At 40.9% G+C, this 144179-nt stretch overlaps 1 long non-coding RNA gene across 1 annotated transcript; it reads left to right on the forward strand.

The window, feature by feature from the left end:
• Positions 1 to 58285: 58285 nt before the first annotated feature.
• LOC131203229 (uncharacterized) lies at positions 58286 to 98142 on the forward strand. Its single transcript, XR_009156322.1, has 3 exons — positions 58286 to 58421; positions 58762 to 58820; positions 97830 to 98142. It is a non-coding gene; the product is annotated as an uncharacterized LOC131203229 (long non-coding RNA).
• The last annotated feature ends 46037 nt before the right edge of the window (positions 98143 to 144179 follow it).

Consider the following 144179-nt stretch of genomic DNA (forward strand, 5'->3'; position numbering starts at 1 on the left):
AAAGCAGCTGCACTTCACCCTGAATGGTCCCTGCAACAATCAGGAACCTCACACAGCCACAAAAAGCTCCAAAACAACTTTCACACTTTACACACACAACACAACACAACACAACAAAACTGACTCACACACACACACAAAATGCCACATACAGCTTTGTGAGATTTTATGTGTTTGTGTAGTTAGAGTGAAACACATTAAGAGTTGTATCATTAAATGTTAACTTTGTACCCTAGGACTATCATTAAGTGTTGTAAATGTTGTACCTTCATGAAGGTATCTTTTCTTTTATGTATGCTGAAAGTATGTCCACCAAGACAAATTCCTTGTGTGTCCAATCACACTTGGCCAATAAAAATTCTAAACACTATAGAAACACACAAAAACTCAAAAAGCTGCACAAATATTTTATTTTATTATTTTATTTTATTTTATTTTATTTTATTTTATTTATATTTTTAGATAAAAGCAGTTAAATTTAAAGCTTCCTTAACTTTAAATTGCTATGTCTAAGAAAAGAAAAAAATTCCTTAAAAAAAACCAATTAACTATTTTTAAAGGCCCTCCCCCCAAAAAAACCCCAGTTACTTACCCAATTCAAGAGACAAGGCAGGCAGATTGAGTTGCTCACCATGAAATGGATTGCAGGCAGACAGATTGAGTTGCTAGCAGATACAATTGATTGCAGCAGCCAAAGCAAGGTGACCCCGAAAGAAGCAGCAAGCTGCCAAGTAGGCAAGTAGGGACTGGGCAATTGGGTGGGCATGGGCTGGGGGGGGGCAGGGATTTTTGCTATTGGTTCTCCGAATTTCCGCCCCCATCACTATCGGATCACCTGATCCAGTCCAAACTGGGAGCATTTCACCCCTGTGTTGTGGCTCCAGCCCCCGAACCTGGCCCCATGCCCGAAAGTAACTCTGAGAGTGAAGGGGAAGGGCCGGTAAGGCTTACCTCAGGAGCACCAATTCCTTTGGCCCAGCTCTAGGAGCCAGAACCTGGAACCAGCCAGAAGTTGGAGGACGTAATGAGGCCGACATCCCCTGATTCCTCCCTTCCTCAGGCTACACATACAGACACAGCTGATAACCATACTAATCAAGCCTGGACCAACCCGCGCTTCAGAAGATTAGAGAGGCGGTATCATCAAAGGGAAGGGTGGGGCAGGAGCCCCACCCCACAGGATATATAAGGAGCTTTGGGACTGCTCTCACTTCTACGGGAACCAAATTAACTGAACTGTGTCGAAGTGAGCTGAAGTCTTAATCTGTTTGAACTTTTTGGCAGGCAGTTGCGTTTTCTCGGCCAGGACTGATAGGAGCCATGTAACCACTGGCTGTAGGCCAGCTCGTTACTCCAAAGTGAGGACGGAGACAGAACACCCTGGTGTGCATGATACGGTATGAAGGGGGAAGCTGGCATTTTTCACAGTCCCTTTCCTATATTTGAAAACTGTATCACCGCACAGAAGAAAGCTTTATTAAAAACAAACATCCAAAAAAGATATAACCAAAGGAATCCAAAGCTTTGGCTGCCTTCTTAAGTGGAACCACTTTGGAACTGGCTTACAACAGAGGCGTCACTAGGCCAACTTATAAACCATACATAAATAAAGTAAAGGTAAAGGTTCCCCTCGCACATACGTGCTAGTCGTTGCCGACTCTAGGGGGCGGGGCTCATCTCTGTTTCAAAGCCGAAGAGCCAGCACTGTCCGAAGACGTCTCCGTGGTCATGTGGCCGGCATCACTCAACGCCAAAGGCGCACAGAACACTGTTACCTTCCCACCAAGGTGGTCCCTATTTTTTCTATTTGCATTTTTACATGCTTTCAAAACTGCTAGGTTGGCAGAAGCTGGGACAAGTAACGGGAGCTCACCCAGTTACACAGCAGCACTAGGGATTCGAACTCCTGAACTGCCGACCTTTCGATCGACAAACTCAATGTCCTAGCCCCTGAGCCACTGCGTCCCTATACATAAATAACAACCTATATATTTTATCTTCCTAGCTATTTGATAGCCCCCTTTGTTCAAGACAACCACCACCATAGGTCATTGGTAGGAGACAGATTTCTATGGCAATTAATCTGAAGATTTTATCATCTCTAGTGACAATGATGCTCAGGTGTCAGGATGAAAAGAACTTCTGAAAGCAGAATAGTGAGGACACCTTTTCCATTAGTCTTTTGAGTAGTATATACAGACCGTACTTCAAATCTGCAGATGGGCCAAAACAACATTTAAATTTAATGGAATGAAATTAGTATTAAATCTGACATGGCTTCTAATGATACATTTACAAGGTCCTAATGGTGTTTTTTCAAGAGGCAACTGCATTTTCTGGTTTTTCTTTGAAGACTTTTCACTTCTGATCCAAGAAGCTTCTTCAGCTTCTTCAAATTAAAAACAGAAAGTCCTCTTGAAAAAGCACCTTTGGGACAACTATGACCTGGATGAATAAGAATCTCCATAGATATTTATAATGTCCCCTTTATAAAGCCCCTTCAGCGCTGTCCGAAGACGTCTCCATGGTCATGTGGCTGGCATAACTCAACACCAAAGGCGCACAGAACGCTGTTACCTTCTCACCAAAGGTGGTCTTATTTTTTCTACTTGCATTTTTACGTGCTTTTGAACTGCTAGGTTGGCAGAAGCTGGGACAAGTAACAGGAGCTCACCCCGTTACACGGCAGCACTAGGGATTCGAACCGCTGAGCTGCCGACCTTTCAATCGACAGGCTTAACGTCCTAGCCCCTGAGCCACCATGTCCCAAAGACAAAAAAATAAAAGTAGAAAATCTGAAAGAATTCAAGGCAATGTATCAGTTAGTTAAATACACATTATACTACTGGAAAGATGAGAAAGAGGACAAAACAAATTATATGTCAGCTGCGAGAAAGCTTTTAAGTTTGCACAAATGTCTGTTTGGGGCAACAAAGAAGGAGACAGAGAGTTAGATTTACAGTAGATATATCACAGTAGTCAAATAACTAAGAAGCTTCAACAAAACTCTTCCACAGATGACAACAATCACATGAAGGGCAGGGGAGGGGGAGCTTTAAAATTTTTAGCAAGGGGTTCTCTAGTCGGCTTCCTGCACCACAGTGGGGAGAGATGTTTTGCCATCCCTGGGCTCCGGAGACTTTTCTCGAGTCTCTGGAAGGGCAAAACTGCCCCCCCAGCCTCTGGAGGCCCTCTGGAGGCTGAAAAGACCTATTTTTCACCCTCCCTGAGCCTCCTGCATGACCTGCACTTACCTGCATCCAAAATGGGCGACGTGGGGACTCCTGGGAGGGGACGGGAGGGGCTTTCCAATTCATCCAGACATGTAGAATAGAATAGAATAGAATAGAATAGAATAGAATAGAATAGAATAGAATAGAATAGAATAGAATAGAATAGAATAGAATAGAATTCTTTATTGGGCAAGTGTGATTGGACACACAAGGGATTTGTCCTTGGTGCATATTCTCTCAGTGTACATAAAGAAAAAAAGGGAACTTCCGGTGGCGCCGTAGGCATTGGAGACAGTCCTTTTGGAAAGTCAGCCCCGCGATCTCATTAAAGTCATTCAGACAGCACTCATCAGCTGTCTGACGGCTTGGAAACCCTTCCCTCAGGAGAAGAGGGAAAGGTGAGCTGCTAGGCGGAGGTAGAGCTCCCCAAGAGCCCCAGAAAAAATTCTAGGGGCAAAAGGGTGAGAGCTCCCTATTTAAGCCTGGCGAAAGCTCCGGATCCAGGATCCTCTGCATTAATTTATTAATGCAGAACAAAATGCCGCGACCATCTCTGCTATCAAGATGAAGATCAATCTTAATTTACTTTAAGCATATGGAGCAAAGGCAGGAGGACAGGCTGATGTAAGCACCAGACCTCAACTCAATCTTTGAACGGCACTTGAAAAGAAAGGAAATGGTGCCTCTGTTTAATAGGGCATGAAAACGAAAGTTAAGGAAGTCTTTGTTAGCATCGTTAGCACCCTTAACTCTGTTTAAACTTGCTGGATTTTATACTTATGTGAAGAAATGTTAAAGAGAAAAGTTGAAGGACTGCAGAACTGATTTACCCAACCCAAATAAGGAGCTTATGAACAGATTTAACTTTGTTGCAAAGTACAAAGTTTAAGTAAGATGGCTTCTATGCAATTAAAGCCTGCTGTTTCTAAGGAAACTGATGCCTCGTTAGCTCAAATATATAAATTACAAGAAGAGTTGAATGAATTTCTAAAGCCCCAATTTTTGCTATAGACCAAAAGTTTAAGGAAATTGAAGAGAAAATAATGAACGTTAAAGATACTCTTGCAGCTCAGGATGAAGATATAAAAGAAGATACGCTGGCAGCATTTAAAAGTTTTTTTGAATACACAAATCAGCTGGATGAAAGAGTTGAAGAAGTTAGTCAAGTTAATTTGGACTTAAAAAATAAAATAGAGGAGCTGCAGACTAAGGTAGAGACTGCAGATGAAGAACGAGTTTTGTTGCAATATAGAGTAATGGAATCTGCATTGAGAGTGAGAGGTTTGAAAGAAAATAAGTGAGAGAATTTAAAATATGTCTTTGCAGAGATTTTTGCACAGATGATTGGACAGAAACCTGTAGATCTTAAAACGCAAATTGAAAAATATTATCGTGTTAATTCATGGGTTGCAAGAGAAAGACAGTTACCAAGAGATGTAATGATTTATTTTACAACTAGGAAGATCAGGACTGAGATTTTACAAGCTTCTTATAAAAATAAAACTCAAATATTAGGACAAGAGGTATTAGTGTTAAAAGAAATTCCCTCAAAAATTTTAAGAAATAGAAAAGAGTTTGCTTTTTTGGTAGACGAATTTAGAAATCGTCAGATACGGTTTAGATGGGATGTTCCAGCTGGACTAACAGTAAATTATGCAGGAGAGAAATATCGACTTAATACGGTGTTTAAAGCAAGAGATTTTTATACTAACTTATTGAAGGCTAGAACTTCACCACTGCTAGAAGTTAAAATGGGAAGAGAAGTGGAAGTGGTTAAAAAGTGTGAGAAGGTAGCAAAGCAAATACAATCTAAAGTAGAGGCTGTGACCAGTGGTGGGATTCAGCCAGTTCGCACCACTTCGGAGAGAACTGGTTGTTAACTTTCTGAGCAGTTTGGCAAACTGGTTGTTGGAAGAAATCATTAGGGCAGAGAACCGGTTGTTAAATTACTTGAATCCTACCACTGGCTGTGAGTAAGGAAGAAAGGTTGAAAGCAGCAGGGGAAGAGCAAAGAATGATTGTAATTACTAAACGTAAAGAACAAGGAGTAAAGAAGCAACAATTTCAAATGAAAAGAGCTTCTTTTTAAGAGAAAGGGTAAATCACAAGCAAAATTTTTGGATATAAAAAGTACAAAAGGATAATTTATATTTGGCTTTAGTAAGTAGTTAATTAGATAAGTATAAAACTCAAGGGAATTTTTTTTCTCTCTTATATAAAATGCTTTATAGATGGTATTTGGAAATTAAATTGGGGTGTATAGGTTTTAATCTGTAATTTAAATGTGGGAGATATATTGTAATGTTATTTTATTATATATGGTGGATTTAGTTATGTTAGACAAAAATTGATGTTGGGTCATATAAAGTGTTGGTAAAAAATTTAAAAAAAGAAATGGAATTGGTTAAGGTTTGTATGACAAAATGGTTATAAAATATTTGGTAATTTACTGAAATGGAAATATGGGGGAGTAAAAAATTGGGTTAAATGTTAATTTTATATAAGTTAAAAAGTTAAGAGAGAAAATTTTATAAAACGTTAAAGTTTGGTTGATTATATAAAAAAAATTAGAAGAAGATAATGTTTATTTAGTAATTGATGTTATTGGGTAAGGATGTTAAAAGTACTGAACTGTTGGAAATGGTGGAAATTTCAGTGTACCTGAATGAATACCCACAAGAAAATATACTGGAATGAAGAAGATGGACTGACTATAATTAGAACAATTATTGGGTGAAGAAATATCAAATATCTTATGAATGAACATTTCCTTTTTTCCCCCCTTTATTATGGAGAAGGAGAGTTGACGTTATAGGGGAGGGATGGGAATTTATGGATAATTAGTGTATTCTAGCTTATGATTGTTAGATTTTATACCCTGTATTTTGCTCTGGGAAGTCCGGGGATGGGTGGGTTGGTGAAGATGGGGAGGAGGGGAGTGGAATGTATTGAAAAAATTCTTTGTAAAACTCTTTAATAAAAAAAAGAAAGAAAAAATATATTAGTCAAGAATCATACATACAACACTTAGTGATAGTCATAGGATACCAATAAGCAATCAAATCATACTAGGAAACAATAAAACAATATAAGTTGTAAAGATACAAGCAATATGGATATAGCCATAAGTGGGAAGAGAAGAAGAATCGTAATAGTTTTGGTAGTTAATTTGACAGTATTGTGAGAATTAGTTGTTTAGCAGAGTAATGTAACTATTTATTAGATTTTTTTTTAGCTTTGAGTGATTTATGACTTTTAAAAAAAATCTCAGGATCCATGCTCAGCACCAAATAACATTTTAAGAGAGTGTGAAATTGTGTTCACCTCCTTACTGTGGGCAAGAAAAACACCTACCTATAGTAAGCTTCTTCGTGACTCTTTCTGACCCTTTAAGTCTCCATTCAATTCCTATTCTCACAAAAGCATATCCGTGCACTCTTTCCGTGAGCTTTTCTAGACCCCAAATCTAATATTAATCTCTTTTCTTCTGCAAGAGATTAACGATGATTGGGAGTTTGAATCTGGAGGTTTGCGGCCCTATCAATCCCTCAACTCTCTGAACCAAAAATTAGCACACATAGAAAGATGCTATGCTATCCTTATACCACTTTAGCACACTTAAATCACATGCCTGGAGGGGGGAAAAAATCAATGAGAATTCCTGTTGGTACAGCCATCTGTCTTCATGCCCATAATTAACTCTCTCTCAAATACCACTGTACTGAAAATTGAACAATATTTCGATGTAGGCAGACTGTAATTACATAGATAACATCAAGTTTGTCACCTACACATTTGAAATTTAATTTTCTATATGTGAAAATGCATCTTAATAAATTCTATAGATTAGGGTAAAGGAAGTTGCCATTGCACAGAATGCCTTTTATAGATTCACAGCTGTTTCTGACTATTGTCGTTTTGCCTGATGACTCCCCTCTAAGCATTTTTAAAATTAATTAACTATGTATGAAATGCCTTCAATGAACTAGATTCTACTCTAATAGAAGGAGCATTCCAAGGTCTCAGCCGGAGGTCTTTTGCAAGTAAGGTAGCTGAAATAGGACACCAGTACTATAATTGTTCTGCCTTATGATATGTGACTAATTCGTCTGTAGTCACAAATATACTTTTTAATATATTGCAGCAAAACAGAATGGCTGCTATGCATGTGCCCTACACATCCAAGTAAATAAATACGTGGCAGTTGTATCACTTGTGCAATTTTTGAAAATGAGAAAGAGCAACAGGGAGTTATGTTTCCCACTTCCCACTTCCAAGCTCAAATTATATTCCAAATATGGAATCAGTAATGAAGGAAATCACTCAATTCTGAGCAATGTCAATTTAATCTGAATTCTATATGTTTCACCATTCCTTTATTATAGAAACAGCACGACCTATCTCTTGAAATATGGACTTAAATCCAGGGGTGGGATTGCCGGTTCGGGCTGGTTCGGGTGAACCACTAGTTAAATTGCTGGCTGGCTCCACCACTTCCCACCCTCTCCTTCCAGGAGTCCCCATGCACCCCATTTTGGGTCCTAAAATGGGGGTGCAGGGGGGTGCAGGGTGCAGTGCCCCCCCACAGCCCGTTTTCGCTTCCAGGAGGGTGCAGGAGGCCAAGTGCTGCCTGTCACAATCTCTGGCCACGACCACCATGGCCACGGCTACCCATCCGGTCATTAGGGCAGAGAACCAGTTGTTAAAGCATTTGACTCCCACCACTGCTTAGGTCTCATCCCCTTCTCAAGGTGCTCTAATAAAGGCTCGGTCAGAATAGCAGGCAAAATCCAATGTGATGATAGGAGCAATATCTGAACATAAATTATCTGGAATTCCTTCATGGTCTGTGAACTCTAATATGCTAGAGATATAGTATTTCTAAAGTATGCTTGTATCTCACATGGACTTGACACGTCATTATTTCAGAGCATATATGACTGAGAGACTGTCATTTCTTTTAAGGAGGTTACTTTGCTAGAGCCATCATATGTTTTCTTCCAAACACATCCTCCTTGGAGCCATTCATTTCTGACAACTTCTCTCCGTTGTCCAGCCTTCCCATTTTTGGCAAACAGTTGTTGAAATTTATTTATTATTATTATTATTATTATTATAATAATAATAATAATAATAATAATAATAATAATAATAATATTTTAATTTGAATACCGCCCTTCTCCCGAAGGACTCAGGGCAGTGAACAACCAGATAAAATACAAACACAAACACATATAATATTAAGAACAACCCTTAAAAAACTTATTCAATTGGCCAGAAAATTTTAAATACAATTACACCCTATAAAATTACAGAAATTTAAAACCCATTAAATTAAATTAAAATTTTAACAATCAAGCCAGTCCAGCCATACGAAATAAATAGGTTTTAAGTTCATGGCAAAAGGTCCTAAGGTCAGATAATTGTCAAAGTCCAGGGGGAAGCTCGTTCCACAGGGTAGGAGCCCCCACAGAGGGTTATCAAAACAACAAGGACAATGTAAAGTATGCTATCATGCTTTTCTGCTGCCTCAAGAAATAAAAGAAAGCACTTTAATGTGACTGCGATGAAGAACCCTTAGTTAATCAAAATGTCTGCTCTACGTAGATCCCTGATAAGATTCTGGATTTTTCCTGTGTTTAAAATATCTTCCAATTCTCTCAGCAAATAGTCATTTCTGTGTGATTATATCAAATTCCAATAAACTCTCAATTTCAGAAATCAATAAGATGTTTGAGAGGAGTGCCAGTCACGTCAGCCAGATAATGCTTGTGTCTTCAATAATTCATCAGAACCCATTAACTTCTAAGAGCAGACCATTTAATAGCTTTCCACACTTCTACAACATTAAATCATTTAAAAGCCTATAGTTAATGGGAAATGAACCATCCATCAGAAAAGAATAGACATAAAATCTCCTGTTTTCAGAGTAATGTTATGGAAGGTAGTAAACAAGAAATTAACACCATGCCATTGTCTCTTTGGTGAGCATGCAGTCTTTCCAGAGATCAAGAGTACGTAATTTGACTTGTATTCTACAAGTTTTGCCTCCAAAACTTGTATGATAAAAATTTTTATGAGCATAGCTCATAAAATCATCTGCTACAATGTCTTACCTGTCAATGACTACTTCAGCTTCAACCACAACAACAATACACGAGCACACAATAGATACAAACTTAAAGTGAACAGCTCCAAACTCAATTGCAGAAAATATGACTTCAGTAACAGAGTTGTTAATGCCTGGAATGCACTACCAGACTCTGTGGTCTCTTCCCAAAATCCCCAAAACTTTAACCTAAGACTGTCTACTGTTGACCTCACTCCATTCCTAAGAGGTCTGTAAGGGGCGTGCATAAGAGCACCAGCGTGCCTACCGTCCCTGTCTTAATGTTCCCTTTAATTGCATTCATTTTATGTATTCAATTCATGCTTATACTCATATATATTATCTAATATGTACTCGACAAAATAAATAAATAAAAATAATAAAACTTCCATGATTATGCTGCTAAAAAAACTGATAGAAAATGCCAAGATTGCGATAGGTGTTTCCCGGTAATCTTGGACTTGAAAGTAAATTAGATAGATGTGCATAACCTGATATGTATAACACATTTATGAAGATGAAAAATATCCTAAATCCCATGAAATAATATATTTTTTTAAAAAAATGGCTGAAAATCACAATTCCCAGCACATTGCATCTTTCAAAAAGTATGACTCCTTTCTATGAAAAGTTGTCTGCCGCTGTAATAAATTATGTGGTTGTATATTTTTTCTGTCTCATGCCAAAACGAGCAAGCTTCCATAGCCTGGTGGTCTCCCATTACTATGGCAATACATAGTCAGAGGGACAATGGGTTATGCCGCCCATCACTTTAGTAATCAAAATAAAATCTAGGATCCTGAAATATGAAATCGAATATATTCTTTTTTCCTGAATATTTCAGAAAGTTATTCATACCCCCTAAAGCAGAATGCAAACTGAAAGCAGAATGCAAACTGAATCTAAAAATTACATGAAAGACTAGACCTTTCTGTATTCTAACAGTCTGCTGCTATTTTTGTTTTGCTGTTTTGTAATTAGACTTTAGGGAAAAAATGTAAAAGCTTTATAGTTTGATTGTACATATAAGAAACTAAATACGTTAGTTAAAGATATGAATTTAGATGTATTTATTGCTACATGATCAGGATTTCCCCTTTTTTGCTGTTTTCACTGATAATTATTTCTACCACTACTGCAAATAATATTTTAATCCTAGCCTAAAACCTAAATTAGAGGGATACAGTGGCTCAGTGGCTAAGATGCTAAGCTTGTCGATCGAAAGTTGAGCAGTTCAGTGGTTCGAATCCCTAGTTCTGCCATGTAACGGGTTGAGCTCTCGTTACTTGTCCCAGCTTCTGCCAACCTAGCAGTTTGAAAGCACCTAAAAAATCCAAGTAGAAAAATAGGGACCACTTTGGTGGGAAGGTAACAGTGTTCTGTGCGCCTTTGGCATTTGGTCATCACGGCCACATTACCACAGAGATGTCTTCGGACAGTGCTGGCTCTTCAGCTTTGAAACAGAAATGAGTACTACCCCCTAGAGTCAGGAACAACTAGCACATATGTGCAAGGCGAACCTTTACCTTTAAAAACTAAATTAAACCAGCTGCATCATCACAGTCTTTAAGGCTAGTCCAATAGGACTAGAGTAGGTGTGATAATTTTTCAACTCAGTTAAATCTGGAGACCCCACTTCTACCTAGGTGCATACTGTAACTTTTTCAGATCCTCCTCATATGTTCCCAGCAACTGCCTCCATGCAAGAGAGGGAAGGAAGGGGAAAGGTGAGAGAGGAGAAGGGGGAAGAACAGGAGAAAAAGGAGATGGTACAACTGCTCTTCAACTTATAACAATAATAACTCTCACAATAGTAGACAACACAGTATCAACAGTAGAAACCTTTAAATTTCTAGGTTCTATCATATCGCAATATCTAAAATGGACAGCTAACATCAAAAACATCATCAAAAAAGGACAACAAAGAATGTTCTTTCTGCGCCAACACAGTAAGCTCAAACTGCCCAAGGAGCTGCTGATTCAATTCTACAGAGGAATTATTGAGTCTGTCATTTGCACCTCTATAACTGTCTGGTTTGGTTCTGCAACCCAACAAGAAAAACACAGACTTCAGAGGATAACTAGAACTGCAGAAAAAATAATTGCTACCAACCTGCCTTCCATTGAGGACCTGTATACTGCATGAGTCAAGAAGAGGGCTGTGAAAATATTTACAGATCCCTCATATCCAGGACATAAACTGTTTCAACTCCTACCCTCAAAACGACGCTATAGAGCACTGCACACCAGAACAACTAGACACAAGAACAGTTTTTTCCAGAACGCCATCACTCTGCTAAACAAATAATTCCATCAACACTGTCAAACTATTTACTAAATCTGCACTACTATTAATCTTCTCATAATTCCCATCACCCATCCCCTTCCACTTATGACTGTATGACTGTAACTTTGTTGCTGGCAATCCTTATGATTTATATTGATATATTGACCATCAATTGTGTTGTAAATGTTGTACCTTGATGAACGTATCTTTTCTTTTATGTACACTGAGAGCCTATTCACCAAGACAAATTCCTTGTGTGTCCAATCACACTTGGCCAATAAAAAATTCAATTCAATTCAATTATAACTATTCACTTTGTGTCTCTTCAAGTTACAACAGCACTGGAAAAAAGTGGTTTATGACAAGTCCTTGCACTTACAGCATCTCCATGGTCATGTGACCAAGATTCGGAGACTTAGCAATTGGCATGTACTTAGGAGAGTTGCAGCATACATACCACTGTCATGTAATTCCCATTTGTGACCTTCCTAACTAGCATCTGACAAGCAAAGATAATGGGAGAAGTTGGATTCGCTTAATGACAGCATGGCTCACTTAACAACTGCAGTTATCTCTTTAACAACCATGCCCCCCCAAAAAAAAAAATTCATAAAATTGGGCATAACACACTTGCTTAATAACAGAAATTCCAGTCCCAGTTGTGCTCACAAATCGAGGACTACCTATACAAGGATTCTCATGAAATCTCACAGGGGAGTAACCAAAATCTCTATAGAGTTTACGTTTTGGCAAACCTGTGCAAGAAAATCTGTCTTTAGAGACAAGTTTCTTTTTAAAGTCTAGCATGTGCTCAAGCAAACATGATTCTGTGATGCAAATCCTCATCTATCCAAAACGAGACATTGGAGCGTATTGGGAATGTTGCAGTATTATTGAGAAAAAGAATATTTAAAACTAAACTTGGTGTCTCTATCTCAAACTGTCAAAGCGTAAACAGTTTTTGTTTTGACCTTAACGTGTTCGTCATATTACCTTGAGTTTCTAATGTTATAACTGTAGGCGAGTGGGAAGTTATTAAGATCTCAGAAATGATAAATGATCTTCTATTAAATGTCACCTTAGGAATCAATAAGAAAGACATGGATTTACAAAGAACAGAACTGTTTTATAAGTAATTCTAAAAGGCAGATTGAAAGCATCCTCAAGCATAAGCTATTCTTACCTTACTGTGTTTTATGATATTGGCTCACTTTCAGCTGTGCATTCCTAGACATATGTCAATGGAGATTCTCAGTCTTCCAGGTCATGGTTGTCCCAAAGGTGCTTTTTCAAGAGACAACTGGACTTTCTGGGGTTTTTTTTTAATTTGAATTTATATCCCGCCCTTCTCCTAAGACTCAGGGCGGCTTACACTATGTTAAGCAATAGTCTTCATCCATTTTGTATATTATATACAAAGTCAACTTATTGCCCCCAACAATCTGGGTCCTCATTTTACCTACCTTATAAAGGATGGAAGGCTGAGTCAACCTTGGGCCTGGTGGGACTTGAACCTGCAGTAATTGCAAGCAGCTGCTGTTAATAACAGACTGTCTTACCACTCTGAGCCACCAGAGCTCAGAGTCCCTGAAAGCTAAAACACTGTGGCTGTGTTCAGAGATAGCTAGACACACAACAGGTATGAAGGAAGGGCTGTGAATAGTAACCATGGGAGGAATCCCTTCTGTTTCAATTGTCCCGTTCCCTCAACCTGCTACTTTTTGCCACTTGAAAGGCCACTAAACCTGCCATTCTAAGAACCTGCCTCAACGTCCCCTCTGTTCCACAAGCACCGCACATCAGGGAGAGTGAATGGTTAATTGTTTGACGCTAGGCAGAGAGGAAATGAAGCAAGGGAAATTCACCAATCCCTTTCTTGAATTTGACCTGTAATAAGGGATGGCATTGGGGACGTGGTGGCTCAGGGGCTAAGAAGCTGAGCTTGTCGATCGAAAGCTTGCTGGCAGTTCAGCGGTTCGAATCCCTAGTGCTGCGTGACGAGGTGAGATGAGCTCCCGTTACTTGTCCCAGCTCCTTCCAACCTAGCAGTTCGAAAGCATGTAAAAAATGCAAGTAGAAAAATAGGGACCACCTTTGGTGGGAGGGTAACAGTGTTCTGTGCGCCTTTGGCATTTAGTCATGCCGGCCACATGACCACAGAGACGTCTTCAGGTAGTGCTGGCTCTTCGACTTTGAAACGGAGATGAGCACCGCCCCCTAGAGTTGGGAATGACTAGCACATATGTGCAAGGGAAACCTTTAAGGAAAAGGCAGTACCTATTGTGACTCGTCCTCCCTCCTCTCCTCAGCCGGACCCCTCCCGTCTCCAACTGGGCCTTTTATCAGACTCTGAGCCTGATAATGAAGATGAACGACCTGTCATGACTTCAGCCCCCGGCCCTGACCCCATGCCCGGAGAGGATTCAAGGAGAGAAAGGGGAAGCCCAATAAACCTCACTCATACAGCGTGTGTTCCTTTGGCTCAGCCTTCAGAGCAGGAAGCCAGCCAGGTGGTAGAATTACCCGGGCCTACTCCCTCTGATCCCCTCCCTTTCCCAGATGCTGACAGCAGATCCAGCTGAAGACAATTCAAAGTGGGTGGACCTTTGCTTCCAGAGATCTGAGAGGCGACGCCAGCAAAAGGAAGAGTGGGGCAGGCCTGGATAAATGCTGAGTCATGGAGCCACACCCCACAGCCTATATAAAGGACCTGCTTTTGGCATTCCAACCTTGAGTCAAGCAAAGTCTGCTTGTTTGCTGATATCGGACCCTATCGCTGAAGTCACAACTTGGACTCCTGCCTGCCCTGAGAAACCTCAAAGGAGCTTGGCAAGCTGCAGAGGTTTTGTTGCCAAGTTTGTTATGGACTTCCTTGACTCGTTCGTCGGAGTGGGGGTGGGACATGACAGTACCATTCACTGGCAGAGACTGGCAATGGAGGCAACACAATTTATGCTGGAATACATTTTTACCAGCTCAAGAACTGATAGATATCATTTTAATTTAGCAATATAAAGGATCCTGTGTTTCAATTTAGATGCACATCATCATTAGATCCAAATCTGTTCAGAAAAAATACTTCCATAATTGTATCCATGGTTCCAGTGGCAGGTTTCAAAATTTTTTACTACCTGTTCTGTGGGTGTGGCTTGGTGGGCGTGGCAGGGGAAGAATATTGTAAAATCTCCATTCCCACCCCACTCCAGGGGTAGGATATTGTAAAATCTCCATTCCAAGCTCACTCCAGGGGAAGATTACTATAAAATCTCCATTCCCACCCCATTCCAGAGGAAAGTTACTGCAAAATCCCCATTTCTTTCCGATCATCTGGGCCTAAGGAGGCAGAGAATAGATGGGGCGGGGCCAGTCAGAATGTTTACTACCAGTTCTCCGAACTACTCAAAATTTCCACTACCGGTTCTCCAGAACTGATCAAAACCTGCTGAAACCCACCTCTGCATGGGTCCCCCTTAAAGAAGACAATTCATGCATGTCAAGAAACATTTGTGAAGGTCGTACATGCTGAAATGTATGGAGGGTTTTTTTTTAACCTATTATTTATAACTTCATGTTTGTTTGTTTTTCAAGTGTGATGGCCCATAGAAAAATCAAAGGCAAACTTAGAATAATTCAAATTATTATTATTACAAATATTTTCTTCCTTTCCTATTATTTTTGACCAAATGTGGCTCCCAAACAATCTTTTAAGTGTATTTTAACTGAATGATTTATGAGCCTGGCAGGACAGTAAAGTACAGTATATTGAATTGTCCAGTCCCTTTTCCTCCTTACACTTCAGACAGAAAAACAACACGTTTTTCAGAAGGACAGAGAAATAAGTTGCCCACTGCAAGCAGCCAGCTAAGCAGAACCTGTCAAATTTTTTTTCCTCCAGAAGAAAATAAGCTGTCGGTAGCAACAACAGTTGATGTCATTTTCCACTGAAGCAGGTACAAAATTACTTAGAAGCATGTCTTGTTAGAGCATATTTATAATGAACAATATCGCACACCAATGTATACATGGAGCAGCTTATTATTTGTGAAGGCAAATGCTATAAATTTTGTATCTGAGCCACTGAAGAAATTCAATTTTTTTTCACTACCAGTTCTGTGGGTGGGGTTTGGTGGGCGTGGCAGGGGAAGGATACTTCAAAATCTCCATTCCAACCCCACTCCAGAGGAAGGATACTGCAAAATCTTCATTTCCACCCCACTCCAGGGGAAGGATACTGCAAAATCCCCATTCCCTCCCCACTCCTGGGGGAAGGGTATTGCGAAATCTTCATTCCCACCCCACTCTGGGGCCAGCCAGAGGTGGCATTGGCTGGTTCTCCAAACTACTCAAAATTTCCGCTACCGGTTCTCCAGAACCTGTCAGAACCTGCTAGATTTCACCCCTGATCTGAGCTCAGGTGGCTTAAGCAATTTTGCACGTTCTGTGTACATTTCATAAACTATGAAACTATTGCTTCAGAACAATGCCCTGACACAATGGTGAGTGACATAGATATAGAGAGCAATCTCATCATTTTGCCAGAGGCATCTCGCAAATCAAACAGGCCACGATTGCTACTCAGGAAACTGTGGGCTAATAATGCAGCATTCACATCCAGATTCTCCCCACAGCTTTTTCTGAGGGGCTGGCTTGGAGGACTTGCTTGTTGCTGAAAGACTAGAAGCATGATTTGTGAATTGTCAGATGCTCAATTCTAGTACTCCAGCATTCTTGAGCAGTGGCATTCCCAGAACATTCTAATCCAGGATCTAGAGGAGATTGTCCAAAGCAGGGGTCTCCATCCTTGGCCACTTTAAGACTTGTGGACTCCAACTCCCAGAATTCTTCAGCCAGCTTTTTTGGCTGAGGTTTTCTGGAAGTTGAAGTCCACAAGTCTTAAAGTGGCCAAGGTTAGAGACCTCTGGTCCAAAGGAAGGAAAAGTTTTGGAGTCAAAGCCTTCATAGCATTATTAATGTCAGAGTGACATTGGTTGGCACTGGACCCGGCTGTTTTAGGTAATTATCGTCCGGTCTCCAACCTTCGCTTCGCGGCGAAGGTTGTAGAGAGTATGGTGGCATATCAGTTTCCCTTGCACCTGGATGAAACTGTCTATCTAGACCCGTTCCAGTCCGGTTTCCGTCCGGTTACAGCACGGAGACGGCTTTGGTCATGGTGGATGATCTCTGGAGGGCCAGGGATAGGGGTTGTTCCTCTGCCCTGGTCCTATTAGACCTCTCAGCGGCTTTCGATACCATCGACCATGGTATCCTGCTGCGCCGGTTGAGGGATTGGGAGTGGAGGCACCGCTTATCGGTGGTTCTCCTCCTATCTCTGACCGTCGCAGTCGGTGTTGACAGGGGGCAGAGGTCGCCCGAGGCGCCTCACTTGTGGGTGCCGCAGGGGTCGATCCTCTCGCCTTCTGTTTAACATCTACATGAAGCCGCTGGGTGAGATCATCAGTGGTTTCGTGTGAAGTACCAGCTGTATGCGGATGACACCCAGCTGTACTTTTCACACCGGACCACCCCAACGGTTATCAAGTGCTGTCCCGTGTCTGGAGGCCGACGGGTCTGGATGGGGAGAAACAGGCCCAAGCTCAATCCCGCCAAGACAGAGTGGCTGTGGATGCCGGCATCCCGGTACAGTCAGCTAAATCCGCGGCTGACCATCGGTGGCGAGTCATTGGCCCCAATGGAGAGGGTTCGCAACTTAGGCGGGCTCCTGGGTGGACGGCTGTCTTTAGAAGATCATTTGACGGCCGCTCCAGGAGAGCGTTCTACCAGGTTCGCCTGGTACGCCAGTTGCGCCTTTCTGGACCGGGATGCCCTATGCACGGTCACCACGCACTCGTGACGCCTCGCCTGGATTACTGCAATGCTCTCTACATGGGGCTCCCTTGAAGGGCATCCGGAGGCTACAGTTAGTCCAGAATGCGGCTGCGCTGGTGATAGATGGAGCCCCTCGTGGCTCCGCATAACACCCATCCTGCGAGACTGCACTGGCTGCCTGTGGCCTTCCGGTGCGCTTCAAGGTTTTGGTGACCACCTTTAAAGCGCTCCATGGCATTGGGCCGGGTTATTTACGGGACCGCCTACTGCTACCGAATACCTCTCACCGACCCGTGCGATCTCATAGAGAGGGTCTCCTCAGGGTGCAGTCAGCAAGGCAATGTCGTCTGGCGACGCCCAGGGGAAGGGCCTTCTCTGTGGGGGCTCCCACCCTTTGGAACGAACTACCCCCCGGACTCCGTCAGCTTCCGGACCTTCGGACCTTCCGCCGCGGGCTTAAAACATACTTATTTAATTGTGCAGGACTGAGCTAGATTTTAAATTTATGGGTTTTAATTGGGTTTTATTTGTATGTTTTAATTAACGGGCTTTTTGAATAAGTTTTTTAATGGTTTTTATACTGTATTTATGTGTTTTTAAGTGCCTGTAAACCGCCCTGAGTCCTTCGGGAGATAGGGCGGTATATAAATATGATTAAATAAATAAATAAATAAATAAGTGGATTAGTGTGAAGATGTTCTTTCAGTTAATAACCTTTTTGCAAAATGTGATAGAATGCTGGGAAAATTACTAAGTATGAAGGATGGGACAATAAATTATCTGATGCCTGAAGTTCAGGAAGAACTTATTAACATTCTTCCTTACTGTGTTAGGAACAGAATCATAAAAGGAATGCTTTGCAGTTATGGAGATCTCATATATTGATGAGAACGATCAACTCAGTCAGGGAATTTGCTGTAGGTGTACTGAAAGTCATCTAATTCAAAGCCAAAGATATGCTAGAATTGCAACTGAGAGTAGATTATATACCAAGAATCAAACTAAATTTACAGCACAGTCAAAAGCTATATATGCCTATTATGTTTTTCACAAGCTTAGTTAAACTATATCAGCAAGCATTAAAAATTTGACTTAAAGAATGTTTTTATAATTACTAACAATAACTTTGCACACAAAATCAAACAATCCTTCCCCTGGAGTGGGGTGGAAATGGAGATTTTACAGTATCCTTCCCCTGTCACACCCACCAAGCCACGCCCACAGAACCAGTAGTAAAAAAATTTGAATCCCACCACTGTACCATAGCTATAGCTGCTGGACTAGCAGCTCTACAAGATGTTGCTTGTCAGATTGACACATATAATGGGAGTTCTGGTCTAACACTGAGACAATTCTCCTGGGAAATAAGATGATATAACAGAAGCTAGAACTCTAAAATCACAAATGAAAAACTTCCAGTTCATCATTTTGAGTGCCAGGAAACCTTTGAGAAATATCGGTTACACTTCAAAATGACCGAAGTAAAGCTGCAGAGTTCGTGCAGACCTCGTTCGATAATATGCCAGATGTTAGAAATCAGTTTGACGGCATGAATTGAATTGAACTGAACTAAATTGAATACTTTATTTGGTAAGTGTGATTAGACACACAAGGAATTTGTCCCCAGTGCAAAAGCTGTCTGTTGCAGAAGCTCTCAAGATATGCAAAGCAACAGAATAACAATAATAATGATAATGATAGTATAATATAGAAGAAGATGATGATGATGGGAATGCTAATAAAAAGGGAAGTAAATAAGATAATAAGGATAATAATACTACAGCTATACTATATGGGTGAAAACACATAGACATTAGATAGCGCTGGGAGAATATGGTGTAGAGTGATGGCACAAGAGAAATAGCAATAACAATAGCACTTAGATTTATATACCACCCTATAACGTTTGACAGCAATCTCTGGACGATTTTCAGTGTCAACATATTGTCCACCAAAATCCAGGCCCTCATTTTACCAACCTCAGAAAAAATGGAAAGCTAAGTCCTGGGTGAAATACAAGGGTGAAGAAATGTCATATGAGTTTTGTGACAATCAAAGACCAATATCAGCAATGGTTTAATTCTGAATGAGTATGTTCTATACAATATGCACCATAACTATCTCTCAAATAAAATCTATATCTGAAATAATTTGTACATCTTATGTCAGTTCTGATTTCTACACTTGATGAGAAATGTGCACTGCAGGTGAATAACGTCTGGTCAAGAGAATGTAATAGTAATTTGTCAAAACTTATTTTGGCAATTAGCCTCATTCAGATTATTGCTTACATTAGTGCTTATTTTATCATTGTAGTAAGTCCTGGATTTGAAAATCAATTTCCAAGCGTCTTCCAAAAGGAAGGTGATAAAAACACACATTACTTTTTCTTGGCCTTACCAATTCTTGATGCTGAGAGATTGGGTCAAAATCAGGAAAACAAACTCTTTCCCTTTATACCATTGTTGTACGTCATAGAATCATAGTTTGGATAGGATCTTGAAGGTCTTTTAAACCAACCCCTGCTAAGGATAGGAATCCTCATATTTGTTGTGTCTGTGCCTCCCGAGCTGGGCCTCCTGCCAGAAAGTGACTTGGAGCCAGGCCTGCTGCCAGAAAGTGACTTGGAAAGTGAGGGGGAAGGGCCGTCAGGACTTACCTCGGGAACACCGGCTTCCCTGGCTCAGTTCCAGGAGCCAGAAGCAGGCCAGGTGGAAGAGATAACAAGGCCTCCATCCCCTGACTCTTTCCCCCCCAGGCCACGCCTTCAGACCCAGCTGATAGCAATCAGGCTTGGTTGGACCCTAGGTTTCATAGGCAGGAGAGGAGGGAACAACAGAAGCAGGAGTGGGGCAGGCCTAGGAAGTGCTGAGTCATGGAGCCACACCCCACAGGATATAAAGGCAGTGAGCACTGCTGTGTCTCTTCATAGCCGGCAAATCAACTGATTAACTAAGCGCTGTAGTGACTCACCAGCATCGAGGGAGATATCAGAGAACTTGGCAGACGTTTGCTATTCTGCTGCCAGAGCTGATAGTGCCGGCTAATTAAGCCATCACTCGGATGGAGGCAAAGGAGGACAGAACAATAGTATTCTACAGAAATGGCTGTTAAATCTTTGCTTGAAAATTTCTAATTATGTAGTGGAGGAAGCAGGCTGTTACTCTGCTTACTAGCATTCATTGCTCCTTATTCAAAATTTGGGTTTCCCTCTGTAAAATCTTCCTCGGTTGATTCTTATCTTACCCTTGGCTCAATGGCGAAATACAATTTTTTTTACTATCGGTTCTATGGGCAGGCTTGGTGGGCATGGCAGGGGAAGGATACTGCAAAATCTCCATTCCCACCACTCCAGGGGAAGGATACTGCAAAATTCCCATTCCCTCCCCACTCCTGGGGAAAGGATATAGCAAAATCTCCATTCCCACCCCACTCTGGGGCCAGCCAGAGGTGGTTTTTGCCGGTTCTCTGAACTGCTCAAAATTTCCGCTACCGGTTCTCTGAACAACTCAAAATTTCCGCTACCAGTTCTCCAGAACCTGCTGATTTCACCCCTGCCTTGGCTGCTATAGATCATGGGTATCAAACTCGCTGTGTCACGTTGCTGTCACATGATGTTTCGCAATGTTTTTCCCTTCATGGAGCTGGGGTGAGTGTGACCTGCACGTGATGCATTCGGCTCACAGGTCACCAGTTTGACACCCCTGCTAGACAATACGTATATAATCTATTCTCTATAACAGCTTTTCAAGTATTGAAAAATTGCTATCATTTTTCTCGTCAACTTTCTCTTTTTTAAAACTAAAACAGCTTTAAAAACTACATTTTTACGAAGTTCTTAGAACCATTTTCATGGGATTCGGTGTCCAAGCATTTGTCTTTCTTCTCTGGACTTTTATTGTGCAATCAGTGCAATCAGACATGGTCTGAAGAAACAGTATAAACTAGAATTATCAATATTCGTGACCTTGATGGTATCTCTCTGCTGATGAAACTGTATATTGCATTGCCTCTTGTGGCTGCTGCAACACTAGTGCTCATGCTTGTTCTTAGTCTAATCTACCAAGAAACCCAAATCTTTCTCACATGCACTACTGCTGAGTCAGATACCATCTACCTTATAGCTGTGTATCTCATTTTTTTCCCCTAAGTAACTGCCAAACCCTACATTTTGGCCACATTTTGAGTAGCACCCAGAGTTCAAGTCCATCAAGTCTAAAATGTGTTTCAGAGTGTGTCAATCAAAAAACGTTTGAACTTTGAGCATCTCTACTGATTGGCAATCTATCACCCTAATTTTTGCACTTGATATGAATCCTTTCTGTTTCCCCATTTAAATCATTTCTGAAAATGATGCAAAATGTTGTTCTCGGTTTTTTTAAAAGTCTCTTTAATTTTTTTTCCACCTCAATCATATTAAAGAATAATAAATAATAATTATTCTTGAATGAAAAGGCTAACAAAGAGGCCAGAAGATTAGGACCAAGTTATGTGCCTCGCACTAGCACTTAAGACTTATATACCACTTCACAGTGCTTTACAGCCCTCTCTAACCAGTTTACAGAGTCAGCCCCCAACAATGTGGGTCCTCATTTTATTAAGAACACTTCCCATTGTCACTCTGTCATCACTGTTACGTTGATAGGACTGAATATTTGTATCTCTATCTCCAAAATGGGGAACATACACCTCAACCAGTGGTAGGTTGATAACGGTTTGCCCTGGTTCAGGCGAACCTGTAGCAGCGGCAGTGGGAGGCTCCGCCTACCCATCCAGACATCATCAAATATGCTCTGCACATGCGCAGAAGTGGCGGGTGCACGAGCGAAGTGAGCACACATGAGCAAACTAGTAGCAAACTAAGTGAAACCCACCCCAACCTCTATGCTACTGATTTTTCTCTTTTGTTGAACACATTCAATATAATTAGCCATGTAAACGAATACTTAATAATTTACATAGCTAGCTTCTGCATATTTTAATAACTGGAAGAAGAGCATTCTTCCCTTATCGTTAGAGACATAATGCAAGAGCCTACTTTATTGCAATCATTACATTAACAGCAGGAGAAAATAAAGGAATAGTTTGCAACCAATCCAATCCCGAATTATTTCTACCTATATGAAGGAAGTTGAATTCTAAAGGCTAGTTTGTAAATCACTGGGAACAAATAAACAAACAATATATCAGCAGCAGTCATCCCATACTTTCACTACTCTGTTTCCCCAAAAATAAGACATCCCCTGATAATAAGCCCAATCAGGCTTTTGAGCATATGCGCTAAAATAAGCCCTCCCCCAAAATAAGCCCTCCCTGAAAATATTTAAACAGATGCACAGCTAGTCCCTGCCATTTCTTCTGGTTAAGGTTAGGGAAACAGAGCTGGAAATCAGGTAAGACGGCAAGAGGAGCCCTGTCTTGCTCCATGCATCCCAAAATAATAAGACCGCCCCTAAAATAAGGTCAAGCGCTTATTTTGGGGTTCAAAAAAATATAAGACAGAGTCTTATTTTCGGGGAAACACTGTATAAGCAGGTTCCAAGTAAACACATACAAACACAATATTTACACAGAATAATCTGGAATCTCCAGTGTTGATCGCAACATACGGTCAAGCAAACTAACAGCTACATAAATAACTGTTAACAATTATCATAAAAATATATCCTAGAAATAACATCAATGTATTTCTTTATAGGAAAAAATCCCAGAATGTCCCATCTAGGGAACAGCTTAGATATTTTATTTGTTGAATATAATTTTCCCCATATTTATCCCTTAATCTTTAATTTAAAAATCTTTAAAGTTTCTTTCCCTGAAGCCATAAACTGTAATATGAAGTTGTTAAATAAATTTCACTTGATCTTAGCTTCTAGTCTTCACAGAGATGGGGGAAGCCAAAGTTCAAAGGAAGATGTTAAGTCTTAATAGTTTGTGACAGAAAGATCTATGCCAAAGTACATAGGAATTCTGCAGGTGCTCCACTATTGATACTGTACCCAATTATTTCTGTAATCCATGAGGATGGATTCCATTAAAATAATATATTGCACAGCATTACAAAATTAAATTAGCTGTTGAAATCATAGCTATTCTTCAATTAGTACATTATAATAGAAATTGGGCATAGCTTTGCTTCTCTGTTTCAGGATAACCATGCTACAAATACAGTACATGAGTAAACTTTCTGGGCAAAGAATGTTGATTAAATTTACAAATAAAATTAACCTCAGTGGAATAGTGCATAGGATTGTGGAAACCTTTAAAAAGATATGCTTGGAAATATGGAGGCTTGTGTAAAGCATTTCTTCTGGATCATTAAAACACCTGCATTTTCTTCAGATCTCTGCAGCTGCTTGAATAGTATCTACCAGTTAGTCAGGGGTGAAATCCAGCAGGTTCTGACAGGTTCTGAAGAACTGGTAGCGGAAAATTTGAGCAATTCGGAGAACTGGCAGCAGAAATTTTGAGTAGTTCGGAGAACCGGCAAAAAATACCTCTGGCTGGCCCCAGAGTGGGGTGGGAATGGGGATTTTGCAGTATCCTTCCATTGGAGTGAGGTGGGAATGGAGATTTTGCAGTATCCTTCCACACCATGCCCACCAAGCCACGCCCACCATGCCCACCACGCCACACCCACAGAATTGGTAGTTAAAAAAAAATTGGATTTCATCACTGCAGTTATCTCAATACAAATGTACATGCATTACTATTTCACTTCACTGGGAAAAATCCAAACTTGAAGTGGTGGTGTGAACATGCTAAGATAGCCAAAGGCAGCTTTTGATGCAGCTGTATAAGCCCAGAAAAAGTCATGGATAATTTACTTATTTGAAAATAGTGCTTCAAATATATTCCGGCACCTTTGAAAATAATTACACACGTACAACACACACACTAAAACAAAAGCATAAATTTAAGAACACTTTTGATAGCCAGGCTATTGGACAGAAAATAACACGATGAAAACTGAAACAGATACATGCAAATGTTTTCCTTTAGTAAAAATAAATAAAATTCCCCAAAACGCAGCAGAATTCCTCATTTGTCAAACCTAGATCCAAACAGAAGTACAAATCTGTTGACATCTGGGTGGAAACCTGGCAGACTAGCACAAGTCCACAAAACAGGGGGTATGTTATTTATTATATTTATATTGTATTGGTGTGGGTATTTTAACATTGGCTGTAAACCGCCCTGAGTCCTCCGGGAGATCGTGCGGTATAGAAATGTAATTATAAATAAATAAATAAATAAATAAATAAATGACACACAGGCAAAGATTGACAGACAGGCAATATTGCTGAGCTAATAGGATTTATCTGAACAAGGAGAAGCTATGAGGTGACTCATATTAGCTTCAGGAGTCACAGAAGACATGGTGCTCACAACCTCACACAAAGCTTGTTTAAGGGATACTGGGTCTGCCTAGTTCACAGTTAAATGAAGGAAATTTAAAAATATTTTCAGACCTGCAGCCAACCACATGGCGCCGCGGCAAGGAGAAATTAGCATACGCATGTGCACAAGTAAGAGAGAAAACAAAGGGCGATTTAAGGACACCCTGAATTTTGCCATCCTACAATATTCATAGTGGATGATTTATGCACTGTGCCTTTTCCATTTGCTCTTTGTTGCATAGAAGCAGAGATGTTTTGCTTCCCATCAAAGCTATGAAAAATGTGCCAAGCGGTAACATCATGTCTTCACCAGCTCTTGAAAAAGTAAAACCCAGTTTACGTAGTTCAGCTGCAGCTCTGTATATTGAATTCATGTGGGGTTAAGACAAGGCCTGGTGTTGTCTTCATAATGGAGATACATGATACCGGGTACCCGTCAATCTTTCCCATGATCAAAGTGTGATAGATAGATAGATAGATAGATAGATAGATAGATAGATAGATAGATAGATAGATAGATAGATAGATAGATAGATAGATGAGAGATGAGAGAGAGAGAGAGAGAGAGAGAACGAGCTTGATTTGTTTTTATGATGCTCACTTTGTACATAGTGATGTGGGTGGTTTGCATACATTTCAAACATTAAAAAAAACAAAACAAATTCAGAATGCAACGCAAAACCACAGCACTTTCTGAAACAAATTCATTTCAGGACAAGTTCATCAACATCATCATCGTCATCATCACGTTACCCAATGGTTGGCAGGACAGGGGAAACTTTCAAGTCCTTACAAAAATTCCATCATTTTTTAATACTATTTGTAAAAAAAGTAAGCAAGGATTAAGCAAGGCTAACCATATTTTTACAGTGTAATTCACTCTGATATGGAATTGAATAGAGGCTAAAGAAGATAATCTTGATGGAAATATGCAATAACGGTTACGATTTTCTGGCCTGGTCTACCTACTGGGGCCGAAAGAAGAGGGCAGTTCTTGAAAGACATAAATAATCCAATGACAGCAAGTTGGCGGGCTGAAACAGACTAATGCAGGGGTCTCCAACATTGGCAACATTAAGACTTTTGGACTTCAACTCCCAGAATCCCTCAGCCAGCAAAGAATTCTGGGAGTTGAAGTCCACAAATCTTAAAGTTGCCAACATTGGAGACCCCTGGAGTAATGTTCTTTTTTTAAAATATAAAATAAAAGTCTTTCCTCACATCATGAATAAATGGAGGAAATTTTTACACACTAATTCTTCCTCAGTTTGCAACATAATGATGTCCCAGTTTCAACAATGTTTTTTGGGGACTCTTCACCTTCAGTGTTTCTAACTTGGGAAGAGTAGCTTCTAATGTTTCTGTTTCAGGAAAGGAAACATTCTAATGCCTGTTATCAGGGATCTAAGGCCTGGAATAATCTGTTTTCTGAAAACAGTATGGCTATTTTTATAATGTGATGATTATCAGAAAATTACTCACTTGTACTGCCTCATAATTTAATGTAACTCAAATTATTCATCTGGGATTTATTATCGTAATAAACAACTTCAAGGAAATAATGGAAATCTTTTATATTTCATGAACTTGGAATGCTAGTTCTTAATCTACCAGATTAAGGTGAAAGAAGAAAATATTCATTTAGTTCTCCATCCATTGGCCTAATTCCACTGCATAGATTTAATATAGGCAACAAATGTTTTATAATATCTTTTTCATAGGTATTTGTTGTTAGTTGAGAAGTTGTGTCCGACCCATTGCGACCCCATGGACAACGTTCCTCCAGGCCTTCCTATCCTCTACCATCCTCTGGAGCAGGGGTCTCCAACCTTGGCAATTTTAAGCCTTGGTGGACTTCAACTCCCAGAATTGCTGGGAATTGAAGTCTGGGAGGAATTCTAGCTGTTGAAGTCAGCCAAGGTTTAAAATTGCCAAGGTTGGAGACCCCTGCTCTGGAGTCCATTTAAGTTTTTAATTATTGTGTGTATTTGTATTTTATCTGCCTGTTCACCGCCCTGAGTCCTTCGGGAGAAGGGCGGTATACAAATTAAAATATTATTATTATTATTATTAAGTTCACTCCTACTGCTTCAGTGACTCCATCCAGCCACCTCATTCTCTGTCGTCCCCTTCTTCTTTTGCCCTCAATCTTTCCCAGCATTAGGCTCTTCTCCAGTGAGTCCTTTCCTCTCATTAGGTGGCCAAAGTATTTCAGTTTCATCTTCAGGATCTGGCCTTCTAAAGAGCAGTCAGGGTTGATCTCCTCTAGGACTGACTTGTTTGTTCACTTTGCAGTCCAAGGGACTCGCAGGAGTTTTCTCCAGCATCAGAGTTCAAAGGCCTCAATTCTTTGGCGCTCAGCATTTCTTATGGTCCAACTTTCATAGGTATATATAGTTATGTTATTTCTGATCTTGATGTCAATAATAAAATAGTAAATCTATATTTATTTCTAAATAAGACCAGGAGTGGGGGAGAGTGAGGTTTTTCTATAAAAATAATATGCATGGACTAATGTTCTGCCCTGGTCAGCTTTCTCATTAGGTAGAATGTGGCTGCCTCTCTAGAGTCTGAGTGAGGTGTTAAATACTGTATGTTTGTAGCACCAGTTTAGCCTATGGCCCCACTTTCTAATGCAGTGGTAATTATCAAGTGTTGACAATTAAACTGCCAAACCAACCTGCGTATTGAATTTTATTTGCCTCAGCAATGTCTGGAAATTGAATCATGGCAATTAGCCTCTTCCTCCTCCTCCTCCTTTTCTTCTTCTTCTTCTAGAACAGTGATGGCTAACCTTTTTGTCGTCACATGCCAAAAGTGCAGGGGGGTGGGTTGCACATGTGTGTGCCCACACCCATAATTATATGTGCCCCCCGTGCATGCGTGCACAACCCCCCTCTGCACTCTCCCCACTTATGGCACGGTGGGCCGAATAGGCCCATTTTTCACCCTCTCCAGGCTCCAGAGACTTTCTAGGAGCCTGGGGAGGGTGAAAACGGCCTTTCCCACCCCCTGAGGCCCTCCAGAGGCCAGACATGTCCCATTTGCTGACTTAAGGTGGGCCTGGAAGGCCTGAAAATCAGATGGCCGGTGCACGCCAGAGCTGCGTTAGGGCAACGGTCACATGCCCACCAATATGGCTTCACGTGCCACCTGTGGCACACGTGCCTTAGGTTTGCCATCACAGTTCTAGAACATAACAAGAATAAACATATCTCCTTTTTTTATAGTTCATTTAAATGTGCTGCTTTGAGGCAGTTCTTTCAATCAACTTAAGGTGGCGCAGTGCTTAGAGTGCAGCACTGCAGGGTACTTCAGCTGACAGCTAGCTGCAGTTTGGCAGTTCGAATCTCACCACGTTCAAGGTTGACTCAGTCTTCCATCCTTCTGAGGTCAGTAAAATAAGGACCCAGATTGTTCTGGGCAATAGGCTGACTCTGTAAACTGCTTAGAGAGGGCTGCAAAAGCACTATGAAGTGGTATATAAGTCTAAGTGCTATTGCTATTTTCTTCTTCTTCTTCTTCTAGAACATATCAGGAACGAACATATCTCCTTCTCTGAAGTTCATTTAAATGGGCTGCTTTGAGGCAGTTCTTTCCAACAACTTAATAGTAGGACTAGCTTTATCATACTCCAAGGAGTAGCTAATAAAATTAATTGAATTAACACAGTGATTTAGCATTGTTTTCTAGAACTGCCAATCAATTAAGTAATTTTTTTTATTAATTAGACATTTTCTTTGTAATCAATTAAGATATTTCATCAGGAATTTCCTACCAATTAAACCCTGTGCTGTCATCTTTAAAATATTAAAGCTAGTTTTAGAAATGTTACACATTCAAATTAAAGTTACCATTTACTACTTAAAAGAGCATTTTAATATATTTTTTCCTAATTTTCTATGAGGGTAGAAGACTGGAACAAAATAATCAAATTAGATCCATTGGTTAAATTCTCTTCCGCCTCTGTATAATCAATCTTTTTTTCTAATCCTGATCTTTGATATAGCACATGCTTAAAGTATAACATTTTGGAGTTTCTTTTTCCCAAAATGAATATGAGAGAAAGTGAAGTTATATATCATCAAAATAACAACCCACAGAACGTAATACTTTTTTCTGATCTCTAATGACGCACCTCAAGTTGTTTTTGGTGCCTAAAACAGAAAGTCAGCATGCTACTTTAAAAAGAAATAAGAGTTGCAATAAGGAGAAGGTGTTTTTTTTTCCTGATTCTTGTCGTAAGATACAGTGGCTTCACTTTTGTTGTTCCATTGGTGGATGACCTCTGGAGGGCCTGGGACAGGGGTTATTCCTCTGCCCTGGTTCTCCTAGATCTCTCAGCGGCTTTTGATACCATCGACCATGGTATCCTGCTGCGGCGGTTGGGGGGATTGGGAATGGGAGGCACCGTGTTTCGGTGGTTCTCATCCTATCTCTCCGACCAATCGCAGACGGTGTTGGCAGGGGGGCAGAGATCGACTTCGAGGCGCCTCCTTTGTGGGGTGCCACAGGGGTCAGTTCTCTCGCCTCTTCTGTTCAACATCTACATGAAGCCGCTGGGTGAGGTCATCAGTGGTTTTGGGGTGAGTTATCAACTGTACGCGGATGACACCCAGTTGTACATTTCCACCCCTGACCACCCCAATGAAGCTGTTGAAGTGTTGTCTCGGTGTTTGGAGGCCGTACGGGTCTGGATGGGGAGAAACAGGCTCAAGCTCAACCCCTCCAAGACTGAGTGGCTGTGGATGCCGGCATCCCGGTACAGTCAGCTGCAACCGCGGCTGACTGTTGGGGGCGAATCATTGGCCCCAATGGAGAGGGTGAGCAATCTGGGTGTTCTCCTGGATGGACGGTTGTCCTTTGAAGATCATTTGGTGACTGTCTCCAGGAGAGCTTTTTACCAGGTCCGCCTGGTCCACCAGTTGCGCCCCTTTCTAGACCGGGATGCCTTATGCACGGTCACTCATGCCCTCGTCACTTCTCGCCTGGACTACTGCAATGCTCTCTACATGGGGCTCCCCTTGAAATGCACCCGGAGACTTCAGTTGGTTCAGAATGCAGCCGCGCGGGTGATAGAGGCAGCCACCCATGGCTCCCATATAACACCGATCCTGCGCAGGCTGCACTGGCTACCTGTGGTTTTCCGAGTGCACTTCAAGGTGTTGGTTACCACCTTTAAAGCGCTCCATGGCATAGGACCGGGATATCTTTGGGACCGCCTTCTGTTACCACATGCCTCCCACCGGCCGGTACGCTCCCATAGAGAGGGTCTTCTCAGGGTGCCGTCAGCCAAACAGTGTAGGCTGGTGACCCCCAGGGGGAGAGCCTTCTCTGTGGTGGCACCTACCCTCTGGAATGAGCTTCCCCCAGGACTTCGACAACTTCCTGACCTCCGGACCTTTCGCCGCGAGCTGAAGACGTATCTATTCTTCCGAGCAGGACTGGCTTAAATAGGGTTTTTCAATATGGATTTTATTGGGGTTTATTTTATATTTTGTATTGTATTTTAAATTTAGGCCATATTGAATAAGTTTTTTAAAGAGTGTTTTATTGTAATATATTATATTATTTTATCTGCCTGTTCACCGCCCTGAGTCCTTCGGGAGAAGGGCGGTATAAAAATTAAATTATTATTATTATTATTATTATTATTATTATTATTATTATTAAAAGCTGAAGAATAATTTAAAATTGCTTCCAGAATGACTGAAAGTGTTCAGCATTCCATCTTTTGGCTCCCATTGGTAGTCATCCAGATTGGTTGAATGATGAACATGATACAGGATTTCCCACTTACTTATCACCAAACAAAGAACGGAGCCCTCAATACATAAAATATTCATATCTGAATTGATAGGGATATGTGCATATTTAAATCTAATGACTCAATTTGAAATGAAAGTTCAATATATTTCACCACAGCCTGAGAAGCCTATGATCAAATGAACTGTGTGTTTTCCACTGACCAATAGACCTAATTTTGAGGGTACTTTGGTTGTTTTTATCTACATAGTAAACTAGGCAGAATTTCCCTGGATGGTTTCAAATCAGAAGTGGGTTTCAGCAGGTTCTGACCAGTTCTGGAGAACTGGTAGCAGAAATTTTGAGTAGTTCGGAGAACCGGTAGTAAAAATCTGACTGGCCCCGCCCCCATCTATTCTCTGCCTTCCAAATCCCAGCTGATAAGGGAGGGAATGGAGATTTTATAGTATCCTTCCCCTGGTGTGGGGTGGGAATGGAGATTTTACATTATCCTTCCCCTGCCACACCCACCAAGCCACGCCCACCAAGCCTTGTCACACCCATCAAGCCACGTCCACAGAACCGGTAGTAAAGAATTTTGAAGCCCACCATTGTTTCAAATACAACACTCTACTTTGTAAAATAAGACAGATGAATATTATATGTGTCTCAAAGACCAGAATCCTCCTTCCTGCTTAAGAAAAATTTAATTTTTTCTCAAAACCAAGTTTTAGTTCCTTTTAAATTTAAAGGTTGCTTCACTAATCAAGGAGAGAAGCAACCTAGAACTAAGGAGAAATTTCCTGACAGTTAGAACAATTAATCAGTGAAACAACTTGCCTGCAGAAGTTGTAAATGCTCCAACACTGGAATTTTTTAAGAAAATGTTGGATAGCCATTTGTCTGAAATGGTATAGGGTTTCCTGCCTGGGCAGGGGGTTGGACTAGAAGACCTCCAAGGTCCCTACCAACATTGATATTATTCTTATAATATTTATTTTATTTATTTTTATTTTATTTTATTTTATTCAATTTTTATACCGCCCTTCTCCCGAAGGACTCAAGGCGGTATACAGCCAAGTAAAAAAATCACAGTATAAATATTAAAAGAAATTAAAACAAACATATTATAAGGTGGCCAAATTTAAAACGATTTAAAATATTAAAATATAAATAACCCCAATAAAATTTTAGGCCAGTCCCGCTTGAGTAAATAGATGCGTTTTCAGCTCACGGCGAAAGGTCCGAAGATCAGGCACTTGCCGTAAACCAGGGGGAAGCTCGTTCCAGAGCGTGGGAGCTCCCACAGAGAAGGCCCTGCCCCTGGGGGCCGCCAGCCGACATTGTTTGGCGGACGGCAACCTGAGAAGGCCCTCTCTGTGAGAGCGTACGGGTCGGTGGGAGGCAAACGGTAACAGCAGGCAGTCTAGTAAGTACCCGGGTCCTAAGCCATGGAGCGCTTTAAAGGTGGTAACCAAAATCTTAAAGCGCACCCGGAAGACCATAGGAAGCCAGTGCAGACTGCGCAGGAGTGGTGTTACATGGGAGCAACTAGTTGCTCCCCCTATTACCCGCGCAGCTGCATTCTGGACTAACTGCAGCCTCCGGGTGCACTTCAAGGGCAGCCCCATGTAGAGAGCATTGCAATAATCCAGGCGGGAAGTCACGAGGGCATGAGTGACCGTGCATAAGGCATCCCGGTCAAGGAAGGGGCGCAACTGGTGCACCAAGCGTACTTGGTGGAAGGCCCTCTTGGAGACGGCCGCCAAATGATCGTCAAACGACAGCCGCCCATCCAAGAGGACACCCAAGTTGCGCACCCTCTCCGTTGGGGCCAATAACTCGCCCCCCACAGCCAGCTGCGGCTGCAGCTGACTGAACCGGGGTGCCGGCATCCACAGCCACTCCGTCTTGGAGGGATTGAGCTTGAGTCTGTTTCTCCCCATCCAGACCCGTACGGCTTCCAGACACCGGGACAGCACTTCGACAGCTTCGTTGGGGTGGTCCGGGGTGGAAAAGTACAGCTGCGTATCGTCAGCGTACAGATGATAACTCACCCCAAAACCACTGATGACCTCACCCAGCAGCTTCATGTAGACGTTGAACAAGAGGGGCGATAGAATCGACCCCTGAGGTACCCCACAAGTGAGGCGCCTCGCAGTCGACCTCTGCCCCCCTTTCAACACCGTCTGTGTCCGGTCGGAGAGATAGGAGGAGAACCACCAATAAACGGTGCCTCCCACTCCCAATCCCTCCAACCGGTGCAGCAGGATACCATGGTTGATGGTATCGAAAGCCGCTGAGAGATCTAATAGGACCAGGGCAGAGGAACACCCCCTGTCCCTGGCCCTCCAGAGATCATCCACCAACGCGACCAATGGTGTCTCCGTACTGTGACCGGACCAGAAGCCGGACTGGAACGGGTCTATATAGACAGCTTCATCCAGGTACTGGGGAAGCTGCCATGCAACCACACTCTCTACAACCTTCGCCACAAAGCGAAGGTTGGAGACTGGACGATAATTACCCAAAATAGCTGGGTCCAGGGAAGGCTTCTTGAGGAGGGGTCTCACCACCGCCTCTTTCAAGGCGGCGGGGAAAACCCCTTCCAACAATGAAGCATTTATAATCCCCTGAAGCCAGCCTCGTGTCACTTCCTGAGTGGCCAGCACCAGCCAGGAAGGACACGGGTCCAGTAAACATGTGGTTGCATGTAACCTTCCCAGCAATCTGTCCACGTCCTCGAGAGTCACAGACTCAAACTCATCCCAAACAACCTCAACAAGACGTGCCTCCGCCATCCCACCTGGATCATCGCAATTTTGGTCTAAACTATCCCGAAGCTGAACGATTTTATCATATAGATAACCGTTAAACTCCTCAGCCCGTCCCTGTAGGGGGTCATCCCGCCCCTCCTGACGAAGGAGGGAGCGGGTCACCCGGAACAGGGTGGCTGGGCGGTTATCTGCCGATGCAATGAGGGAGGAAACGTAGGAACGTTTCGTCTCCCTCATTGCCACTAGATAGGTCTTAGTAAAAGACCTCACTAGTGTCCGATCAGCCTCGGAACGGCTAGACCTCCAGGTGCTCTCTAGGCGTCTTCTCCGGCGTTTCATCTCCCTCAGCTCCTCAGAAAACCAAGGAGCCAATTGAGATCTATGCCGGGTCAGAGGCCGCAAAGGCACGACACAGTCCAAAGCCCCAGCCGCAGCCCGTTCCCAGGCCGCAACTAGTTCTTCAGTTGTGCCATGGGCAATCCTCAGGAAACGGCCCAAGCTCCGTCTGGAACCTCTCCGGGTCAATCAGGCACCTGGGACGGAACCAACACATTGGCTCCGTCTCCCTGCGGTGGTGAGCGGCGGTCCGAAAGTCTAGGCGAAGGAGAAAATGATCTGACCATGACACCGGTTCCGTCACTAAATCTCCTAATTCCAGATCATTAATCCACTGTCCAGAGATAAAAATCAAGTCTAGTGTGCCTCCCCCCATGTGTGTAATAATAATAATAATAATAATAATATTTTAAATTGTATACCGCCCTTCTCCCGAAGGACTCAGGGCGGTGAACAGGCAGATAAAATATAAATACACACAGTAATTAAAAACATCCCTTAAAAAACTAATTCAAATGCCCAAAAATGTTAAAAAACGTACTCCCCCATAAAATAACAAAATTTTAAAAACCCATCCAATAAAAATAAAAATCAGGCTAGTCCAGCCATACAAAATAAATAAGTTTTAAGTTCGCGGCGAAAGGTCCTAAGGTCAGGTAATTGTCGAAGTCCGAGGGGAAGTTCGTTCCACAGGGTCGGAGCTCCCACAGAGAAGGCCCTACCCCTGGGGGCCGCCAGTCGACACTGTTTGGCTGACGGCACCCTGAGGAGTCCCTCTCTGTGGGAGCGTACCGGACGATGGGAGATAGAAGCCGGCAGTAGGCGGTCCCGTAGATAGCCCGGTCCTAAGCCATGGAGCGCTTTAAAGGTGGTAACCAATACCTTGAAGCGCACCCGGAAAACAACAGGTAGCCAGTGCAGTCTGCGCAGGATAGGTGTTATGTGGGAGCTCCGAGACGCTCCCTCAATAACCCGCAGCCGCGTTCTGAACTAGCTGAAGTCTCCGGGTGCTCTTCAAGGGGAGCCCCATGTAGAGAGCATTGCAGTAGTCCAGGCAAGAGGTAACGAGAGCATGAGTGACTGTGCATAAGGTATCCCGGTCCAGGAAGGGACGCAACTGGTGGATCAGGCGAACCTGATAAAATGCTCTCCTGGAGACGGTCGCCAAATGGTCTTCAAAGGACAACCGACCATCCAGGAGCACGCCCAAGTTGCGTACCTTCTCCATCGGGGCCAATGATTCACCCCCGACAGACAGCCGCATCTGCAGCTGACTGTACCGAGGTGCCAGCATCCACAGCCACTCCGTCTTGGAGGGATTAAGTTTGAGCCTGTTCCTCCCCATCCAGACCCGTACGGCTTCCAGACACCGGGACAGCACTTCGACAGCTTCACTGGGGTGGCCCGGGGTGGAAAAGTACAGCTGGGTGTCATCAGCGTACAGATGATAACTCACCCCAAAACCACTGATGACCTCACCCAGCAGCTTCATGTAGATGTTGAACAAGAGGGGCGATAGAATCGACCCCTGAGGTACCCCACAAGTGAGGCGCCTCGCAGTCGACCTCTGCCACCCTGTCAACACCGTCTGTGACCGGTCGGAGAGATAGGAGGAGAACCACCGATAAACGGTGCCTCCCACTCCCAATCCCTCCAACCAGTGCAGCAGGATACCATGGTCGATGGTATCGAAAGCCGCTGAGAGATCTAATAGGACCAGGGCAGAGGAACACCCCCTGTCCCTGGCCCTCCAGAGGTCATCAACCAACGCGACCAATGGTGTCTCCGTACTGTGACCGGACCCGAAGCCGGACTGGAACGGGTCTATATAGACAGCTTCATCCAGGTACTGGGGAAGCTGCCATGCAACCACACTCTCTACAACCTTCGCCACAAAGCGAAGGTTGGAGACTGGACGATAATTACCCAAAATAGCTGGATCCAGGGAAGGCTTCTTGAGGAGGGGTCTCACCACCGCCTCTTTCAAGGCGCGCGGGGAAAACCCCTTCCAACAATGAAGCATTTATAATCCCCTGAAGCCAGCCTCGTGTCACTTCCTGAGTGGCCAGCACCAGCCAGGAAGGACACGGGTCCAGTAAACATGTGGTTGCATGTAACCTTCCCAGCAATCTGTCCACATCCTCGAGAGTCACAGACTCAAACTCATCCCAAACAACCTCAACAAGATGTGCCTCCGCCATCCCACCTGGATCATCGCAATTTTGGTCTAAACTATCCCGAAGCTGAACGATTTTATGGTATAGATAACCGTTAAACTCCTCAGCCCGTCCCTGTAGGGGGTCATCCCGCCCCTCCTGACGAAGGAGGGAGCGGGTCACCCAGAACAGGGTGGCTGGGCGATTATCTGCCGATGCAATGAGGGAGGAAACGTAGGAACGCCAGCCCTCATTGCCACTAGATAGGTCTTAGTAAAGACCTCACTAGTGTCCGGTCAGCCTCAGAGCGGCTGGATCTCCAGGCACTCTCTAGGCGTCTTCTCCGGCGCTTCATCTCCCTCAGCTCCTCGGAGAACCAAGGAGCTGGTTGAGACCGACGCCGGGTCAGAGGCTGCAAAGGCACGACACGGTCCAAAGCTCCAGCCGTGGCCCGTTCCCAGGCCGCAACTAGCTCTTCAGTCGAGTCGTGGGCCAGGTGTTTGGGAAACAGCCCAAGCTCCGTCAGGAACCTCTCCGGGTCCATCAGGCGCCTGGGACAGAACCAACGCATTGGTTCCATCTCCCTGCGGTGGTGGGTAGCGGTCAGAAAGTCTAGACGAAGGAGAAAATGATCTGACCATGACAAAGGTTCAACAGCTAAATCATTTAAAACCAGATCATTAGACCACTGCCCAGAGATAAAAATCAGGTCTAGGGTACCTCCCCCGACGTGGGTAGGGCCGTCAATTAACTGAATCAGGTCCATGGCCGTCATGGAAGCCATGAACTCCTGAGCTGCCGAGGATGCTACGCCGGCTGATGGCAAATTGAAATCCCCCATGACCAACAGTCTGGGGGTTTCAACTGCCAACCCGGCCAGCAACTCCAACAGCTCAGGCAGGGCTGTAGTCACGCAGCAAGGAGCCAGGTACGTGATCAACAAGCCCACCTGAGTTCTACGACCCCACTTCACGAAGAGGGATTCACACCCAGCTATCTGAGGCACAGTGGTTTCCCTCGGCTCAAGACTCTCCTTAATGATAACCGCCACCCCTCCACCCCTACCCTGGGCCCTCGGCTGATGGAATGCTCGGAAACCTGGTGGGCACATCTCCACTAGGGGAACCCCCCCTTCGGTGCCCAGCCAGGTCTCCGTAATGCCCATAACGTCCGCGGTCCCTTCCTGAATAAGATCTGAAATCAGGGGGGCTTTAATAACCGGACCTGGCATTACATACCACCAGCCGGAGGCCCAGGTCCCGATTACCCTGGCCACTCGGGTCACGGGAAATTTCTGGGGCCGGAGCATGCAATCGTCAGAACAGCGAGGGCGAGCCCCAAACCTGATGTGGCCCCCTTCCGCCATATCTGCCTCTCCCACTTACCATAGTAATAGCTCGACCCTGACAAACTGGAACGACGCCCCTCGCCATAACCCCAGGACCTATTAAGTTACCGCCGCGAACACATGGTGGACCTAGCCCTCTCCCTGACGGGTTTCCCCCCCCCTCCCCCTACCCTCCCAACCCGAACCCGTCAGTTCCCACCTCCCTTAAAATTCCCATTAAAACTCCCTTAAAAACCGATTAAAACAGTTAATTAAAATCCTGAGTCTCCTATTTTGGCATGCCACCTCGGGTTCCAAACCCGTCCTCAAGATGGGCCTCGATAATGTGGAGGGCCAAACCCATGAGAGGGGAATCTCGCAGGGCAAGAAGGTCGGCCGCTGTAAATGTTCGCATAACAATAATCTGGTAAACCAAAGGGTTGCGACCACAAATATGTCATGTCATTGAAATCACGAGAAATGGTGGAAAAGCAGTCCTGGTCGGTCAAGTTGTTCAAGAAGGTGGTGTAATACACGGGACAGAAATCGGTTGAAAGGAATCCTTGACGTAGGGCCATCAGTTACTTGAATCAGGTCCATGGCCGTCATGGAAGCCAGGAACTCCTGCACTGCCGTCAATGACAAGCCGGCCGATGGCAAGTTGAAATCCCCCATGACCAAAAGTCTGGGAATCTCAACTGCCACTTCGGCAAATTTTCTGTATGCGTTTAATAATTTAAAAGTGAAAGGCATATTGTTATATTTTATGGCAAAAATTATAAGAAAGAGGAATAAATTCAGAAATATGTAAATAAATAATTACAATTAGCTTTATTCAGGCAGTGCTGAATAAAAAGTTCAACTTCAATATACATGTGGAAAATTTCTATCCATATCATTTTTTTTAAAAAAAAAAAACATAGCTTGATTTATTTCACAATTTTAAAGAGGGAACCAATGCATCCATTCAAACTGGTAGGAAAATAAGCAGTTCTAAGTTGAAATATAACATGGTATGAGGTTTTAATCAGTGGCGCATTTAAAAAATGCTTACCCCTGTTTCGCCATGCATGCGCACACTTGGTCCATGCGCATGGACACCTTCCGCACATACACACAGCCTTCAACACATGCGCTTTGCTCGTGCATGTGTCTTCTGCACATGTGCCCGGCCTCAAAAAGTGTGGCTAAATAGGATGGTATTACATCTGGGTAGGTGGGCAGGCCCACCCATAGTCGCCGCTACCAGTTTGGGCAAACCGGCAGAATACCGCCTCTGGTTTTAATGTTAGGGTTTGTTTGGGGGAAGCAGGAGACTGGCTTGTAGGGAGAGATTATTCCAAGACAAATTTGTTTGTTTTCATCTCTAGATTGGGCATGAAAGAAATCCATGAAGGTCATGCCCAATGTAATATGCAACAAATAAATATCTCTAAAATGTGCAAAATATCTCGCAACAAATTCTATCAATTTATGTTAAACCCATTTTATGAAGAAACGTTATGCAAAACTGTCTGATAGATTCCTCTTTCAGTGCTTAATTTATATAGACTCAGTCTTTCACAAGGTATATTTTACATTGATATATATATGTAATCCTTGTAATAATCCTTTTTTGGCAATTGCGGAAAATATGGATCTAGACCACAGCCAAAAGTAAAAGATTACGTCTTCCCCATACTCTAATATCAATTCAATTCTAAATCCTACTGGGTTAAACAAGGCTTACACTCCAAATAATGTGTTTAAGGATGATAATTTTCAGAACATTATGGAACATTCTAATTGCCAGCAGATCTCATTGCGAGCCGTTACCACTATCAGTTCAGTAATAGAGCATCAAATCTATGCTAGAAATAAAGTGCAAGACAAGCATGCAGATTTCTCTCAATTAAATCTTGTTAATTTTGACTGGATGAAATATTGATGCTTAGAGTTAACTGTTTATTTTAAAGTTTTCACCCATGGAACAGAAGTTGCCTTCAGAAGTTGTGGGAGCTTCATTACTGGAGGCTTTCAAGAAGAGACTGGACTGCCATCTGTCAGAAATGGTGTAGGGTTTCCTTCTTGGGTGGGGGATTGGACTAGATGACCTACAAGGTCACTTCCAACTGTGTTACTCTGTTATCTGTTAAGGGGACCCTGCCCCATTGGTGAAATGCACTTACCTTCACTACCAGTTCGGGAATGTGAGCTCGCGCGCCTCTTCTGCACATGCACAGAGCTTCTGCGCATACCCAGAGGGTCAAAAACGGGACATAATGATGTCCCGGCAGGTGGGCGGAGACTTCTACCACCGGCGCTACCAGTTCACGTGAGCCGGATAGAACTGACTGAATTTCACCACTGTCCTGCCCCACTTTCTCATCTCTGAGGTCACCGATTCTGCCTGAAACCTATAGCAGAAACATTAAAATGCTAATGTAAATGCTGATTAGGAAGTTGCTGGAAAATCAATTTATTGAAGAAATATGGGGAAAAAAGCCTTGGAATTTTGGCAATATCATTAGGAGGTAATCATTCAGAGGAAGAGATACTGATGCTTGCAGTAAGGAGAGAGAGGTGTGCTTGCTTGGTATAAAAGTAGGAAAGAAAACAAAATGGCTCTACTATTATGGGCCTCTGTGGCTCAGACTGCTAAGACAGTCTGTTATTAACAGCGGCTTCATATAGATGTTGAACAGGAGGGGTGAGAGAATCGACCCCTGCGGCACCCCACACATGAGGCACCTTGGAGTCGATCTCTGCCCCCCTGTCAACACCGTCTGCATCCGATCAGAGAGGTAGGAGGAGAACCACCGATAAACGGTGCCTCCCACTCCCAACCCCTCCAACCGGCGCAGCAGGATACCATGGTCGATGGTATCAAAAGCCGCTGAGAGGTCTAATAGGACCAGGGGAGAGGAGTAACCCTATCCCTGGCCCTCCAGAGATCATCCACCAGTGCGACCAAAGCTGTCTCCGTACTGTATCCGGGCCGGAAGCCGGACTGGAATGGGTCTAGATAGACAGCTTCATCCAGGTACTGGGGTAGCTGACATGCCACCACACTCTCTACAACCTTCGCCGTAAAGCGAAGGTTGGAGACTGGCCGGTAGTTCCCTAAAACAGCTGGGTCCAGGGAAGGCTTCTTGAGGAGGGGTCTCACCACCGCCTCTTTCAAGGCCGCGGGAAAGACCCCCTCCCACAAAGAAGCATTTGTAATCCCCTGGAGCCAGCCTCGTGTCACCTCCTGAGTAGCCAGTACTAACCAGGAGGGGCACGGATCCAGTAAACATGTGGTGGCGTTCAGCCTACCCAGCAACCTGTCCATGTCCTCGGGAGTCACAGGATCAAAGTCATCCCAAACCACCTCAACAAGACGGGCCTCAGAACCCTCGCCTGGATCTACCCAATTTTGATCCAATCCATCCCGAAGCTGAACGATTTTGTCATATAGATAACCGTTAAACTCCTCGGCACGCCCTTGTAGGGGGTCCTCCCGCCCCTCCTGTTGAAGGAGCGAGCGGGTCACCCGAAACAGGGCGGCCAGGCGGTTATCTGCCGACGCAATGAGGGAGGAAACGTAGGAACGCTTCGCAACCCTCATTGCCACTAGGTAGGTCCTACTATAGGACCTAACTAGTGTCCGGTCAGCCTCAGAGCGGCTGGATCTCCAGGCACTCTCTAGGCGTCTTCTCCGGCGCTTCATCTCCCTCAGCTCCTCGGAGAACCAAGGAGCTGGTTGAGACCGACGCCGGGTCAGAGGCCGCAAAGGCACGACACGGTCCAAAGCCCCAGCCGCGGCCCGTTCCCAGGCCGCAACTAGCTCTTCAGTCGAGTCGTGGGCCAGGTGTTCGGGAAACGGCCCAAGCTCCGTCAGGAACCTCTCCAGGTCCATCAGGCGCCTGGGACGGAACCAACGCATTGGTTCCGTCTCCCTGCGGTGGTGGGTAGCGGTCAGAAAGTCTAGACGAAGGAGAAAATGATCTGACCATGACAAAGGTTCAACAACTAAATCATTTAAAACCAGATCATTAGACCACTGGCCAGAGATAAAAATCAGGTCTAGGGTACCTCCCCCGACGTGGGTAGGGCCGTCAATTAACTGAATCAGGTCCATGGCCGTCATGGAAGCCATGAACTCCTGAGCTGCCGAGGATGCTACGCCGGCTGATGGCAAATTGAAATCCCCCATGACCAACAGTCTGGGGGTTTCAACTGCCAACCCGGCCAGCAACTCCAACAGCTCAGGCAGGGCTGTAGTCACGCAGCAAGGAGCCAGGTACGTGATCAACAAGCCCACCTGAGTTCTACGACCCCACTTCACGAAGAGGGATTCACACCCAGCTATCTGAGGCACAGTGGTTTCCCTCGGCTCAAGACTCTCCTTAATGATAACCGCCACCCCTCCACCCCTACCCTGGGCCCTCGGCTGATGGAATGCTCGGAAACCTGGTGGGCACATCTCCACTAGGGGAACCCCCCCTTCGGTGCCCAGCCAGGTCTCCGTAATGCCCATAACGTCCGCGGTCCCTTCCTGAATAAGATCTGAAATCAGGGGGGCTTTATTAACCGCGGACCTGGCATTACATAACATCAGCCGGAGGCCCAGGTCCCGATTACCCTGGCCACTCGGGTCACGGGAAATTTCTGGGGGGCCGGAGCATGCAATCGCTCGTAAACAGCGAGGGCGAGCCCCCGAAACCTGATGTGGCCCCCCCTTCCGTCATATCTGCCTCTCCCACTTACCATAGTAATAGCTCGACCCTGACAAACTGGAACGACGCCCCTCGCCATAACCCCAGGACCTATTAAGTTACCGCCGCGAACACATGGTGGACCTAGCCCTCTCCCTGACGGGTTTCCCCCACCCACCCATCCACACACCCCTACCCCTCCCAACCCGAACCCGTCAGTTCCCACCCTCCCTTAAAATTCCCATTAAAACTCCCTTAAAAACCGATTAAAACAGTTAATTAAAATCCCTGAGTCTCCTATTTTGGCATGCCACCTCGGGTTCCAAACCCGCCCTCAAGATGGGCCCTCGATAATGTGGAGGGCCAAACCCGCGAGAGAGGGGAATCTCGCAGGGCAAGAAGGTCGGCCGCTGTAAATGTTCGCATAACAATAATCTGGTAAACCAAAGGGTTGCGACCACAAATATGTCATGTCATTGAAATCACGAGAAATGGTGGAAAAGCAGTCCTGGTCGGTCAAGTTGTTCAAGAAGGTGGTGTAATACACGGGACAGAAATCGGTTGAAAGGAATCCTTGACGTAGGGCCATCAGTTACTTGAATCAGGTCCATGGCCGTCATGGAAGCCAGGAACTCCTGCACTGCCGTCAACGACAAGCCGGCCGATGGCAAGTTGAAATCCCCCATGACCAAAAGTCTGGGAATCTCAACTGCCACTTCGGCAAATTTTCTGTATGCGTTTAATAATTTAAAAGTGAAAGGCATATTGTTATATTTTATGGCAAAAATTATAAGAAAGAGGAATGAATTCAGAAATATGTAAATAAATAATTACAATTAGCTTTACTCAGGCAGTGCTGAATGAAAAGTTCAGCCTCAATATACATGTGGAAAATTTCTATCCATATCATTTTTTTAAAAAAAAAAAAACACAGCTTGATTTATTTCACAATTTTAAAGAGGGAACCAATGCATCCATTCAAACTGGTAGGAAAATAAGCAGTTCTAAGTTGAAATATAACATGGTATGAGGTTTTAATCAGTGGCGCATTTCAAAAATGCTTACCCCTGTTTCGCCGTGCATGCGCACACTTGGTCCATGCGCATGCACACCTTCTGCACATACACACAGCCTTCAACACATGCAGCTTTGCTCGTGCACGTGTCTTCTGCACATGCGCCCGGCCTCAAAAAGTGTGGCTAAATAGGATGGTATTACATCTGGGTAGGTGGGCAGGCCCACCCATAGTCGCCGCTACCAGTTTGGGCAAACCGGCAGAATACCGCCTCTGGTTTTAATGTTAGGGTTTGTTTGGGGGAAGCAGGAGACTGGCTATTGTAGGGAGAGATTATTTCAAGACAAATTTGTTTGTTTTCATCTCTTCTCTAGATTGGGCATGAAAGAAATCCATGAAGGTCATGCCCAATGTAATATGCAACAAATAAATATCTCTAAAATGTGCAAAATATTTCGCAACAAATTCTATCAATTTATGTTAAACCCACTTTATGAAGAAACGTTATGCAAAACTGTCTGATAGATTCCTCTTTCAGTGCTTAATTTATATAGACTCAGTCTTTCACAAGGTATATTTTACATTGATATGTATATGTAATCCTTGTAATAATCCTTTTTTGGCAATTGCGGAAAATATGGATCTAGACCACAGCCAAAAGTAAAAGATTACGTCTTCCCCATACTCTAATATCAATTCAATTCTAAATCCTTCTGGGTTAAACAAGGCTTACACTCCAAATAATGTGTTTAAGGATGATAATTTTCAGAACATTATGGAACACTCTAATTGCCAGCAGATCTCATTGGGAGCCGTTACCACTATCAGTTCAGTAATAGAGCATCAAATCTATGCTAGAAATAAAGTGCAAGACAAGCATGCAGATTTCTCTCAATTAAATCTTGTTAATTTTGACTGGATGAAATATTGATGCTTAGAGTTAACTGTTTATTTTAAAGTTTTCACCCATGGAACAGAAGTTGCCTTCAGAAGTTGTGGGAGCTTCATTACTGGAGGCTTTCAAGAAGAGACTGGACTGCCATCTGTCAGAAATGGTGTAGGGTTTCCTTCTTGGGTGGGGGATTGGACTAGATGACCTACAAGGTCACTTCCAACTGTGTTACTCTGTTATCTGTTAAGGGGACCCTGCCCCATTGGTGAAATGCACTTATCTTCACTACCAGTTCGGGAATGTGAGCTCGCACGCCTCTTCTGCACATGCGCAGAGCTTCTGCGCATACCCAGAGGGTCAAAAACGGGACATAATGATGTCTCGGCAGGTGGGCGGAGACTCCTACCACCGGTGCTACCAGTTCACGTGAGCCGGATAGAACTGACTGAATTTCACCACTGTCCTGCCCCACTTTCTCATCTCTGAGGTCACCGATTCTGCCTGAAACCTATAGCAGCAATATTAAAATGCTAATGTAAATGCTGATTAGGAAGTTGCTGGAAAATCAATTTATTGAAGAAATATGGGAAAAAAAGCCTTGGAATTTTGGCAATATCATTAGGAGGTAATCATTCAGAGGAAGAGATACTGATGCTTGCAGTAAGGAGAGAGAGAGGTGTGCTTGCTTGGTATAAAAGTAGGAAAGAAAACAAAATGGCTCTACTATTATGGGCCTCTGTGGCTCAGACTGCTAAGACAGTCTGTTATTAACAGCAGCTGCTTGCAATTACTGCAGGTTCAAGCCCCACCAGGCCCAAGGTCGACTCAGCCTTCCATCCTTTATAAGGTAGGTAAAATGAGGACCCAGATTGTTGGGGGCAATAAGTTGACTTTGTATATAATATACAAATGGATGAAGACTATTGCTTGACATAGTGTAAGCCGCCCTGAGTCTTCGGAGAAGGGCGGGATATAAATGCAACTAAAAATAAAAAATAAAACAAAATAAATAAAACATAAAAAAGAGGACAATGAAAGTATAAGTAGTCTATGACATACAACAGTTTGTTTAGTGACCGTCAGTGGTGGGATGCTGCCGGTTTAACAACATGGGGGTGCGCGCATGCATGGGGCGGGGTGCATGTGGGGGGCACACATGCATGCATGGGGAAGAGGGGTGCATGCGTAGGAGGCACACACGCATTGCATTTTGGAGGTATTTTGGGCATTCAGTCCGGAAAAGGTTAGCCATCACTGGTCTAGATGAAGGCCAATAAACAGAGGAAGATCAAAAGAATGTAGTGTGCCATGTTTTCCCTTCAAGCTAAATAGCAAGGGAAAGGTCCTTCACTTTGTAATTGCTGTGAAATTAACAAGGGGGATGGGAAATAGACTTCAAGGAAAAAGTGTGATAAAAGAAAGAACTAGGCCTATTTAATCAAGATTAAACTGTACATGGTCCTCTTTTACTAACAGATCTTAACGGAATTTTCCATGACTTGGATCGAATGATGAGGCTTTAAAGATTTGTTGATAGATAAGATATGAGAAGAGAGTTTTATAGTATTTTTAGGGAAAGTGTTGTTAAAACTGAGAGGAGATGAAGAGAAAATGATAAGAAATTAATTAGCGGGCTATGATTTGAAGGAATTAATTGTTGCTTCTACTCACTCTTAATGGAAAGGTTTTAAAGATTCATTTATAGAGCTGAGATAATTCTGATTAACATTAACCTCAGAATTTGGTAAATAAAAGATATTTTTGTCATTGGATATTTTAATCTTTTATTCAATATTTAACGTTCAAGGCACTTTTCATGCAAACTACCACTAAAGGTAAAGGTTCCCCTCGCACATACGTGCTGGTCGTTCCTGACTCTAAGGGGCGATGCTCATCTCCATTTCTAAGCCGAAGAGCCAGTGCTGTCCGAAGACATCTCCAGGGTCATGTGGCCGACATGACTAAACGCCAAAGGCGCACGGAATGCTGTTACCTTCCCACCAAAGGTGGTCCCTATTTTTCTACCTGCATTTTTTAATGTGCTTTTGAACTGCTAGGTTGGCAGAAGCTGGGACAAGTAACAGGATTTCACTCTGCTACACGGCACTAGGGATTCGAACCGCCGAACCGCTGACCTTTCTGATTGACAAGTTCAGTGTCATAGCCACTGAGCCACCACGTCCCCACAAAACTACCACTATAAAAGTCAATTTTTGACTTCTCTCTCTCTCTCTCTCTCTCTCTCTCTCTCTCTCTCTCTCTCTCTCTCTCTCTTTCTGACTAGGCACCCACATATCCATATAAAGACCATATTGAATTTTTTAATAGTTGGATAAACTCCAATTCTTTGGAACAGTAGATTTGAGCTTAAAAACATTCAGAGGAGAAAGCCCAGCCATTGCCTCTGGAGGGGAAAAAAAAAACCTCAGCAGCTATAAATCCTTCCCTCAGGAGAAATAGCAGTTTTGCAGATGAATGAAAAAAGTACATTGCTAGCTAAGAGGATGAATAATTTTCATAGGCAATTTTCAGTTTGAAAATCCCAGAAAAAAGAAACCTATGGTTAGTTGGTGGTTTTTTTAATCTTTTTCACTGCTTTGACATGTGAAGGTGCAAAGACTAAGAACAAGAGAGAAGAAAGAGTCACTTAAAGGTAAAAGTAAAGATTCCCCTTGCATATCATATGTGCTAATCATTCCTGACTCCAGGGGGCAGTGCTCATCTCCATTTCTAAGCCGAAGAGCCAGTGCTGTCCGAAGACATCTCCAGGGTCATATGGCCGACATGACTAAACGCCAAAGGCGCACGGAATGCTGTTACCTTCCCACCAAAGGTGGTCCCTATTTTTCTACCTGCATTTTTTAATGTGCTTTTGAACTGGCAGAAGCTGGGACAAGTAACAGGATTTCACTCTGCTACACGGCACTAGGGATTCGAACTGCCGAACCGCTGACCTTTCTGATTGACAAGTTCAGTGTCATAGCCACTGAGCCACCACGTCCCCACAAAACTACCACTATAAAAGTCAATTTTTGACTTCTCTCTCTCTCTCTCTCTCTCTCTCTCTCTCTCTCTCTCTCTCTCTCTCTCTCTCTCTCTCTCTCTCTCTGACTAGGCACCCACATATCCATATAAAGACCATATTGAATCTTTTAATAGTTGGATAAACTCCAATTCTTTGGAACAGTAGATTTGAGCTTAAAACATTCAGAGGAGAAAGCCTAGCCATTGCCTCTGGAGGGAAAAAAAAAAAACCTCAGCAGCTATAAATCCTTCCCTCAGGAGAAATAGCAGTTTTGCAGATGAATGAAAAAAGTACATTGCTAGCTAAGAGGATGAATAATTTTCATAGGCAATTTTCAGTTTGAAAATCCCAGAAAAAAGAAACCTATGGTTAGTTGGTGGTTTTTTTAATCTTTTTCACTGCTTTGACATGTGAAGATGCAGAGACTAAGAACAAGAGAGAAGAAAGAGTCACTTAAAGGTAAAAGTAAAGATTCCCCTTGCATATCATATGTGCTAATCATTCCTGACTCCAGGGGGCAGTGCTCATCTCCATTTCAAAACTGAAGAGCCAGCGCTATCCAAAGATGTCTCTGTGGTCATGTGGCCGGCATGACTAAATGCCAAAGGCGCATGGAACCTTCCCACCAAAGGTGGTCCCTATTTTTCTACTTGCATTTTTTATGTGCTTTCGAACATTGGTTGGCAGAAGCTGGGACAAGCTGGGACAGGTAACGGGAGCTCACCCCATTATGCAGCACTAGGGATTCGAACCGCTGAACTGCCGACCTTTCGGTCGACAAGCTCAGCGTCTTAGCCACTGAGCCACCATATCCCATAAGAGTCAGTTAGGCTGGGTCAAAAGCCAATAAATCAACCCCACCAAGATAGTTGAATCAAAAGGTTGTCCAAGGAAGTCTGTGGGCCTGAGTATTCGCCCACCTTTTTGGAAAGAGGAAGATTGGACTAGAATGTCTAAGCTGCAAAAATCCAGAAGTTCATTGCCGTGAAGTGGTTGTCCAGATTTTTCTAACTCACATCAGAGAGCCTGGTGCAAGGGGCTTTTCAAACTTTAGTTGAAATCTATGGGTCTTATAAATATGTTTAGGTCTACAGTTTGTTACTGAGTTCTCTGAGAGAGATGGGGGGAGAGGGAGTTTAATAAAAAAAAGTATGTTGCGTTACATTCTGTATAAATTTTCAAATCTGATTAAAATTAGTGCCCTTACTTAACCACTAGTATTTTATACATGTCTATTCAGAAGCAAACTAATTTCACATGGGACTTGTTTGGCAGGTGGGCATAAGATTGCAAATTTAGCTTCGGAATAAGTTGTAGGTTTGTAAAGTGATAAATGGGACAGAATTCTGCTTAACAATTTACTAAGCAGTCATTTTTATATCAGACTACTCAAAGTGGCCAATACATTTTAAAATGTTCAAAATATATTTTAAAATATAGGTGTAAGCTTGCTTCTCATCGAAGAATATGGAATGTCAGTTCGGTCTTATAAAAGTCATATATCATGTTTGTATTAGGCAAAATTCTTTCACCAATTGAAATGCATGTTGTTTCTCTGTGATAACAAAGCAAAGCAACCCAACACCACAAGCTGCTCTAATTATGCCACCGCTCTTCTTGTTGAAAGCTTATGTTGATAAAATATTGCCATGAGGTAGATCAGCTGACAGTAATTGTGGATGAATTGTGGACCTTGTGTTTTCGACTTCAGAGATACGAGTGCCAACTATTGAAAATAATGGGAAACGTGTTAATGCAGACAGGGCAGGAACTCTGACTTCTAAATCCATACTGAAATACAAGCAAGCTCAGCAAATTGTTATAGGTTACACTTTATTTATATTAGTATTCAGTTTCTGATTTGAAGGTTTTTGAAGGAGAAAAATATTGGAATGTATGCAGGTGTTACATTTGTTTCTTTGTGTGTGTGAATATGTGTGTATGTGAGTATCAAGTAAAGAATAATTATTTCAAAGCATGGACTAGGTAATTTTTAAAGAACATCTAGGATAGATCTTTCAACCACTCTTAGTAATGAACGCTAAAGGAGAACCACAATTTCATGGATAATATGACACAGTATTGAGGATTATATCCTTCAAGACCTAAGGAAGGAATTTTAGATTAATTTCATCATTTACTATGAAGAGGTTATCTGAATGGTACCATTCACTTTCCCTTAAGCTCTCAGACCGAAGAGATACAGATGTTATAATATGTCATACCATCCAGTACAGGAGTTTTCTTGACTTCCATTTCTCTACTTTTACATAATGTGTGTTTTGACACTTTCACAGGGCTGCTGTGGAAACAGTGAAGGACCGGCCCGCAGTGCCTCTGCCAGCAAAAACTACATTTTTGTCCACAATGGCCTCCTGCAACCCTCTGCTGCAGAAGGTCATTGCTGCCAAAAATGGAGCCTCGATGAGTGACATCAAGCTGGCCATGCCCACCTCAGCCATGCCCATGCCCATCCCCTGCCCCCACCCCCCCAATGTCAAACACAACTCTGATGCAGGCCTCAATAAAATCAAGTTTGACACCCCTGAGTTAGCGTGATCACCAGAAAACACATTACCAGTATTGTTTGGCTACTTGCATTTGAAAATTCCCAGTAATGCAGTACCCCTCCAAGAACACTGTATGAAAAACTAATCCTTAATGCAGTTTTAATCTGATCCATCAGAATTCCTGTTTTTCATCATTATCTGCATCAGAAATGGAAGTCACTTAAGATAATATTATAATTGTCAGCGTTCCAGAAGAACTCAACTCCAATTATAAATTCCGAGACAGGCATTTTCTCAAAGTTCCCATTTATTAAAATATGTATATTAGCACATCTGGGAAAACCTGAATCTGAGGGTTCTGAGCGTTCCCTCAGTAAATCAAAACCGCAAACCCAGCCCCTGCACCCATCAGTCCATCCCATTGTCCAATCACAATCTGTCCCAACTTGAGACATCACTTCAACCACTCCTCCTAAAGATGCAGGACTGGATATTATGTCTAACTACATTTCCTTTACTAAATCCCTCTCCTAGTTTCCCAAGCACAAGAATGTGGCAGCGTGGAAGCTTCCAGTGTTAATATGGCTTCCAAAGCTGACAATAATATTCGGAAAAAAATAATGTTTTGGTTGTCTTCTCAATATATCTGGATGAAGCAGAGGTTCTTTCTTTGTAGGCAATTTCACAACATTCCTTCTTCTAGGTATCAATCCAATTTAATGTTAATGTAGCCTTCTTTTTAAAGTATAAATAAGATTGGATATACTTATTGTTTAACTAATGCACCTTAACATATTTTATTCCCCTTCCGAAAAAGCCCCTTCACTCTAAATCTGAAACAGACATTAAAATAATCAATGAAATAGAGAAAACACATGTAGCCAAGACTTCTAAATTTGTGAACCGTTACCATAACAACATAATGCTCTTAAGAAAATTGGCTCACCCGAATTCTCTCTTTCTATTTTTTTCCTGCTTCGATTTATCAGAATGCCAACCAGCTTTTCAGCGGAAAGGAAACGACAAAAATCTGTGCTATCCAGGAAAATGAAGAACTAGTTTTTATGAATGTAGCTCTAACTGTTAGGCTGATTAAAAAAAAATAATGTATACACACAACATATTCAACTCAATCCTGTCTATTAATAGAAGTTCAGTGTAAAATAAAATCTTATTCCTTTTTTTTTGTTGTTTTTTTTTTTGTTTACATTTATACCCCGCCCTTCTCTGAAGACTCAGGGCGGCTTACAGTGTATAAGGCAATAGTCTCATTCTATTTGTATATTTTTACAAAGTCAACTTATTGCCCCCCCCAACAATCTGGGTCCTCATTTTACCTACCTTATAAAGGATGGAAGGCTGAGTCAACCTTGGGCCGGGCTTGAACCTGCAGTAATTGCAGGCTTTGTGTTCTTAATAACAGGCTTTACCAGCCTGAGCTAATTAACTTTTCCATACGTTAATTATAATAGTACATTAAGGTAAAGGTAAAGGTTTCCCTTGCGCATATGTGCTAGTCGTTCCCGACTCTAGGGGGCAGTGCTCATCTCCATTTCAAAGCCGAAGAGCCAGCGCTGTCTGAAGACGGCTCCGTGGTACAAAGGCACACGGAAAGCTGTTACCTTCCCACCAAAGGTGGTCCCTATTTTTCTACTTGCATTTTTTATGTGCTTTCGAACTGCTAGGTTGACAGAAGCTGGGACAAGTAATGGGAACTCATCCCGTTACACAGCACTAGGGATTCGGACCGCTGAACTGCAAACCTTTCAATCAACAAGCTCAGCTTTTTAGCCACTGAGCCACCACATCCCTTTTAATAGTACATTATCATTAGTTAAATAGTAGAATGCTTCATTCTGTACAATTAATTTGTAATGATTGTCTTTTGATGTATTAAGTCTGGCATCTGATCTAAAAATCATGTTCTTTTCTTCAGAATTGTTATTGTTCTCAATGATGTGAATTCACTTACCAGTTCTTTAGCTTCATATGTACTGAGTTCTTCCCAAGGAAGTAGGATGTTGTAATGTATCAGCATAGTATATGTGCAGATCTATGTTTTGCACATGACAGAATGGAAATTTTTCTAAAGTTTTCTAAGTGCCATCCAATGTTTTTTTGGTATGGCACCCTGTGTGCTGATTTCAGATCTTGATACTTTTTTCTGCTCCAATTCTTTATCTTCTATTCTACTATCCCCTGATATTGCCATATCAAGTAGCTACACTTTCCTCTTTTCAACCATAGTTTTTATATTGTATTGTATCTTGTATTCTCGTATGGACTGCACCAGTAGAGGCTAAACTAATTTTGTTGTACACATGATGTGCAATGACAATAAAGGCTTTGAATTGAATTGAATTATATGAGCCAAGACTTCATCAGTCTACATTTGGAAATTTCACAATATTTTAACTTGCTCATTTTTTTGCTATTTTTAAATAATATGTTTCCGGAGTGAAATGCTGTGAAGTCTGCTACCGGTTTGCTTTGCTACTGGTTTAATGCGTGCAGCACCGAAAAAAGGAGGATTAAAAAGACTTTTCTAAGGTAAGTAGAACAGCAAGGGGGGGGGGAAACAGCTGATCATTGGAAATACAGATTCGTCCAAACCAGTAGCATTGTTTTACTATTGGTTCATCCAAACCCGTAGCTTTTATTACTACTGATTCTGGAGAACCGTCTGAACCAGTAGCATTTCACCCCTGATATGTTCCCACCAACTTTTCAATACTGGTAAATGATCATTTTTATAGATGTTCCAGTGAATATTTGGCATTATTTCATTGTTTATAATCAATTTATGCTATCATCTTGCACAAATTAAGTATATGATATATTGCTTCTTTGCAAATTAACATTATGGCTCATGACCCAGTCAGCCAGAAGTTTGGTAATTTGGCATATTTATCCAACTATCAAGTCCTTTTGAAAGAATTTCTCCCTTTCTTTCCATTGCTGTAGACACTTTTGATATTGAACATGGACTGAAATAAAATGGCAGCACGGAAGCCATTTTGTTTCGGAGTCTTTTCTGCAGGAGAGAGTTTTCTGGAATGCTGACATAAAAATATCTAATAACATACTGCAAACACAAATCAAGAGTCTTTCTTTTAACCAATTTTTTATGTAAATTTTAATGAAGGACAGCTTTATTGGGCAGCAAAATTTGGTATAGCTAATTGTGTTAAAGTCTATTCCATCTGCATTTATAGGTGAATGAGTCAAACACACAAATATAATCTCCCATTATATGTAGTTTAACTCCACAGTTAGATTGTTAATCATTAAATGTTAACTTCACCTCAGTATTTTAGAATTTTATGATGAATAACTGTCCAATAATATACAATACTGTAATTCCCCATGACCAGATAAAATTGGTAGCGGTTATGTTTGTTCAACACTTCTGATCTAATAGATTGGTGAATTAGTTAATTTCAAGTTCAAAGATGATATAATAGTTCATAATAGTAACATTCTTCAAGCATATGGATCTGATTCTATGTGATTTCATCTACAAATATTTAGCCCTTAAGATTTCATTGCTGTTGACACAGATGAAGAGTTTTTCTTTCATTTGTGTTGATACAATACAATTCAAAATATAAATGTGATGAACATTTGGATAGGTTGCCTAAGCTTCTGCAAAGCATTCAATCAATTGGGAAGAGACTGTGGTAAACGTCTTGTCCAAACAAGAAAATTATTTTTCAGAACAATTCAACCAATGTAATATGAGAGCAAGGAGTTTGTTCAGCTTGATCTTTTTCATTGGATCTTTAGGCCTGCAACATTTACTACTGTGGGAAACAGGGAGGGGGGATTGTATGGAGCCAGGGTGATATATAGTCATAATAACATTCCTTTCTCAGAAAGTCAAGGACATCTTGCCTTGCACCTGGAGAGGTGTGACTGGGAGGCATCTCCAGTTGGGATGGTGCCTTGATTGGACCATGTGAAGGGCATGTGGGTGTTGGGCAGGGACTTGGACTTTCCTTTGGGTGGGGAAAACCTGGAAGCTTTCAGATTCGGGTTTTTCCAGATGTGCCAATATGACAATTCTAATAAAATGTAACTTTGAGGGAACTCAAGCCTCAGAGTTTTCTTTCATTGGAGGTGTTACTTGGAACCCTGACATTAAGCTGCTGCAAATCACTCCCTGAAATTTCGAATATAGAATTAAGAAACCCATAAATCCCACAAAATAGCAATTCTTGTACCACAGATATAATTTGATTTTTCTAATGAAGTATGTCTATCCGTTTAGTATATGCATTGCTAATTTATTTTTAAGCTACATAAATGCAGTTACTAAAAAAAATTGGTTTGTTTTATTGACTCAGGAAGTAGAATTTGCTAGATTTAAAAATGTGAATTGAAAAAGGTATCTTAACTTGCATATTAGAATAGAATTGAATTGAATTGAATTGAATTTTTTTATTGGACAAGTGTGATTGGACACACAAGGAATTTGTCTTGATGCATATGTTCTCAGTGTACATAAAAGAAAAGATACATTCATTAAGAATCATAAGGTACAAGACTTAATGATAGTCATAGGGTACAAATAAGCAATCAGGAAACAATCAATATAAATATAAATCATAAGGATGCAAGCAACAAAGCTACATTCATGCCGTCATAAATCATTGCATTAAATATTAATGTTAGAAAGTGAAACTTTAAAACATTTTCCAGAAAAATATATTAAAATTTGCTTAGTTCATAAATGATCTAAATTTGGATCAATGGAAAGCAGGTTTGTTGTATATCACTACACATTATTGATTTTGTCTCTCCTAAAATGAAGCTCCTGTTTGAATTTTGTAGATTCTTACTCATAAAACATCACAAAAGTATAAGATCATTTTCTAGTTTATCAGCTCCTATACGAAACATACCTTTTTTTCAGGGGTAAAATGTGACAAGTTACATGTTTCTATTAAAAATGTCACAGTGGTGTTTGTTGAAATTGTATAGACTTTTGGGAATATAATCAAGTTCTAAATTAAAAATGACAGGAAAAGGAATCACAAATAAAACTATGAAATGCATTATATAACTTACATGTTTGTCATACTTATCTAGAATTCTGATCACTGCACTCCAAAATAATCAATGGAAACTTCTGAACTAAAAATTACTGGTAGAACTGATTGGGAACCATTCTCTGTTTTCTGGCCAGATCATCAGCTTTATAAGCAATCTACAACACATTCCCATTGTTGACACATCTTTGTATTAGCAGCTTTCCAGGGGAGATATTAATTTCATGAAGATGTACATTTGCCTTCTTATGAAATCAATATTCATTGATCAAGCCACGCAGACATAGATGGAAGGAGGGGGGGAGAGAGAGAGGGAGAGGGAGAGGGAGAGATTCCATCCATTATTTGATTTTATATAAACAATTTTATTTAAAAGTGACACTTATTAGTTATTGTCATTTAATATCATTTGCAGCTTGGACATTCATTTCTCTTCAATTATGGGTATATCTTAATTTTTTTAAAAAAATATGTGTGAATGTAACAAGACCGGAATATTAGTTTTGGTGATCCAGGATTGGAATCTAATTTGTATATAAAGGAAACTGGCTAGTTTTCAGTAGTGGCAAAGGTAGCGAGAAGAATGAAATGACTGTGAACTTGCTATATGAGTCCCAATGAAAAGAAAAGATCCAGGTGTTAGAAGAAATTTCTTCAAAATTAACCCCAAGCATAACTTGAAATGTTATACTGTACCCAGTGGTGGTATTCAGCTGGTTTAGACTGGTTCGAGTGAACCCTTAGTGGCAACCTATAGTTGGGCCCACTCCCCTACTCGGCGCTATGCCATCCTATTTAGTCACATTTTCTAAGCCATGTGCATGCATGCAAACCACGCACACGAGCAAAGTGCATGCGTGGAAGGCCGCACACATGCTTGGAAGGTGCGCGAGCACATTTTCAGTGCATGGTAAACCAGTGGTAAAATCATGTGAAATTCCACCTCTGAATGTACCTGTTAGGCTGTAGCCTTGGCTGGCTAATTTTTACTAACAAAAGAAAATGTCAGTAGCTCACAGTTGAACTGTTGGGATCCTGGTACTCTCTGAGCACAGTTGTTTTCTTGCAAACATTTCATTTGGTAGCGTTGATCAGTGCAAAGGAGAATAGAGTTTGATGGCATTTAGTTTAAAGTAGCTTACCCTGCCATCCATTTTTATTTAAAAGTTTTGCAGGTCTGCCCGCATTGTATAACATTTTTTAATAGAACACATCATATTAAAAAACAGAATACGCAAATTAGATAGAATCAAACTGAAGGAGGAGTAGCTTTCTCCTTGATAGTGCCTTGATTATTTCCCCTTTGATTATCTATTTCCTGCTTATTTGATTGTTGGCTGCGTGAGATGTGTTTTAGGCCAGTGTTTGCAAACCTTTCACGTTCTCACGTGAACCGTCCCAAGGCAAATGCACGGCCTCACCGGCTCCCATCGTATTCCTGTTCTCAAATGCGCGCCGGCCAACTGGCTATCGCGCATGCGGGGCTGGCGACCTTGGAAGTGTGGTGGTCCGTCACACATGTGTGTTGGTGAACCTATGGCACGCATGCCACCTCGCGCGTGCGTGTTAGTGAACCTATGGCACGCATGCTGCCTCACACATGCACGGTCCGCCGGCACCACGTGCACACAATGGCCAGTTGACCGGCGTGCATTTGAGCACAGGAATGCGACGAGGAGCTGGCGAGGGCACACATTTGCCTCAGGATGGTTTCACGTGCCGCTTACGGCACACATACCATAGGTTCGCCAACACTTTTTTAGGCTTTTGATTGTATCTTTTGACTAGTACATAAATGGGGTTTCTGCTGCTGTCAATGAGTGATTTGTCTGAATGCCAAGCTTGTAGGGATTTCTTAACATTTTTGGATTTGGTTTGATCTAAAAAGTTAAATTGCCTAAGTGAAACTATAGTTAAGTCTCTCCATGTATTTGAGATTAACGAGTAATTTATTTATTTATTTATTTATCAAGAATGTATAAGATAACAGACATAAGTATAAACACGATTATGAATACAGGAAATGGATACAAATAAATGGGGACAGTAGGGCAGGGATGGTAGGCACGTTGGTGCACGTCCCTTACAGACCTCTTAGGGATGGGGTGAGGTAGACAGTAGACAGTCTAAGGTTAAAGTTTTGGAGATTTGGGGAAGAAACCACAGAGTCAGGTAGTACATTCCAGACATTGACCACTCTGTTGCTGAAGTCATATTTTCTGAAATCGAGTTTGGAGTGGTTTACCTTGAGTTTGTATCTGTTGTGTACTCATGTATTGTTGTGATTGAAGCCGAAGTAGTCATTGGTAGGTAGGACTTTGTAGCAGATAATTTTGTGTACTACATTTAGGCCAGACTGAAGGCGGCATAGTTCTAAATTGTCTAAGCCCAAAATTTCAAGCCTGGTGACATAAGGCATTCTGTTGTGAGCGGAGGAGTGAAGGACTCTTCTCGTGAAATATCTCTGGACTCTCTCAATTGTATTAATGTCCAATATGCAGCGTGGATTCCAGACAGATGAGCTGTATTTTTGAATTGGTCTAGCAAAGGTTTTGTATGCCCTAGTTTGCAGTACAACATTACTGGAGAAGAAGCTTCACAAGATTAGGTTAACAACTCTTAATGCCTTTTTGGCAATGCTGTTACAGTGAGCTCTGGCTTTTTATCAGGTCTTCTGACTTTGAGTTTGTGGATGCGGCCTGCAAGACTTCTATCTGTTCAGTGTACATAGTAGTTGTTACAGTCCTTGCATTTCATGTTGTATATAACTGATTTGAGTAGGTTAGGTTATCCTGGAGATATTTTTGAGGAATGGGAATATTATCATTCTTAGGATGCAATAAGTTATTTGAAGTGGGTTATATGGTAAGGCACTTTTTTTTTATTAAATTGTGTGCATATCTACTTTATTAGAAGTTGTTGTATAGGTGGTTTATTTCCTTTGTTTGGTTTTCTAGGTTGTTGTTGTTAGTTGTGAAGTCATGTCCGGCCCATCGCAACCCCATGGACAACGTTCCTCCAGGCCTTCTGTCCTCTACGATCCTCTGGAGTCCATTTAAGCTCACGCCTACTGCTTCAGTGACTCCATCCAGCCACCTCGTTCTCTGTCGTCCCCTTCTTCTTTTGTCCTCAATCTATTTATTTATTTTATTTATTTATTTTGTCACAACAATATATGTAGGTATCATACAAAAAGATTATATAGTAAATAAACATATATATATATGGGTAAATATAAGGAGGTATAAGCATATATATAGGAAGGAGAAAAGAAAAAAAAACAATAGGACAGGAACGGTAAGCACGTTTGTGCGCTTATGCACGCCCCTTATGGTCCTCTTAGGAATGGGGTGAGGTCAATAGTAGAAAGTTTTTGGATAAAACTTTCTACTATAAATCTTTCCCAGCATTAGGCTCTTCTCCAGTGAGTCCTTCCTTCTCATTAGGTGGCCAAAGTATTTGAGTTTCATCTTCAGGATCTAACCTTCTAAAGAGCATTCAGAGTTGATCTCTAGGACTGATTTGTTTGATCACCTTGCAATCCAAAGGACTCGCAGGAATCTCCTCCAGCACCAGAGTTCAAAGGCCTCAATTCTAAAGCGCTCAGCCTTTCTTATGGTCCAACTTTCACATCCATACATTGCAATTGGGAAAACCATAGCCTTGACTATATGCACTTTTGTTGGCAGGGTGAAGTCTCTGCTTTTTAATAGGCTATCTAGATTTGCCATAGCTTTCATCCCCAGGAGCAAGCGTCTTTTAATTTCTTGGCTGCAGTCGCCATCTGCAGTGATCGTGAAGCCCAGGAAAATAAAATTTCCAGGTTACCAGAGTTTATTTATGCTCATCTGAATAATATTCTTATGTAACTGCTCTTGCAGATACTTGGGTTGTTGCTTGGATAGCAGAGTGTGAGTTGTTTTTCGATAAATGGGCTCTTTCATTTGCTATCAGTTCTTCTGCAGATCAGAATAGCCAGGAAATGAAGTGTGGTCTTTTCTTTTTTTTTCTTTTGTATTTTTTTTTCTCTTTAAAGATGTTGCTGATTGTCTTGTGAGTTTTCTCTAATAGTTCTTTTTTATTGTGACAAAGGTGTCATCTGCATATTCTTGGTGTATGTGTGGGAGTGCTAATTCTTATTAAATCATGTACTTGTGTTAATAAGGCAATAAAACTCCTTATTGTTTAGGATATAGTGCTTACTGTGTGATTCTTTGAGAAGAATGAAAAATAGAGGCTTGTACTGAGACCTTTTGAAATTGAAATTGCATTAATGACTGCAGGAAAAAAGGAAGGATTTATGATTATCATATCTCTCCCCCTCCCTCCCTCCCTCTCTCTCTCTCTCTCTCTCTGTCTCTCTCTCCCTCCTTCTCTTTTTTTTCTTTCTCAGAACGGCCTGCATGGAATCAAAGGACTTTTCATCAACAAAGACACATAATCAGACCAAAAGTAAGGCTGTTGTGATTACTTTAATTTTTAATATGAAAGTCAAGCTTTGGAATATTGATTTATATTAACTGGATTGGTTATACTCTTAATTTGGAACTGAAAGTCATAGGAATATCAACCTAACTTTCAAGCACTTCCTGTTTGTCAAGAATTGTTATGTTCTTCTTGGCTATATTCTCAGTGTTTGCAGTTGTCAAAACATTGAAACATGGAAGTGCTAGCCAGGGATATTCAACAAGATGAAGAAATAAAAGGAGTGGCAATTAAAAAGAGAGAAATATAAGCTACACCGTTTGCAGGTGACTTGGTCTTCATATTAGAAGACCCTTTATAAACCAGACTGAAGCTAATTAGAAAGATACCATGTTTTCCCCAAAATAAGACCCAGTCTTATATTAATTTTTTCTCCAAAAGACACATTATGGCTTATTTTCCAGTTAGGTCTTCTTTTTAGGGAAATACAGTACTAAACACCTCTGACTGGCTGACAATCTTAACTGGGGCTTATTTTTGGAGTAGGGCTTATATTACAAGCATCCTGAAAAATCATGCTATGGCTTATTTTCGGATTGGGTCTTATTTTCGGGGAAAAAGGATTGAAGAATATGGGGAAGTTGCAGGGCTGAAAATAAATCAAGACAAGACAAAGATTTTAGTTAAAAAACTTACAGATACACAAAAGAGAATACTGATGGAAAACCATCGTGTACTAGAATTATTTTTTTCTGACTATATTGTGAATTCATGGCTGTATTCAATCCAACTGATATCTGATTGCTTCTTACCCCATCGTAATGTTTTAGTTTTGATGATAGCCTGTAAATAAATGATGAATTCTCTTTGTAGAGACAGAAGTCTATAAACAACATTCTCGACTGATCAGGGAACAATTTATATGATCATCGTTTCAGTTATTTATACAGGACTATTCTAATTTAATCCAAACATGGGAAAACATAGATTTGGCATACAGCTTCTGCTACTTATTACTTCCCTGATATCCAATCAATAAAACTATGTTATCTAATGCTAACATAGACCAAATACAGGGGAATTATTGAGTCTGTCATCTGCACCTCTATAACTGTCTGGTTTGGTTCTGCAACCCAACAAGACAGACACAGACTTCAGAGGATAATTAGAACTGCAGAAAAAACAATGGCTACCAACCTGCCTTCCACTGAGGACCTGTATACTGCACGAGTCAAAAAAAGAGGTGAAAATATTTACAGACCCCTCACATCCTGGACATAAACCAGGAACCTCCTACCCTCAAAAGGATGCTATAAAGGACTGAACACTAGAACAACTAGACAAAAGAACAGTTTTTCCCCAAACACCATCACTCTGCTAAAACAAATAATTCCCTCAACACTGTCAAACTATTTACTAAATCTGCATTACTATCTCATCGTTCTCATCGTTCCCGTCTCCTTCCACTTATGACTGTAATTTTGTTGCCTGTATCCTTACGACTTATACTGATATTGATTATTTGTAGCCTATGACTATCATTAAGTGTTGTAAGTGTTGTACCTTGATGAAGGTATCTTTTCTTTTATGTGCACTGAGAGCATATGCACCAAGACAAATTCCTTGTGTGACCAATCACACTTGGCCAATAAAAAAATTCTATTCTGTTCTATACCTATATTTCCATACCATGAATGTGAGACTCAAGTATATCTGAACTTTAAATGCAATCAAAAGATTTGAAAGAATTGAAAGATAGATGCTCAACTTGAAAGTTCATAATGGATTTTTTTTTCATCAAATGTCTAAAATGTTCCTCTACCTTTCAATACATAAGTTAGCATTCATGAGGTATTTTGTAACATTTAGAATTTTGAATCCTTTCTATCTTGAAGATTGAAAATTTACATATTCAATTAGGTCAAGGGATGGACCACGTTAATCGGCTGTCTGCATGTGGCTATATGAATACTGATTAACTTGCTCCTTGGAATGAGCCAAGCCCATCTTAATTAGTATGCAAGTCTCACTTGAGGCAGAGATTTAAGAGGCCACAGAATTAAGAATATAAAAAACCAAAAACCTTAATCCTCCAGTACCAAACAACATTAGGCACACCATTAGAATTACAGGGATAGCACTTCAATGCATGAAAGAGAAGAAAAGTTTCTTGCTCTGAGATACTCTACAGACAGAATTTTTAATAGAGGAAAATCTTGATAGAATATGGCCATTCTTTTGCACTTTCTTTCCACATAGAATGGGATTGCCTGAGATAGTAGTTTTTTTTTTAAAAAATAGCTCTTTGCTTCTTTTATTTTCATCAGTTTTCATATTCTAAAAGCTGAGATTTATTTGCAGTTTCTATAGATTTTGAGGAAGCTGAAAACTGATTAGATTTGCTGCATTCATCATGATCTTATTCTTTTAATTTCATATTTCTTTTGTTCTAATACTTCTATTATTCTAACTTAGCATACATTGCATTCCAGCCTGATTTATGATAAGAAAATCTGTTTAAATACAACGGTCTTCTACAAGTTTTAAAATAAAACAATCATTTGCTTGCATTATTAATATAAAATTATGAAAAGAACAAAATACGTAGATATTTTCAAAGACACTATGTAAGAAATGTGCTACTCTTGGTATGGGAGAAAGTTAAAGCAAAAATTTACATAAAAATGCCAGTTTGGATTTCAATAATGGAAGCGTTTATTCATTCAAATGTAAATGTGGAAAAAATTGTAACGTATAAAAACATTTTGAATATGGAAGGAGAATTTAAAACTAAACAGGAACTGCAGAATGAAGGTGTGGACTTAACATAGTGGCCACACATGCAAATACAATTGAGATATGAGAAAGATATTAAGACATATGGTTTTTATAAAGAGCCAACAACATTAGATCAGATATTGATAGCAGATGAAAAAATTAATAAATAAAATATATCAGTTTTTACTAAGCCTAAATATGGAAGATGAGCAGATGAAAGAAATGTTTAGAATGGACTAAAAATTTTGGATATAATGTAGAATTAGACAAATGGCAAAAACTTTGGGATATAAATTATAAATTGACAATGGCAACAAATTATAAGGAAAACCTGTACAAAATGTTTTATAGGTGACATCTGCCACTGCGAGGCTAGCAAAGATGTTCTAAAAGATGTCTGCTAAATGTTGGAAATGCAATCAGACACCGGGCACATATTATCACATGTGGTGGACATGTGCAAAGGCAAAACAAATTTGGACAAAAATGCGCACATGGTTAGAAAAAATGTTAAAGCAACATAGAGATTATAAGCCAGGAATATTTCTGATAGGCATAGTATCAGAAAAGTATGATAAAAGGAATATTGCATGTCTTGACAGCAGAAATGGATATTGTGAGTTTACCATACGGATGACATAGGAAACAAAGCTGTTATATAATCTGGTAGGCCTGCTAGAAATGCATCAAAACTTCCTCCCAGAGGGGTGCAACAGAAACAGACCATGAAGTGGGTGTGTGGGGTCTCTAACAATTCTCTGTGCTGCTGTGAACTCCACCATGCCAGCATATTGTGTGATTAAACATTTGTCTTAGGTTCATCTAAATAGAATGGAATAGAATAACAGAGTTGGAAGGGACCTTGGAGGCCTTCTAGCCCAACCCCCTGCTTAGGCAGGAAACCCTACACCACTTCAGACAAGTGGTTATCCAACATCTTCTTAAAAATCTCCAGTGTTGGAGCATTCATGATTTCTGAAGACAAGTTGTTCCTCTGATTAATTGTTCTGTCAGGAAATTTGTCCTTGGTTCTAAATTGCTTCTCTCCTTGATTAGTTTCCACCCATTGTTTCTTGTCCTGCCCTCAGGTGCTTTGGAAAATAGCTTGACTCCCACTTCTTTGTGGCAACCCCTGAGATATTGGAATACTGCTATCATGTCTCCCCTAGTCCTTCTCTTCACTAGACTAGCCATGCCCAGTTCCTGCAACCATTCTTCATATGTTTTAGCCTCCAGTCCCCTAATCATCCTGGTTGGTCTTCTCTGCACTCTTTCTAGAGTCTCAACATCTTTTTTATTCCCTTTGATTCCCCTAAGGCAGCAGTTACATATATTACTTCAATGATCTGTGTTGGCTCTTTATGGATTTCTGAAAATAGCTATTATATATTATCTACTATATATTCATCCACTAACCAGTTATGTTAAATCCTTGAATATTTGCATAAAGCTGCACGTTAGACAGGGTTATAAGGGAAGGATAATAATACTGGAATTATACAATAGGAATATAGTTTATAGTTCATAATTGTACGGCTGTATCTGGGACACAGCCAATGTATCATATTGCACAAGAACATGAAAATTTCTGTACCAGCCTTTGCATTTTAAAACTGAAAATAAACCATATATCTTGGCATATTTGATGGGACAAAGATCTGAATCCTCTTTGTAATATGTACGAAGTGGTTTGAAAGAAAGTAAATGTATATCTTGAGGAAGAAAAGAAAACAGGAACGGGAAGCGGCAGAGGACAAGAAAGAAAGAAAGAAAGAAAGAAAGAAAGAAAGAAAGAAAGAAAGAAAGAAAGAAAGAAAGAAAGAAAGAAAGAAAGAAAGAAAGAAAGAAAGAAAGAAATAGGAGAACCAATAAATGAGGCTGTGTGTGCATAACAGAGATAGAGAGAACACAATAATTTTTAAGATATGATTAGGGACATTTCTGTAACACGCTATTGCTACTCTCTAATCCTACAAAAAGCAGTTTGAAAGTGACCTGTGATTATCTCCACTTCTGCAGATTTGGCAACAGGGAGAAAATGCAAGAAACACCATGAAACTATCCGTACTCCCTTCGGCTTACCAAAAACAGAATACAAAAGAGCATCATTCAGGGCTACCATCAACATTGTCAGAACATATTGTCTGCACTTATCTGGTGATTTCAAAAGGATGGCTGCATTTTAATGCCTTTGCAAAATGGGAAGTGATAGAGTAGCATGCTGAGAAATTTATAAGGACTTTTCCCAATTGCTGCAACCATGGCTATGTATCGTTGCCAAGTTCAAAGTGTTAAGAGAGGAGAAAATTCATTCTAAGTAATAACTACAAACAAGCAAAAAGCAGTTTGCCCTAGTTTCACAGGAATCCATACAGAGGAAGGAATATGTGGATTCATCGACCCCCGTGATGGCGAACCTATGGCATGCATGCCATGGGTGACATGCAGGTGACATGCATGCTGGCGTCGCCCCAGCCCAGCTCCAGCGCACATGCATGCACACCTCCCGCAAGCCAGCTGGTCTTTGGGTCTCTGCTGAGCATGCGCAGGGGGTGGGGTGCATGCATGGGGCGGTGCAGGTTGGCTCAGGAGGGGCAATGTGCAGTGTGGGGGCAGGAGGGGCATGTGCAGTGTGGGGGGCAGCACGAGAGCCCCCCCGGTGCCCCATTTTGGGCCTGGAAAGCCTCCTGCACCAACCTGGAAGCCAAAATGGGATGTGGGGAGGCAGGGTGCATGTGCATGGGCGGGGGTGCTCGCATTGCATTTGGGGCACTCACGAGTGCATTTGCGCACACGCGCTTTGGGCACTCGGCATCAAAAAGGTTAACCATCACTGATTTACCCAATCATCTTATCGTAAGAACATGAATGTCGCTCTCGCTGGACCAGGGCCAAGTCCCTTCTTAGTTCATTATTTTGTTATCCACAGAAGCTAACTAGTTGCCTCTGTAGTTCTCAAAAGCAAGAGATATCTTTTCCCCAGATTTCCCCACGGATACCTCCTTGGGACAGAAATAGGACAAAATTGCACAAAATTTGATACAAAATTGTAATTTGCTTCAGCCGTGTAATAGTTAACTATGGAGTGGTGCAGTGGCCTAGAGGTGGAGCTCTTTTGGGCACACTGAGAATATATCTGCTGAATTCCGCATTGGCAACAGGAAAGGGATCCGGCCATTAAAACACCCTGCTAGCTCCATTCAGTTGGAGTGTCAGGCCTGGAAACCATACTAGGCCGTAGGTTTCCAGACGCTGCCACATTTCTCCCCTGAGGAGAAGAAGGGGGGTTGATGGGTATGGTAACATTCTTCAAGCAGTCAAGGTCGGATTGTGTTCACATCTGCAGGAGTGGCAAGAAGAGGTTTCGAATAAAGTGGAAGAACATTGGACCATGTGACTGGCTAAGGGGTTAGGGTGAGTGGGACTCTTGGGGTTTGTATAACTAGGAAAAGAATCCGGAAGTTTCAGTTTTGGAATTTCACTCATCGTGTGCCAGTTTCCTTATGCTAGTAAAGAACTTTGAAAGACAATGGCTTCAGAGTTTTTTTTATTCAGAAGAGGATTTTCTGGAACCTTGACATGGAGACTCTACCCTCAAGGGATTATGGGGTTATTAAAAGAAGATGATGATGATAAGGTAATGGTTAATTCTGAAAATTACATAATTTGTACTATTTGTGTAGTAGCACCATGATGCTATAAATTAATTGTGATTCACACAAAACGTTTATACTCCCTTCCACAACCTCTCTTTGCAATTGGTATTTAAAAGCCTATTATCTCCACCATGAAGGAAACATTGAGCATTCAAGATGATTGCTCTTGACAGATCTGTTCTTCATCATTCATCCAATCCCCTTTAAAGTCAGCATGAGATGCAGTTAAGTATAGCATGACTTCTAAACTGATTCAAAGAGAGCTCCACTACAATGAGTTGTAAGGAAATTATACTGTTCACCAGGCTAAATGTGCAGGGAATGGAACATTTCAGGTAGTGGTGGAATTCAGATTTTTTTTACTACAGGTTCTGTGGGTGTGGCTTGGTGGGCGTGGCTTGGTAGGCGTGACAGGGGAAGGATAATGCAAAATCTCCATTCCAGGGATTAAATCTAAAAATTTTCCCTACCGGTTCTGTGGGTGTGGCTTAATTGGTGGGTGTGGCTTGGTGGGCGTGGCTTGGTAGGCGTGACAGGGAAGGATAATACAAAATCTCCATTCCAGGGATTAAATCTAAAATTTTCCCTACTGGTTCTGTGGGTGTGGCTTGGTAGGCGTGACAGGGAAGGATAATACAAAATCTCCATTCCAGGGATTAAATCTAAAATTTTCCCTACTGGTTCTGTGGGTGTGGCTTGGTAGGCGTGACAGGGAAGGATAATACAAAATCTCCATTCCAGGGATTAAATCTAAAATTTTCCCTACTGGTTCTGTGGGCATGGCTTAATTGGTGGGTGTGGCTTGGTAGGCGTGACAGGGGAAGGATAATGCAAAATCTCCATTCCAGGGATTAAATCTAAAAATTTTCCCTACCGGTTCTGTGGGTGTGGCTTAATTGGTGGGTGTGGCTTGGTGGTCAGGTGACTGAATGGGCACGGTCAATAATAATAAATAATAAAAATAATAAAGTATTCAAAACTTGGGAGGCACCGGTCTACCTTCTTTAAAAATAGAGGCACCAGTCTACTAGTTGCCTACAGCACTGATTAGCTGTAGTGAGGCCCTTTGAAGTGCCATGGCAGTCATTTAAGGCCGTTTGCAGCTATATCACCACTGAGCACTTCAGGGACAGAGAAGAGGAACAGCGAGGCGTGGGCAGTGGGGGGGGCAGGGATTTTTGCTACCAGTTCTCCGAACTACCTGCTCCCATCGCTACCGGATCTCACGATCCAGTCCAAACCGAGAGCATTTCACCCCTGCTCCATTCCCACCCCACTCCAGGGGAAAGATACTGCAAAATCCCCATTCTTTCCTCGCTCCTGGGGGAAGGATATTGCAAAATTTCCATTCCCACCCCACTTCTCCAGAACCTGCTGAATAGCACCCCTGGTGTGTGTGTGTGTGTGTGTGTGTGTGGACATATATACAGTGAGAGAGTCTTTTATAGTTGAGATTATTTTTAAAGGGGTCACTAGATCTTAATAAAGTACATTTCTAAGAAATTTACTCAGACGCATGCTTCATTATAATCAGTAGCATGTACTTCGTAAAAAATACTAGCTGGAAACTGACTTCCAATCACTTTGAAGTTTTTTTTCTCTCTCTCTCAAAAAAGGACTTGTTCTCTATTTCATAATTAGAAGCGTGATTTTTATTTTCCAAGTTCCTTTGGATAGTATTTTGAAATAATTTTAAAAATGTGGAAAATGCTATTTTTCTCATTGTCACTTTATTCTGTTATACCTCTGTCGCTCTGGGCCCTTCTTGGTTGGCCAAACTTCTCAAAGTCAAACAGCCCAGTGGAAAGAATTAGCAATAACAATAGACTTATATATAGCTTCATAGCGCTTTACAGCCCTCTCTAAATGGTTTACAGAATCAGCATATTGCCCCCAACAATCTGGAACCTCATTTTACCAAACTCAGAAAGATAGAAGGCTGAGTCAACCTTGAGTCAGTGAGGATCGAACCCCTGGCAGTCGGCATAATTAGCAGGCAATACTGCTTTCTAGCCATTGTGCTACCATGGCTTTTAGCACCTCACGTCTTGCTTTGGGGTTTAATTGCACTAGAGAGACCAGGCGGAATGGTGGAAAAAGGATTGCATAATGAAAGGCAGCACATTCACATATTCCTCACTTTCATAAAGCTGCTATTAAGTTAAAGGGGAAAAAAAGACCACCACCTTATTACTCACTTTTGAGAATTCTCCTTAGGAAAATAGCAGCAATTTCTTTGCCATTAGATTAAAGGTGAAGTGATCAGAAAAAAAGCAGAAGAAATGTTCAGCCCAGTGCTACTTATTGAATTCCAAAATTGCAGGCATAGGCTGATATATTTTGTGCATATGTGCAGCAAACAAGACTGCAGATCTACCTTTGTGGTCAAATTAATTGTGGGATCCAAATAACATTATGAGATCCAGTGCCTTGTTACTAGAATCCTTGCATTATCATTCAGCATTTTATTGTTTGCTCAAAGTGTAGGGTTGTGTCACTTTAAAAATGATTCAGAAGCACCATGCAATGGATAACTTAGAAACTTAATAAACTTTTTGCTTTCCTTTTTTTCCTCTATTTTCCAGTATTTTAATTTTTGCCAGATTTGTTTTTCTTTCTTTTCTCTTCTTTTTCAACATGCACAGACAAAATTAAATAACAATATAGTGACTACCATAATACTAATAAGTAAGATTTTTTTTCTTTATTGCACGAGAAATATTTTGGCACAACATTCAGCAGGTTTGCAATGCTATGTTCAATTCTGAATGGAAAAGACAAAGAAAAAAATCTTACACTCAGAATATAACAGAATAAAAGAATTGAAAGGGACATTGGAGGTATTCTAGTCCAACCCTGTGCTTAACAGGAAACTATAACATTTCAAACAAATTATTGTCCAATTTTAAAAACATCAGTGCTGGAGCACCCACAACTTCTGGACGTAAGTCATTCCACTAGTTAATTGTTCTATCAGAAAATTTTTCCTTAGTTCTAGGTTGCTTCTCTCCTTGATTTAGTTTCCATCCATTATTTCTTGTCTTATCTTCAGGTGCTTTAGAGAATAAGTTGACCCCTTCTTCTTTGCAGCAGCCCCAGTGGTGGGTTTCAAATTTTTTTACTACCGGTTCTGTGGGTGTGGCTTGGTGGACGTGGCATGGCTTAGAGGGTGTGGCATGGCTTGGTGGACATGGCATGGCTTAGTGGGTGTGGCATGGCTTGGTGGGCGTGGCTTGGTGGGCATGGCAGGGGAAGGATACTGTAAAATCTCCATTCCCACCCCACTCGCGACCTTTCGCCGCGAACTTAAAACTTATTTATTTCGTATGGCTGGACTAGCCTGATTTTTATCTTTAAATTTTAATTGAATTTGATGGGTTTTTAAAGTTTTGTGATTTTATGGGGGAGTATGTTATTTTAACATTTGGGCAAATTTAAATTAGTTTTTTTAAGGGATGTTTTTAACTATTGTGTGTATCTGTATTTTATCTGCCTGTTCACCGCCCTGAGTCCTTCGGGAGAATTAAAATATTATTATTATTATTATTTTATTATATAATAAAATTAAAATATTATTATTATTATTATTATTATTATTATTATTATTATTATTATTATTATTATTATTATTATTATTATTATTATTATTATTATTCCAGGAGAAGGATACTATAAAATCTCCATTCCCTCCCCCAATCCAAGGGAAGCTTACTACAAAGTCCCCATTTCCTCAGCTGGGACTTGGGAGGCAGAGAATAAATGGGGGCAGGGCCAGTCAGAATTTTTACTACCAGTTGTCCGAGCTACTCAGAATTTCCACTACTGGTTCTCCAGAACAGGTTAAAACCTGCTGAAACCCACCTCTGGGGAGCCTCTTAGATATTGGATACTCATTACAGTAACATTTTAAATCATAATTAATACTGACATATATATTTCTTTTTTGGTATTCTCAATGGTCTAATACAGGGGTGTCAAACTCACCGTGTCACATTGTCGTGATGTATCGCAACTTTTTTCCCCTTCGCTAAAAAGGGGGTAGGCGTGGCCAGCGTGTGATGCGTCCAGCCTGCGGGCATTGAGTTTGACACCCTTAATCTAATATATAAACATTAGTGTTAATTTTAATCAACACGGTATAAATATTACTTTATGATAGTAAAATGCATTATATGTTTTATAACAATGTAGTAAAAAGATTAGACCATAAAAAAAAATATTAAAGTACCTCAGATCTTTTGCAAACATGGCGCCTTTCTGCTATTTATAAAAAGGCAACTTTTTCAGAATTATGCAGAAGCCTGAGGAATAGAAGCTGCCTATTAAGTCTTAAATGTGAACTCCTTAAAACAGCAATATTCTTTGTTTTCAGGTTCAAACAGAAGCCTAAATCATGTCAGGCAAGGCTGCTTTAGGAAAAATTTTGCTTAAGCTTACCTGAAGCGTATATACACATACATACATACACAGAGTGAGTATAAGGCGTACTTACCTGCATATCTATATCATTTAAATCTCTCACAAGCTCCCTCTCGCTCCCTCTCTCCCTCTCTCTCTCTCATACACACACACACATACACACACACACATCTCTGAAATGCCACCTCCATAAAGAAATATGCCAACATCAACTGCTACAGAGGATGATCTCCATCAAATCCATGGCACGCAATAATTTTATTTTTAAGAATAAATTTTAAAGTAGGAAGAAAATGAAATGAAATTGTCTTTTTCTAAGTAAGCCTATCAGTCCATTTATACAATGTACAAATATATTTCATTAGTAAGTCTGGAAACTTGATGCTTCTAAGAATAATGCAGACCTCAGGAACAAACAACAGATGACAGCTGCTAGTCAGATGTTATTTCTAACCCAGTGAATATTCTCTCAAAAATTGAAAGTCTGCAGAAGTTCCTTACTACCCACGCTTGAACCATCAATGGAGCTCATCCATAGATTTTGCATTATTAGGTTATCAACTAATCATGGCCATTAGCTCCTCTACTGCTCTATAATCATCCTAATGTTTGCTTGCCTTGTAATAAAGATTTAGTGACAGCAAAATTAATGCTGAGCTGCAAAGTCAGCAGAGTTGCATTCCTAAAAGGAGATAAAACTTATTTGTCTAATGCAAATGCCTGTGATTATACTAGGTAGGTCTTGTTCTGATAAGGAGATAAGAACTTACTGTGTTTAATTTAGAAAGGGCAATGTCTCTGTTTTGTTCATTATGATTGATACATCAATAGTACTTATATATTTCTATACTACTATACTGCATACGCTATATACCCATGATGGCGAATCTATGGCACATGTGGTGGCATGCAGAGCCCTCTCTGCGGGCACGCCAGTTCCCAGCCCAGCTCCACTGCACGTGCGCGGGCTCCCCACCGGCCAGCTGGTCTTCAGGTCTCTGCTGCGCATGCATGGGGGATTCTTGCATGCCATTTTGATGTTCTGTCCTCCCTCACCTCCATCCAAATGATGGCTTAATTAGCCATCACTATCAGCTTTGGCAGCAGAATAGCCAGCGTATGCCAAGAGCCTCCATTATCTTCCACGACGCTGGTGAGTCACCTAGAAACAAACTTCAGCTCTTAATCAGTGTATTTGCCTGTTACAAAGAGACACAGCAGCTCTCGCTGCCTTTTATATCCTGTGAGGTGTGGCTCCATGACTCAGCACTTCCTAGGCCTGCCCCACCTTTGCTTCTGTTGTTCCCTCCTCTCCTGCCTACAAAACCAAGCCTGATTGCCATCAGCTGGGTCTGCAGGTGTGGCCTGGGGGGAGGGAAGAGTCAGGGGATGGTGGCCTCGTTATCTCTTCCACCTGGCCTGTTTCTGGCTCCTGGAGCTGAGCCAGGCAAGCCGGTGCTCCCGAGGTAAGTCCTGACGGCCCTTCCCCCTCACTGTCTAAGTCACTTTCTGGCAGCAGGCCCGGCTCAGGGGGCGCAGACACAACATTTGAGGGTTCTCATGTGTGCCCTGTTTTGGGTCTGAAAGGCCTCCTGCAGCAAACTAGAAGCCAAAACAGGTCATGGGGGCACTGTATATGGCACCTCCATGTCCCGTTTTAGGCCTGGAAAGCCTCCTGCACCAACCTGCAAGCCAAAACAGGGCACAGAGGATGAGTGCCCATGTGTAAGAGGTGGGGCGCATGCACAGGAGATGCTTGCACAAGGGACATTTGGGGGTTTGTACGCGCTTTGGGCACTCGGCACCAAAAAGGTTAACCATCACTGCTATATACCTATAGTGGTTTATAGCCCTCTCTAAGTGATTTACAGAGTCAGCATATTGCCACTAACAATCTGGGTCCTCATTTTACTGACCTTGGAAAGAAGGAAGGCTGAATCAACCTTGAGCCCATCACAATCGAACACCAGATTGTGGGCAGAGTTAGCCTGCAATACTGCATTCTAACCATTGCACTACCAGGACATAGCCTTAACTGGTCCTTTGAAATCTTGGCGACCCAACAAAACATTTTTTTTAAAAAAATCTTCTTTCACTACTACTTCCACTATGGTAATAGTATTACAGAGAACACACATAATTTAAGTTTCCAACTTTCCACTGCAGAAAAAGAGGCAGAAGTACTAAGATAAGGCATGATAAGAGAAAAAGAAAAAGAAATACAGCTAAAGCTAGTTTACTTCAACAAACATTCATTGAACTTCTCCATTCCTTTCTGTCTTTGCAAACAGTCTTTATTGCTGTCATGTCGACATATTGCTTCAAACATTGTATTTTGTTCTTTAAACCTGTTTTCTTCAAGAATTTTATCAGTTCCATCAAAACACAATGTTCTTGCTTTTCTCTGTTATCCCAACTCCTTCATTGTTGTTGTTGTTTTTAAAATAGTTTTTCAGTCCCATCTTTTAATCCTCTTGGAACAAAGAGCTGCAGTGCAGCTCTTCCACTCAGCTACTCAGTGTTAAATGAGCTAAATTTAGCTACTTAGCTAAATATCCATTTATTTTTGATCCCATCTCTTCTTGTTTTATATACCTTTAAGTCAGTGGTTCTCAACCTATAGTCTTCAGGTCTTCAGGCTGCAGTGTCATCACTGGGAGTCCATGAAGTCTTGAAGAAATGTTATGATTTAAATCTTGAGTTAAGTCTTTAGGGTACGTAGCCATGGTCCATGGTCACAAAAAGTATTTAAAGGGAGACTGTGGTGAAGAAAAGGTTGAGAACCACTGCTTTAAGAGCCATGGTTGTGCAGTGGTTAGAATGCAGTACTACTTTTGCTAACTGCCGACCGCTTGCAGTTTGGCAGTTTGAGTTCACTGGTTTAAGGCTGACTCAGCCTTCCCTCCTTCCAAGGTGGGTAAAATGAGGACCCAGATTGTTGGGGTCAACATACTGACTCTGTAAATAAACTGCTTAGAGAGGGCTGTAAAGCACTGTGAAGCGGTATATAAGTCTAAGTTCTACTGATAAGGGCTATTTAAGTAAATCCATTTGCACTGTGTGCAGTCATCCCAAAGGTGGTTTTTCAAGAGTCAACTGGACTTCCTTGTTTTTCCTTTGAAGACATTCCTCACTATTTTGTCAGGAGTGAAGAAGCTTCTTGGATGAGAAGTGAAACATCTTCAAAGAAAAAACAAGAAAGTCCAGTTGCCTCCTGAAAAACCACCTTTGGGACAGCCATGACTGAGAATCTCTACAGCCTGTGTGTAATCGTATTCAATTAATTTTATGTTTCTTCTGACACAACCAACTCTCACTTACATAATACAAATTATACAGAAACATACTTTTTCACACAACTATTTTCACTTGTTTTAAGAAACATTTATTCTTCATTACAAGCCATAGACTACTCACTACCTTTCTACCAGCATTCAGATATCCATCTTTTAATAGAATAGAATAGAATAGAATAGAATAGAATAGAATAGAATAGAATAGAATAGAATAGAATAGAATAGAATAGAATAGAATAGAATTTTTTATTGGCCAAGTATGATTGGACACACAAGGAATTTGTCTTGGTGCATATGCTCTCAGTGTACATAAAAGAAAATATACGTTCATCAAGGTACAACATTTACAACACAATTGATGGTCAATATAAATCATAAGGATTGCCAGCAACAAAGTTACAGTCATACAGTCATAAGTGGAAAGAGATTGGTGATGGGAACGATGAGAAGATTAATAGTAGTGCAGATTTAGTAAATAGTTTGACAGTGTTGAGGGAATTATTTGTTTAGCAGAGTGATGGCGGTCAGGAAAAAACTGTTCTTGTGTCTAGTTGTTCTGATGTGCAGTGCTCTATAGCGTCGTTTTGAGGGTAGGAGTTAAAACAGTTTGTGTCCTGGATATGAGGGATCTGTAAATATTTTCATGGCCCTCTTCTTGATTCGTGCGGTATACAGGTCCTTAATGGAAGGCAGGTTGGTAGCAATTATATTTTTTTCTGCAGTTCTAATTATCCTCTGAAGTCTGTGTCTTTCTTGTTGGGTTGCAGAACCGAACCAGACAGTTATAGAGGTGCAAATGACAGACTCAATAATAAAACATTTTATCAAGGTATGAAAATTTATCTATTTTGCTCTATTTTTTTCACCATTTATAGTTTGCAATCATTTATTGCCAACCATTTCCATATCAAAAAGGCCATAATTACAATAGCTCGTTACTACGTCTACTGTTACTATTATGGTTCGTCACATAGTCAGATGGTTAGATTGAATTTGGCATTTTTATCCACCTGTCTCATCCTTTCCAAGGATCTGGGATTGCCAGATGTTGTTGTTTGATGGTGCTAAAGGTATTGTCTCAGCGAGTCAGCTGTTCCAAATAAAGCTGCTTTTTGCAATTAACCAGTAGTGATTTTGTCAATGCTCAAGTGGTCTTCCAAATGTTTGGGGATTTAAAGCACAGTGCATGTTATTTCAGATTATTCAGAATGCCTGATGAAATTATCTAGTTGATATTCCAAATGCTTATCTTCACACTTCGAAACTTGCATGCTAATATACTGGCATTTGAATGTAAGTGTGATGTATGAGTAAAACTTTGAGTGAAGTCGTATATTCAGCCTTACATCTCTACTCAGTTGTGATATAATTAGAATGATCAAATGGAGCAGCTCTTTGTTATTCTGACTGACTCCCAAACGTATTTTCAATATCATCTAAGAAATAAGGGTCTCTGCTTTCATCGATGCACCCCTAATGTTCTGAAATATTAGGAATATTAAACTTCAATAGGATCAGAGGTGGGTTTCAGCAGGTTCTGACCAGTTCTGGAGAACCAGTAGTGGAAATTTTGAGTAGTTCGGAGACCCAATAATAAAAATTCTGACTGGCCCCGCCCCCATCTATTCTCTGCTTCCCAAGTCCCAGCTGATCGGGAGGGAATGGAGATTTTACAGTATCCTTCCCCTGGAGTAGGGTGGGAATGGAGATTTAGAATAGAATAGAATAGAATAGAATAGAATAGAATAGAATAGAATAGAATAGAATAGAATAGAATAGAATAGAATAGAATAGAATTTTTATTGGCCAAGTGTGATTGGACACACAAGGAATTTGTCTTGGTGCATATGCTCTCAGTGTATATAAAAGAAAAGATATGTTCATCAAGGTACAACATTTACAACACAATTGATGGTCAGTATATCAATATAAATCATAAGGATTGCCAGCAACAAAGTTACAGTCATACTGTCATAAGTGGAAAGAGATTGGTGATGGGAACTATGAGAAGATTAATAGTAGTGCAGATTCAGTAAATAGTTTGACAGTTTTGATGGAATTTTACAGTATCCTTCCCCTGCCACACCCACCAGGCCATGCCACACCCACCAAGCCACACCCACAGAACCAGTAGTAAAAAAAAAATTGAAACCCACCCCTGAATGGGATATTAATGTGAGGAATGAGTTATGAAGTTACCTGTAAAGAAAAATATTGCCCCTCTTCTTGCCAATCAAATCTGGGAAACTTTTCAAAATATGCAACAGCTGTTAGAACAGATGACTGTGAAATATGTGTCTGTAGGTAAAAGAATGCCAACAAGCCAAATCTGTCCATGGTAAACTGGGTAAAAATTAAAATACTAAATTAAAATAACAGAAGGTAGAAGGAGAAAGCAGAAGTTCAGAAAGCCTGCTGTTTAATGAAAAAAAAATTAACCATTTAAATGGAAAAGATTTAACTTTTGGGATTAATATACTTTTATTATTTGTGTCAGTAATAGGTCACTGAATAGGTGAATAGATGAAAATACTATGCATCTCACTAGAAATGCAAAAGATGAGTTTGTAATATTAGCATCCTTAAAAACTGTTTCCAAGGGATTCATTTGCATCAATATTACTTCTAGTTTCTTCAAAGAAGAAGAACGAAAATGCTATTATTTAACTGGAAAAATATTAACGTTTCATCAAATACAACTATCTTTAGAAGATTGCGGACCTTAATTATGCTTTGCCGCAATCCTATGAACATCTACTTAGAAATAAGTTGGATGAAGGGAAAATGGAGAAAAAATTACAGTAATTAATAATACACATATTAACCGCAAGTAGAATTGTCCTAGCACAGAACTGGAAACAACCAGATATTCCTCCAGACCAAATTATAATTTTAAAAAATCTATGATTGTGCAGAAATGGACAGATTTTTCCATGAAAATGAAGGAGAGAAGGAAACCGAGTACTATCAAATTTGGAACAAATGGTATTCCTGGCTTGAGATGAGATGGAAAAAATAACAGATAACTTATTAATTATAATATGTAGAAGGTAAAATTGTTGAAGAAATATAAGATACGAAATTGAACTATGAATAGTAGTAACTGTACATATAAATAAGAATGTAATTTAAGATAGAGATAGATAGAATTAGAAATTTTGTAAATATGTACATTATGATAGAGACACCGATATAGAAAAGCTGTTATTAGTGGAAAATTTTTGTTATGTTGTTTTTCTATGTTTTTTCTTTTCGTATTTTTGTATTGTGTTTTTAAATGTTGGAATTTCAATAAATATTATTTTTTTAAAAAAATAATTTGGATGAAATTGTTGTTGTTGTTAGTTGCAAAGTCGTGTCCGACCCATCGCGACCCCATGGACAACATTCCTCCAGGCATTCCTGTCCTCTACCATCCTGTGGAGTCCATTTAAACTCATGCCTACTGCTTCAGTGACTCCATCCAGCCACCTTGTTCTGTGTCGTCCCCGTCTTCTTTTGCCCTCAATCTTTCCCAGCATTAGGCTCTTCTCCAGTGAGTCCTTCTTTCTCATTAGGTGGCCAAAGTATTTCAGCTTCATCTTCAGGATCTGGCCTTCTAAAGAGCAGTCAGGGTTGATCTCCTCTAGAACTGACTTGGATGAAATACAGTTACATTATTCTCAGGAAACTGGATTGTAGATTGGAATTATGCCCACCATGGGTCACAAAGTCACTTTACCTGGCAAGATCCCTTTCTTTCAGGAAGAAGAACTTTCTGTTTTACCCTCTTGACCTCAGAGATCTGCTGACAAACAGATCAGTTAGCAAAATGGCTATACTGATAACAGTACTTTGGCAAAGGAGCTGTATAGGGAAATTACAGCCATATTGTTCCAGATTAGAGACCAAGCCCAATTCTGGCACAAGATTACTCAAGGCTGAATGCAGTCTTGAAGTAATTTCATGTAATTTGAAGTCAATGGGACTTCAAATTTATTAGATACCTTGGTATCTTGGTTACCAACAAGATCAAGATCATGTGAAGTGTTAATACCACTTTATCAGAGGTGGCTTTCAGCAGGCTCTGACCAGTTCTGGAGAACCGGTAGCAAACATTTTGAGTAGTTTGTAGAACCAGTAGTAAAAATTCTGACTGGTCCCACCCCCATCTATTCTCTGCCTCCCAAGTCCCAGCTGATTGGGAGGAAATGGGGATTTTACAGTATCCTTCCCCTGCCATGCCCACCAAGCCATGACATGCTGACCAAGCCATGACCACAGAACCAGTAGTAAAAAAATTTGAAACCCACCACTGCACTTTATAATGCCTTGGTAAGGTGATACTTGGAATACTGCATTCAGTATTGGTCGCCATGTTGTAAAAAAAGATGTGGAGACTCTAGAAAGAGTGCAGAGAAGAGCAACAAAGATGATTAGGGGACTGGAGGCTAAAACATATGAAGAACGGTTGCAGGAACTGGGTATGTCTAGTTTAATGAAAAGAAGGATGAGGGGACACATGAGAGCAGACCAATATCTCAGGGCTGCCACAAAGAAGTGGGAGTCAAGTTATTCTCCAAAGCACCTGAGAGCAGGACAAGAAGCAATGGGTGGAAAATAATCAAGGAGAGGAGCACCTTAGAACTAATGAGAAATTTCCTGACAGTTAGAACAGAAGTTGTGAGTGCTCCAACACTGGAAGTTTTTAAGAAGATGTTGGATAACCATTTGTCTGAAGTGGTGTAGGGTTTCCTGCCTAAGCAGGGGGTTGGACTAGAAGACCTCCAAGGTTCTTTCCAATTCTGTTATTCTATATTCTTTATTTAAATAGGTCTTTAAATAAATGACCTGATTTCTTCTCTTGAGCCAACTCAACTCTGAAATGATAGAGTTTAGGATGCAATACCGCTTCAGCAAATCAAATATTAATTTAGCTGGCTTCTGGCAATTGTAGCCATTTTGTCTTGCCTCAGTTAAACCCATAAAGCCTGACTTTTTATAAATCTGGTTTTAAATCTATCTAATCATTATATATGAACCTGAATACCAAAATCTATCCAATGATATACTATACATATATTCTTTTGTTCACTCTTCTAAAGAAACAGTTCAAGAATTAGCCAAATCGTTGCATGGTATGAAGGTAGATAGTATTTTGTTGTATTTGTCATAATAGCTGAAAGAAAATCTTCTCTTAACAAGCACAACAAAAGTCAAACAGTAACATACAGATATCTGTGGATTTTGAAATATTAAAAGCCTTGCCCTAAAGATATTGTGGAATAAGTTACAGTATCAGAGCTGAGAGTCAAACACCAGGGAAATCAAGAGATTTAAATGAATATGAAGATTTATTGCAAACTTAAGCTCTCTACAAGAATCTGAGCTACTAACTGCCAAGGAAAATGAGCGGGAGATAAACGAGGCATTTCAAGGAGGGCTGGACTTAGATCTCTTGTAGGTACGCAGGGAGTCATGACTTATGACGCATTTGATTCCTCCTCAGGCTCAGCCAAGTCATCTCCAACACTGAGGAAGGTAATTTCTCAGTCTTAATTATGCCATGCCATTTTCCAAATTAAAGTCCCCTCTAGCATTCATTATGCTCAATTGTCTTTAAATTACTTGCTAGTTGCAGTGTCTGAAACGAAAATATTTCACCATTTTGTCAGTTTTACATTTCAGTGCTGTCGAAATAGCCATTACTTGTCTGATCTTGCCAGAGTTGTGTCTATGATGTCAGTGATGAAAATAAACATGTAACTGACCCTCTTTCCCAGATCTTAATTATATGCCAGGATCTGTCTCGAAGAGGAAAACTCCAACTTTTGTTGTTATTCCATTATGATGCCCAAATACATTTGAAAACCTGATGGATGCTTAGAAAAGGACAGGATCAAGTCATTAGCCAGCGCTACAGCATACTAATTGCAGCCATCCTGCAGGTTAATAAAAGTGGATTTTATGGATATTCTGATTGGATTTAAGGAGTATCTGGATGTTGTCAACAATTTTTGTTGCTGTACTGTCCTTCTGGAAGAAAGGACAATTGCACAATTGTCACTACAATAGCCTGCAGCTTCCTTGGGTTCTCATCCAAATATATCTTCACTGCCATAGTGGTACTTCTGTCACCTCCTAAGAAATTATTGACAAATTTCTCCTTTCCCTGGACAAATTGAGGGAAAAACCTTTCAGTCAATTTGTCTGCCCTCAAATCTGATGAAGCATTTTAAAATGTTGCGCGTACCCACTTTTAATGCACACTGGACAATGTAGCATCGTGATGGTGAATTTCTTCATCTATTTAAAGAACTAAATTATGTTGTTAAACTAATGCGGATCTTCTCTTTCATAGTTAGCTATTCCATTACGATGTGGCTGAAAGGATTTCAGAAAAAGCATTAAGGGTAGGTTGAATTAGAGCGGTAGGTTCCAATTTGAATGAGATTTAAGTGTTATTCTCTTTTTGGCCTCGCGCTGTTCTTTTTTGTTCAATGGATTATAACCTTTTTTGCTGATTCTAGGATATTACATGATTATTAATCTTTATGAGTTTCTTTATCTACAAATGACATAAGCCTTCTATTAAAAGATTATAAATGCAATCCCTTTATCAGAGATGCAAAGGATTGGGGGGGGGTTTGTGTTATTTTTTGTTGTTGCATGGAGCAATTGATTAGAATAAAATTTCAAGGTGGGAAAAGCTAGGGAAAAAAGAGAGAGAGTCAAGAAAGTTAAAATGTACTTTGCGAAAATAGAAGGTGGCTGCATTTTATAAGAAAGGATTCTTTGGCTAGTTGGTTGTCATATTTTTATGTCATAATATATTGTTTTTTATAAGTATTGACTTGCTAGTAGCTTATTTATTTATTTATTTATTAATCGAACTTATATACCGCACCATCTCCCGTAGGACTCAGGGCGGTTCACAGGCATGTTAAAACAGTACAATAAATAAACATTAAAACCCAATTAAAACTAGATAATATCATGGCCTGATCACTAAAAAATAAAAAAAACCCATAAAAACCCCATTAAAATATGCTAAAATCTTTTATCTTAGGCTAGTCCTGCACGCTGAAACAATAAAGTCTTCAGTTCCCGTCTGAAGGTCCGGAGGTCGGGTAGTTGTCATAATCCTGGAGGGAGCTCGTTCCACAGGGCTGGTGCCGCCACAGAGAAGGCCCTCCCCCTGGGGGCCGCCAACCTACATTGTTTGGTCGACGGCACCCTGAGGAGGCCCACTCTGTGGGAGCGCACAGGTCGTTGGGAGGCAATCGGCGGCAGAAGGCAGTCTCGAAGGTATCCCGGTCCTAAGCCATGGAGCGCTTTAAAGGTGGTCACCAAAACCTTGAATTGCACCCGAAAGACTACCAGTAGCCAGTGCAGGCCGCGCAGGATAGGTGTTATATGGGAGCAACGCGGTGCTCCCTCTATCGCTTGCATTTAGCTGCTCAAAGTGAATGGAAAGACAGACAGGATTTGAAGAGCATATGGCTTGAAAAGAAAGAGGGGTTAACAGTAATTGAGTTGGAAGGGACCTTTGAGGTCATCTAGTCATCTAGATGTCAGGCCTGGAAATCATACTAGGCCGTAGGTTTCCAGACGCTGCCACATTTCTCCCCTGAGGAGAAGAAGGGGGATTGAGGGGTATGGTAACATTCTTCAAGCGGTCAAGGTCGGATTGTGTTCGCATCTGCAGAAGGAGTGGCAAGAAGAGGTTTTGAATAAAGTGGAAGGACGTTGGACCATGTGACCAGCAAAGGGGTTAAGAGGGTGGGACTCTTGGGGTTTGTATAACTGGGAAAAGAATCTGGAAGTTTCAGTTTTGGAATTTTACTCATCGTGTGCCAGTTTCCTTATGCTAGTAAAGAACTTTGAAAGACAATGGCTTCAGAGTTTTTTTCATGCAGAGGAGGTTTTTCTGGAACCTTGAGACTAGACCAGGTTTTGTCTACTACATATAGTGTAAAGATTTTATCTGCCACTATATAGGATAGATCAGCAGAACACTAGTAGAGTGTATCCATGAAGACCAACTGGTAATCAGAAAACATGATGAAAACTCCTTAATATCACACATACAGAGTTAACCATAATTTCAACTGAGAAACTGTGAACATCCTAGACAAAGCTAAATCTAACGGTGGTCGGAAATCCTTGGAAACTTGGTATTCAGATAAATCAACCATCAACAGGCACATGACGATAAAATACACTTACACACCATTCAAGAGAGAATTTAAAAAAAAACTAAAATGGAAACTAGGATAAGCAGGAATTAATACCACTACTAGGCAAATAATCAAGCAGCAAAACCTAATCAAGGAACTATAAAGCAGAAGACATTTTACCATGGAGAAAACAATATCCCCATCAACAATGAAAAGGCAAGCTGCTGTATATAAACAAAATCCATTCCCTTCTAGCATTGAAGACGTTATCTAGTCTGGTAATGAACTGTCTGCAGGCAAACCCCCAATTTCAGAGAGCACCAAGGAAAGTCCAGTTGCCTCTTCAAAAAACACCTTTGAGACAACCATGACCTGGATGGCTGAGAATCTTCATAGACATTGAGAATTCCCAGTTTCCCAATCAGCTAAACCAGGAGTATCAAACTTGATTTCACTGACGGCTGTATCAGAGTTTTGTTTGACCTCAGAGGGCTGGGGTGTGCATGGCCAGCTCAATGTCACTCATGTCGGGGGCACCTGTGGAGGCCCAAGCACTCTGCCAGTGAAAATGGTCTCCTGAGCTCCGTTTTCGGCTGCAATGGCTTCCTGCAACCCTCTGTCAGTGAAAATGGAGCTTGGGAGGACCACCCTCCCGAGCTCTGTTTTCTCTGGTAGAGGCACTGCAGGCTGGTCCTGCACTGTTTCCAGGCCAGCCCTGTGGACTGAATCTAAGCACCCCGTGGGCTTTGAGTTTGACACCCCTGAGCTAAACCGTTCTTGAGTATATGCTATGTATTCAGAGCTGTGATCTCTTAGGACAGTGATGGCTAACTTTTTTGCTATCGCATGCCAGGATGGGGGGGGGGGAAGGTTTGCACGCATGCATGCCCACACTCATAATTTTATGTGCCCCACCCTGCGCATGCACGCGCAACCCCCATCCCCCCTTCCTGGCACACAATGGCCCAGTAGGCCTGTTTTTCTTTCTCACCTGGCTCCAGATCCTCTCTATGCATCTGGGGAGGGCAAAAACAGCTTTCCCCACCCTCTCAGAGGCCCTCCGCAGGACCAAAATGGCCCATTTCCCAACTTCCGCTTGGACAGGAAGTGACATTTTTTTGCAGTCCCCAGCCTCCAGAGCTTCTCTAGGAGTCTCTGGAGGCCAGGGATAGCAAAAAAGTCACCTCCGGTCCAACCGGAAGTTGGGAAACAGGCTGTTTTCGGCCTCCCTAGATGCATAGGGAGCCAGGTGAGAAAGAAAAACAGGCCTTCCCCACCCACCCCAGTCCCTCCAGAGGCAGGAAACAGCCTGTTTCCCTACTTCTGGTAGCCCCAGGAGACCCGAAAATCAGCTGGCTGGAGCTGAGCTACCATGCCCACTGATATGGCTACGTGTGCCACCTGTGGCACGCATGCCATAAGTTTGCCAATGTATAGTATTTTGGGAATGGTGACATGCTGATTCATCATGTCTAACCTATGATACCACAGCCCCATCTGCATGGAACCATTCAAGTTAAGAAGCTTTGAGAAAAACAAAGGCTGTAGGAATCCACTTACCACTGTTACACATTTTTACATCAGTGTATGTCAATATAAAAGAGGTAAAAATTAGGACAAAGCTTGTGTCAGATGCATCTAATTTTCAGCAGGGAGATTAAATCAGGTTCAGGTGGATGGTTTGATCTTCTCTGTTATTTTATATGGGTCAATTAAACACCCAGTAGTTCTTGGCTGCTTTACAAGGCAGCTTAATTTTCTAGTAGCCTTGGGATGCCATAAGCAGTTATAATTTTGATTCCTCCCTTCAGCAGTTCCATGTAGCGTATGGGAATTTCATAGATTAGATCATCTTTCTGGTCCCAGATGCTATTCAGGAAAAGCAATGATCTGTTATTATTTATAGTGTGTCTAACCAGGATACTCTATGCGTAGCTTACAGATTGTCCTTATTTTTCCTCTACTGGCTGTATTTTCCTATATCTACAGCAAGTCTTGTTACTTTTATAGACATGTTTATATCACTTTCTCACTTATATTTTCCTCTTCTCGCACTGTCTGAACATGAAGTCCACACGCTTATGTAATTAGTGGTCCATGGCATTTAATTTTATTTTTTTAAATCAAATTTGCTTCACAAAATGCTTGATGGTACTTGGAAATTTGTATAGTTTTTAAGCCATGTAATTTGTGATTAGCTGAGTCCTATTCCGTGGCAACAAAGTTTATTCTTAAAAATATGAAAAATATGAACAAAAATATTTTGTTACCGTCACTTTTAAAACACTTGGTCACATTTAGAATACTGTAAGCAGAACACCATTGTTTAATAAAACCACCAGAAATAACAGAGCTTAAGTATTTTTTTTCCCCAGTTAGTAAAATTTACAGAGAAATATAACACAATTTACAAGAAAAGTCTCGCAGTCTTCTACCTTTCCTGCTATGGAGAAAGAAGTGACTTCTACATGATATTTTATAGCGAATAAAGTTACAACTGCTAAAACATCTTAGGGAGATATTTATGCGAGCGAAATTCAAACAGCTCAAAACAATGGTCAGATATGGGAGATTCCATTCTATACCCTACAATGGATGTTTCTGTATTTGCGGAGTGGCAGAGATAAAAGACCTGGCTCACATCCTATTTGATTGTTGTCTGTATAAAAAGGTGAGAGACATCTACCTTGGTCTATATATTAAACGAATGATCCATTGGGATCCACGTATCAAAATAATTTACCTTATGTGCAGCCAAAATCTGAAAGTAACATTTTAACACAGCACAGTTGTTGTTGTTAGTTGCGAAGTCGTGTCCGACCCATCGCGACCCCATGGACAACATTTCTCCAGGCCTTCCTGTCCACTGTTTTGTACCCAAGTGTAATTTTTTTCTTTCTGGATTGCAAAGCTCCTTTGTTTAGAATCTACAAGGGGACCTGCTACTGCCACTCCAAGTAAAAATGGGACCTTGGGTGAGCTGCGTATGGATTGCTATTTTATAGTCACAGGGCTTCAAGGGAAGTCTTGCATTCCAATTGCACTCCAATTCACCCATTTATTAAACTGTCATGTTCAAGGAAAAGGTTAAGCTCACACTCTGCATTGCAGTATATAGAATGACTGTCCTATCTTCCTTGCCTGCATGCATGTGCAGATTTATGAACAGAACATTATGTTCCTTCGGAGATCCTTGACCCCTTGGAGGCTGAAAATTTATTTTCCTTGGCAGAGAAACATTGAAGGATTAGTAATGGGTAGTCGCAAAGATTGATTATATCCATGTATTATAAATTAGCTCAAATCTTTTGAACTGGTGTGTCTTGGCAAATATGCTTATTTTATTTATATTTTTGTTTTCATTCCATTAGTTAGCAGTATGTGTGTGTGTGAGAGAGAGAGAGAGGGAGGGGGGGAGAGGGAGGGAAAGAGAGAGAGAGAGAGAGAGATCCATGGGAAATATGCAGAACTAGAATATTTTGTTCCCTTGCTTTCTTTCTTTGTTGCTTCCTCTGTTATTCCAATTGTGGAAAGTTGGAGCCAGATATAAGAGACAAACATACAGAAAGAGAAACAGACAGAGACAGACAGAGAGAGAGACAGAGAGACAGAGAGGCAGAGAGAGAGAGAGAGAGAGGCAGAGAGAGAAAGACAGAGAGACAGAGACAGAGACAGAGAGTGTGGGGCAGAGAGTGACAGAGAGAGAGAGAGAGAGACAGAGACAGACAGACAGACAGACAGACAGACAGAGAGACAGAGAGACAGAGACAGAGAGAGGCAGAGAGAGAGAGAGAGGCAGAGAGAGAAAGACAGAGAGACAGAGACAGAGAGAGAGTGGGGGGCAGAGAGTGACAGAGAGAGAGAGCGACAGAGAGACAGAGACAGAGAGGCAGAGACAGAGAGAGGATTTTAAAAATACATATATTGCATTTCCAAATTCAATGTCATTGCATAATGCTAATCTAATTCAACAGTCTTCTGGCTGTTGTTTTTTCTTAGTACAGTAAGCCACTTAATTTGATTACAAATATTAGAAGCAGATTTGCTGAAAATTACTTAGCCAATGATATGTAAATGCAAGTACATCGTATTTAGATACCAATACCAATTCAAAACTAGTAATTAGAATATGTGCATATACTGTACATGGCTATACATCTGCTCAATATACTTTAATGATGCTTGTAATTATTGTGCCTCTATTCTTTAATACACATAATATACAGCCTACATGCAATGAATTTATAGTTCAGGAATTTGGAACTTTGGCACAATCCAGCAAGCAGGAAAAGAAAAAAAAAATACAGTGCAACACTAAGTAATAGTAACTCTCATGAGCATTGTCATCTATAATTAGTGGAGACCTGGATTTCTGAGTGCTTCAAAGGATGAGAAAGGGTGGAGAATCAACTAAGCAAATGGGAAGTGCAATTTTGTTATGGCTCTTAAACAGAAAAGGCTGTTTCCAACCATTCAGTAAAATACATTGGGTTGGGGTGGGGGTTAGTCACAACTTTTTTCTAGCCTTGAGAACATCCTAGGAAATCTTTAATAATTTTAGCACATTTTGATTTGCAAAATATATATATATATTTCCAGAAGAGTTAACTGGCTTCTTTCCTACTCTTTTTCCCCTCTCAAATTCTTGCAATTGCTTCAATTGGTTTGTGACTTGAAAACAGAGGAAAAATGCACGCACCCCCGCACACACCCCACCCCTTTGCATGCGTTCCCACCCCGTGCATCTGCACGAGGGCTCCCCACACATACCCCGCCCCCATGCATGCATACAGGTGCCCCCACATGTGCCCTGCCCCCTGTGCATGCACATGTGCCCCCCGCATGCGCATGTGACCCCCTTGCACACGGTCTCCCCCCCCCGCCCAGTTCAACTGGACTGTGGCTGAACTGGAAAACCTGGACCGGAAAATGCATAAACTTTTGAATCTGTACCACACTTAACATCCACAAAGTGACATCGACGGGTTGTACCTGCCAAGAAGAATATGTGGCAGAGGGATATTCATCAAACTGTAAAAGAAGGAAAATTAAGTTTGAATGATTATGTGAACCAAAGTACAGAAAAAAATGCTTCAGGCTGTGAAAATGGAGAACATTATAAAAACAACAGAAACTAAGACAGAATATAAGGAAAAACAGCTAGATGACAGATTAAATGGATGGAAAACCAAAGCTTTGCATGGACAGCACTTGAAAAATATTGAAGGAAAATGTGATAACAACTTGACAGGGCATGGATTAACAGGGGAACCATCAAGAAAGAAACAGAAGATTTAATACTTGCTACTAAAGAATAAATACTACAACCTAATGCCATGAAAGTGAAGATACAAAGTGCCATTGACAATCCAAACTGCCGACTTTGCAATGACAAAATTGAAACTGTTTCACACTTAACATGTGAGTGCAGCAAAATCGCACAAACTGATTACAAAGCTAGACATGATTGAGTTGCTAAATTAATCACTGGTCATTATGTAAAAAATAGGACTTACCTGTATCCGAAAAGTCATGGGAACATAAAGTGAAAAAAGTTGTTGAAAATGAGACGGTGAATTTTGAATGATTATGATGTATTATTTTTTATTGTTTTCGGGGGAAGTTAGGAATTGATGATTGTAGGGGTATAATTAAGTTGGGACGAAAAAATTTTTAGCATATGTTTGTTTTATTTTTAACTATACCTTGTGCTCGTTCCGGGAAGTTGGGGGGGAGGGGGGTTGGGAAGAGAGGGGGGAGGGGAGGTGGGAGGAAAGGGGGGGAAAATTTTCTGTAAAACTTTTTGAATTAAAAAAAGAAAGAAAGAAAATGAGACGGTGAAGATCTTGTGGGACTTTTGAATATAGACGGATCATCATTTGGAACACAACACGCCAGATATTACGGTTGTCGAGGGCCGAAGTAGACAATTTATTGTTATCACTGTATCAGGAGACGCCAGAGTCGAAGAAAAAGAACTGGAAAAAAAATCACAAAATATCGCAACCTGGCCATCGAAATTATGCGATTATATATGAAACATGTAACTGTGATGATACCCATTGTTATCAAGGCACTTGGTACCATGTCCATGAATTTTATAAAATATATGAAGAAATTGTAGCTTTCTGCAATAACACCAGCAGAACTGCAAAAAACTGTGCTACTCAGAACATAGTACATGTTAAGAAGGTACTTGGTTGATATCTAGGATGCTGGCAGCAACCAGTATTAACCCTTAGCACCAGTCAATAGCATTTGTGATGCATTTTTGAATGTTCAGTTTACTGAGTTTCATGTTTGGTGAATAAAAGATGGTAGTAGTAGTAGTAGTAGTAGTAGTAGTAGTAGTAGTAGTAGTAGTAACAATAACAATAACAGCAGCAGCAGCAGCAGCAGCAGCAACAATGCTACTTTAATAGCTCTTAGGTTCTTCACAAGGATCTGAACTGTAAAGTTTTTACCAGTCCCAGACTGTGAATCTAGTTAAAGATTAAATCAATATGAAGGAGGAGGAGGAGGAGGAGGAGGAGGAGGAGGAGGAGGAGGAGGAGGAGTTTAAAAACTAAGCATCACAAGTCTTTAAGGTAGCCTTACAAAGAAAGTTATTTTAGCTGCAAGATAAAATCAATTCAATTCAATTTTTGAATTGAATTTCAATTCAATTTTGAGCCACCACTTCTGATTAGATTTTTCATTTCTTATTCTCTCCCTTGCTAAAACAAACATACTGTGTTTTGTAACATTCACTTAGGCTCTTTTGGAGTAGCCATGAAAATTAACCTTCACCAAAAGCCAAATAAAATGGGTACCGGTCAAAAATTTATTTGGGATCTAACAGTTAAAATATATAATCTATTTTTTTTTTAAAAAAGAAAAGGATCCAATGTGGTGGGATCCAGAAACATGCATCCCACCACATTGTGAGCATTATAGATTCTTTTTCCTCCAGAAATCTATCATTAACTTGCACTATTTATGAGACCCACTAGGAAATTGGATATGAAAAGTGGCATTTCAAATATTAATGTTGGAGAAGTTTGAAAATAACAGTCTTAGAATGCAAATGTAATTTTAACTCATGACACTTACTCTACTGTTCATGCATTCCAAGGAAACCTATGTGCATGCCAAGGATTTGAGATGATTTAGCACCTGCTTTCTTCAAATTAGATAGGACCGTGATGGCGAACCTATGGCACGCATGCCCAAAGTGGAATGTGGAGCCATATTGCCTGGCATGCACGGCATTGCCCATTCCTCTTACAGGTTTCTGGCACGCATGCACACATGATAGTCAGCTGGCCTTTGTGTGTGCGTCAGTGCCGGAAACCGGAAGAGCTTGTCTTCGGTTTTCTGCCGCAAGCATGCACACCGGCCAGCTAATCAGCGCATAGGCATTAGAAATCCGGAAGAAGAACGGGTGATGGTGCACGTGCCAGGCAACATGGCATGTGTGTGCCGGAAAACAGAGGTTCCTTTTCCCCTGGGCAGCTCCTCTTCCTGGTCGCGGCCCAGTTGGGTACGTGCGCAAAGCATTCCCTTTTCAGCACTCGATGCAGAAAAGTTTCACCATCACTGAGATAGAAGATGCTGTAACGTGTTGTCATGGCTTACTCATGACAACTGATTACAGTTCTGATTCTACAAAATTTTCACTGATAATGAGGTTTACTAGAATTTTCAACAACACATTGTGAAAAATAGATATTATATTTGGGAACATAACATATAGATTCCTAAGTGATGCTCGCTTTATGCCTGCAAAATAATCATTTCTTTCATGAATTAGAAAAATAATGAAAGTCTAGTTTTTCAAAGTTACATTTCTGCTGCAGCACCCCACTCCCCAAGGTATATATATGAAAGCTAGAATTTAAAACCACAGTTCCCAAGGGAAATTTGCTTTTCAATAGCCAAATTATTGTTTCTGGTTGTTATTAATCTAGGAACAAAGTGTCTCTTGAAATGACTTGGCTTGTTCCAGTATTTTCTAGCAAGTCTCATGATTATTACTGCAACTGAATTCTGACTCTAGTTTAGGGACAATCACTTCTCTAATGTTCATTTATGAAATATGTGATGACTTTCAGTCTCAGTTACCTATGCTCATGAGAATAAATACAATTACTGAAAGCTATAGGGGTACTTAATCACAAAATGCTGCAGAAACCAAAGCAACAATAATAAGTGTATTATTTATTTGTCTATTGTCTTTTCTCCTAACTGTGTCCTCTAGCAGGGTATTCTTGAATAACATTCAGGAATTCTTGTTCTATTATTCATGCTTTATTTTGTTTTACTTTCTTGAGTAAATATTGAAGTTTTCGAAGGGCCTGAGGGGTATCCTGGAGTTTTGAATCTCTGGTTAATCTAAGCAAATGTGGTTGTGTTGTAGAACTTGGCTGCAGATAATGAATTAAATGATACGTTCTTCACAGAAACTTCATGCAAGTATATGCGTGGAGACCAGGAAAAGGAGAAGCAGATGTCAGAAAGAAAAATGACGAGTCTCTACTGTTCATAAACTAAAGCGAAGGCTTTCAAAAAAATCAATCACTAAAACTTATCTTATAAATTCTCCTTGTCAGATTTCTCCTCCAACAGCGAAAGTGGCGGGGAGGGGGTGGGGATGTCAAAAGCTGCAAGGAAGGAGATTAAAGAACTGAAAGACAGAGGTTGTGAAACAAATATAATCAGAGAAGACGAATTTGCAAGATTCATGACTCACAGAATCATTTGCTGTGATAGAACAATTATAATGTATATTTTTTTTCCCGACTGTTACAATACTTTACATCTTCTTCTTGTTGTGCCATTATCCGTCATTGGACATTGGCACCCACGTTGGTGATCCTATTTTTATCAAGCATGATGTTCTTCTTCTGCCTGGACCTCATTTGCCTTCAATCTTTCCCTGGAGGATTAAGTGAAGGAAGCTGTATTTTTCAGGGTGTCGTATCACATGTCCAAAATATTCTAACTTTCACTTTTTAACGGTTTTGATGATTTAACTTTCCCAGGTGGCTTATCACCTCCTCATTTCTGATTTCGTCAACCCAACTTATACCTAACAGCTGCCTGTAAATCCACATTTCAAATGCTTCTAGTCTCTTCAAGTGGCTTCCTGTCAGAGACCAACTCTCCACTCCGTAGAGCACGATAGAAAAGATGTAGCATCTGATGAGCCTCTGACAAGTACATCTCATGCCTACTTATTAATCTGTCTGTAGTCCTTTTAGACTATACTGTATTTTTATTCACATTGTGGCAATGCACAGCAGACTTTTATTATGGTCAAAGACTATCATAAGGAGAGTAAGTACAAAAAAAATTAAAAAACATAAAAGACAAATAAAATTTAAAAAAAACATATAAAAAGCTAAAAAATTGAAAAACAAAAATCTGCAAGGAATTTTAAAAAAGATCTAAAAGGAGGAAGCATGGGAAACGATCACAATACAAATCATTTTTAAATAATGAGCTCTGTACTCATTAAAAATAGTTTATGGCACAGATCATGTTCTGGCAGATTTGAAGTGCTGCTGTGGAGAACCTGGCAGCATTGTGTGTTATAGCAGAGTTGGGATCTGAAACGGAGGTGGGTTTCAGCAGGTTCTGGCCAATTCTGGGGAACCAGTAGCGTTTGAGTAGTTCGGAGAACCGGTAATAAAAATTCTGACTGGCCCCGTCCTCATCTATTCTCTGCTTCCCAAGTCCCAGCTGATTGGGAGGAAATGGGGATTTTACAGTATCCTTCCCCTGCCATGCCCACCAAGCCATTCCCCTGCCATGCCCACCAAGCCACCAAGTAGTGGTTTTTACTACAGAACCAGTAGTAAAAAAATTTGAAAACCACCATTGGTCTGAAAGCAGCAAAGAAGTATAAAATTGTCCTGTACACCATGGATATTTATACAATAATGAGATGATGCCTTTTTGTTTTTGTCAAGAAGTATCTGTAGATACTATACTATACTATAGATAGATAGATAGATAGATAGATAGATAGATAGATAGATAGATAGATAGATAGATAGATAGATAGATAGATACTATGTAGATAGGGATGACGCAGTAGCTCAGTGGCTAATACGCTGAGTTTGTTGAGCAGATGAGCAGTTCAGCGGTTCAAATCCCGAGTGCCACGTAACGGAATGAGCTTCCATTACTTGTCCCAGCTTCTGCCAACCTAGCAGCTTGAAAGCACGTAAAAAATGCAAGTAGAAAAACAGGGACCACCTTTGATTGGAAGGTAACAGCATTCCATGCGCCTTTGGTGTTTAGTCATGCCGGCCACATGACCACGGAGATGTCTTTGGACAGCGCTGGCTCTTCAACTTTGAAACAGAGATGAGCACTGCCCCCTAGAGTCAGGAACGACTAGCACACATGTGCGAAGGAACCTTTATCTTTACCTTAATGTAACACAGTGACTTATCCTATGGTAAGTTGGCCGTGGTGAATTGCGCGCCAGTAAGCTGCCCCACAGTGAGCTGACTGTGGCAAATTGGCCATGGGAAGTTGGCCATGACAAATTGGCTGTGGTGACTCTCTTTTTCTCCAGTATACTTTTTAAAGTTCTCTTCAAATGTATTTATAGCAATTTTCAAGTTTATCATGTTTATTTTTCTCATTCTGTGCCTGATTGGTAGTACACACAAATATATCACAATTGGGCATTACTAGAAGTTGGCATTCCTTTCTTCTTTTCGCCACTTTGAATTATTAAAATAACTACCACACATTCATTTGCCAATCAAGCTTCATGAAAGGTGTTATTACAATGCTCTTTGTGCATTAAAGATGACTGTGATCTATTAAAGGTTCTATGTATTACTCACTGTTTATGTTTGGGTACCTCTAACTTGACTTTATAGGGATGGGTTGGCTTAGTGGGTAAGACTCTGAGCTTGTTGATCGAAAGGTCAGCAATTCAGTGGTTCGAATCCCTAGTGCTGCCGCATAACAGGGTGAGCTCCCGTTACTTGTCCCAGCTTCTGCCAACCTAGCAGTTCGAAAGCACGTAAAAAATGCAAGTAGAAAAATAGGGACCACCATTGGTGGGAAGGTAACAGCATTCTGTGCACCTTTGGTGTTGAGGCATGCCAGCCACATGACCACGGAGTCGTCTTCAGATGGCACTGGGTGTTCGGCTTTGAAACGGAGATGAGCATCATCCCCTAGAGTCATAGCACATATTTCTGAGTGGAACCTTTACCTTTTTAACTTTACTTTATGGCTGTGAAAGTTGGACCATAAGAAAGGCTGAGCGCCAAAGAATTGAGGCCTTTAAACTATGGTGCTGGAGAAGACTCCTGCGAGTCCCTTGGACTGCAAGGTGAACAAACAAGTCAGTCCTAGAGGAGATCAACCCTGACTGCTCTTTAGAAGGCCAGATCCTGAAGATGAAACTGAAATACTTTGGCCACCTAATGAGAAGGAAGGACTCACTGGAGAAGAGCCTAATGCTGGGAACGATTGAGGGCAAAAGAAGAAGGGGATGACAGAGAATGAGGTGGCTGGATGGAGTCACTGAAGCAGTAGGCATGAGCTTACATGGACTCCAGAGGATGGTAGAGGACAGGAAGGCCTGGAGGAACATTGTCCATGGGGTCGCGATGGGTCGGACATGACTTCTCAACTAACAACAACAACAAACTTTACCAGGGTTTTGACTCCTGTCTCATTCACTCATACACCCTTGAATGGATTATTTAAGCTTTAACCTACATTTTCTCACCTATGAAACAGATACAATTCCATCTTTTGCCTCTTCAGCAAAGGATGTAAAGAGACTCGCAAAGTAATATTGTACAATGTTTTGCTTATTAAAATTGTGCTACTAGTGCTTACCCTCTGGAGAAACTGGTTATAGACATCATAGATAATGAAAAAAAAAAGTGAATTGTACAATGCCTTATAACTTGTTTCTCTGTGACTAAGCTTATTTCATGGGAAAGCTATTGGCTTACAACTGATTTGGCTGAGTTACCAAATCATAGCAGAAACAGGAATTTGGCACACTATATTTTATTTTATTTTATTAGTGCTATCATTTTTCCACTACAATCCAGCATAATGCTGTAGCAAATATTGATAGAGACCTGCCATGCTTGTGAAATTTTTGGTCAGATATAAAATCGCCTTGGGTTTTGGCAAAGACCAAAAAAAATATGTTATTGCACTTTTTTATTCATCAGGATTTTTTATCCAAAAAAGGATATGAAGCATCTCACTCAAAAGGCATGGTATAGAATCTTTATAAATTTGGACCTAAATGTTTGCATGAACATCACCTTTGGGCTACCATATTATGGTTGCAGAAGCCAGAGCAGCCTTGGATGGCAACCGATTCACATGTTTATGCATCTTTTTTTGCTGGGATCTGATCATGACCAAAGCTGTACAGTTGAGAAATGGTTTTGTATCGTGTCAGAAATGCAAGAACTAGAAAGGGAAAAATATTCATTTAAATTTAAAAAGATTAGAAACTTTAATAAATTTCTAGATTTCTAGAGTTCTAGGCCATTGCCAGGCCACACTGAGGACAGGGATATTTCCAACCAGCAACTCATTCTCTGTTCACGTCAGTCCCAAAGAGGCCCTGTAAAAGATGGATAGTTGCTTGAGTAGTGTCACCTTCACAGTAAATATTCTCAGGGGCAACCTCAGTTTTAACATGTAACAGTAACACAGTTGGAAGGGACCTTGGAGGTCATCTAGTCCAACCCCCTGCTCACGCAGGAGACTTGTACTAGGAATTTGAACCGCCGAACTTTCTGATTGACCAGCTCATTGTCTTAGCCACTGAGCCATCAAACCAGTGCACAGTCTATTTAAACATTTCCAAACTTTCCACTCCTCCTCCAAATCTCCAGGCAATTCCACAAGTGGTTCTATCCAATTATGAAGGTGTTTAACTTGAAATTTCCATCTTTTTAATTGTTCTTTTTGAGTTGTAGTAACAATCCTCTCAGCATAATCTAAAAAGCTCTTTCTTGATTTCAATCTTTTTGTATGGGGTACTTGGCCAAATAATGGATGTATCAGAATAGAATAGAATAGAATAGAATAGAATAGAATAGAATAGAATAGAATAGAATAGAATAGAATAGAATAGAATAGAATAGAATTCTATATTGGCCAAGTGTGATTGGACACACAAGGAACTTGCCTTTGGTGCATATGCTCTCAGTGTACATAAAAAGACAAGATACATTCCGCAAGAATCATAGGGTACAAGACTTAATGATAGTCCTAGGGTACAAATAAGCAATCAAATCATACTAGGAAACAATCAATATCAATATAAATCATAAGGATAAAAGCAACAAAGTTACAGTCATGCAGTCATAAATGGGAGGAGATGGGTGATAAGAATGATGAGAAGATTAATAGTAATAATAATGCAGATTCAGTAAATAGTTTGACAGTGTTGAAGGAGTAATGGCATTAGGGAAAAAACTGTTCTTGTGTCTAGTTGTTCTAGTGTGCAGTGTTCTTTAGCGTCATTTTGAGGGTAGGAGTTGAAACAGTTTATGTCCAGGATGTGTCTGTAAATATTTTCACAGCCCTCTTTTTGACTTGTGCAGTATACATGGTCCTCAATGGAAGGCAGGTTGGTAGCAATTGTTTTTTCTGCAGTTCTAATTATCTGTTGAAGTCTGTGTCTGTCTTGTTTGGTTGCAGAGCAGAATAAGAGAATAATAATTCAATGACAGGGACAAAAGGCACTGAGAGTACTTCCAAGTTATTTTCACCTTTGATTTTGCCCCATTGCTGCTGAGAAATGAAACTCTTTCTCCTCCTCTCCCTTTCCCTCTCCCGCTTCCTCTCCCTCCCCTTCGTCCCACCCTCCCTCCCTCTCTCTTCCTCCCTCCGTCCCTCTCTCTCTCCCTCTCTCTGTAAGCACAAACTGTCATAGGCTACTGAATCAACTGTTAAGCAGCTTGTGAATCCTAAGTAGAACATATTCTACCACAGGCAGATATACACCAGTGGAAAATGCAGCCCTGAACTACAGCTCCCAACAGCCTCAACATAACCAATATATATCCTGCCTATGATATAACAGAATAAGAGCAAAACAGAATTGGAAAGGACCTTGGAGGTCTTCTCGTCCAACCCTCTGCTCAACCAGGAGACCCTGTACCATTCCAAACAAGTGACAATCCAGTGTCTTCTTAAAAGCCGTGAGGGAGCACCCACAACCCCTGGAGCCAAGCCATCCCATTGTTTAGTTTCTATCACTATTAGGAAAGGTATCCTTAGTTCCAGGTTGCTTCTCTCCTTGATTAGTTTCCATCCATTGTTTCTTGTCTTGCCTCCTGGTTCCTGTGGAGAATAGCTTGACTCCTTCTTCTTTGTGGCAGCCCCTTAAATATTGGAACACTGCTATCATGTCTCCTCTAGTCTTTTTCACTAAACTAGCCATACCCAATTCCTGCAACCCTTCATATGTTTCCTGCTTCCAGCCATCTTTGTTGCTCTTTTCTGCATTCTTTCCAGAATCTGATTTTTTTTTTTATAATAAGATGTTCAAAACTAGATGCAGTATTCCAAGTGTGGTCTTCCTAAGGCTTTATAAAGCAGTACTAATATTTCACGAGATATTGACGTATGCCTTTGATAAGGCAGCCTAGGATTGCATTGGCATTTTTGGGGGGGGGCGGAGGTTGCTGGCACAAACTACTGGCTCATATTTAAGTGATTGTCCACTAGCTAACATCAAAACAGCTAACATCAAAACTAGGACTCAAGATCCCTCTCTACAATATACTCAGGAGTGGGCTGCTGGGGGTTCTCAGGGGTTCAGGAGAACCTCTAGCTAAGATTCTGTGCAATTCGGAGAACCCCCAAATCCCACTCCGGGCTGGCCCCTCCCTGCCCACCCACCCATTACAGGAGTCTCCACGCAGCCCATTTTGGATGCAGGTAAGTGTATGCATGCGGAGGGTTGGGGAGGGCGAAAAATGGACCTACCTCCAGAGCCTGGAGAGGCTGTTTTTGCCATCCTGGAGGCTTGAGGAAATCCTCTGGAGCCCAGGGATGACAACCCCCTCCCTGCCATGGTTCAGGAAGTCGACTAGGCCATGCCCACTATGGCCACGCCCATTGAGCAACTGGGCAGAGAACCCCTTGCTAAAATTTCTGAAGCCCACCGCTGCATATACTGTATAAACCATATATATACCAGAGGGAGTTATAGTCAGTAACAACAGGATCACATCTTCACATCATCTTAACACAGCTGCTTGCAATTACTGCAGGTTCTAGTCCCACCAGGCCCAAGGTTGACTCAGCCTTCCATCCTTTATAAGGTAGGTAAAATGAGGACCCAGATTGTTGGGGGGGGCAATAAGTTGACTTTGTATATAAATATACAAATAGAATGAGACTATTGCCTTACACAATGTAAGCCGCCCTGAGTCTTCGGAGAAGGGCGGGATATAAATGCAAATTAAAAAAAAATATGAACCGGTCCTGTGAATTCTGCCTGCTTTACTGAGTTTTGGCCTGACATCCATTGTTTGCCATATTTGAAATCAAAATGCCTACCTGTTCTCTTGACACTCACAGTAACGCAATAAAAAAAAAACTTTTGGTAGTTTTTTTTTAAATCTCAAATCCATTATTTAATGTTCAGATATCTATATCACAAAGATCCTGAAAGGGTAGGAGACAAATATAAAATGGTATGTATAATCCTTCTAGATTACTTATATTGCAATACGAGGGTAAATCATTCTACAGGGCTTTCCACAATGTGGAGATCATATTTTGAGAAAGGAAAAATCAATACACATTTGACAAGAAAGAAATTACACTTTGCAGGAAACTGGCAGGTTGTTTTTCTTTTAACAAGAAAATAATATCAGGATCGTGAATATTAGATCCCTGTAAAAGGATTTTAGCTTGGTTGGCCACGTCCCACAAAATGACACCTAGGATAAATTAAAAATGATATAATCTGGTAGGATAACTAGCTAAAATGAGAAGCTGTCAACTCATATATTACTTCAGAGTGCAGGATCAATAAAACAAACAAGATCATTATTTCTTACATGTCCAGTCTGGCAATTGATACAACACCATAGCAAACAACAACAACACTGTATTAGCCCTGGAGTCTATAACATGGTGGCTATGAGCACCCGTGTGGGTCAGAACCAGCGGTGGGATTCAAATAATTTAACAATCGGTTCTCTGCCCTAATGACCGGCTGGGTGGGCTTGGCCATGGTGGGCATGGCCATCATGTGTGACAGGCAGCACTCAGCATCCTGCACCCCCGTGGGAGCAGAAATGGGCCGTGGGGGGGCACTACCCCCCCCGCAACCCATTTTGGGCCTAGAAGGCCGCCTTTCAGCCTTCTGAGAGCAAAAACAGGCCACGGGGGGGCCACACCACACATACCCTGGTGCCACGTTTTGGGCCTAGTAGGCCTCCCTGCACTTATCTGGGAGCCAAAACATGGCATGTGGGGACTCCTGGAAAGGGCAGGGTAGGGAGGGGAGGGGCCAGCCAGCAATTTAACAACCAGTTTGCTTGAACCGGCCTGAACCGGCTAAATCCCACCACTGATCAGAACCATGTTTAATATCTGCAAGATTCCCGTCCCCTCTTAGAAAGTATTTATTTAAATAAGACAAATCTCTTCTTTTAAACATGTTCATAATCTTGCTCAGATTATCTGGTGTTTACCAATTTATTTTCTTGTTAATAGATGTCCTGTGAGAAGCTCTACCATGTTGTCCCGTTCCTTTATCAACATATCAATATGAAAATGGCAGCTATTTTGAGAGAGAACTCACAATATGTTCTAACAATCCAAATGAATCTACTAGATGAAAAGAGTTGGGGATACACTCTAAACAATCTTGTTCAGGTCTAACATTTTGTCTTGTCTTGTAAAATCTTCAGGAAAGGCCTCAAAGTCTAAATCGCTTCTATCAATGTTTGTGAAATAAAACAAGAAATATCCTAGAATCCACAGTTGTTATATATATTTTACCTTAAACAAATATTTTATATGTTCATTTATTCAGTTATTTCTTACTAGTTGGACACTCGTGCTTCACTATGGAACTCTATGATCAGGCATGATAAATTGACACTTAAAACTTAATGTAGAATGTGTAACTCCATAGCATCAGAGCGTGTTAATATAAGGCAACTGGCAGTTGGAACAGAGTGGGAGGCAGAGTAGCATGTCCCAGCCCATAGGTTGAATGAGTTACGCACTGGCCATGCCAGTTTAGCGAAGGGGTAGCACCAGAGCATGTTAATATAAGGCAACTGGCAGTTGGAACAGAGCTCCTTTCAGGTGGGGAGGGAGAGTAGAATGTCTAACTCCTTAGAGTCAGAGCATGTGCATATAACACTGTATATGAAATACTAATGATCTGATGGTCATTTTGAAAAATCCTTTCTTAGCGAGCACCTAGAAGCCAAGAGGAACATACGCACCAAATTTCAAGTTTGTAGGCTTTACCGTTCTGGATATTTTGTGATGAGTGAGTGGATTTCACTTTTTTATATATAGATAATGTTTTGAATCTAATAGTCTTGGTATGTAAATTTGATCTACAATCAATTTGGTCTAGTGGTTAAGGCATTAGGCTAGAAAGGAAATGGTAAGTTCCTCTAAGTCCAGCCTTAGTCATGAAAGCCAGCTAGGTAGACTGGGATCTGTCTCAGGGTGGTTGTTGTGGACTCATGGGGTGGTTGTTGTGAAGCAAATAGGAGGAGGAAAGTGTGTTCACTGAGTTATTTATAAAAATAAAAAAGATGGAATACAATAAAATAAAACAAACCTTTCTCTTGATGGATGTTCAATGGAGGGGGGGGGCTTTGAGCATCTGAAACATTATTTCCAACAGCAATTGCAAAAGATGGTTGATTTGAGAAGGACCTTAAAGTTATGTAATACTTTTGATATACAGAGACTAAGTTATGCTATCTCTTTCAAATGAACGATTTAGTCTAATTGTTCTAGTTTATTTGTTAGCGATTCGACAATTGTATGCATGAACAAATCATTTTCATGAGAACGTTGCTTGGCCACATCTGTCACCAGAGAAAAGTTCAATCCTAAAATATATCAGCAGCTAACCTTTTCTGTAACATTGTTGTGAGAATAGAAAGAGAAAAGAATCAGGCTTTCAGCTCTTCAAAGAATTGCAGGTGAAATTAAAGATGAATTGTACCTAGGCAGTCCAGAGTTATGTGCTTATTCTCATTTCAGTTCTGGCTCAACCACTTTAGCCAGCCCAGGAGCAGTAATCTGGGCCTTTTCCATCGGTTGAAGATGATCTAAATCACTTTTTTTTTTAACCTTAACAATGTGTCAAAATCTGTTTTTTCCAGGTTCTAAAATGTGTTTTGTTTTGTTTTGTTCTTTACTGCAAAAGTGATTTGTGTTTTCCTATGTCATTCTCGAAGAGGTCTAGAAAAAAAAATAGTAGTATATTTAAATTTGTTTTATTGTTGTCAAGTTGACATTAATACAAGTGCTAGCTTTTCTATTATTTGTCATTTCACAGCTATCCATCATTATGTAGCATCCTTACTGCCTTCTTTTTCTAACCTGAACAAGGTCCATGGGAGGAGTTCCTTCCTTTTATTTTCCCTTGGGATGTTATTGAAATATACAAACCATAGAGCTTTTCAGAATATGGGTAATAATATTCAGTGAAAACAGGACATTCGTATACAATATTCAATCATTTTAAAGTCAAGGTGGATGCAAGAATTGCATTAATCTGTGAAAAATATTGCATTTTCTACTTTTAAAAAGTCAGAAATATTTTTTTCTTATTGCCATTCTTATTTTTTTTTTAAAAAGCAGACTTCATCAGAACCTCACTAGTTTAAATGGAAAGTCATCATTTATTTTGTGGTTGCCTAGCAACTTTACAACACTCAGATTCCTTTACAGCTGGACAAGCCAGAATGGATTATGCTTCCATTTTGAGTTATATTACACATATACTTCCTTTTTTTAATGTCTTTCGATGTCTATCAACCCAAAAATTTAAATTTTACTGTACTATATTTGTGCAATGCATCAAAGACACTTAATTTTAGGTTTGACACTTAATAATAGTTTTGAGAACAATACCGATAGGAAAATAGGTATTGTTCTCAAATCTATTTTCCAAAATAAATTCTTTTTTCTGCAGCATAATCATTTTTCTGCAACAAACTATTTTTACTATATTATATTTTTTATTTTGAAAAGACTTATAATTGACGTTTGAATTAAGTGCTAATCGACAATTGTATCTAAACTAGGTTTTTAAGTCATTCGTGTAAAAGCTAAATGAAAATACCAGGTGCATTGAATTATTCATAATTTTCTTTGAAAAATACAATATAGCATGTACCCAAGTTCCCAATATAGACTGCTTTGAAGAAAAAAATATCACAAGTTGCTTCTTCTATGGCATTCTGATGAAAATAACAAGTTTAAGAAGAGAAAAATGGTATTTAATATTTCTTAGAATAATCAATATTCTCATCAGAATTAGTTTGAGATCATTATTAAGTGTGTGCATTACAAATCACTGCAGATGTCAATACCTATTAATCTGGACTGATTTTGGAAGGAAAGAAGGAAGGAAGGAAGGAAGGAAGGAAGGAAGGAAGGAAGGAAGGAAGGAAGGAAGGAAGGAAGGAAGGAAGGAAAAAATGGTACTAGGAAGTCACTTCCATATTGCTACAGGGCTATTTTCATATGCTCATTATGAATCTTTGACTCTTTAAAATTTTTAAAGGAAGCTTAATTTAATTGAATGAAGCTTATTCTACAGAAAATAGATAACAGACTGCCAGCCAAGTTTACGAATGTGAAATATATAAGTATTAGTATGTTAGTATTAGTATTTCTGTATTATGAAAATAGTTGTGAATACACAACTTGATTACAGTGTTCTAATATATATCAGAGAGAATGAATATTACAATTTTGCCTGCATACAATTTTGTTAATGACACACACACAATAAAAATCAGGTCTAGTGTCAAATTGCTATTAAGTGTCTGTCATTTGGTACTGCACATGATCACATCAGAGGTGGTGAGCAAGTTCTGACCAGTTCTGGAGAACCGGTAGCAGAAATTTTGAGTAGTTTGGCGAACCAGTAGTAAAAATTCTGACTAGCCCTGCCCCCATCTATTCTCTGCCTTCTGAGTCCCAGCTAATCGGGAGGAAATGGGGATTTTGCAGTAACCTTCCCCTGGATTGGGGAGGGAATGGAGATTTTACAGTATCCTTCCCTTGCCACGCCCGCCAAGCCAAGCCCACCAAGCCATGCCACGCCCACCAAGCCACACCCACAGAACTGGTAGTAAAAACTTTTGAAACCCACCACTGGATCACATGCAATGTACATATTTGGAGGTCACTTTCCATTTTCTTCTCATATATCACCAACCTCTTTCCATTTATGACTGTATTCCACTTATGACTGTATGACTGTAACTTTTGTTGCTTATCATTAAGTGTTAAATTATACCCTATGACCATCATTTGTGTTGTAAATGTTAAATGTTGTACCTTGATGAAGGTATCTTTTCTTTTATGTACTCTGAGAGCGTATGCACCAAGACAAATTCCTTGTGTGTCCAACCACACTTGGCCAATAAAAAATTCTATTCTATTCTATTCTATTCTATTCTATTCTATTCTATATAGTATTTCTCTATTTTATATTGGTGATCTTTGGTGAAAGTGGGATGGGAGTAGTACAGTCCTTGCTTTTCTTGATGCCTCAGCAGCCTCCAATACTATTGACCCTGGTATCCTTTTGGGCTAGCTATGGGGGCTGGACCAGGTTATCTGCTGTACACTGATGATACCAAACTCTATATTTCCATCCCTGGCAATCCATGTGATGCTGTTGCTGTCTTTTTGTAGTGCAATCACTGCCCTTTTGCTGTGGGGGACTGGATGGGGGCCACAGGCTTCAACTGAAGCCTGCTGAGACTGAATGACTTTGGGTGTATGGAGCTCCAAGATCTGGAACTTTGACATTTTTAGTTCTGGATAGGGGTGACACTATCCCATACGGATCCTGTCTGCAACTTGTAGGTTCTCCTGAACTTGTGACTTGCTCAAAGAGCACATGGCAGTCATGGAGGTCAATGAGAGCCTTTGCACATATTCAGGTTGTGTGCCAGTTGTGGCCTTTCCTAGATCAGGAGTCCCTGTGCTCAGTCATTCAAGCCCTAGTCATCTTGCATTTGGACTATTACAACATGGAGCTACTTTTGAAGAGCATTCAGAAGCTACAGCTAATGCAGATATGTGGGCAGCTTTTGGGGCCCTTGTGTTGACCAATGTTATACCCCTGTTTCACGACCTGCACTAAGTCCTGGTTTGCTTCCAATTCAAGGTGTTGGTTATCACCTTTAAAGCCTTTCGTGGCATGGGCCCATGATCAGTGGTGAAATGCAAAAAATTTTGCTACTGGTTCTATGGCTGTGGCTTAGCGGGCGTGGTCAGTTTTTTTTTCTTTTTTAAGCATTTTTACTACCTATTCACCTGAACCAGTAGTAAAAAATGCTTTAAAAAAGTAAAAAAAAAAAAAGGTTCTGACGATCACAGCTCTGTCGCGCGATCATCAGAACCTTTTTAAAAAACTTTTTTAAAGCATATTTTTACTACTGGTTCATCCGAACCGGTAGCTTTTATCACTATCGGTTTGCCCGAACCGGAGCAAATCAGTAACATTTAACCCCTGCCCACGATCATTAAATTACTTGGGTTTGGTGCACTGGTTTGGTGCACTGGAAATACCACATAGATAATAATAGAGATGGAGATTTTATCTAATGTTCTAAGGGTTTAGGGTAGATTCAAACTGATATAATTACATTAATCCTGTTTTATTTTGGGAATATCCATAATCAATGAGAAAATGAACATTGATGATTCATCTAGTCATCACCAACTTGGCTATTATTTTACAATATCCATTCCCACACAAACACACACACGTACACACAAAGGTTCAGGGCCCACATATGAATTGGTCAGATGCAGTTCAAGGCCCACATAAGGATTATTCAATTAATATTAAATAATACAGTTCTGGAATTACAATCTAAAAGAGTAACTTTTGTTGCATGATCTCTGAAGGCCAATCTGTGAAAACAATTATGGAAATAAATGTAGCATATTCCACTTTAATTGCAATAACCCATTTGAACTTACTGGAAACATCCTTTTCAAGGGCAAGACTTGTTCAACAATGAGCAAAAATTTAATGAAGGACATCTGCCACATATCAGTTCAGACTGGTAATAGTAACACTGAAATATCAGTTCACAGTGGCTGCAGCAGAAATAATTACAATCTCTCGGCATATTTATAATAGCCATCCCCAAGGGAAAGAAGACAAAAATACAGTGGAAGCTATCCAACATCCAGTTCCCCTAAATGGGCAACACAAAAATATGAGTAGCCCAGTTTGGGTTGTTGTTATTTTTTAAAAAAACTTGTTCTGTTACAGATGATATAATAATAATAAAATCAGTTATTATTAGCTGCACGCATATTACTAAATAGATAGCATGACCAAGCTCAGGACTGTGCAAAGAGTTTAGATGAGAATATGCAGAGCCAAATCCCAGCTTTGAGAAGGAATACCTTGAAGACATCTACCAATTCAGTGGGTTGCCGTTAACATAGATGGAGATTTCTGTAATCCAGGCATGTTCATTCTCTAAAATTTATTCAGAATATCCTTCTTATACAAACCTTCAAATTAAAAGTGGGCAGCTGAATTCTAGAAGTTCATAGATAATGAAAGATTCTAGCATTGTGAATAAAATAGCCTGGCCAAGAAAAATCCATTAAAAAAAATTACAGCAGTATAATATAAATATATCAAATATAACAAAAAGTTATATTATAATGAAGACTGTGGTAGAGGAGGATTACTTAAAAAGCCAGGAAAATTATGAAAATAATGAATATCCCAGTTATATTTTTTAATATATATTGGTACCACAGTATTTAGCATTAATTTGTTCCAGGAAGCGTATGATGAGTACCAAAAATTATGAGTACCAAACAATTTTTTCCCATGAGGAGTAACGAAGTGAGTCAAAGGGCAGCTGACAGTGACAAATTTATTTATTTATTTATTATTCAAATTTTTATACCGCCCTTCTCCGAAGACTTAGGGTGGTGTACAGCATAGATAAAACACATATACAAAAAATTAAAATACAATATATATTTATATTATGATTCTATAAGCTGAATATTTAAAATAAGTAGGTAAAATTATAAATAAAATAACCCTGCTAAAACCCCACTAAAAGCCCTCAATTAAAATTTATCATTAGGCCAGCCCTGCTTGATGAAAGAAAAAAGTCTTAAGCTCGCGCTTAAAGGTCCGAAGATCAGGGAGTAAGCGTAGCCCCACGGGTAGTTCATTCCACAGGGCAGGAGCCCCCACAGAGAACGCTCTTCCCCTGGGGGCCGCCAGCCGATATTGTTTGGCCGACGGCACCCTAAGGAGGCCCTCCCTGTGAGAGAGCACAGGTCGATGGGAGGCTACTGGTGGTAGCAGGCGGACCTGTAAATATCCCGGTCCCATGCCATGGAGCACTTTAAAGGTGATGACCAAAAGCTTGAATCACACCCGGAAGACCACCGGCAACCAGACGCTCCCTCTATCCCCCGCGCAGCCGCATTCTGCACCAGTTGGAGCCTCCTGATGCTCTTCATGGGGAGCCCCATGTAGAGAGCATTGCAGTAATCCAGGCGGGAGGTAACAAGGGCATGAGTGACCGTGCATAGAGAGTCCTGGTCCAGGAAGGGGCGAAACTGGTGAATCAGGCGAACCTGATGAAAAGCTCCCCTGGCAACGGCCGTCAAATGATCTTCTAAAGACAGCCGTACATCCAGGAGAACGCCTAGCTTGTACACTGAACACCAAACAAACAATGCATACTGGGACAAAATTTCATGTCAAAATGCATTGAGTACCAAATTTGATGAGTTTCAAAACAGTTGAGTGCCAAGGTACCACTGTATATGTACGTGCAGCTGTAGGACACTCTGATCATTGCATGATTCACCTTGTACCTGCTTACAGGCAAAGACTTAAAGCCACAAAACCAATAATTAAATCAGTGAAGACCTGGACGGAGGAATCAAAATTAAAGCTACAGGCATGTTTTGACTGCACTGATTGGAATATTTTTAAAGATACCTCTGCAGACCTGGATGAACTCACAGATACTGTAACATCATATGTCAGCTTCTGTGAAGACCTATGTGTACCTACAAGGAACTTGCGAATATACAGTAACAACAAACCTTGGTTCACACCTAAACTTAAGCAGCTACGACATTCCAAAGAGGAAGCCTACAGAAAAGGTGATAAAATGCTGTACAATCAGGCCAGAAATGCACTAACAAGGGAGATCAGAGCAGCAAAAAGAAGCTACTCTGAAAAGCTAAAGAATCAGTTTTCAGCAAATGAACCAGCAAACATGTGGAAAACTCTTAAAAATATCACCGGCTATGGCAAACCTCCTTCCCAGGCTGAAGGTAATCAACAACTGGCAGATCTATCTCCACAACCCCCATCTCAGACACACCAACAACAGCCAAGCCTCCTACAACTGACCCCATTTCATTGGGTTCACAACCCCTAGTGATCACAGAAAAGGAAGTGCAGGACCTATTTCACAGACAAAAGCCAGGAAAAGCTCCAGGCCCAGACAAGATAACTCCTTCTTGCTTAAAAGTCTGTGCTGACCAATTGGCCCCCATCTTCACCCATATTTTCAATAAATCACTAGAGATGTGTTATGTTCCTTCTTGCTTCAAACGCTCTACCATCATCCCAGTGCCGAAGAAGCCCACCATCAAGGAACTGAATGACTACAGACCAGTTGCTCTAACATCTGTAGTCATGAAAACCTTTGAAAGGCTAGTGCTTTCCTACTTGAAAACCATCACGGATCCACTGTTAGACCCCTTGCAATTTGCATACAGAGCAAACAGATCAACAGATGATGCTGTTAATATGGCTCTGCACTACATCCTACAGCATCTTGAGTCTCCAAAGACCTATGCAAGGGTCCTCTTTCTAGACTTTAGTTCAGCATTCAATACCATCATTCCAGACATTCTTCTAACTAAGCTAAACCAACTACAGGTATCGGAACAGACTTGTAAGTGGATCACAAGCTTCCTAACAAACAGGAAGCAGCAGGTGAAGCTAAGCAAGATCACATCAAATACCTGTACAATTAGCACAGGGGCCCCCCAAGGCTGTGTGCTCTCCTCACTTCTCTTCTCTCTGTATACCAATGACTGCATCTCCAATGATCCATCTGTTAAGCTACTGAAGTTCGCAGATGACACAACAGTGATTGGTCTCATTCGAGACAATGACGAATCCGCATATAGACGAGAGGTCGAACGACTAGCCTTGTGGTGCAACCAAAACAATCTGGAACTGAACACACTCAAAACCGTAGAAATGGTGGTAGACTTTAGGAGAAACCCTTCCATACTTCCACCTCTCACAATACTTGACAACACAGTATCAACAGTAGAAACCTTCAAATTTCTAGGTTCTATCATATCGCAAGATCTAAAATGGACAGCCAACATCAAAAACATCATTAAAAAAGGACAGCAAAGAATGTTATTCCGGGGCCAACTCAGTAAGCTCAAACTGCCCAAGGAGCTGCTGATCCAGTTCTACAGAGGAATTATTGAGTCTGTCATTTGCACCTCTATAACTGTCTGGTTCAGTTCTGTAACCCAACAAGAAAAACACAGACTTCAGAGGATAATTAGAACTGCAGAAAAAATAATTGCTACCAACCTGCCTTCCATTGAGGACCTGTATACTGCACGAATCAAGAAGAGGGCCGTGAAAATATTTACAGACCCCTCGCATCCTGGACATAAACTGTTTCAACTCCTACCCTCAAAACGACGCTATAGAGCACTGCACACCAGAACAACTAGACACAAGAACAGTTTTTTCCCGAAGGCCATCACTCTGCTAAACAAATAATTCCATCAACACTGTCAAACTATTTACTGAATCTGCACTACTATTAATCTTCTCATAGTTCCCATCACCAATCTCTTTCCATTTATGACTGTATGACTATAACTTGTTGCTGGCAATCCTTATGATTTATATTGATATATTGACCATCAATTGTGTTGTAAATGTTGTACCTTGATGAACGTATCTTTTCTTTTATGTACACTGAGAGCATATGCACCAAGACAAATTCCTTGTGTGTCCAATCACACTTGGCCAATAAAAAAAAAATTCTACTTGTTCCCACAGTCATAACTTTTCATGCAATCCTTTTTTTTTCTTTTTCTTTTTCTTTGGTAGGGAGTTCAACCTGCAGAAAATGGATTTGAAAGAGACCCACTATACTTCTCAATTATGGGAGTACTATAGAAAGATTACTTTTCTTATTATGAAACGCAGCAGTTTGGTTTAGTTCCAGTACAGCCAAAGTTTCTTATAAAAACGTTGATTAAAAAAAAACTTTTATCCAACTGTATGTAAAATACTGCCCCCTTTTTTTCCAGAATGCTTAACAAATCCTGCCGAATGCTATTTGTACAAATTTGCAAAACTGTTTTGGGTTCATTAATACTAAATTGTGTATTGAAAAACATTGTCCTACTCCTTTTCAGTCGCAGATGAATTCTCAAATAAAACATGACAAAAATTCAGATAGAAGAACATTAGAATATGGGCCGGGCAGAATGGAATACAGTATGTAGCTGTCAAAAATCAAAATTTGTGGGTATATGGAATAAAATGTCTAAGGCTAGCAGTTCCTTCAATAAAAGAATAATCGGCTCCTTGCTGAATTTGGAGGGAATGGAAAATCAAATTAGACTCAATAATATCAGTAGCCTTAGAAAGTACAGAAGGACATAATCAGTTTTTCAGCTGCTAGAGCTGAAGAATACTTCATCATAGTGTCATAAAATATCTATGAAAGATGTGTCACTTTGAGAAAATGAAAAAAAACAAAGAAAAGCAGAAAAGATGGGCGCAACAATATTTTACGCAGAGCTATAAACACTAAGCAAGATGCTTATTTAGTTATACAAATACAATGCATTTGTGTAGAACCATTGCACGTAAATTATTTATGCTTGTAGACTTCAGCAATATTATTCATCAACAATAGAAAGACTTTCATTCAGAGGCAATGGATTAACTTTTTGGTTTCTAAAATTTAAGAGTCATATCCAAAGTATTTCTTTTAAAATTATTTCCTTTCTAGTCAGTAAAGAATCTACCAACTATAAGCGCTCCATGGCTTAGGACCGGGTTACTTACGGGACCGCCTACTGCCACCGTTTGCCTACCACCGACCCATGCGCTCTCACAAAGAGGGACTCCTCAGGGTACCGTCAGCCAAGCAATGTCGGCTGGCGGCCCCCAGGGGAAGGGCCTTCTCTGTGGGGGCTCCCACCCTCTGGAACGAACTTCCCCCAGGACTTCGTCAACTTCCTGACCTTCGGACCTTCCGCCGCGAGCTGAAGACGTATTTATTTATCCGCGCAGGACTGGCATAGGATTTTTAGAAGTTTTTATTATTCAGTTTTAAATTTTAAAGTGGGTTTTATTGTTTTAAATGCATTTTAATTTGGGGCCATATTTAATAAGTTTTTTAATTATTGATTTTATTTTATATTTATTCATCGTTGTTTTATTTGGCTGTGAACCGCTCTGAGTCCTTTGGGAGAAGGGCGGTATAAAAATTTAATAAATAAATAAATAAATAAATAAATAAATAAATAATAAAATAATTCTGACAAATGTTACAATGGGAAAGTGGCATGGAATATCAAGCCATTTTTGGCAATACCCTTGCCACCTTGTTAATGCAAACTTTGACCTAAGCCAGTCAGCTTTGCTGGCTGAGGAACTCTGAGAGTTGAAGTCCACAAGTCTTAAAAGAACCAAGTTTGCAGACCCCTGACCTAAGCTATCAGATACTACAGGCACTTTACTATAAGTTTAACTCAAATCAATATTTAAATCAATACATTTGGGCTAAGTTTTAGGCCAATACATTTCTATTTCAAAGAAGTGTCATATATTGTATTTTCTAATTTTAGCACTCCTTTGTGATCGTTGTCTTTCTGAATCAGTTACTGCTCTGCCTTTTCTGACCCCAGCACTGTCTACAGGCATATCCTGATCAATAATTTACATGGAGCTATAGAAGTGTTACACTGTCTTAGAGGAATATTCAAAGTAATAAGCTGAGGCATAGAAATGAATGGTTTCTCCAACATTAATTGAGAAAAATAAGGTTCAGATTTTTTTCAGTTTCATGGTCTAGTTCACAATTATGAGATTTCACAGCCATATTCTCAGAATACTTATATCTATATTTAGCTAGTGTTGTGCCTCGTCCTCCCTCCTCTCCTCAGCCGGGCCCCTCCCATCTCCTGCTGGGCCTGCTATCAGATTCAGAGTCTGATAATGAAGAGGAACAAACCTCACTCACACGCAGCCATCAGAGGAAGTCAGCCACGGATTGGAATTGCCCGGGCCTGCTCCTTCTGACCCCTCCCTTTCTCAAACAGCAGAAGACAATCTAAAGTGGGAGGATCCTCGCTTCCGGAGATCTGAGAGGCGACGTCAGCAGAAAGAAGGGAGGGGCAGGCCTGGATAAGTGCTGAGTCATGGAGCCACACCCCATGGCCTATATAAAGGACCAGCTTGAGTCAAGCAACTTTGAGTCAAGCAAAGTCTCATCTGGTTTGCTGAAGTCACACCTTGAATTCCTGCCTGCCCTGAGAAATATGAAAGGAATTTGGCAAAGCTGCAGAGGCTTCGTGGCCACGCTTGATACAGACTTCCCAGACCCGGTCATCGGAGGGGGAGGGGGACACGACAGATAGCTTTGGAAAAGTCAGTATCCATGGGACTGTTCAAAACACATAAGAAGATAGAAGTAGCATTGGGAACCAAGCTCAGCCTATTACGTGTACATACAAAGGGTGAACTCCTGGAGAAATGTCGAAATGTCACTCAGGAAGCATTTATTTAAATGTGTGTGTGTGTGTGTGTGTCTTTGGTTATTCGGGTTTTCTCCTGTGTAAAATTGGAAGTGTCTTGGCGATGTTTCGACGAAGTCTCATTCGTCACCTTCAGGCTTCAGCTTCGTGCTTCTGGGAGCAATGTGTGATCGCAGCTGTTTCTTCCTTTTAACTGCTAGTGGGGGTTTGAACTGATTGGGTGGGAGCTTAGCTGTGCTCTGATTGGATGGGGTTTTTTGGTGCTCTGATTGGCTGGGGGTGTGTCCTGTTTGGATGGGGGCTTGGTTGTGCTCAGATTAGTCTGAGTTGCAGGGGGATTTGAGCTGGTGAGCTGCACCATATATATATATATATATATATATATATATATATATATATATATATATATATATATATATATATATATAACTGCATAATAAATATGGTTTTGCACGCCGTTTAATCTCAAGACAATGTTGCATTTACTCATTATATTATATACAGTAAGATGTTCATTTGCTACTAAAAACAAGTGTTTTTAAATGAATATTCCACCTGAACTTACTCTTGCTAATAGAAACCAGCCAAAAGTAACATGCAGGTTTGACACTTCAAATGAAGCAGAAATTAATACTGAGACCAGATTTTGCTCTTATCATTTTCTGATATCTGAAATCCAAAGAATTAATAAGTGAAATGCAGCAGATTACTAATCGATTCTTATACTATTTTCCCTCAAATATACTAATATAGTCATGCGATGAAAAAAAGATACACCCACTTTGAGTTCTATGGTTTAATGTATCAGGACATACCGTGTTTTCCTGAAAATAAGACCGGGTCTTATATTAATTTTTGCTCCAAAAGACACATTAGAGCTTATTTTCTGGTTAGGTCTTATTTTGGGGGAAATCGGGTACTAAATGCACCAATCTGGCTTACAATCTTAAATGGGGCTTATTTTGGGGGTAGGGATTATATTACGAGCATCCTGGAAAATCATGCTAGGACTTATTTTCTGATTGGGTCTTATTTTTGGGGAAACGGGGTAGTAAAAAAATCATCTGGTCCTTACCAGTAGTTAAAAGCAGGTAAAAACAAACTTAGATAAACAGCAACACATGGCATATTGCACCATGCCTTCATTTATTTTCCAAAAAAAAATATGCTCATGCTGCTATACTTTGTACCAGTTGAAACTTCCATTTGTATTTCCTCGTTTTTGTTATTCAGCTTTCCAACACTGAGTTTAATAAATAACAGCTCCTTTGAATATTGTATTCATGTGTTTCCAGTCTTCACCATGAAAGAGATATAATCATACATTGAATCAATTATATTATTTGATAGGAATAGCGTGGGGTCAAATAATGAAAAAAAGGACTAGGGGAGACATGATAGCAGTGTTCCAGTATCTCAGGGTTTACCACAAAGAAGTGGGAGTCAAGCTATTCTCCACAGCACCTGACGGTAGAACAAGAAGCAATGGGTGGAAATTAATCAAGGAGAGAAGCAACTTCGAACTAAGGAGACATTTCCTGACAGTTAGAACAATTAATCAGTGAAACAACTTGCCTAAAGAAGTTGTGAATGCTCCAACACTGGAAATTTTAAAGATGTTGGATGACCATTTGTCTGTAGTGGTTTAGGGTTTCCTGCCTAAGCAGGGGGTTGGACTAGAAGACCTTCAAGGTCCCTTCCAACTCTGCTGCTGCTGCTGCTGCTGTTGTTGTTGTTATACTACATTCATGAACTAAATTGAATCAGACTATAAGGAGCATATGCCTTAACCTTTTAGATAGATGTGTAAAATATTTATATATCAGATAATGATGATTTATTATCTGACAAATAGCAACTTCAAGAATCAGGCATTCTAATTTGTAATCAGATTTCCTCCATGCTAAATTAATTTTAAAAGAGGGAAAGATATTTTAAAAATTGGGTCATTTCCAATTTTAACAGCACCCATGTAAAATTTGTCAGAAGAAAAACTATTTTTTATTATTATTTATTGGAAGTCAGGGAGAATATATTTCTGATCTGGCATCAGATTTGTATTGCAATCTTAGTAAATTACTACAAAGAAATTGCTTTCCAGTTGAGATTTAATGTTGGCCAGCCATGTGAAAATAAGCCAGAGAAGAAATCTCTGAACTAATTAAGCAGAATATTTGGAATTAAGCATGAAATTGAAATATTTTCATTCACATGGATTGTGTACTAGGCTATGGAATGATAGCATTTGATAAGAATGCAAAATTGTATTCCAGGTTTCTACAGACTTATAGAATAGTTGAAATAAGATTAGGGGCCAAGATTTTAAATCTTGGTGCCGTGTGAAGCCACTTTACCAATGGAGTATGTGCGACACAAACATCTATTGGCATTTTCATTTCAGATTGTGAACCTACCTGAATAAATACAATTACTGAAGCGCTGGAGTGGAAATAAGACTCTAAAAGAAAAACACAGAATTCGTGGTATTACATCTTTCAAAGTCATGATTATATGTTGCCCTGCTGTAAATGTGTTTTTGAATTCTTGAAGCATTGCAGATCACATTTTTCCAGTGCTCAAAAAGCAGCATTTCACCGAAAATTTATGTTCTTATTTTGATATGTTCTTACATTACAATACGTGATTTGACCCATTCATTAGCCTAGCTTAATTCACACCTGCTTGCACATTGCTAAAAATTATTTCTCCGTATTTTCCATATTGCTCTGATGATCCACAATCCAAGTATACTACGCTAATCTTCCCATATCTCTGTTAAAGTTTTGATGTATTGTTTGGCCCAACTATGTTGTTCATTAGAGGGTGACCTTTTGTTTAGATTGGTTGGCTGACTTCAGTACTAATAAGTTGACAGATGAGGTGGTTAATGAATCCTGTGTATAGAAATAATGATAAATTGCTGATTTGAAATTCTACAAACACAGCATTGCAAAGCTACCTGGAGCTGGAGGAGTCTCTGGAACTGAACCAACTTTACAGCAGGAAGTTTTATTGATTACATTGAGAGAGGACATTTTAATCATTTTTACAGCACTGTATAGCCTGAAGTAGTAAAATCCATTAAACAAGGATTATAAACTTTGTTTTAAACTGGATCCTAAATTATTTCTTGATGTGCAGTCAACAGCACTCTCTATACGATCAATCCCTGTTACTAAGGTGTATTAAAATCAAGGAGTTTGATTTTAATTGCCACTATGTCTGCCCTTCTTTAGGAGGCAGATGCTCAAGAAGCTAAATTGCTATCCTACAGACCAGATTTACAATGGGCTTTTTTTCTGCTTCCTGCATCCCACTAACACTTATCTTACTTTGTTATCCTCCCTTTCTCCTAGGGTTGACCATAGCTCCAAAAAGCCTTCTCTCGGTAGCTTCAATCTTCATGGTTTTGTGACAGTAAATCTACTTCAATAAAACAGTGGATTTTTTAATTAGTGATTTAAAGTTTATGGACTTTATATCTTAGGTGGTGTGACTTGGAGAAGCTAAAACACGCAGAGAGGTCTGTGAATAAGTCTTTCAGGATGAATTAGGTATCCCATTCCAAGAACATTCAGTCGCAGAAAAATGGGAATTATCTATGTCAGTAGAGTATATATCTTCAGGCAGGAGAGAAATTGTTCCTCTAAAAATGCGATGGAAATGCCTAGTGATTTTGATACTGTGATAAGCATGCCTATGCTCAGAATAATTAGAAAGAAAGATGAAGGAAAGCATTTATTTGCGCATGAGACACAAAACCACATTCAATATTCCTGATATCCAGTGGTTATTTTTTCCCCCCTCTGGACATGCAATTGAAAATTGTCATTTGTCTCTTGGGAAAATAGGTTGGATATACACTTTTTAAGGCAGGGAAACAGGGAAAAAATGGGAATTGAAGTCCACAAGTCTTAAAGTTGCCAAGGCTGGAGAACCCTGGCCTAGATCTGTCCCTGCAATTTTCTTGGCCGACTGAGAAAAAGTGACTAGCTTAAGGTCACCCAGCTGACCTTGGAACCAGACTTCACTGTTTCCCAATTTCTAGCCTGATGCCTTAACCACAACATCAAACTGGGTCTTGTATGTGTATTTGTGTATGTGTATGTAAAGGAACACAAATCCAATATTCACTACTACATTAAAATTGCTTCCACTTGTTAATATATTCAATAGGTAGAAAAGACTGCCATAATTCCCCTGGTTGGCCTTATATAATTCAGGACAAATATTTAAAAAAATGCATTGGTTTTAACTTGACATGAAGAAAACTGAAGAATATTGCTTTCCCTCTCCGTTATGTCAACACAGGAGTAATTCTTAAACTTATTCACTAAAGCCATCGTTTTGTTTTTCTGTTGTTTAAGTATGTGCAGCTCAGCCACGTTCAATGAGATTCGTCTTTAGCAGTGGTGGGATTCTACCGGTTCGAACAAAACGGTAGCTCTGATGATCATCTGGGAGTGAACCGGTTCACCCCAATGATCAGATGGGCCCACCTGCCCGCCCACGCTATTTTCCTACCTGGATTCGCGCAGCAGAGCAGATTCCATGCCTCAGCTGTATTTCTCCTCCGAAGAAACGCAGAAGTGAAGATTTCTTCAAACTGTGCACACATCTTATCACCAAACTGGTTGTTAAACCAGGAGGATCCCACCACTAGTCTTTAGAGAATACTTCTGCATTGATCCACAAGAATGTATTGAGCAGTGCAAGATGTGGGAACAAGTTGAGTTATGATTTTTGGCAATTTTGGGGGAAACAACTAGACCATTTACTTAATCACTTTTCTTCATTTCCTTTTTAAATTTGTATCATTTTTATTTGCAAGAAACTTCTTTAATAGAAATTATTTTGTTAAAAAAACATTAAAACTAGTATAATGTTTATTCTGGTGTCACTGGCATCTAATCAAATGTCCGTTTCTTTTTTATTTGTAAACTATTTCCCATGCTTTCCTTTTTATGTCCACTAAATTTGTGTCTAACATAAACCCACCAACTATCTTCTGATAGTTAAGGACTTCTAATTCCTTTATTATTATTTTTAACATGGGCTTTGCCCCATATTCTTTGTGGTATAGTATTAATTATTGTAATTAACAGGAAATTTTTTTTTGAAATTAAAGAATATTATTTAATGCATTGTCATTTCAAAGTGGCTTTTATGGTACTTCAAATAATTGTCTTAGATCTATGTACACTATCATTAAAATGATAATAGTATAATAAATGGTTAAATTGTTTTACTTGCGCCAGAATTATATAAATGGATGAATTCAGACACCACGTTTGACAGTTTAGTCAGCTAAAATCTAGATGATGCTGATAATTGAGCATGGTCAGAGAGGCACTGATCATGCAGAGCCTTTCCTGCCATGATACCCACTCTTTGGAACTTCATCCTCCCCTCCCTTCCCACAAATCAGACTTGCCTGATCCTGCTGGCTTTGCTATCAAACATGGCCCCTTGATAGTATGAATAATCACTTTTTAGTGTATTTATAGAGGTTCTCAGCAGCTACCTTTATAGCACTTATTGATTTCAATTTTGGTTGCTTTCATTTTATTTATTTATTTGTATCCCACCTTTATTTTATTTTCTTACAAATAACTTGAGGCAGCAAACATATCCAGCACGCCTCCCCTCTCCTATTTTCCCACAAGAACCCCATGAGGTGAGTTGGCTTAGAGTGAGTGAATGGCCGAAGATCACAAAGTTGGATTTCATGGCTGGGGGAGGACTAGAACTCACAGTTTCCCACTTTCTAGCTTTTTTGGCCAAAATTATAGATGATTGTAGAAAGTCAGTAATTGTTAATAAGATCATTTAGAAGAATTTCTCAACTGTTTCACACCTTTGAAGTCGTACTTGTAATTTCTAATTGTTGGATTAGAATTGATTCCTGCTAGGTGTCAATGGAAGAGAATTAGATGAAAAGGTTTCTTACCTTTATCCTCAAAATGCACTTTAGTTGAGGTTTTAATCTAACCTGGCATCTGCAGTCCCTTTGAAATCCCACCTTATGTTAATAAATTGATTCTAGTTGGATGATCTACTTTAGGCCAATAGAGGTGTCTCATAAATCTGTAATGTGGAAATCTTATTGAGAGCTAGGGCATGTGAAATATTTATAACATCACTTAATTCTAAGAGATGACCCTGTAGTACTACACGATTACTCCTTTTATTCACTAATTCAATACAGGAAATTGTACGATAATATCTTGATCCCCGAATTCCCCATTTCTTCCATTTCTGCATAACCGTGACAAATGAAAAGTATAATCATCAGAAAGTTCTCACTTATCGTTGTTAAAGCAGGTGAGGTAGTTCAGAGAGAGTCGCTATGACTTTCTGGGGAAGAAAATAAAGTGAGGACTTTGTAACAAGACCATAAGAACTGATTTCATAACAAGAACTGAAAAATCAGTTCTCAGATAATGAATCAGCAAATGTGTGGAGAAGCCTGCAGAACATCATTGGCTACAGCCTCCCTGATTGAAAAGAATCGTCAACTGGCAAATGACCTGAATGCGTTCTACTGTAAGTTTGAGAGGTAGTCACTGTCATCTCTCACTACATCCCCCACCTCAAATACCAACAGTAGCCAAAGCTGGCTGGGGCATTCTGAGAGTTGAAGTCCTTCAGGCTTAAAGTTGCCAAGGTTGGAGGCCCCTGCTCTAAACAGTTTCACCTAGCTGTGCTGTCCATACTTGTAGGTGGATTATTAGCTTTTTGACCAATAGGAAGCAATTGGTGAAGCTAGGGAAAATCACATCGAGTACCCGGCCAATTAAGAATAGGTGTCCCTCAAGGCTGTGTGTTCTCTTCATTGCACTTCTCTCTATATACCAATGACCATCTCTAAGGACCCTTCTGTTAAAGTACTGAAGTTTACAGATGATGCAACAGTCATTGGCCTCATTCAAGATAGTGATGAGTCTGCATATAGACAGGAGGTTGAACAACTGGCCCTGTTGTGCAACCGGAACAATATGGAAATATATGGAATTTTTCACTCTTGTTGAGCTTGATGCAAACTTTTCTAATGATTATACCAGGAGTGAAATCCAGCAGGTTCTGACAGGCTCTGGAGAACCGATAATGGAAATTTTGAGTAGTTCGGAGAACCAGCAAATACCACCTCTGGCTGGTCCCAGAGTGGAGAGGGAATGGGGATTTTGCAGTATCCTTCCCCTGCCACACCCACCAATCCATGCCCACCAAGCCACACCATCATCAAGCCATGCCCACAATAGCCACAAAAAACCATGCCCACAAAAGCCACAAAAGCCATGCCCACATCAAGCCATGCCCACAAAACCGGTAGTAAAAAAAATGGATTTCACCACTGGATTATACAGTAAGTATCATTATACATATGTACTTCCCAAAAAAATTCATGTTCAAGCAAACAAATGGACAATTCTACCATTGTTGAATGGCAGTACTCCAAGGGATGGTGTTCAGTTCAATATGTACAACCTGGTCTTCTTATTCAAACCAACTCTTCTACCGTTAATTGATTTAATATAGTTATTTTGTCCTGGCCCTGCCCATGTCTTGTTCTGTATCCTTGGCATACCACTAAATAGTGAAATGCTATGCTTATCCTGAAAAAATATGTGCCTCAGTAATTAAATACCATTCCTCTCAGGATATAGGATTTAGCGAGGCAGATTTGATGTCTTTAATTTAGTTCTCTTTTCATTCTGGGAATTCATTACCTATTTTTTATGATAGACAAATTATTACTCTAGAACACTTTATTCAACATGATGCTTGATTTCTACAGATTCCCTATGAGTTTCAGTGGCACAGTGGTTAGAGTGTAGTACTGCAGGCTATTTCTGCTGACTGCTGGCTGACTGTAATTTGGCAGTTCAAATCCCACCAGGCTCAAGGTTGACTGAACCTTTCATCCTTCCGAGGTGGGTAAAATGAGGACCCAGATTGTTGGGGGCAATATGCTGATTCTGTAAACCACTTAGAGAGGGCTGTAAAGCACTGTAAAGCGGTATGTACTGTATTTTTCAGACTAGAAGATGCACCTAAATTTAGAAGAGGAAAACAACAAAAAAAAGTTTTCGGCCTACCTTTTTTTAGGGCTTTTCAGTCTTTTTTCAGCATGTTTCTGGGGCTTTTTTTGGGGGGGAGGCATTTTCGAGGCTTTTTTTTGGCTCATTTTTGAGGCTTTTGCGGCCCATTCTTGGGTTTTTTGGCCCATTTTGAGGCTTTTTTGAGGCCGTTTTTGAGGGTTTTTTCGGTCCTATTTTCTGAAAAATGTATCTTATAGTGCATCTTATAGTCTGAAAAATGCGGACTAAGTCTAAGTGCTAGTGCCATTCCCATTAGAGTTCAACATTGTTTCATAAATTTTCATTTGTGTTCCATCTTTAATAAAGATGTTCGGTAAATAAGGCTCAGGTTCATGGAAATTGTTTTCCATGGTCTATTTTAAGGGAAGGATGACACCGACACTTAGCTCTAGCCTACTTTTCCTCAAAGAATCTGAAACCGTAAAGTCCAAACTACAAATGCTTTGAGGCATTATAAACACATAAGAGATGGGAAAAAGTCTGTCTCTTCATCTCTAGCCCTGTATTTATTTCTGTGAAGAAAACAGTAACGTAAGTTACAGAAAATAAACAGAAATGTCATGTTAATTTCATGCTACATTAGAATCATAGAGAAAAGTCAGTGTTTACTAAATGAAAAATGTGAAATGGATTTTTAAAAAAAGACTTAAAAAAAAAAGTAACCGGTTTCTAACAGTGTGCATTGTGTCTCCCAATCAATCAGTCTGTTTCTGGATTTTATTTAATGTTGCTGAAGAATCATTGTATTGTTTATAATGTTTGATGCAAATAGATTCCTTGGACTATACCTCAGGAAATAATAGATAATTTACTAAAAAGCAGACATCACTCTGCCAACAAAAGTGTATATAGACAAGGCTATGGTTTTCTCAGTTGCGATGTATGGCTATCAAAGTTGGACCATAAGAAAGGCTGAGTACCAAAGAATTGAGGCCTTTGAACTATGGTGCTGGAGAAGTCCCTTGGACTGCAAGGCAATCAAACCAATCAGTCCTAGAGGAGATCAATCCTGACTGCTCTTTAGAAGGCCAGATCCTGAAGATGAAACTCAAATACTTTGACCACCTAATAAGAAGGAAGAAGTCACTGGAGACGAGCCTAATGCTGGGAACGATTGAGGACAAAAGAAGAAGGGACTACAGAGAATGAGGTGGTTGGATGGAGTCACTGAAGCAGTAGGCATGATCTTAAATGGATTCCAGAGGATGTTAGAGGACAGGAAGGCCTGGAGGAATGAAGTCATGTCCAATGGGTCAAACATGACTTCGCAACTTACAACAAGAAAGAACTAGGAAAAATCACAAAACTGATATGAATGGTGGTGTTAGCAGAATTACAAATCTTTTTATTTGTTGCTTGCATCAAAGATGAACAATAATTTGCTGTATTAAAATCATTTATTAACATTGAGAAAGGCATTCTTTTTCTGTCAGACTTAATCCAGACATTGTTCCTCAGTATTTTTGAAGTTCAGCTCACGACGAATTCAAAAGACAGCACTTTCCAAAGGAATACATTGCACGATGCATCAACATATGGTAATCACTACAGTTACAGGTAATGTAGGAAAAGCATTATTCCTCAACCTTCCCATTAATATTTTAAGGATAAATGAAAACTCCATTCTGAGTTACTTCATTAAGACAAGAATGTATACAACTTTTTTCAGGCTGATAATGTCCTGAATTATTGGACCTGACCTAAACTGTAAAGAACAACAGCCATTATTATATTTAGATAGTCTTATACAAATCAGAACTCAAATAAAATAATTTCTTAATAGCAACCAAGGTTCAAGGACAAAGACATTGCCATTGCCAGTTCAAAACAATTATCAAATTTCCACAGAAGGTGCCACAACTTGAAGTAACTGAGCCTGCAAGATTGGCCTTCATAAAGAAATGTTTCGTGCAATGCTGAACTTAAATAGGGGTTTAATTGCATAGGTCATCCTTGCTCACAAGAGCCACTAACTCAGGAGCAACAGCTGATCTACAGTCAGATCATTCTATCAAGGTACAGTAGTGGCCAAAATTGTGGGAACCTTTTGGGAAAAGTGTATTTTTGAGGTTTGATGGCTAATAACACCACTTTTTTTGGGGGGGGGAGTTTCATGATAATCATATTCCACTGCTGGAATAGCCTGGGAATAGCCCAGACCTTAACCCAATTGAAAATCTATGGAGCCGACTAAAAAAACTTGTTAGTCAGATGCGACCCAGCAATAAAACCCAGTTAATAGAAGCAATCCTTCAGTCTTGGTTTCACATGATAACAGCTGCAGAACTAAAAGACTTGGTTCACTCCATGGGAAGACATTGTAAGGCCATCATTCATGATAAAGGTTGCCCAACTAAATATTAACTGACATGGTGATAATTTGTGTATATCTCGTTTTTTCTATATGTTTCACTTTTCTTCTTTACACTGTAACTGCTATTCTAATAGCAAAACCTTCATAAAAGTTATTGCATTACCTTCTTGATTAAATTATCTTTCCAGTGATGTATAATTTTATGGTACTACTCAAAAAAAAAAAAGTGATGTTATTAGCTAGTTTTAGAAAATACACTTTTCCCAAAAGGTTTCCACAATTTTGGTCACTACTATACCTTCCACTGAACCAAGCACACCCTGGTTTTGACATGGCAACTGTTGTGGGGAAAATGGTAACTGAAATAAGAAACGAGAGCATTTCAGGAATGATACAACAAAGAAACTTTTATTGGCCTGCACAACTATAATGAACACTGGCTTCCAGAATGCAAATGAGATTTAAACTCAACAGTGTTATGGGCTACATGCCTCCCGAAAGGTTACGTATGAATGACAAAAAGGCATTATAAATCATAATGACCTTTTCAGATGGAATGAGACGTCTAATAACACCATGGCTTACCTTAGATGACTATCCCAGCACATCTACCTTCAGAGTCTCCCCATTTCTTGTCTTAACCACTATACAAAATATTTTTTGTTTTTAATTTAGGCCTGTTTTAAGAAGCAATATGAGCATTCCTGAACTTTCTCTGCCTGATCATAGTAAAAGCATTCATTGCAACGCGAAATTTAATTTAATTTCTTTCAGCCTGAAGAATTGGTTTATCTGTATTTCATCATGAGGGAGAAATGCTTTCTTGGATTTAAGAAGGTTACAAGAATATTCTAGAAAAAAAAATAGCCTTCTCCTTTTCATAGATACAATAGCAATAATTTTGTACTACCATCCATTTATACTAAGATACGTCAACTATACAGGTATAGACATAACATAACATCAGAGTTGGAAGGGACCTTGGAGGCCTTCTAGTCCAACCCCCTGCCCAGGCAGGAAACCCTATACCATCTCAGTCAGATGGTTATCCAACATTTTCTTAAAAATTTCCAGTGTTGGAGCATTCACAACTTCTGAAGGCAAGTCGTTCCACTTATTAATTGTTCTAACTGTCAGGAAATTTCTCCTTAGTTCTAAGTTGCTTCTTTCTTTGACCAGTTTCCACCCATTGCTTCTTGTTCTACCCTCAGGTGCTTTGGAGAACAGCCTGACTCCCTCTTCTTTGTGGCAGCCCCTAAGATATTGGAACACAGCTATCATGTCTCCCCTAGTCCTTCTTTTTGTTAAACTAGACATACCCAGTTCCTGCAACCGTTCTTCATATGTTTTATCCTCCAGTCCCCTAATCAGACAATGTTCTGTATTTATTCGTTTATTTTTGGTGTCTTGTTTTGGTGACTTTCTGGAAAAATCCCTGTGGTTTTCTGGCCAAGACTTTGAAAATGGTTTTCTATTGCCTCTTTCCTAGGGCTGAGAGAGTGACTGGCCCAAAGTACAATTCAAACTACAATTCATGATCTACTAGCTTTTAGCCTGATACCTTAACCATTACACCAAACTGATGTTCATTCACAGTATATACAAGTCAAAATATATGACATACAATATATGGTAGAGTCCCCTAATGCACTGTTGCAGGAGCAGAATCTTATTGCCATAGCACAGACTTGTAAATCATTGATTGTAAAGTAAGTAGTTTGCTGGTTGTAAAAAATGAAGATAAAGTGAAGTTATGAATTATAAAAGACATGGAATGATTTATAAAGAACTGACTTCCAAATAATCATTTTTGTTTTCATTCCCTATTCAAGGGATATAAAATGCAAAAATTTGCTGGAAGCTGAGTAATTTATTAACTCATGTATAAATTATATGTTGTGCTGTGTTTTTTTTTATGAGATTTGAAAAAAGCCAGTTTGTATTTCTTTTCTTTTGTTTTCTGCTAGCTATTCTACAATATACATTTTTACAGAAGTCAAGTTTCTAAAATCATATTACTGGACTTTTTCTCCCTCAAGTGTGATTAAAATGGGGAAAGGAATGAAAACTTTTCAAACTAAAATGTTTATCTGTAACCAAGAAATAAACCTTCTAAAATGAATCTTTATTATGAAATGTTAAATACCATTTCAGCTATAATGTCACAAGCTGTGCTTTTTAAATATGAGATTATCAGCCAATAACAATATGATTCAGCATCCCAATAAACCAATTAATGTGGATGCTTATTAAACTTTATTATTTGCAGAAAATTGAAGCCTTCCACTTGAAGTCCTTCTGCTCATTTGTTTATAGATCTGGCAGCCAGTTGCCTAGTCTAATATGACAGTATTATGTGTAACCAATTGAAAACTGCAAAATTTTCTTGCGTGGGAACAAAAAATAAACCTTAAGTGTGGAATAGACTATTTATTTCCTAAGTATCACATAGGAAATAAGGTAGTACTTCATAAGCAACTGGCAGTTCAGAGAGATGGCATATAATTCCTCCTTTTTATTTCAGTAAAATATAAGTCCATTTATTTTATAGGAAAGCTGAATGCTTAATAAGCCAAATCTTAATCAGACAGTTTTAATTTCTCTTTCATTTCTCATGAACTCTATTAATAGAGTAACTTACAACCTTCTATGTCTTCTCTATGTTTAACCTTTGACTATAGGTATTGATTTGTACAGCACTGTGTCCAAGGGCAACAACATCATTAATTGTTAAGTGATCTGGAAAACAATTACAGACCTCTTGGATTTTATACAAAGAGATGAATGGAGCTGTCAACATAATCAGATGCTGCGGATGTTGCTGATGAATTCAATTGTCCTGCTCATCTCACACTTTCTCATCTCATACTTTACACCAGGATACCCTTTGGATGTTTTAATTTGGATTCCCATCAATATAGCCTCCAGGGCCAATAACACAGTTTTGTATGTGTTGTTTTGCAGAAAATCCGACTGGAGAATTGGAGGTGATCCCAGTAGATTACTAATACCAGAAAACCTTAATTATGCAGGGATGACAATGATGAGAAGAGGACCAGGATAAATTACATCTGCAAGACAACATGTGGCCACTGAAAGCAGAATCATCTTCAAAAGTATAGATTTTTAAAATGGGACACATTCTGCTTAGGAAGACAATCATATTGTCAAAAAGACCAGCACATCTGCTTGTTTCTCTACTGATATATGCATCAGTTGATAATAACTCAATTCAATGTTTTAAAAAGTAATCATGTGAAGTTTACATATATTTATTTTTGTCAAATACATATTAAAAATATATATAAGCATGAATTGAATACATAAAATGAATACAATTAAAGGGAACATTAGGAAAAGGACGGTAGGCACGTTGGTGCACTTATGCACGCCCCTTAGGAATGGGAATTCTTAGGAATGGGGTGAGGTCAACAGTAGACAGTCTTAAGTTAAAGTTTTTGGGGATTTTGGGAAGAGACCACGGAGTCATGTTGTGCATTCCAGGCATTAACAACTCTGTTACTGAAGTCATATTTTCTGCAATCGAGATTGGAGCGGTTCACTTTAAGTTTGTATCTATTGTGTGCTCGTGTACTGTTGTGGTTGAAACTGAAGTAGTCATTGACAGGAAGGACATTGTAGGAGATGATTTTATGAGTTATACTCAGGTCATACCGAAGGCTGCGTATTCTAAATTTTCTAAACCCAGAATTTCAAGTCTGGTGGCATAAGGTATTTTCTTGCGAGCAGAGGAGTGGAGGACTCTTCATATATGTTAATGACAGGGGTGAAATTCACTTACCTTTCCCTATCGGCTTGCAAATGTGAGCACATGCGCCTCCGCCACACATGGGCAGAACGTGATGACATCTGGGAGGGTGGGCAGAGCCTCCCACTACCAGGGATACCGGATTGGCCAATCCAGATAGATCCGACTGAATTTCACTACTGATTTATGAATAATATGACTTCGTATGCTGATAGGGAATGTCTAAGAAATTGCTGCTATCAAGAATGAAATGTTTGTAACCGCTGGTTATTCTTATTTGCATATTTTTTTTTGCTGACCAGTTCCTTAGGTGAGACAAAGAGCCAATCAAGTGACAATTCAAATAAAGGTCTGTCCATTTGGCCCATCTACAATTAACTGACCATTATTTGTATTTCAACAGTTGAATTAATGTTAAAATAATTTACAAGAGTTTTTTTTTTAATTTACATTTATATCCCGCCCTTCTCCGAAGACTCAGGGCGGCTTACAGTGTATAAGGCAATAGTCTCATTCTATTTGTATATTTTACAAAGTCAACTTATTGCCCCCCCAACAATCTGGGTCCTCATTTTACCTACCTTAGAAAGGATGGAAGGCTGAGTCAACCTCGGGCTGGGCTTGAACCTGCAGTAATTGCAGGCTGCTGTGTTCTAATAACAGGCTTCTAACAGCCTGAGCTATCACGGCCCTTTGTAAGAGTGTTGAGTTTGTTTTAGTGCTTTTAGGAAAGGAACAAGAATTTTAAAAAAGGTTCAAATTAAATTGTAGTTATGTTCATCTGGATATAATCTGCAACACAACCAAGCACCAAGGCCTTTATAAAATTATAAACACATCTGGGAGTACAGGAGGTACCAAAAGATCTTACACGCTTTCTTGCAAGGTTGTTATTTATTAATGTCTGAATAGTGCTAAAACCCCATATATTGAGGTACATGCACTTGTTCTGGGACCCAGAACCATGGTAGCACTTAACTTCGAGTGATACGTTGGGAGCTACCATCTAAAAAGTAGGTCATAATAAAGAATGGTGAAGCCACAGTTGAATTTCATTCAAAATGAATCATAGTTAAATAAATCATTACTCCTTCCATTACTTTTCTCCTTCTTTAACATTAAAATTTGCAATTCACTGGCAATACAGTAGTCGGTGTAATATATTTGACTTTTGGAGGGAACTTTTAGAGGGAAAATGCACATTGATGATTGGCTGGTGCCTCAGCCAGAACAGTATATAAGGAGAGCTTCTTCTGTGGTTTACTTGCTGGGTTCACACCATACAATAAAGAGCTGTTGTTACCAATAACCTGTCTCCTGCCTCCTCAATCGTCCAACTCAACAGTCAGAAGGCCTTTTTTTAAATCATAAGCATTACTTTCAGGTCCATTTGCAAACCAGAGGACTCAGGTTGTGTATCTCTGGTTAGGTTTTCTTCACTTATGATATTCATCACAAGCATACCTGACACTGTTTTACAGTATGCAGCATAACCACATTTGAGAGGGTTATACCAGCACAAGTATTAAATATTCCTCTTGTTGGGAACTGGCTGAATGAGAATACTGGTATGTCAAAACAGTACATGTATAGTTGGGGATATACAGTACAGGTTACTTGAAGGACCGTCTCACCCTGCTGCCATTGGCTCATCCCATTTGTGCTGGCAGAACAGGCATGTTTTTGGCCCCATCAACACAATTATTCCAGCTCGCAGGATCCAGGAGGAGAACCTTCTCTGCAATTGTTGTCATAAGTCAAGGACCACCTGTTAAGTTTGGGTATTGACGAGGCAGGAGACCAGGTTAGTGACAACAGCTCTTTAATATAGTGTGACCCAGCAAAACTCTGGAGAAAAACCTCTCCTTATATACACTTCAGCCTGAGGCTGCATCCAATCAGAAACGAGATATTTCCCGCCTAAAACTCCCGCCAAAACTTACAGTAATACATTACACTCCTTCCCTCCCAGAAGGCACTTTGCCAATATTTGCATATTACTTCTCTCGTAGTCCTGCAGGTCGTGGGCGTCTCCTGACTCTCCCGGACCTCGCAGTTCACTTTCTGGAGTTGAGTCGAGCTTGCCGGAGGGACTTTTCGTTCCTCTGAGCTCCTCCTCCCGCCATCCGCCCTGGATTATTCGCCGGCTCGGACCTGCTGTCCTCTAGAGGGACCGGAGGGTGTCGCTGGACCTCGCCTGACTCAGATAAGTCTCTGTTTGGTTCTTTGCTTACGCTTTCTGTTTGTTCTTGGCTCCGGTCAGCTGTGGGGTTAATTAAATCATAGTCAGGGCTGTTCTCGCCTAATTCTGCCTTATCGCTCAATCTGTTTCTTAATTGATCTATGTGGCGCCCAGATTCTGCCATCGTCTAGTTCCACTAGATAAGATTTGGGGCCCGCTTTGTCTATGACTATCCCCTCTTCCAGTTAGGGCCGTCGCTGTAATTATGTGCCCACACGAGTCTCCTATGTTTAACTCTCGGATTCTATCTGGTTTTGTTTTGAACCCGTCCTGTACGTAGTTCGGTGTAGCCGGTCTAGCGGGCACCGTAGCTTCCGCCCATTAATAGCTCGGCTGGGCTGCGGCGGTGGCCACACAGGGGTCCTGTGTTGACGGTTAGGAATGCGTCGATTTGTGCCTGCCAATCGCCGGGCCGCTTCGTGATAGCGCTTCTTCGCACTCCGGACAAAGCGTTCAGCAAGGCCGCTCGACGCAGGGTGGAACGGCGCTGAGAGGGCATGTCGGATGCCCTCTTCAGCCAGGTACCCTTCAAATAATGCTGCGGTGAACTGTGGGCGTTATCGGACACGAGGGTGTCCGGTAGCCCGTGCGTGGCGAAAAGGTGTTTTAGTGCTGAGATGACAGCTCCGCGGTTGTGGATTTCATTAGATGATCTCCAGCCATTTGGAGAATGCATCCACCACAATTAGAAATGTTTGGCCGTGGAAGGGCCGCAAAATCAATGTGTATGCGGGACCAAGGGCCTTGGGGTTTCTCCCACTCCAAAACTGGGGCCGTGGGTGGTAGTGGTCTGGATTCCTGACATACTTGGCATCGCCAACCCTGTCACTGATTTCCTGTCCATTAGGGGCCACCAGACATAGCTCCTAGCCAAACCCTTCATCCTTACAATTCCTGGGTGACCCTCATGCAGGAGTTCCAGAACTTTTTTTCTCAGCTTCTCTGGAACTACCACCCTATCCCCCCCGGGCAGGCACCCCCCTTGCACAGACAATTCCCCTTTTTTCTTTACAAATTCCTTGAAACGTCGCCCGCAGCGGCCATCCCTTGAACCCAACTGATTACAGTCCTTAAAACAACGTCCCGGTAGGAGGCCCGAGCCACTTCCTGCGATGTGACTGGCCCCAGTCCAAAGAGTCAATTAGTAGAACGGGTGTGCCCGGGTGGGGTCCTCGATTTCCTGGCAATGGGCATCTGCTCAATGCGTCCGCATGCCCCAGCTCCTTTCCAGGCCGATGCTGCAGCTTGTAGGAGTATGCGGTCAAAAAAATAGTCCATCTGGTCAGTCTAGGTGAGAGTGCTACTGGCGTTGGGCGGTCGCCAGCCAGTAACCCCAATAGCGGTCTGTGATCAGTAACAATTTCGAAATCACGCCCAAAAACGTATTCGTGAAATTTTTCACCCTGACACTATTAGAGCCTCCTATCTAGCTGGCTGTAATTCCTTTCAGCCGGGACATCGCTCGTGAATAGAACGCTATAGGGGCTTCAGTGCCGTTTGGGAGTCTGTGGCTAAGTACCGCTCCTACTCCATAGGGGACGATCACAAACCAATACTAATGGCAGTCTGTTGTTGTATTGTATTAACAGGCTATCGCTTGATAGCAAACTTTTTACTGCCTCAAATGCCCTATTCTCTGACTTCCCCCACGACCAAACAGTGTTTTTTCCAAGCAATTTATGCAGCGGTTCAGCAACGGTTGCCTTGTCTATTAAAAACACGGCGTAAAGTTTACCAGACCCAGGAAAGCCTGGAGTTCTGTCTTGTTTTTGGGTGCTGGGGCTCTCTTTATCGCCTTGACTTTGCTCTCAGTGGGTGAATCCTTTTTGTCTATTCTATAGCCCAAAATTCAACAGATTCGACCCCTATCTGACACTTGCTTGCTTTGACTTTTAATCCTGCCGACCTAAAAATGGCCAAAACTTTCCTTAATCGCTTCCCCAGTTCTCTTAAATCTTCCCCTGATACCAACACATCATCGAAATAGGGTACGACTCGGTAACCCTTGTAGGAGCCGCTCCATCAAATTTTGAATAGCCCGGGCCACACTCACCCGAACTGTAACCGGTGCACTTAAAGGCACCCGGTGCGTTACAATGGTCTGGGCCTCAGCTGTGCTAGCATCTACGGGTAGCTGTTGGTACGCTTGTGCCAAGTCTAATTTGGCGAAAACTTGTCCGTGCCTAGTGAGTGCAATAAGTGTTGCACTACTGGAACTGGGTAGGCGCTCTTTTGCAATGCTTTGTTCAAGGTAGCCTTGTAATCAGCGCAAATCCTTATGGACCCGTCTGGTTTTATAGGGGTGACGATTGGCGTCTCCCATTTGGCATGGTCAACTGGCACTAGTATCCCCTGGCTGACTAATTTATCTAACTCTTTGTCGATTTTAGGTTTGAGTGCAAAAGGAACCCTCCTTGCCTTTAACCTAATGGGAGCTATTTGGGGGTCTAAATTGAAGGAGATAGGGGTCCCCTTGTACTTGCCTAAACGGTCCTCGAATACGTCTGCGAATTCCTCCAGTAGGGCGTTTTGCAGGTTGCATCCGCTCCGGTGGACGCCAGTCACCCCCATTCCCAACGCCCGGAACCAGTCTAGCCCCAGCAAGCTTGGCAAGGTTCCCTCGACTAACGTGATGGGCAGGGTCTTTTCGTATGTCCCGTGACTTGACCTCGACGGTCGTTGTCCTCGAACAGGGATGCGGTTGCCCTGGTAATCCTGCACCCGGGCCGTTGTTTCTGTAGCTTGTGCTTTGCGATGTGCGGCAAGGCTTTCACAAAAGTGTCCCAGGACATGATTGTGATAGCTGATCCTGTGTCTACTTCCAGTCGGCACGGTACGCCTTCAATTGTCGGGTTTGTGAAGATCTTTTCTTGATGCGGGTAGCTGCGTGGTCTATGGTAACAGTCATTCGGTTTGACTTGGCTCTTTCTTTCCTGGCCAATCGCTGGTCGCCTCGCCGATCTCGCGCTCTGATTGGCTGGTTTGAAATTTCGGCGGAATGTGGGGTTTGCATCTCTGACTCAGAGCCGCTCTGATTGGCGATTTGAATTTTCGGCGGAAGGTTGGGGTGCTCGGCAGACTTGAGCCAGGTGCCCTTCCTTTCACACCGCCGCAAATGGCGTCCCTGAACTTACATCTTTGGCGCTGATGTCGCCCGCAACTTCCGCATTCCTCCGGGTCTTCCTTGTCGATTTTCGGTGTAGTGGACTTCTTCCTCCTCTTCGCTGGTTGACTCACGATAGGTTTCTTCGTGGTGGACTGTGCTCGGCTTTGCGCCCGCCATCGGCGTGAGTCGCTTTTGTAAGGTGTCTGCTGCATGGTTGGACATCTCATGGGCTCTGGCTTCGTCCAGAGCGTTTGCCAATGTCAGGTTGCTCTTGGCTAGCAACCGTCTCCTCAAACGGATGTCTCTGACCCCCCGTATAAGTTGTTCCAGCAGCTCTTCGTCCAGATCGCGGTACTCGCAATGCTTGGAGGCTTGTCTCAGGGCTGCCATGTAGTCGCTGATAGACTCGCCTTCTTGTTGCCTGCGCTCCCCAAACTCGTACCGTCGAACGTATTTGGACGGGCTGGTGCGTAGTGATTCTTCAGGAGGGTCTGAAGGGTCTGCCACGATACGGAGTGTAGCGGTGTTGGCTCCGCTAGGGCTTCTGCGACGGCGATGACTGCTGACCCACAGTGGCTTATGAAGTAAGCCCGTTTGCGGTTGTCGGAGACTCCCTGTAGCTCGTTTGCCTCCAGGAAACTTTCAAACGGGTCATATATTCCCCATGTCTCCTGGGCAGGGTCAAACGGAGTGGGTGGCGTGTAGCCGGTCATCGCTGCAATGGCCGTCACCTTGCTGGGTTTGATTCTCGTAGTGAGTTCAGCTCTGTTCTGGTGCTCTGCCTCAAGATCCCACCTTCGTCGCCAATGTTAAGTTTGGGTATTGACGAGGCAGGAGACCAGGTTAGTGACAACAGCTCTTTAATATAGTGTGACCCAGCAAAACTCTGGAGAAAAACCTCTCCTTATATACACTTCAGCCTGAGGCTGCATCCAATCAGAACCGAGATATTTCCCGCCTAAAACTCCCGCCAAAACTTACAGTAATACATTACACCACCTGTATTTCATTCCAGAAAAAAGTAAAATATTCTTATATCCCTCCATCTACTACCGATGGTTTAACACTTGAGTGAAGAGAAACCAAATATTATTACACAAGATTTTTGCTAACAACTCTCTTGTTGTTGTTGTTAGTTGCGAAGTCGTGTCCGACCCATCACGACCCCATGGACAATGTTCCTCCAGGCCTTCCTATCCTCTACCATTTTCTGGAGTCAATTTAAGCTCACACCAATTGCTTCAGTGACTTCATCCAGCCACCTCATTCTCTCTCATCCCATTCTTTTGCCCTCAATCGTTGGGCTCTTCTCCAGTGAGTCCTTCCTTCTCATTAGGTGGCCAAAGTATTTGAGTTTCATCTATCAGGATCTGGCCTTCTAAAGAGCAGTCAGGGTTGATCTCCACTAGAACTGATTGGTTTGATCGCCTTGCAGTCCAAGGGACTCGCAGGAGTCTTCTCCAGCACCAGAGTTCAAAGGCCTCAATTCTTTGGTGCTCAGCCTTTTTTATGGTCCAACTTTCATAGCCATACATTGCAAAACAACTCTCTTACATTGGCATAAATCATTTGCAGTATTTCCACAGGGCACCAATTCCACAGCTCATTCCTTTCAATGAAATTGGACATACTATTGTCTTAATTTTTGATCCATTTAAACTGAAATACGCAGTTAACACCCTAAGATAATAATTGTTGTCTCTATCCAACCAGATTTTTCTTTCTTTCAATGTTTGACTTGCCCCCGACTCAAAGCAGCTTCAGAATAATAAATGTACTCTCTCCTATCAGTTTATACAGACACACAAAAGGGAGGGATAATGTATATTGATGTGCATATGGCACAGAGACCCTAAGTTGGGTTTCTGATTTGTTGTTGTTGTTTTTTGTCTAATTAAGGTAGCCCAGGGCAGGAACATCTGTCGTTTGGTGAAAATATATAAAGTGCAGCTCTGTTGGTAATGTAAAAGATCATTGGTTGCTACGGGTGTTTTGTGTGGATTGGAAGAGATGTAGAAATCCAGGCTCAGCTAGATCTGCAGATGAGTACCAGCAGGATCAGAGATTTGCACAGCAGACTGACTCATAGCAGAAGACCAAGCAGACATTAGAGAAGCTTTTAAAAGGTGCTGGAATTCTAGAGATTTTGGGAAGAGTTGTTTTTACATTTAGGGGATTGCAGGCTAAAACATATAAAGAACGGTTGCTGGAATTGGGTATGTCTTACTTAATGAAAAGAAGTGACATAATAGCAGGGTTCCAATATCTATGGGGATACCACAATGAAGAGGGAGTCAAGCTATTTTCCAAAGCACCTGACGGTAGAACAAGAAGCAATGGGTGGAAATTAATCAAGGAGAGAAGCAACCTAGAAATAAAGAGAAATTTCCTGACAGTGAGAACAATTAATCAGTGGAACAACTTGCCTCCAGAAGCTGTGGATGCTCCAATACTAGAAGTTTTTAAGAAGAGATTGGACGACCATTTGTCTGAAATGGTATAGGGCAGGGGTCAGCAACCTGCGGCTCTGGAGCCGCGTGTGGCTCTTTCATCCCTCTGCTGTGGCTCCTTGTCGCCGGTTGGCTCCACAATTGATAGGGCTTTCGGTTAGGACAGGTAGAGGAAAAAGGATGCCGTGCTAGGAGGAGACTCTATGGTGGGGGACCTGGACTTCCGGTTGGATCCAGAATTGAACGGGGGACTTCCATTTAGGACCTTTGTGGCTCTTTGAGTGTTTAAGGGTGCCGACCCCTGGTATAGGATTTCCTGCCTGAGCAGGGGGTTGGACTAAAAGACCTTCAAGGTCCCTTCCAACTGTGTTATTCTGTTATACATTTCTCTGCCTAACTGAAAGCAAGTCTGAGAAGTAAAAGTACTGAAAATGTCTAAGGAAATGAGCATATCAAAGCTGAAATAAGGAACATCTGTGTAAATCAATGATGGAGGTATTTACTTTTTAAATACATAATTGTATAGATGCATGTATATAGTTTAAATTAAAACTACTTTATATTTATTTTATTTTATTTTATTTTATTTTATTTTATTTTATTTTATTTTATTTTATTTTATTTTATTTTATTTATTGTTTCAATTTCTATACCGCCCTTCTCCCAAAGGACTCAGGGCGGTTTACAGCCAAAGTAAAGACAGTTAGTACAATTTTTAAGACCAGTTTAAAAGGAAAATTTAGAGTTGGTTGAAGAACTTAAAACCAATAAAACCCTTTATTAAAACCACAGTAGGCCAGTCCTACAAGGTGAAACAAAAATGTTTTCAGCTCGCGTCGAAAGGTCCGAAGATCAGGGCGTTGATGGATACCTGGTGGTAACTTGTTCCAGAGGGTTGGTGCCCCCACAGAGAAGGCCCTCCCCTTGGGTGCCGCCAGCCGACATTGACTGGCCGATGGCACCCTGAGGAGAACCTCCCTATGGGAGCGCACTGGTTCGATGGGAGGTCGCCGGTAGCAGCAGGCGGTCCCGTAAGTAACCCGGTCCTATGCCATGGAGCGCTTTGAAGGTGGTAACTAACACCTTGAATTGCACCCGAAAGAACACCGGAAGCCAGTGCAGCCTGCGCAGGAGAGGTGTTATATGGGAGCAATGAGTCGCTCCCTCTATCACCCGCGCGGCCGCATTCTGAACTAATTGGAGTCTTCGGGTGCTCTTCAAGGGAAGCCCCATGTAGAGAGCATTGCAATAGTCCAGACAAGAAGTGATGAGGGCAAATATAAGAAATCCAAACAAAGTAATTATTTAAAAAGCTTTACATCTCTAGTGCAGGTAGTCCTCAACTTACAACGGTTCATTTAGTGACCATTTGAAGTTACAACGGGACTGAAAAAAGCGACTTATGACCATTTTTCACACTTTTTTTATTTATCAATGTTTTTTATTTTTTTCAAACACACTTACAAACAAACAAACAATACATTTTTTTCTGAACAGAGTACTGGCCAAGTCAAAATTTGTACCGCTTTTAGTTTTCTCCAACACCATTATATATATTTCATTTTTCGCCATAAAACTCTTTCTCTCTAATTTTTTGTTTTATTTTCCTTCTATTTCTTCTAATATATAAACAATATTACCATTCGCCCTAATCTCTAATCTTAATCAATTTTCCATTTTTCACACTTACAACCATTGCAGCATCTCTGTGGACATTTGATGAAAATTTGGACGCATAGCATTTGACTACAGTTGCAGTGTGCTGGGGTCATATGATCCCCTTTTGTGACCTTCTGACAAGATAAACCAGTCGGGAAGCTAGATTCACCATGTTACTCACTTAACTACTGCAATAATGCGTTTAATAATGCGCCAACTCAGAGAGCTCAAACTGCCCAAGGAGCTGCTGATTCAGTTCTACAGAGGAATTATTGAGTCTGTCATTTGCACCTCTATAACTGTCTGGTTCGGTTCTGCAACCCAACAAGAAAGACACAGACTTCAGAGGATAATTAGAACTTCAGAAAAAATAATTGCTACCAACCTGCCTTCCATTGAGGACCTGTATACTGCACGAATCAAGAAGAGGGCCGTGAAAATATTTGCAGATCCCTCGCATCCTGGACATAAACTGTTTCAACTCCTACCCTCAAAACGACGCTATAGAGCACTGCACACCAGAACAACTAGACACAAGAACAGTTTTTTCCCGAAGGCCATCACTCTGCTAAACAAATAATTCCCTCAACACTGTCAGACTATTTACTGAATCTGCACTACTATTAATCGTTTCATAGTTCCCATCACCAATCTCTTTCCACTTAGGACTGTATGACTATAACTTGTTGCTGGCAATCCTTATGATTTATATTGATATATTGACCATCAATTGTGTTGTAAATATTGTACCTTGATGAACGTATCTTTTCTTTTATGTACACTGAGAGCATATGCACCAAGACAAATTCCTTGTGTGTCCAATCACACTTGGCCAATAAAAATTCTATTATTCTATTCTATTCTATTCTATTCTATTCTATTCTATTCTATTCTATTCTATTCTATTCTATTCTATTCTATTAACAAATGTGGGAAGAAAGGTCATAACATGAGACATAATTCATTTAATAAATGTCTCGCGTAGCTGCAGAAATTTTGGGCTCAATTGTGGTCCTAGCTCAAGGACTACTTGGAAAGTTCCGGACGTTTCCCCAACTTTTTAACAGGGTGAAGCAAGGCATTCTATAAATGAGAAATATAAATGAGAAATCCCACAAGCATCAACACCGCAAATCACACAGGAAGCTAGAATTTGAACTGCACTGCAGATGAGCCAGAAGAAAATCAACTGCCAAAGGGGAACAATGGTATATAATCACATGGCTCAGTGCCAATAGGAGACCAAGGCAAAGCTCCAAGTCCCTTTGATTGTCCTTTCTCATTCGGAGTCAAACTTTCAGATCCATTGGCAGGTTTGTCTTCTTGCTGTACCTATATCTTTTGTTGTGCATTATTCCTAGCAGAAATACTAATGCTCTTTTATTCAGCAAGCCTTACTAACTATCCACCAATTGCCTGGCCTGCTGAGTAGATTTCTAGTTTACTTTAAATTAATGAAACATTGAGATTGATTGATTGATTGATTTTGTCAAGCACATATAAGATTACAGATATAAGTATAAACATGATTATGAATACATGAGATGCAGGGGTGGGTTCGACTTACCTTTACCATTGGTTTGCAACGGGGCCATGCGTGCGCACACTCTTCTGCGCATGCACGGAAGCTTCTGCCCATGCGCAGGAGCTTCCTGATGACGTCTGGATCAGTGGGTGGAGCCTCCACCAGTTTTACTACTGATTCTTGCGAACCGGTCCGACCCGGGGCAATCCACCACTGATGAGATGGTTATGAATAAAAGGGGGACATTAGGACAGGCACGTAGGTGCGCTTATGCACGTCCCCTTACAGGAATGGGGTGAGGTCCACGGTAGACAGTCTAAGGTTAAAGTTTGCGGAAGTAACCACAGAGTCAGGTAGTGCATTCTAGGCATTGACCACTCTGTTGCTGAAGTTGTATTTTCTACAATCGAGTTTGGAGTGGTTTACCTTAAGTTTCTATTTATTGTGTGCTCGTGTATTGCTGTGGTTGAAGCTGAAGTAGTCATTGACAGGTAGGATGTTGTACCAGATAATTTTGTGTACTATGCTTAGGTCAGACCATAGGCAGCAGTTCTAGGTTGTCCAGGTCTAAAATTTCAAGTCTGGTGGCATAAGGTATTCTATTGCAACCAGAGGAGTGGAGTACTCTTCTTGTGAAATACCTCTGGACTCACTCAATTGTATTAAAGTCCGTTATACAGTGTGGATTCCAGGCAGATGAGCTGTATTCAAGAATTGGTCTAGCAAAGGTTTTGCATGCCCTGGTTTGAAGTACAATGTTATCAGAGAAGAAGCTTCGCAAAATTAGGTTAACAACTCTTAATGTCTTTTTGGCAATGCTGTTACAATGAGCTCTGTGGCTTAGATCTTTTGAAATGAGTACTCCTAGATCCTTGACAGAGAGAGGGTCTTCTATGAGGTTGTATCTGCCAGTTTGTAATTAGTGTTCTGATTTTTGTTGCCAATGTGTAAGATAGAGCATTTGTTGGTTGAGATTTGAAGTTGCCAATTGTTCGACCATCCTGACACATAGTTAAGGTTGTTTTGTAGGGCAGCAGTGTCAAACTTCCAGATCCATTGGCAGCAGGGGTGAAATGCTCCCAGTTCGGACCAGATCGCGTGATCCGGTAGCGATGGGAGCAGGTAGTTCGGAGAACCGTTAGCAAAAATCCCTGCCCCCCCCCACTGCCCATGCCTCGCTGTTCCTCTTCTCTGTCCCTGAAGTGCTCGGTGGTGATATAGTTGCAAACGGCCTTAAATGACTGCCGCAGCGCTTCAAAGGGCTGCACTACAGCTGATCAGTGCTGTAGGCAGCTAGTAGACCGGTGCCTCTATTTTTAAAGAAGGTAGACTGGTGCCTGCCAAAAAAAGGCACTTGGTAGACCGGGGCCTCTCAGTAAAACGCAATTGGTAGACCGGGGCCTCCATTTTTAAAGAAGATAGACTGGTGCTTCTGAATAAAAGGCAATTGGTAGACCAATGCCTCTATTTTTAAAGAAGGTAGACTGGTGCCTCTCAATAAAAGGCAACTGGTAGACCGGGGCCTCTATTTTTAAAAAAGGTATACCTGTGCCTCCCAAGTTTTGTATACTTTATTATTTTTATTATTTATTATTATTGACCCTGCCCATTCAGTCACCTGACCACCAAGCCACACCCACCAATTAAGCCACGCCCACAGAACCGGTAGGGAAAATTTTTAGATTTCACCCCTGATTGGCAAGTTTGTCTTCTTGCTGTACCTACGTCTTTTGTTATTGTTGTGCATTATTCTTAGCGTAAATACTAATGCCTCTTTTATTCAGTAAGCCTTACTAACTATCCACCAATTGCCTGGTCTGCTGAGAAGGTTCCTAGTTTACTTTAAAAGAATGAAACATTGAGAAGATACTTCTCTGTATCACTGAATTAAGAATGACATTCAGCCTCCCAATTTTTATCTAGGCTGTCATTCTTGAGCAATTCATTCTGTACAAAATCCCACTTTAGATTCCTGCCAGAACTGCCTCTGAATTTAGGGCTGTTGCACTAGGCATACATTATCAGAAGATCACATTTACAGCTTAATTGGAAAATCAGGATATTTTTGGCACCACGTCATAACTTCCTACCGCAATATGGACTTTTACATATTAAGCAGACAAGACCCCCGTTGACTCAATGTTACATAAACCTCAATTCAAGCACAAAGAAAAGGATATTAAAAACGATCAAATGCAGAAGAAATCCTTGTCACTCTCCCAATTTTCATGGCTAATCGTCTTTTCATTTAGTACCAGAAGAAAAGCTCTTATGCACATGAAGCATAGGAGTTTAGTGCATATGTAGCCTTGTGCATTTTAAAATATAAACATATCAAATATGCTTTCGTACATTTAATTTTCACTAAATATGTTTCCCCACAGTGCTCCATTTTTTAAAACTTTGGTGCTTACTCTCTTTCTTGTCTTAAAAATCATGCTTCCTTACAGCAAGAGTTAAACCAAAGGAATCCAAAATCAAATAGTGTTAGAAAATGAAGAGGGCGGAAATCTTGACTGATGTGACTTTCTCATTTGCATTTTATACTACTGTGGTGTGATAACATTGGCCAGTTAAATGACTATTTGAAAAGTCATTGACGCATAAAGGTAAAGGTAAAGGTTCCCCTCACACATACGTGCTAGTCGTTGCCGACTCTACGGGGCAGTGCTCATCTCCGTTTCAAAGCCAAAGAGCCAGCACTGTCCGAAGACGTCTCCGTGGTCATGTGGCCGGCATGACTCAATGCCAAAGGCGCATGGAATGCTGTTACCTTCCCACAAAAGGTGGTCCCTATTTTTTCTACTTGCATTTTTACGTGCTTTCGAAACAGCTAGGTTGGCAAAAGCTGGGACAAGTAACGGGAGCTCATCCCGTTACACGGCAGCACTAGGGATTCGAACCACATAGAATAGAATAGAATAGAATAGAATAGAATAGAATAGAATAGAATAGAATAGAATAGAATAGAATAGAATAGAACCATTGACACATAGGTAGCTTTAAAACAGGGTCCTAACTATCTTTGGGTGAGAGGAAACCTGTCAGGAATTGAAAGAGTGGTACTATGGCAATGGCTGGTAAGGAGAAGGATGAAAAAAGAAAGACAATGCAGTAAAAGTAAGAGAAGAAAGAGAAGAAAGAAAAGGACAAAGGACAAAGAAGAAATCTAAACAAATTAGGTACAGTGAGGAAAAAGCTGCTTGTAACCCAGTGGCTAAGACACTGAGCTTGTTGATCGAAAGGTCAGCAGTTCAGCGGTTCGAATCCCTAGTGCCGCATAATGGGGTGAACTCCCGTTACTTGTCCCAGCTTCTGCACAAAAGCACGTAAAAAAGGCAAGTAGAAAAATTGGGACCACCTTTGGGGGGAAGGTAACAGCACTGCATGCACCTTTGGTGTTTAGTCATGCCAGCCACATGACCACGGATGCATCTTCGGAGAGCACTGGCTCTTCGGCTTTGAAATGGAGATGAGCACCGCCCCCTAGAGTCGGGAATGACTAGCACATATGTGTGAGGGGAACTTTTACCTTTACCTTTTTTAAACCTGTTAATATCCAGGCACTGAACTGGGGAGACAGTTCTGAGAACTGTCAGAGATAACCTTGAAAGGAAGCTGTGGGGGTACCATAAAACGTTCCCTTCCCCCATCTAATTGTGGGGGAAATATGCAGGTTCTTGATCTGAGTCTCTTTCTGGGAAATCTGTGAGTTACCCAAATCCTGCCCCTTTGATGCACACATTCCATCACAATTTCTTCAATGTGATCCACTCACTGGGAAGTTAGGGCAAATGATAAGGAGAGTGATACTGGATTAAACAAAAAACATATCTAGTCTGGCAAATGTATCCCTCAATGACACACAAATATCTGTGAGAAGAACCAAGGAGAGTACCAAAACAGCAGCAGTCATCCATGGTCTGTGTCTCCAATACTGGACTCAGTTTAGAGTCATTATGAAAAGCAGCCATTGTCAACCTTCTATTAAATGGATTTGTCTTTCTATAAAGTCCATCCCATTCATATTTGTCATTAGAGAATTCCCCTACATTCTAAAACAGGGGTCTCCAACCTTGGCAACTTTAAGACTTGTGGACTTCAACTCCTGGAATTCCTCAGCCAGCAAAGCAAAGCTAGCTGAGGAATTCTGGGAGCTGAAGTCCACAAGTCTTAAAGTTGCTAAGGTGGGAAACCTCTGCTCTAAAACAGGGGTCTCCAACCTTGGCAACTTTAAACTTTAAGCTTTGCTGGCGGGGGAATTCTGGGAGTTGAAGTCTTCCAGGCTTAAAGTTGCCAAGGTTGGAGACCCCTGTTCTAAAAGATTGTCAGGCAAGATTTAGGCAGCAAAAAAAGAAGAGCAAGAGAAAGTCTTCTTGAGTGAATAAAACTCAACCGTGGACAAGAAAAGAAAAAGAAACTGTAGAGTGCTTTCATGTTGAAATATTAATTAAACATCAAAATTATTGTTTGAGAAGGCATGTAATTTCTGCACCTATAATCATTCTCCTGGCAAAGTCTAAGACTTTCTCAGTTCAAATGCAGTCTGTTAGGAATCCCTTGCTCTAAATAATGACTTTGCAGTTTCCACAAACAAGTTGTCACACCAGAGAAGTCCTTAATTTGGAGAAATTATTGCTTAACTGTAAGGATTGGCAGTAGGGATGGCTGAAATTGCTGTTTCTCGGCAACATCTTTGTTTCCATCATTTATCAAGATTTAAGCAGCTCAGCGCAAAGACATTAACTATTTTTGAAGGAAGGAAAAACATCCTTATTGGAAGGGGTCAGCACAGCAGGAGAATTTGTGCTTCCAACTCACCTCAGCAAGACAGCTGATGTCGCTGCAAAATGAGAACTTGCAATCAATGGGATACAAAGACAATTTCTCATATTAAAATAAAATTGATCTGGAAGTGCTTTTAAGGAATGTCTGTCATACTATACCAGAGATGGTATTCACTTACTTTCTCTACCGGTTCGCAAATGTGAGCACATGCACCAGCTCAGTCTATGCGCGTAGCCTTCCACGCCTGTGTTTTGCTCACGCGCATGGCTTGCACGCATGGACATTGCTTCAAAATGTGCCTAAATAGGACGGCATAGCGCCGGGGCGGGTGGGCGGGTCCACCTGTGATTTCCGCTATCGGTTCGGGCAAACTGGTCTGAACCATCTGAAAACCACCTCTGTACTATAACCCTAAAATTCCAGTTACCATCACATTGAACTAAATATTGAGCATAGACACAAGAAATAGATGAACTATTGTAGGAATTGGATATACCTAGTCTAGTGAAAAGGACCAGGGGTGACACGATAGCAGTCTTCCAATACATGAAGGGTTGCCACAAGGAAGAGGGGGCTAACTTACTTACCAAAGCACCTGTAGGCAGGACAAGAAACAATGGATGGAAACTAACCAAGGAGATAAGCAACCTAGAACTAAGGAGAAAATTCCTGACAGTTAAAACAATTAACCAGTGAAACAAATTGCCTTCGGAAGTTGTGGGTTGCTCCATCACTGGAGACTTTTAAGAAGAAACTGGATAGCCGTTTATCAGAAATAGAACAGGTCTCCTGAAAGAGCAGAGGGTTGGACTAGATGACCTCAAAAGTCCCTTCTAACTCTGTTACTGTTACCGTTAGTTTATTTTCAATCCTGTCTTGAAATATAATCAGCTAGTACACGTTTTATTTTTTAAAAATTAAGTTCCAAAAGAATATTGGGACATATTGGAGTAATTTGGTTTTTGTTTACCTGCAACCAATGTACTATAGTCAAAGTCTATAAATATAAGGAGGTTGACACATCCCAATTACCCCCATTGCAATGGAGTATGAACTGAATATGTGATAGCGGAGGCTGATTATCTTTCATTAGAATGTGCCAGTGAGTACTTAAAATTAAGTGCAAAAAAAACCAAACACTTTTTTCCTCTCTGCCTGACAAATGCACGGAAATGCACACCTACAACTTACCAATCTATTTGAGGCAGCAGTTCTAGCACTGGATATACATCTATATTATAAATATGCCTGGTATATTTGTGACTTGGTTGCATTGCCCTAGGACTGGAAAATATACCAATTTGAGGGACCTAGAAATGCAAATAAGTGATTATAGAGAAGAAAATTTGTTGGTAAACAGTATTTCCCCCCCCCTCCTTATTTAAAAGACTCATGAAATTGGAACCATCTGTCACTTCTCTAAGCTGGTCTTTCATCATACTTTCCCAAATGTACAAAAGAAGCAACACAAAGTTTTAACAGATTAAAAGTATCACAAAAACACTGCAGAATGTTTCTCAATTTCAAACACGTCCTGCTCCTTATTTCCTGATTCCTGACTCTTTGATCACCTTCCCAGGATGGCAACTACATAAACAAGTCCATGCAGGGTTTTTGGCAAACATTTTTGCAAACATGATTTGTCGTTGCTTTCCCTCTATTTGCAAATCACCTACAGTAGCTGGCATGATGCCTGGGAACAAACTCACCCTATTTTTAAGCCAGTGTGTTTAAGCATTATACCGAAACACTTCCCAAGTTGTATATTTATGTATATTTCTAACTATTTTGTGTTGACAATAAATAAAGCTAATGTTGATGCAAAGCAGCTAGACCAACAGAAGAAAATTCAGACTATTTAAGCGCAAAAAAATTCTGACACATTTGTGTATTCCAATGAATATAAACCATGCAAACCAAATAGGTTTTTCAGTGTGTCTTATAAAGTTTTGACTGTCTCGTACTTATCCCCATGTCTGCTCATTCAGTTAATAATAATGCAAACAAACATGCAGGCAGGCAGGCAGGCAAACACGCTCACAAATTATCTTATTTTAATTGAAGAAACTCAGCAATATTTCTGGTTCTTCCATCTCTTCCCAGATAGGGAAAATATAAGGAGGACGAATAGTGGTACATTCACTGCTTTGAGTTTATATTTGTGTGTGTGTCTGTGTGTGTGTGTACACACACACATATGGTGGGACGGAGTTCGCTGGAGTTCACAGGGGTTCGGGAGAACCTCTAGCTAAGATTCTGTGCAGTTTAGAGAACCCCCAAATCCCACTCCTGGCTGGCCCCACCCATTCCTCCCTTCCCAGGAGTCCCCATGCAGCCTGTTTTGCATGCAAATAAGTGCAGGGTGTGTGCGGAGTCTCGGGGAGGGCGAAAACCGGGCCTACCTGAAGTTCAGGAAGGCCCTCCAGAGGGCCTCCGGAGCTTGGGGAGGCTGTTTTAGCCCTCCCAGAGGCTCGAGGAAAGCCTCTGGAGCCCAGGGAGGGCAAAAACGCCCCCCACCATGGTGCAGTAGGGCGACTAGGCCATGCCCACCATGACAACGCCCACCCAGCAACCGGGTGGAAAACCCCTTGCTAAAATTTTTGAAGCCCACCCCTGTGGTGGGATAAACATTGTTTTAAAAAACATGTTCACCTTTTTCCCCTCCCACTCTCTCTCAGATGAAAGAAAATTTGCTAGAATTTTTTTTCAGGGGAGAACAGAACCATGGACAAATTGTCATAGGCAGATGTGGTATAATTGCAGATCTTCATTCAGGTGGGACCTAAGAGATAAGTATTTGTGTGTCCTGTTCTTTAATATGTGATAGTGCTATCCATTCAGTCATGTCTTATTGAGACTGAGCATATCACATTGGAATTCAATCTAACACAGACACAAACAAAAGAACAAAATCATACTAGTGTCTTAAACCAACCCCTGGACAAGAGGTGGTATTCAGCTGGTTTGGACCGGTTCAGGGAAACCGGTAGCGGAAATTGTGGGTGGGGTGGCCCACCCCACCCCTCCCCTCCACCCTTTCACTCCTCCATCCCTCCACTCTTCCACCCCTCTACCCCGGCTCTATGCTGTCCTATTTAGGCACATTTTTGAGGCCTGGCAAATGTGTGGAAGGTGCGTGCATGAGCAAAGCACATGTGCGGAAGCCTAGGCCAATGTGTGGAAGGCAGGTACGTGTGCAAAGTGGTAGTAACAAAATGTGAAACCCATCGCTGCCCTTGACCAATCCCCCAGGAATGCCAGAAACCGGCCCACGCAAACAAGTGAAGCCCCATCTGTGCTGCACACAAAACCATGCCCCCTCTGGTCTGTGGAAAAACCTCTTTTCACAAAACTGGTCCCTGAGGGCCAAAAGCTTGGGGGCCTCTGTCTTAGACTTCAAAAGAGCTGAATGTTGTGACCCAGGCCCAAGTAGGTAGTAATAAACTCAGTCCGTGAAAAAACACATTTTATTCGAACAACTGGGGATTACTTCATTCCCAGCGTCATTCAACTCAAAGTAAAACAAATGCTTCCCAACACAAATTCCTCAGTTATCTCACAAACCTTGGTCCAATTAGGCAAACATCCAGAAGCCACAAAAACAAAGACATAAATGAAGCAGAAGACGAAGCAGAAGATGCAGCTACAATGTTGTTTTCTGGCAAAGCTCAAACGCTGTTGCTGGTCTGTTTTAAGCTTTATGGGAGGGGCCAATCATCTCTTGGCCCTACTCCCAGGTTGTCCTCTCTGCTTGAGCTGCTCTTGCCTTCTGGCAGCTCTTCTCATGCGTGCATTAGGAACAGGCTCCTCCTGTTCCTCTGCCTCACTACTATCAGCCTCTGGAGGCTCTGGAGTCCGCAACTCACTTCCCGATGGCCCTGGCCTCACCTCAGCCTCATCGCTGTCTGACTCCATTGCCAGCTCTGTAAGCTGCTGACGGACCACAACACTGAGACAATTCACTCATCCAATCTCTGCCCAAAAATTTGGTGGAAATTTTGAAAGTAATTTGTGACCAGTTGTGTTCACAGTAACCCTGTGATATACAGAAAGCTGAGGGAGAAT

Source organism: Ahaetulla prasina, chromosome 8 (genome assembly GCF_028640845.1).
Source record: "Ahaetulla prasina isolate Xishuangbanna chromosome 8, ASM2864084v1, whole genome shotgun sequence".
NCBI lineage: Eukaryota > Metazoa > Chordata > Lepidosauria > Squamata > Colubridae > Ahaetulla > Ahaetulla prasina.